This window comes from Trichosurus vulpecula, chromosome 5 (assembly GCF_011100635.1).
Source record: "Trichosurus vulpecula isolate mTriVul1 chromosome 5, mTriVul1.pri, whole genome shotgun sequence".
Classification (NCBI taxonomy): Eukaryota; Metazoa; Chordata; class Mammalia; order Diprotodontia; family Phalangeridae; genus Trichosurus; species Trichosurus vulpecula.
This window is the reverse complement of record NC_050577.1, coordinates 83,966,432-84,088,327: the sequence shown is the minus strand read 5'-3', so window position 1 is coordinate 84,088,327 and position 121,896 is coordinate 83,966,432. Positions and strand designations below refer to the sequence as shown.

The 121,896-nt window shown below is 36.9% G+C and overlaps 1 protein-coding gene and 2 pseudogenes across 1 annotated transcript; all 3 read left to right on the top strand.

Moving 5' to 3' along the window:
• The first annotated feature begins 1,778 nt into the window (after positions 1–1,778).
• On the top strand, positions 1,779–92,672 carry DYNC2I1 (dynein 2 intermediate chain 1). The gene is made up of 25 exons (XM_036761963.1): positions 1,779–1,953; positions 12,232–12,285; positions 13,737–14,175; positions 23,164–23,240; positions 25,555–25,860; positions 29,001–29,059; positions 30,942–30,990; positions 33,081–33,146; positions 35,262–35,339; positions 36,168–36,483; positions 39,664–39,766; positions 42,785–42,914; positions 48,165–48,276; positions 52,142–52,233; positions 57,941–58,070; positions 59,617–59,789; positions 61,281–61,443; positions 74,867–74,980; positions 75,071–75,132; positions 76,067–76,118; positions 80,842–80,902; positions 84,111–84,210; positions 85,210–85,341; positions 87,191–87,414; positions 92,040–92,672. The coding sequence occupies exons 1-25, from the start codon at positions 1,939–1,941 to the stop codon at positions 92,209–92,211; spliced, it is 3,279 nt and encodes a 1,092-aa protein (XP_036617858.1). The 5' UTR covers positions 1,779–1,938; the 3' UTR covers positions 92,212–92,672.
• On the top strand, positions 14,653–15,535 carry LOC118850056 (annotated as a pseudogene).
• LOC118852262 lies at positions 55,457–56,570 on the top strand (annotated as a pseudogene).
• Positions 92,673–121,896: the final 29,224 nt, after the last annotated feature.

Here is a 121,896-nt window from a genome sequence, read left to right as displayed (position 1 = left end):
GAGTCAATAGTTGACTTGGTTCTGCCATTTGCTAGACATTTGCTTATGTGAACTGGAGGAAATCACTTAATTTCTTTGAATCTTCTAACAGGACCTTGAAGACAGAAGAGAGAAACCTAAATCTAGATCTAAGTTTTCTTCCCCCAACCCCTACCCTCTTTTTATTCCCTCTTTCCATTAGGTTAGAAAGGATTTCAAAAGTCATCTAGTCTAATCCTTTAATATTATACATGAGGAAATTGAAGTCTAGAAGGGGAAGGGGCTTGTTTAACATCACACAGAAAGTCACATACCAGAACTCAGGTCATTTTGCTTCCAAGCTAGGGCCCTTTGTATAGGACCATAACTGTTCTCTTGCCTTTGATTTTAGGAAGATCCAGTCCAGGTCACTGAATACAGAGAGGACATTAAAGCTTTCTCTATATATTTCCCTTGAAAATGTCATTGATATTGCCAAGCCAGTGACAGCATGACCTTGATTTTTGTGACCTGCTGCCAGCAAGAAGGTTTCATTGAATGTTGATTCTGTCCTCCCTACTACCTTTCAGGCCAAGTCTGCATCATTAGAGAATGGATCCTTTTTACTGTCCAAGACATGATTTTAGATTCTTCCCTTTGTGAAAATTTTTATGTGAAGGCAGCATACCTATGTGATTATATGTGTGTGCATATATGAATAAATTAAAAATGAATTTTCCAGAAATGTGGCTAAACATATTATCCATTAGTGGAAAAGTTAGAAGGTCTATAGTTCAGCTTTCTTTTTAAAATTTATAAATCCTAGTAGTTAATTATTTAGAACGTTGATAATAGCTCACATTGAATTTATGAGGTCATTTGTTTTATTCCACAAAGGGCTGAGATATTTCAACAGTACATTTTAGACATTAATTTTTTAGACATGTCATTTTTATTAGTCCTTGCAAACCAGCTTTCATTTCAGGAGCTGGCAAGCTTTATTGGTGGATTAGCTGCATGGCATTTTTTTCAATCATTTTGCTTCCATAAGGAACCTCGGGAGAAATTGTCATGATCAAGATTTGATTCTGGTTTAGAGGCTCATAAAGGCATTCTTTCACATATCCATTTCATTTTGTCTTCACAATAACCTGTGAATGGTAGAGCATAATTCTCAAAGTTCTCTATTCTAAGATGTGGAAACTGAAATTCAAAGAAGTTTAGAGACTTCACCAACTTCACACTTAAAAAGATAACAAAGTTGGTCTAGGACGTGGCAGAACCAAGACTAGAGAACAGGTCAGTTTTCTGCCTCCTACTTCATTACTCAACAGTGACTGACTCAAAAACAGGAGCGCTAGTTTCTGGCATTTCGAGGTGAAAGGGGAATTGTGTAAGGAATTTCATACAAGATAAACTGACATCCAAATTCTGACTGCCGGGAGATTAAGAACTAAAACTAGCACCAGATCCTCTTATTCCTCTAATCCCTAAAGGTTCATTCTTAGTTCCCTTCCCGCTGTATTTCCCATGTCTGGGCAGCGTTTCACTGGGTGGAGTAGAGAGAGATAGACCTACTCCTCCAAGGATTTGCAAACTCTCAGCAAAAAACCTCGCAAAGAGGCCATAGCCCTTTCAGCCCATCAAGCCCTCAGAGCAGAGAGAATCGACCCCTCTCCGGTTGGTGGCTAGAGGAGAGAGGTTGGACTGGGGTGGAGGTGGGAGTGGAGAGGGTGAACTAGATCGATCGCTTGCTCGGCCGTCTCCTGCTTCTGCCTGGCCGTTGCTAGGGAGAAAGGGGACGCGCGCCGGGGCCCCTCAGAGTGGCCTCAGCGCAGGCGCCTGGGTTGCAGCTGAGCGGCATCTACTACAGGCCTAGGCGTGTCTTTCCTGGAGTTTCTCCTCTTCTGGGTCCACGCCACGGAATTCTTTGTCCTCCCTGAAAGGGGGAGAAAACGAGGTGTGGGTCTGAGGAAAAAGATGGAGTCAGGAAAGGTTAGTGCGGGGAGGGGGTCGGGGCCCATCTGGGAGAGCCCTTCAGGGCCTCCTTCCGAGGGCCATTCGGGCCCGGCGGTTCTTCTTCTGCCCACTGGCCTTGCCCCTTCTTTCCTGACCCTCGCTCCGAGGAAAGCGGTTAAAAACGGAGCTGCCTGTGCCTCTCACGTGTTAGCAACTTCACCCCTAGGAGAAGCTGCTTTAAAAGTGAGTTGGGTGCAGAGAGGTGGATTGGGGAAGGATATGGATGGAGTCACTCATTTTTTTACGTGGAAATCATCCTTCCCTCCCAAAAAAGAAAAAAAAAGATATTTCCCACCCCAACCCCTTCAGCCATTTCGTCTGCCTCCTAGGACGGTGGTAGCCCTGCTTCTGCATTAGTTGGAGGAGATCTCAGCCTTTCCTCGTTGTCCAAAAAGTTTTTGTTTTGAAGGGGTGGGACAAGTTCGTTTTCTGCTCTTCTGTATCCAGTTTGATTAACGTGCATCCAAAGCCCGTTCCTGTGCGTTTTCCAAAAGATGTGGTATTTTGTTGGAAGGCAGATTCTTGAGTTTATAAAGCAGAGCAGCAAGCATTTAGGTGACACTTGAAGGTTTGCAAAGTGCTTTGTGTGAATTAGCACAAGTACACCCCTGGGAGATAGTTACCATAAATATTATTAACCCCCAAACACGCTTAGAGAAACGAAATTATTTTGGCCATGGTCAAGAAACTGTCAGAGGCAGCATTCTAACCCAGGTTTCTGATTTGTATACTCCTATCTGCTGGACCATCCACACCCTACTAGATAACAAATATTGAGAAACCCTTATCAGTCACTAAGTTTCAAGCATTTATTGTGGCCACTGTCTTGTCAGGCTCTGTGCTAGGTTCTGGGGACACAAAATAAGATGGAAGAAAAAAAACAAACAAAACCCAATCCTGAGCGCAAATTGACTTCCGATTTTCTCTCTTTATTTTTCTTGCATTTTTTGGTGATGTGGCTAATATGGAAATATATTTTTCATGATTTTACATGTATAATTGATAAATTGCTTGACATCTCGGTGGGTGGGGGAGGGGCTAGAGGGAGAGAATTTGGAACTCAAAAAATTTTTAAAAAGAAGAATGTAAAAAATAATATTTTAAAAAAGAAAATAAAAAAATCCATCTTGTTCTTTGAGGATTTTACATTGTAACAGGAGAGACAAGTACATGTAAGTATACACAGTAAGTATAGAGAGAGTAAATCCAAGGAAACACAAAGTAATTAAATACTGGGTGGTTTGAGAGGAAGTACACCAGCATGTGTGTGTGTGTGTGTGGCATGGGGGGGGAATGGATCAATAAATGTTCCACGTAGAAGGTAGTGCTTGAGTTGTTTCTTGAAGAAAATAGGGATTCTGTGATGCCAAGGGAAGGAGGCATGCACGATTGCTAGTGTAACAGCAAGTAATATTGGAAAATAGTGTAAGAAACCATGAGCAAAGACGAGTCTGGTTGTGCATGGTGGAGGAACGAGGAATATCCAATGACGCTAGAAAGAGAGGTTTGGGAGAAGTTGCATAGGACTTTTGTTTTTTGAATTTCAAATTTTATTATTAATTTTTTCAATTTATTTGTTTATTCATCCAGTTATTTGTTTATTTGTTTGTTATATCCATGCTGAAGTTTCAGTTGATTCAGCTGTGTCACCTGTTAGGTTTATGGAATGGTAATAAGAAAGGACACATTTCTATCTAGACTTGTAAATGGCTTATCAGCATTCAAACTGAGTGTACACTTTATCAAAATACTCTACCTTTAGAGCTCTATTCCATACTCATACTGACTAAAAAAATGTAGAGGCTTATATAAAGCTATAGGTGTATGTAGAATAATTCATATGAGCTTGTTTAGGGCTTTAAGAGCTAAAGAGAAAGAAAATTTAGAGGGGGTAGAGAAATAGTCTCAGGACAGAAACTTGGAGAAAAATCACTGTGAGAACTCCCAATGGGAATAATAAGCCAGCCAAGGATCAGCCAGACAGCTAAGAACCTTGAAAAAGAAGTGATGTGAAAATCCAGAGAGGAGAGAGTAGAAGGAGAAGTGAGGCCCCAGAGTCAAATATAGCAGATAGGTCAAGAAGGTTGGGGACAGTGGTGGGGGTGGGGGTGAGCATTAGATTTGCCAGTTGGGATTATTAGTTATTTTGGAGAGAGCAGTTTCTGTTGAGGGGTGAGGTCGGCAGCCAGAATGATTGCAAGAGAATCATTGTGATGATTACAGTAATGACCTACCAGGGTTTTCAGTTTGAGAGTTACTTTGTTTATATGTGCTTAGCACATCTTAAACTTAGGTGCTTCATGTATTATTTTTTTTATAAGATTAGCTTAATTACATATGAGGTTGCTTGGTACAGAGTAAAGAGCCCTTGATGTGAAGTCAGGAGAGACCTGACTTTAAATCGTGCACTTTAATATGAGCTGTGTGTGACCATAGGCAACTCAAAACTTCTCTGAACCTCAGCTTTCTCTGAGACAATATATACCTGCAGATATAGACTATAGACAATAATATTGTATATATAGACAGCATGATATAGACAGTAATACCTACAGTACCTATTTTACAGAGTGATGATGGCCTCAGATACAACTAGCTTGTGGGTTTTGATCCTGGACAAGTCACTTAATCTTTTTGCTTTAGTTTTCTCAACACTAAACTGGGAATAGTAATAGCGCCTAACTCCCAGGGTTGTCATCTGGATCAAGTAAGACAATTGAAAACATTCTTTATAAATGTTAGCTGTTATTGTTATTATTAATTTTAACTTAATTCTGACTTGAAGTTAAAACCCGTATGTGCTGTGTCTCCCTATTAAAATGTGAGTTCCTAGGTAGCAGGGACTGTCTCTATTTTTCTATTTGTATTCCTAGTTTTTTTAACTCAGTGCTTTGTAGACAGTAAGAGCTTAATAAATGCTTTTTTCATTCATTCTTTCCATTAAACTGGTACTTTTTGGGTGTAGAACACTGTTAAGCAGTAGGGAAAATACAGAATTTAGATAAGACTCATCTCTTCACTGAATTTCTAGTCTTGTAAAATACAGATGACAACTCGAGTGCTTGGTTGAAAATATTTACCTATTAATTTATTCTCCACTGCAGTTCTATTTTGATAAATCTTCTTGGTAGGGAGTTGACCCAGTTCTTTGAATGCTGTGCCAGTGACTAGCTCTGTTGGTGGTGTCCTCTGTAATCGAAGAGGACCAAAGTGTCATCACGATGTCAGGGACAATGCAGAGTGTGTCTGACTGTGGCTGATTGTACCAATATGAGCTCTGAAGGCTCTGCTACAGCTCAGGTACAAATAGTCCACATATACTTTTGGGAGGGAGATGTCTCTAAATTTGTGCGTCTCATATTTCTTTTAAGCTATTGCCAATTCGCTTTGCTCATAGAGCCTAATGCTTCCTTTGATGCTGGCACACCGTGCTGAATGATCCAGTGCCAGTGTCTCTCATGTCACGCAGTGGATTCCAGAGTTCTTCAGAGAGACCTTGAAAGTATCCTTGTATCTCTTCTTCTGTCCACCATGTGAGCTTCTGCCTTGTGTGAGTTCTCCATAAACTTTTAGGTAGATGCATATATGGCATTCAAACAACTTGGCAGGCCCATGGAGTTGCTCTCTCTGCAGAGTTTGAATGCTTGCCAGTACAGCTTGAGAAAGGACTTCAGTGTCTAGTACTTTATTATGCCAGGTGATCTTCAGAACCTTCCTAAGACAATTCAAATGGAAGGGGTTCAGTTTCCTGGCATGGTGCTGGTATACCAGCCAGTTTTCACAGACATACAACAATGGCTCTGTAGACCTCCGGTTTGGTAGGCAGTCTAATACCTCTTCTCTCCTTTCAGAGAGCTTCCCAAACACCGAGCTAGCTCTGACAATTTGTGTGTCAACTTCATCATATCTGTACGTTCCTGTAAAGTATATTGCTAAGATAAGGGAACTTATCCACAGCATTCAAAACTTTTCCGTATGTTGTGTAACCAGTAGTTCCATGTATGGATGGCGTGGTGCTGGCTGGTAGTGAACCACTGTTTTCTTGGTGTTGGTTGTCAGGCGAAAATTAGCACAAGCAGCAGAGGATCAATCCATGCTGTATTGCATCTCGGCTGCAGAGGCTACATTGAGGCACAATCATTTGTGAACAAAAAGTCAGCACCAACTCTCCCTTAACTTTAGTCTTAGTTTGTAGTCTTTTCAAGTTAAATAATTTATTGTCAGTACGGTAGCTGACCTTGATGCCATTTTCAGCAAATCTTCTTGGTGAGGTATTAACCCTGGGTCTTTGAAAACTATGCCAATCACTAGCTCTGGCAGGCCCCCTATAAAGGTAGGAGGGCTTTATAGATGCCATGTATTGATGAACAGTCTAGCTCAGAGATTCTCAAAGTGTGGTCCATACATTTTCTTTTTTTAAAAAAATTTTTAGAGGGGGGAAGGCAGGGCAATTGGGGTTAAGTAACTTGCCCAAGGTCACACAGCTAGTACATGTGTCAAGTGTTTGAGGTCGCATTTGAACTCAGGTCCTCCTGACTCCAGGGCCACTGCTCTACTCACTGCACCACCTAGCTGCCCCTCATACATTTTCAAAGGATCCCCAAGGTTGAAAGAATTTTCATAATAATATCAAGATGTTATTTGCCTACTGAAATAGTCCTCCCTTTTCCAACTACATTATCTATGTGAGGCTAGATTTTCTTCACATATTGTGATTAAAATAGTATATTGTAAGAGATTGAATATAGAAGCAGAAATGAAAATCTAGCTGTCTTAGTTCAGAAATTTTAAAAATAGGCAAAAATAGTAAAACAGTACCAGTTTTCTTACTAATTTTTTTTGTTTGGGAAAATATGGTTATTTTTCACAAAAATGTTATGTTAACATGTAATAGGTTTATTATTGAGTTATTTAATAAATACATCTTTAAAATTTATCTATGTTAATTTCTATTTAGTAAGTGTCAATACATGTAACCCCTTATAAATATAAGCTCTTAGGTGGTGGTAGGGGGGTTCTTAATATTTTTTAAGAGTGTAAAAAGGTCCTGAGAGGAAAAAATTTGAAGACTACTGGTCTAGCTAAATCCAGAGGGCTTCATCACTAGAAGATTGTCTACCATTTTCTTTTGGCCCTACTATCTCATAATGATTTTCTTCTAAGAGATAAAGAGACTGTGATCCATATTGGTTGAAAAATATCCCCACTGATAAAGCATGAATCCTTGAAGAAACTTAATTTACATACTGTGTCTTTCATTTATCAACTTTACTGTATGATAATTTGATGTTGTTATTAGACAGTTTTCTTGTCCTATTGATTAATGATGGGCTCCTTCCTATGACCTTCATTTCCTCATTACATCTCTCTGATTCTTTAGGATGATAGCTTTGTTCTCATGTTATTGTGTTGAAATTATAATTCACAACAATGTGTGTTTGCCCAGGGAAAGATTTTTTTGGATATCTTTTCTTATGACATCCCAGTTTTCTTCAATTCCCTCCCACCTCCCCCCAACATACACACTCAGGCTGGAATTTTCCTTGTGACAAAGAAAAAGAACTCAGCAAAAACATCGGCTACAATGACAGTATATATAGTATTTTGTCCTACTAGTCTTCCACTTCTTTGCCTTGAAGGAGATGTTTTATGATTTCTTTTCCACAGACTTCACTGGTTTTTACCTTTACTGAAGAGTTCAACTTCTTTGAGCGAGTCTCATTTTTTTTTCATTGTAGTCATTGTTCTCTTGGTTCTGCTTATTTTGCTTTGCGTCTTAGTTCACGCAAGTCCTCTCATTTCTCCAAATTCCTTATATTTGCAATTTCTTGCCATACAAGACTATCCCATTACATTCATATACTATGGTTTTTTCATTTCCCAACTGAAGGGAACCTACTTTGTTTCTATTTACTTCTACAAAAAGGAAAGGTAACAAGCATTTATTAAGTGCCAGTCACTGTGCTAAACACTTGACAAATATAATCCCATTTGATCCTCATAACATCCCTGGGAGGTAGGTGCTCTTGTTATCTCTGTTGTATAGATCAGGAAATCTCAGAAGACAGTGGTTAAGTGATTTGCCCAGAGTCAAACAGCTAATAAGTTCCGGAGGCTGACATTGAATTCAGGTCTTCCTGACTTGAGACCTGGTACTCTATTTACTACACTACTCCACTGCCTCCTGCACAGAGTACTGCTGTGAACATTTTGTTATATATCAGACCTTTGTTTCTGTCTTTGATTTCCTTGGACTAAATATATGTTCATTAGTGGGATTGTTCTGTCAAAAGGGTCTGAATCATTTAGTCTCTTTGCTTGAATAATTCCAAAATGAAATCCAGAATAGCTTGACCACTTCATACCTCTACCAAGCAAGCATTCATGTACCTATGTTCCTATAACCTTTCCAACACCCACAGCTATTTCCATCTTTGGCTTTCTTGGTCAGTCAGTTACTGTGATGTGAGGTGAAACTTCAGCTCTAATTTGCATTTCTCTTGCTATTTATGTTTCAGGACATGTTTTCCTGTGGTCACTTATAGCTTGTATCTCTTCTTTTGAAAGCTATTGATATGCTTTGCTTATTTATCTATTGGGGAATGGCTCTGGGTGTTATAAGTTTGTATCATTTCTCTCATATAAATGGAGATTTCTTATACTTTTGCTTTTCTCTAGATTGTAGTTTAGGGATTAAAGTATGATATTCCCTATAGAAATTGATGGCCTTCAAGATATGTTGTTTAGTTCTTGTCTCCCTAGTTATTCTCTTTCTGGAACCCACAGATATAATCCATCAAGTCAGTTACATTTGTGTTATTTCTATATCTCTAGCTGGAGGCTTATTTTAAATATAGCATTAAAAAATAAAAATTTAAACGCAGCATTATCCTCAGGGTTAGGTATTTCTTCTCTTTTAAAGAGTACTTGCATTAGGTTTTCAGTTGTAAGTTTGTCATTAACTTTTCAGGATACAGCCCAGGGGTCATTAGTAACATGAAATGTCATCTAGACTTATTAATGATGTGCTTTTTTCTCTCTTAAATAAAGAGAAAATGTATGACTTAATGAAGACGTTAGAAAGATTTTTATGGTGAAAGTTTCTAAAAGTTATGAGTTTATGCAGTTTTCAAGCTTTAATGTTTTTAGCTTTATGTAATTTTAACTATCATTCATATAAATAAAGTTGGTTTTCAGATGAATGACATGACCAATTAATCACCAAGCATTTATGAAGTGCCCGCTATGTGCTAGGCACTGTGCTAAGTTCTAGGAATACAGAATGCATGATACAAGAATGAAATAGTCCTTGCCCAAAAAGAGTTTATATTTTATTAAGTAAAACTTGTACGTATATAGGTTGTATGCATAAAAGTTATTGGCACTTGCACCTGAAAAAGGCATTAGCAACTGAGGAGGTCAGGAAAAGCTCCTTCTAGAAAGTGGCTGTTGAGTTGAGGCTTGAAAGGAAGCTAAGGGTTTCAAGATGCAGTGGTGAAGACGAAGAGATTTCCAGTGATGTGGGGCAGAGTATGGAAGCTGTGGAAACAGGACATCAAGTATTACTTAAGAAAAAACTAAGAAGGTCACTGTGACTAACTATAGTGGGTGCAAGGGGAAGAAGGTACAGTAAGGCTGGAAGGGCAAGTTGGGGCCACATGGTGAAGGGCTTTAAGTAGCAGAGATAGGAGTTTATATTTGCTCCAGAGGAGATTGGAAATCAGTGGAGTTTATTGAGTAAGGGAGTGACATGGTTAGATTTAGAATGTAGAAAAATCACTTCAGCAGCAGTGTGGAGAATGGATTTTATTGGGGCATTTTGGGTGAAGGGAGAATGGATGAAGAAATATAAGCCAAGCCTGGTCCTGGGGATACAAATCTAAAGGAGAAGACTTTCCTTGCCCTCAAGGAGCTTGCAGTCTCACATTATATTTTTATATATATATATATATGCATATATATATCTACATATATATGCATATATATACACACACATAATATACTTGTAGTATAATAGTTTATATGACTATATAACTATAATACATATACACACACAATTGTTTATGTGATATAATATATAGACTTATAGAAGTCTTTTGTGTGTGTATATATATATATATATATATATCCCTAAATCATTAGAGGAGTTGAGTATGCTTGAAGTGACCAACTACCTTTAAAGACCAGTTTACAGATGCAAAGGTACATCAACAGAAATTTGACCACAAGGTAAGGGCTATGGTGACACATAAACTAGATAAAATACAATTTGGGCCTTCGTTCTATGCTTGATTTCATAGTGATGGTGGCAAAGTAGCAGAACGGGGTGCAGAAGGTATTAAGAACCTCACCATTTTTTATGATCTAAAAATATCAGTTTAACTGTTGATACTCATAATATGAGATATTTAATCAGTAGCAAACAAATTGCTGCACTAATAGAGCTCAATGGCTTCGACTTAGTAGGTACTTAAAATTTTTTAAATATATTTTTTCCAATAGCATGTAGAAAACAATTTTTAACATTTGTTTTTGGAAACTTTGAGTTCCACTGTTCCATTGTCGGTGGAGTCATGAACAGTTCCAACCATTCTGGAGAGCAATTTTTCAAACTTCATACCCTTTGATCCAGCAATACCAGTACTAAATCTGTATCCCAAAGAGATCATAAAAAGGGGTAAAGGACCTACATGTACAAAAATACTTATAGCAGCTCTTTTTGTGGTGGCAAAGAATTGGAAATTGAGAGAATGCCCATCAATTGGGGAATGGCTGAACAAGTTGTGGTATATAATTGTGATGGAATATTATTGTGCTATAAGAAATGATAAGCACCTGACTTCAGAAAACCTGGAAAGACTTACATGAACTGATGCTAAGTGAAGTGAGCAGATCTAGGAGAACATTGTACGCAGTAACAGCAACATTTTGCAATGATCAACTATGATAGACTTGGCTCTTTTCAGAAATACAGTTATCGAAGATGATTCCAGGACTCTCTTGATATCCACATCCAGAGAAAGAACTGTGGAGTCTGAATGCAGATTGAAGCATACTATTTTAACTTTTTTCTGTTTGTTGTTTTTCATGGCTTTCCCCTTTTGTTTTGTTATTTCTTTCACTACACTACTAATGTGGAAATATGTTTAACGATTGTACATGTATAGCCTAGCTCAGATTGCTTGCCATCCTGGGTAGAGAGGGAGGGAAAAAAATATGGAACTCAAAATCCTATAAAAATGAATGTTGAATGTTGAAAAAATGTGGAAAAAATAAGATACTATTTACTAAAAATAAAAATTTGAGTTCTAAATTCTCTCCCTTCCTCCCCACCCCCTCCTTGAGAAGGCCTGAGGCTGGTAACCTTTCACAGCCCTCCCTCACTCAAATCAAAATCAACTGCAAGTCTTATCCTCATTTCCCTGAGGCCATGGTCCTCTTTGAAAACGGACAAACACAACATATGCAGTCAATGCAAAACACATTTCCATATTAGCCATATTGTGAAAGAAAACATAGACCAAAAATAAAAAACCCAAGAAAAATAAAATTTAAAAAAGCTTTGATCCTCATTCAGACTCCATCAGTTCTTTCTCTGGAGGTGGATAGCATTTTTTATCACGAGTCCTTAGGAATTTTCTGAATCATTGTATTGCTTAGAATAGTTGTCATTCATAGCTGATCATCATACAGTATTGCTGCTACTCTGTACAATGTTCTCCTGGTTCTGCTCACTTCGCTTTGCGTCAGTTCCTGTAAGTCTTTGCAGATTTTTTCCGAAACCCTCCTGCTTGTTGTTTCTTATAGTGCAAGAATATTCCATCAGAATTATATACCACAACTTGTTAGTTCTCCAATTGATGGGCATTCCCTCAATTTCCAATTCATTGCCACCACAAAAAGGGCTGCTATAAATATTTTTGTAAGTATAGGTCATTTTCCTTTTTTGTTTGTTTTTTTTTTAGTCTCTTTTGGGATACAGACCTAGTAGCAGTAGTATTGCTGGGTCAAAGGGAATCACAGTTTTATAGCCATTTGGGCATAGTTCCAAATTATTCCTCAGAATAGCAAGGTTATGTTATTTTTTTGAGGATTCTCTCTGATACATATCCTGTATGCACTTTTTTGAATAAGACTCAACAGTATTAATTTCTAAAAATATAAATGAGATAGAGGAAAATATGTAAACTGAAGCATTATCAAAATGACTCATTCTAATTCCCTTGTACAATGTTACTTTGTTTTTCTTTTCAGAGAAGAACCAAAGATGACACTTGGAGAACTGATGACCTCAAGAAATACCTTCGGGTAATGTTTCAAAGATTTAAATGAAGGTTCATTTAGTTTTTGAATTATTTTTTTTACTGATAACTTTACTTGGCTCATTAATACATATTCTATATTAATTATATATTTAAATTGGATGTCTCTTGGATGACTACCCACAGTTATAGCAATAGGGTAAAAAGCATGGGGCTGAGAATGGGTCTGCTGCAGGGGTCATGATAGTAGGGACTTTCAGATCCCATATTATTGGGTGAGTTCTTTTTATTTATAGCTGGTAATTCATATAATAATTCAATAATTCATAGCCAGTAGCAAACCTACTGACATTTATTGTAGTAGTAAAGTATATCGTACACTCTCTAGTTTCTATTAGGTGTTTTTGAGAGTAGGGTGGAGCTAGTGGAGGATGGCATATCACTTAGGGAGGTGACACAGTGGATAAAGCACCAGGCCTGGCGTCAGGGAGGCCTGAGTTCAAATGTGACCTCAGACACTTACTAGCTGTTGACCTTGGGCAAGTAACTTAACCCTGTTGGCCTCACTTTCCTCATCTGTAAAATGAGCTGGAGAAGGAAGTGGCAAACCATTCCAGTATCTTTGCCAAGAAAACCCTAAATGGGCTCATGGAGAGTTGGACATGACTGAAATTAAACAGTAACAGAAGGATAGAAATAGACTTCTTTCAAGGGCTTCTCCCTCAGAATCTGTAACCAGGATTCCCAGAGCTACTAGCAGATTCCTATTGGTTGCCTACTAACTTGGTTTATACAAGTCTTATGGCCACATCATTTGTTTGTATTTCATGAAACAGAAAGTGGAGAGGAACTTCCAGAACCAGACCAGGGATTGTTTTTTTGTCATAGTGTCAGCACCTGTTGTTGCCACCATTGATAGAACCTAAAAGCTGCAATAAGGAGGTAAAAATTTTGAGAGTGGTATCAAAAAGAGGGCCCAAGCTTTGTCCCCTTGGGAGGCAAGATGAGCAGGCAGGAAGGGGTTTGGGGAGAGGAGTTTATAAAAACATTAAGCAAGATAGGTTAGTTGTATTCTACTAATTACAGTATAGGATTATTTAATACCCATAATATTACATATGAAACAATGTGAATCAAAACATGGTTGAAGTCTAAAATGATTGATTTAACCCTTCATCTTGCTGAGGTGGGAAAGAAGTTGATTTGAAGGCATATATTCTTTTACTTTATTTTTAGTTTTCAGTATTTAATTTTATAAGATTTTGAGTTCCAGATCTTTCCCCCTCCTTCCCCTCCCTCTTCCCCAAGACAGCATACAAACTGATGAAGGCTATATATTAATGCATATATTCTGACATATGTTTATGGGTGAATGTGGTTATTCTCTTGAAGGAGAATAGTGATTCTTACCTAATATCAAATATACTTTGGATTCTTTGAGGGGAAATAGTGTTTTTCTAGTGTAATAAAGTATTATCTTTTCTCTGTTCACTCTAGGCATCACATTCAGATGCTCAAAAAGAAGAAAAGAAACACAGAGAAAAGAAACCACACAAAGATTCAGAAATGAGTGACTTGTTTGAATACAAAGAGTATAAACACAAAGATCAAGAAAGAGAGATACTGAAAAGCAAAGAAAGGACAGGGGAAAGAGACAGCCACATAACTAGAGACACTGGGAAAGGTTATTATGGGGATAGAGATAAACAGAAAGAAAAGAGAAAAGAAACAAAAGAACGAGAGAGAGAAAAAAATAAAGAGAAACATCGTGAACAGGATGCTGAGAAGGAAAAATATCACCGAGGGAAGGACAAAGATAAAGAAAGAAAATTCAAGAAAGAAGATTTTAAGCAAGCTCTTATTTCACATCATAACTTAAAAGGATTTGAAATGCGAGATAAAGATCTGGAAAAATTAGAAAGGAAGATTTTTTCAGGTAGGCTGACTTGTCTTGTTGGGTGCATCTTGCCTGTTTCTCTTCAATCTAGCAAAATTACTTAAAATTGGTTAACTGGAATTGGATACAGTTTTAAAAACTGCCTCTTATTTTCCATACTATGATGGTATAACTCTCAAGTATTGCTATTGTTAGCTACCAAAATGATCTCAAATTATTTCTCTGGAAAAAAAAATGATTTGCTTTTTGGAAAATTTTTCTTTACATAAATTTAAAAATGTTTTGTTTTAATTTCATTCTCATGAGAATTTAGGTGTTTATTGAAAGAATTTACAGGTAGATAACTAGAGGCTGGATCATTGACTTCCCTGGGTCCAGACCCACAATGGACTGGCCACCCAAGGTGTGTGATGGGTTCCTGTCTCCAAACCCCTGCTGGTCTTCCCTGGTGGGGATCCTGGCTAGCCCCTTCCCTGGCCTTTTTCATTGATTCTCTGGTGCCCCAAGTATAAGGAAATGGTATGGGCAGGAGGCTGTCACTCCTGGTGGTGGAAATGGAGTGGCCAATTTGAAATTCATAGTTTGAAACTGGATGAGTCAGTCATAGAAGGAAGTAAGTGACCAAGTCATTGTGGCAGTTGTGATCAGTTTTGCCTTCATTGCTACACTGAGAATATATATGTGTATGTGTATATATATATATATATATATATATATATATATATGTATATATATATGTATATATGTATTTGTACACACACGTTTAAGAATTACAAAACAAAACATTCACCCCGATAAGCAAGAGCTAGTACAGGGGCTTCGGGAACTTTAGACAGAACAGTATGCACTTGCAGCTGTTCAGCCGCAGTTATACACTGATATGTCCTGTCCTATACATCAGGTTTTTCTTCCTGTTGAAACAAACTGTGGATGTCTTTTTTGTGGTACCTGCATTATTGTATACTGGCAGTGTGGTTCATGGTTTGGCACCAATAGTTATCCAGTCTGCAGACAAATGGTTACCTTATTCTTACAAGTATTTAGTGAAGATAATCAGACTTAGGATGTGTCAGAATTGCATCAAGATATTAATGACTAACAGAAGATTCTCAGGACAACCCAGATCTATTATGGAAGTGTGGATCTGCCCACTTCACTGAGACATGGACTCGGGGAAATGTTTTCAGTTGGGGACCTTTTCTAGATACTCTGCATCAGGATATTACTTTTTTTATTAAGAGTTTTTTTCTATGTGATATCACCTTTGGATTTTGTTCTTGAAGTCTTGTTTAGAATTCTAGGATTTCTAGATGATTTCTTTGTCATCTTTTCATTGCTTGTATTCATGTCTATCATGTGTTCAAAAATGCTAGCACAAAGGCTAAAACAAATGAAATAAATGAATGTTGCTTGAGCTCACGTGGAAAACCATTCAAATGAACCATTACAAAACATTTGAATATCATTTTGCAGGTTTAAAAACATCTTAGGAAATTTTGCTAACAGGAACTGAATCAGTGTGTTGGAGAATATAATACTGAAGCTAGATTTATAACCATCTGTAGCAATGTCTATTTATTCAGTAATTAGCTATAAAATAATGTCTTCTGAAAAAGTCACTACATGGGGGGGAATTAAGTGAAAAGAAATATTTTTATATCTTTACCTATCTCTCAAAACTAAACCAATTGGTTGTGTAAAAAAGTTATTATTAAATATGCAGTTTGCTACCTTCCCATATGATGATGTATAAATATTATAATGGATAATTTTCTTTATGGTAAAATGGTACATAATCTAGACATCAATTTTTTTCTGTGAATGTTTCATATAATTTTTATTTTTTTGCAGAAAATTACATGTTCTTAATTAAAAAAAATTTAGGTTCATTTCCATTGAAAATTTAGATTTCTCAATGCTACCTATACTTTACTTCACAATGGATCTATGATCTTTTCTAATTGGGTCCTTCCTCCAGTGGTTCATGTTGTTTTAGCAGAAAAGTAATCACTTAATAAATTCTTGCTGGTCAGTAAGTTGATTATAGCTATTCATAACTGCTCATCCTTTGCAGTTCGTGTCCATGTTTGGAAGCAAGTGGTACATTGGAAAAAGAACCAAATTTTAAGTCAGAGGAGATGGGCTTAAATCTTAGCTCTGACACACATAACCTTGAGTGACCTTTGGGGAAGTCACCCAACATCTCAATTTCTTCACCTGTGGGGATTAGCTGTCCTAAGATGTGACTGAGTTTCCTTCTATCTCTAAATCTACAATTTTGTGTTCCCTCTATAAATTCTCAATTTATTATAGAGGATCAACTGAACATACTTAAGGCTTTCTTTTATATTGGTCATTTAACATTTCAAGGGAAACCAGTCTAGTACTTGGCTGTCTCTTATCGTTTACCCTCAGTACCATGTCATAGTAGCAGGTTTTTTTTCTTTTCTGATCATTTATGACCAGTATATTGTCCTTTGTAGTACTCCTTGGGCATGTATTATGGTTGGCAATCTGTCAGTGCTCTCCCAGGCTACCACTGCTCTGGCTTCTACTTTCTTTTCTTCCCAATCCTGAACTTATAATCAGCCAGTTCAGATATATAGTATTTTCCATGTTTGAATCTCCCAGCACCTTGTCCTATTAAATCTCATACTCTAACACCACCATATGCCTTCTCATTCATTGGCTGCTGAATGATGGTGGAGGAAGTCACACAATCATGCGGACTAAGTCCACTACAAATGTGGGTTCTCTAATCTCCCCTTGGCTCCCACTGCAAAGTAATCCCTTTTCTCTTTTCTCTTTACTATCACACTCCTCTAGCAACTGTTTTCAGACCTTTGCTTTACTCTCTTAGCAGAAGACCTTGTTTCATACTTTTCTGAGAAAAATAGAGGTCATTTGCATTGTTTCCTCAACAACTTGATACTGTTCTTTGTGCTCTCTTCTTTTGCTCTAGTCTCTGAGGAAGAGGCACAATTTCTTTCCCTTATACTAATGCCTTTGGTCCTATGTTTTCCCATCTTCTCTAGCAAATTGCTTCTCCTATCGTCTTTTCCTCCTTATTTGTTATTTTTTTTCTTTGAATAATATTTTCTTTTTCGCAATTACAAGTAAAAACAATTTTTAACATTCATTTTTCAAAATTTTTAGTTCCAAATTCTCTCCTTTCCACCTTTCCCCCCTCCCTAAAGCATTAGGCAATTTGATATAGGTTATACATGTGTAATCATGCAAAACATATTTCCATATTAGTCATGTTGTAAAAGAAAACAGATCTCCCCCCCAAAAAAAAACCCAGGAAGAAAATGAAAGTGAAAATAGAATGCTTTGATCTGCATTCAGACTCCATTAGTTCTTTCTCTGGAGGTGAATAGCATTTTTCATCATGGAATTGTCTTGGATTGTTGTATTGCTGAGAATAGCTAAGTCGTTCACAGTTGATCATTGTATAGTATTGCTGTTACTGTGTACAGTGTTCTCCTGGTTCTGTTCACTTCACTATGTATCAGTTCATGTAAGTGTTTCTAGGTTTCTCTGAAATCCTCCTACTTTTCATTTCTTATAGCACAGTAGTATCCATTACAATCATATATGTTTCAACTACCTGGCTAGCAGCTGCTGTGGGAGTGAAGAACCAACAACAACCAGCTCACAGAACGCTGCAAGCCCAGGTTCCTTTGATCAGCTTTACTAAGGAAAGCAATGTTAAGGGGTTAACAATCTTACTTTAATCCAGCATACAAATATCATTTACTTAGTTGAGGGGGAAAAGCCAGCACCCTGAACTTCAGAGCAAATACAAACAAATTATAAACATCAACAGACAGACCAAATACAATTCATAGTTACCAACATCTGAGTTCAGCCAGGAGCTCAACAAGGGCTGGCCCAGAGTCATGCAGTACTCCTGCTGTGGGTCAGAGCTCCCACAAATAGAAAGCCAACCTCTGGTTTTATATCTTTTTCAGCGCCTGGGGTGAGTCACACATGTGACTCACCTACGTGACCTAAAATCGTCACAAAAATTTGACTTAAACCCACGTGGTCTAAAAGCCTCTGATGTCACAAACATGTCACTCAAACCCATGTAAGCTAGGCTTTCCCTTGAGGCAAGGAGGTCATCAAGGACTCCTAATTTAATCAAGGAAATAAAGGCCAAACTTTTCAAGGGCACTTGGTTGAATTAAGTGCTAAGAGCCCATTTTGATTGCCAATACACTGTATTACTCTCCCTGTTTTTTTTTTTTTACTTATTTTTTCTTGTTATCTAATGTTCCTTTTTATGCTGCCTACAGACATACCCAGAACTCCCCTATTCTTATTAAAAACCTTCCCTTGACCTTACTATTTCCTCAAGCTGTCATGTCTTATCTGTTTACTCTTTCACTGCCAAACTTCTAGAACAAGCTGTGAGTGCTCATTGCCTCTATTTCCTCTCCTATAACTTACTTCTCAATCCCATGCTGTTTGCCTTCTTACCTTATCACTTCACTGAAAATGCTTTTTCAGGGTTACCAGAGACCTCTTTAAGTGTGACATCCAGTGGCTTCTCAGTCCTCATCTTTGTTGAAACCCCTGTTCTATTTTGGCATTGGTATTTTTCAGTTAAAATTGTATAAATTAGTGAATTTTCTTTTAGTTCTAAATAGTTTTCCAGAATAATTTAATTAACTTACAACTTCACCAGCAGTGTCTTAGTGTGCCTGCCTTCCTACATCTTCCACAATTTATCTATTCATCATTTGTCATCTCTTCCAGTCTGATGTGTGTGTGAAGTGAAATGTCAAAGTTTGGATTTCTCTTGTTACAGTGATTTACAGTAATTTTCCACATAATTGTCGGCAATTTGCTATTCTTAAAATTATTCATTTGTCTTTTGGGAAGAGTATCCTGGTTTTATATGTTTTTGTTAGTTTCTCAGCCAAGTGTCTAAGGAAGTAGCTCAATGTTTAATATCAGGCTTTTATGGTGGAAATACTTGGTGCTGTGGAAAGCTTGTCTTCTTTTCCTAGATACATTGATTTTCTTTGTGCAAAGCTTTTAAACTTTATGTAGTAGAAATTATTTATTTGAATTTTTAGAATTTATTTTTTATTTTTAGTTTATAACACTCAGTTCCACAAGTTTTTGAGTACCAAATTTTCTCTCCCTCGCTCTTTCCCCCTCTCCCCCAAGAGGCATGTAATTCTATATAGGTTCTACATATACTTTCGCATTGAACTTATTTACATAATAGTCCAGTTGTAAAGAAGAATTATAACCAATGGAATGAATCATGAGAAATAAGAAATGAAACCAAAAAAGAAGGAAAAAAGAGAGCAAATAGTTTGCCTCAATCTACATTCATACTCCATAATTCTTTTTCTGGATGTGCATAGCTTTTTCCATCATGAGTCTTTTGGAGCTGTCTTTGAATCTTGCATTGATGAGAAGAGCCAAGTCTATCAAAGTTAGTCCTTACAGATACCTTGTGTCTGTGATCGTATATAATGTTCTCCTGCTTCTGCTCCCCTCATTCAGCATCAGTTCATATAAGCCTTTCCAGGTAATCATGAAGTACCTCTGCTTCTCATTTCTTATATCACAGTAGTATTCCATTACATTTATATACCACAGTTTATTTAGCCATTCCCCAATTGATGGGCATCCCCTTGATTTCCAATTCTTTGCCTCCACAAAAAGAGCGGCTATAAATATTTTTGTGCATACTGGTCCATTTCCCACTTCTGTGATCTCTTTGGGATACAGCTCTAGAAGTGGTATTGCTGGGTCAAATGGTATGCACATTTTTATAGCCCTTTGGGCATAGTTCCAAATTGCTCTCCAGACTGGATCATTTCACAACTCCACCAACAATGTAACAATGTTCCAATTTTTCCACATCCTCTTCAGCATTTATCATTCTCCTGTTTTGCCATGTTAGCCAATCTGACAGGAGAGATGTGGCACCTAAGAGTTATTTTGATTTGCATTTCTCTAATCAATAGAGATTTAGAGCATTTTTCATATGATTATAGATATCTTTAATATCTTCCTCTGAAAACTGCCTGTTCATATCCTTTGACCATTTCTCAATTGGAGAATGACTTGTATTCCTATAAATTTGACTCAGTTCCCTGTATATTTTAGAGATGAGGCCTTTATCAGAGACTGTTTATTTGCTTTTTATAATCACCTCTATCCTTTGTCATACCTGTGAAAGGTATCTCCTTCCATTCTCTGATCTTTAAATTTAATATAGAGGAGTTGTGTTTTGTGTGTAACGTGTAATGTAAGATGTTTTTCTAAACCTAATTTCTGCCAAACTTCTTTCTAGTTTTCCTGGCTGTTTTGTGGAATAGAGAATCTTTGCATTCAGTGGTTTGTGTATTGGGATTCATTGAACACCGGTCTACAATTTTCTGTTATTTCTGGTCTTGCTTCCTTGGTCTGTTCCATTGATCAAATTTTGTATTCTTTAACTATTACCAAATGGTTTTGATGATTACCACACAGTAGTGTGGTTCAAGATTCCTTCATTCCTCCATTTTCCCTTATTTTCCCTTGAGATTCTTGACTTTTTGTTCCGTGAATTTTATTATGTTTGTTGAAAGCCTTGCACAGTTTCCTAAATGCCAGTTCTACCTGTTTTCTCTTTCTAATCAAGTTTGGCCCCACCTCATTGTCCATTTGCCATTGTTAATTAATTCAATGGACTAATTCATCCAAATGCATGTCACAGTTGGGATAATTGGTATTATTCATTCATTTATTTTCCTATGTGTGAATTGCAAAACCTGTCTCTTCTATCTCTTTTAAGTAATCGTGAGTCTCACTGAGGAGGATTTGGCAGGAATGGGGCTTGATGCATTCTGCCCAATATAATTCCCAAACAAGCATACCTTGAGGACATCACCTGTAGCAGGGGTTTTTAACCTGGAGTCTATAAACTTGGATGGGAAAAAAAATTACAAATGTATTTTCACTAACTTTTGGTTTCTTTTGTAACTTCATACATTTCTGTATTTAACACATTATTCTGAGAAACAGTCATATAGGCTTCTCTGGACTACCAAGGAGGCCAAGACACTGAAAAAGATTAAGAATCTCTGATCTATAGGGAAATCCCTCTTTTACTTGGACTGTGCTCAAGACATAGGGCCACAGATTTAGAGTTAGAAAGAAACTTAAAGACCATCTAGTCTATCTGCTAATTTTATGCATAACTGAGTTCCAGAGATGTGACTTCGGAAGATGATTTTGGCAGCTATATGGTAGATGGATTGAAGAGGGGAGAAACTGGAGGCAGGGAGACTAATAAGGAACTTAATGCAATAGCCCAAGTAGATACTGAGGAGGGTTTGGATGTGGGAAATGTTGGAAAGGTGAAATTGACTTGGCCACTGGCTAAATGTGGGGTGGGGGTTTGAGGGAGAGACAAGAATCATCATCCCTTCCTATAGTGAAATTTTTGCCAAGCTATGTCTCCCTGTTTTATGTCTTGCTTGTTAGTAATAATTAGATGATTTTTGGACAAACTTGTCTCTGTGGTTACATCTATGAAGGAATCTTGTATTATCTTAACATGTTCAATGGATACATATTCCTGGAAAGGGGCCTTTAAACCTGCATCTTTTTCTTACCACTCAGTTGCTCATTTGTAATCAACATATAGTAGATCTTGTAGGGTCTTGTATTTTCTATACCTCTTAGTAATTTGTGTAATCATGAATGTATGTTTCGGTATAGAAAATTGTCCATTAAAGCCTTCCTCTTCCTGTTGCCTGTTTTCTATGAAGATTATCTTGATATGTATGTGGGGAGGTGCTTGCTGGTGTACTTAGTCATCTTTTCTTGGGGGTGGGTGGGTAGTGATACCATATATAATTTTTCTATTTGTTTGGCATCTTCTTCTCTTAGATATAGCCTGAAAATGATCTTTCAGTGCCTTCAGAATTGTGTCTATTCTAGTTCATATTTCTTTTTTGTGTACTTACTCTAGCCTAACTTCTCTTCCTGACTTCATCTTCTTAAGTGTCATTTTAAATTACTCATATAGCACATTGACTACTCAGATTCTAGAGCCCAAACTTGCATCTAGAATGAGAAAAGATTTCTGTAGAAACATTGGCCAATCTGTTTGGTTCTTTGCTTATGCCCTGAATTAGTTTAACTTCCCCTATAAATAAATGAAAATTATATTATGCTGATGGAAAGTATGTTGCTTAAGAAACTGTCAACTTCATTTTAAAAAGTAACTTTTTATTTCATGATATTGTTTATTGTTGCTTTTAGAGTGCTTGGTAGTCTAATATACAAGCCATGTTTTATTAAATAAGAAGAAATTAGTGTAAGATATAAAAATCTATGCCCATTTTTTTAATTGTCAATCCAAGCTCCTAATCTCAATTATTCATTTACTGAACAATGTCAGTTTAACATTTTATCTTAAGTTAAAAGGGAAAAAACCATTTATCCAGGAAATAAGAAATGTCAATTAAACATAAAAAATATCGTTTTGCTTTTTTCCTTGTGTAATATACTCTGCATGGTTGAACTTTTTAGTCTTATCTTAAAAAGTAACTTTTTATGTGTAATTTACTATTAATTCATAAGAACTCTAAGGTAAGATATAATATTTAAAATATAATAAATATTAAGCCCTTATAATTAGGAATAATCTTTTTTTCCCTCAAAATAAAATCATTTTGTCTTCTCATTCCTTCTTCCTTCTCTTCTCTCTCTCTCCTTCATTCTCTTCCCTCCCTCTCCCTCTCCCTCCTTCCTTCCGTCCTTCTTTCCTTCGAAAAATGGTGTAAACATTTGGCTGTAGCCATAACTCTTGACCCCACTATTAGGAAGTGTTAGGACCTTCATGCATTCACAATTCTTTCCTTACTCAATGAACCATAGCCACTGAGGAGTAATCTTTTAATATATACAAAAATACTGAAAAACTGCAAAAGCCTAATAGAACCATGTCTTTTGTGTTTTAGAATTTCTGTGTTTAGAGTGTAAATTAGAAAACTTTCATTTTTACAGGAACTAGAGGAAAAGAACAAAAAGATGATTCTGAAAGAAGAGATGAAGACAAAGAAAGAAAGTACCGAGAAAAGAAGGTAAACCAAGTAGGAACTAAATTCTACATTGCTTCCAAATGGGGCGGGGGGACTTTAGTAATTATGACTAAAAAGTATTCTTCTTTGAACTCTTCAAAACATAAGATGTGAACAGATCAGGACAAGCCCATGAAGTAAATGGAATGAACTCTTGATTATCTGTGGATTAGTAGAGTTGGTACCTAGAACACAATGAGTAATAAATATATAGAGGATTTTCTCCTTTACCCTAGTGACATTTGGGTCCTAGATTCACAGTGATCAGGGAAATGTAGCAAAAGGGAACATTATCAGAGTAGACAGTACGAATGAGGAATTCAGGTATTTTGCTTGACCTTGTTTGATGATTTCTTTATGTGGTCTTTTTACATTTCATCTTCTTACAACAATGAGATTGCTAGAAAGGAAGTACGATCTTGATGACTGGCAGACCCATTAAAAGAAGGGAGTTGAGGAACTGTCTGAGCTAAATGTCAGGCACTCAGCAGCAAATAACATTTTTAGACCCGTTATGACCTGTCAGAGACTGATGGAAGTCTTTAACTGAAGAGAAAAATTTGAAGAAATACTGGAGAAGCTAACTATCATACCTGTTGTAATGCTTCAGTCCTTAGCCTTCAGCTACCTGATTAATCTATTAGGTCAAGTCAGTGGAAGGCAGATCATGATATAGTACTACAAACATGTTTGTTGAATGAATCAATGAGAGCACACAGGTGATTGCTATGCTGCTGAAGGGCAGTTAATAACAGCTCTGGGGAAAAGGAAATGGCTACTTGGGGGAACCCTAGACTAGGGAATCTTTTAAATTCTGTTATTTCCATTTTTCAGATAAACTGAAATTAAGTGATTTGCTTAAGGTCATTCACCTAGTTAGTTTGGTACAGTTGGGACAAGGTGACTCCCAGTTTTATGTTCTTTTGATGATTTTGAGGACACCATCTTCCTGAGTTTGGAGTATCAGGGTGACAGAGTTAACTATTCCTTTAGGCAAAGAGAGTGAAGTGGAAAAATTGTCAAAAATAAGCAAAGACTATAGACTGTTGAAATACTTCCTTTCAGTGAGATGGAGAGGTTTTTAGAAGAATACTGAAGACTTATTTCCTAGGACAGGTAGTCTTAGGCTTTACAAGAAAATAAATATACTGGTTTGTTTTTTCTTTTGTATTTATATTTTTTCCTGAGTACCAAAGGCAACTAGGGACAGATGTACCTACAGTAGTAGGTCACATAGTAATTAAGACAATTGTGACAAAATGTGATGAAAAAAGTTGAAGAATTTAAAATAAACATCCCAGAGAAAGCCTAGGTCCATTTTAAATAACATTCTTGGAAGCTAAGGGAAAATGTTCACAATAAATCAGAAGGACCAGAGAGATCTCAGCCCAAAACCCTGCTTGGCAGGATGACAAACAAGAGGCTATTTTAGGAAAGAAATACTTCTAATTTTGGGAAATTGAATGATAGCTCAAGGAAAAGAAATAAGGAAACCTAAGTAGGGGGCAATTTGGTAGAACATATAAAACCTTTCCTGATCACCCCTAGTCTGAAGTAACCTATCTTCCTTTCCTATGAAACTTCCTATATAGCTTTCAGCCTCCTTGACTTAGGATCAGGTATGATGGTGAGTTACGGTTTGCTTTGCCTTCCGTCTTTCTAGTCCTCCTCTCCGGTTTTGCTGGTGATAAGCATAACTAACACATTTGAAGATGTTTATCATTAACACATTCAGCATACAATAGTTCTGGCATCAGTGGAATGACCATGGTACAAAGTTTGCCTTGACTTCCATGCTGTACTGGGTTAAGGTGAGATGCAGTAAGTTGGTCCTAGGCTATGTTAAGGTCTATAGACTTGATGAAGAAAAGTTCTCCTGACCACCTAGGTAAGGTTCAGTTTAGTTATTTTTCAGTCCTGTCTGACTCTTCATGAGCCTATTTGGGATTTTTTCTTGGCAGGGATACTGGAGTGGTTTGCCATTTGCTTCTCCAGCTCATTTTACAGATGAGGAAACTGAGGCAAACAGGGTGAAGTGATTTGTCCAGGGTCATACAGCTAGTAAGTGTCTCAGGCGAGATGAGTCTTCCTAACTCTGGGCCCAGCACTCTATCCACTGTGCCACCTAGTTGCCCAAGGCTAGCCATTCATATATAAAGGATATATGTAAATCAGAGATTTACAGTTGCGGTTGTAGGCATATAAATATATCCATTTTTTCTTCTCATGACTGGTAAACTATGTCTTCTGTGTAGTTGAGGACTTCATGTTTTTTATGGTTAGAAATTATCCAACTTAATATTTTTAAATATTGCAGTATGGTGAAAATAAAGAGTTTACTCTCAGATATTATCTGCACAAAGAAGATGGAGAAAGAAAGCACAAGAAGCAAAAGGAACAAGAACAGGAGAAGAAATATAGAGAAAAAAGCAGCACTAGGGAAAAAAGAGAAAAAGTGTCAAAAGAAAAAGAAAACATGGCCTATGACAAGGATGTGGAAGAAAAACATAAAGAAAAACGACATAAAGATGGAATTTCTTTTGAGGATGAGAGACCAAAAAATACCACAGACAAGAAAGAAAAAACATCTAAAGAAGAACATAGGAAGAAAAAGGAATCTAAGGTAAAATTTTATCTTACTTAGAAACTGAATTTTATCATTTAGTCCTCCAGCTTGTGCATCCTACTGGATACCAGTATGTGAGTGGCAGAGTCACATTTGATTCCAGTGAAGCGAATGTGGAGATTTATTGTTCCAAATATTGGAGACAGACATAACTGAAATTAGGATTGTTTGGTTAGTATTGAAAGATGATGAAATCTTGATGTACTGACAAATAAAGCTGTTAGCTGTCATTTATATGTTGAATGAATTAATGAAAAATGCTTTGAGGTACTCAGAACTTCTCTGGAAATAATGTTGAAAGAGCAGGAAGTTGTGGCTTTATTATCACTTTATATAAAATTACTCTTGACTGTAAAGGGTCTAATTGTTATACCTGTATGTTGATTTAAATGCTGTGGTTACTTAACATGATTCTGGATACATTACTGAATTTCAAAGAAATAAAAAATCAATAATAATTTATCTGTTCATTTCCTGGCTCTCTTTAGTGAATTAGAAACCAAGTCTTTTTTCTTTTGTTGCTACTTTCTTACAATAATTTAGATTTATGTATTGCTTCTCTTCACATGAATTCAAGACTTTTTCACATTTATTATTTTGTAGACTCTTAGCCCTATTTTATAAACCTCTAGAACAGAAAAGTAAAGTAAGTGTTTGGGCTTACAGAGCAAGATTGGTGAAGCCCCAGTAAGAACTGACACTTAAGAAATTCGCACTTAGTCATCTGCTTTTCCTACTAAAGTCTTTATTATCATTCTAATTTTAGAAGCTGAGTTAAGCTTTATGAATTAAAATTATAGTATATAGATGGGTAGAAAATCATGTTAAGAATGTCATCCTGAAAATAATTCACTTGAAACTGTTGCTTACATTAGCTCTGCTCCATTTTTTTCCCTTCCTTTCACTGACAAATGTCATGATTGACTGCCCTTTATCTTTGTCTCTTATAGGGATTTGGGGATTTTCTACTTCCCTTTCAGTATCTTCCTCCTCTTCCTGGTACCACCCCACTCCTCTGCTTCACAGGTGCCCAGTGTCTTCAGACTGCCCTCTAGGGATCCCAAAACTATCCTCCTTCCCTCCCCCTAATACTTCCTCCCCACTTCCACACAGCATCCAGTTCTGCTTTCCCCTACTGTGTTCCTCACTACCCAGTCTCTCCTGAATGCCTTGGAAGCTGGCTTTCTTTCCCATACTCTTAATTGTTCTCTTGAAAGGTACTTAGCCCTCCTGACTGCCAAAGCTAAAAGACTTTCTCAGTCTTAATTACCTCAGGCCTTACTGCTTCATTTGACCCTCTTGACTTGAAGCATCTCTTTTTTAAAATTCCCCTTGCTGTAATAGAACCTACTCTACTGGTTCCACTTCTAGGTACTTGTGTCTTTACCTTCCTGATTTCCCTTCCTTCTCCTGTTCCCTTATTGTTTCCATATACTTCCTGTCTTGGAGAACTTATCTCTTCAAATGGTTTCAGGCATAATGATTTATGTTGATGATCCTAGTTATCCTGGGGTTGAAATCTTGGAGTCACTTAGATTCATTGCCTTCTTTTATTTCCCATATCCAGTCACCCTGTCCTGTCATTTTTACTTTGAAGTGCCTTTTCTCACTTAGTATTTTCTTTTCTATTCCATCCTAATCTATGATTTGGATACAAATGGTACCCTAAGAGTTAAAAGAATATTAAAGATTGCTTTTCCAGTACTTTGTGAAGCCCCTTCTGAAGGGTTTGAGGCTCATGTCCTAAAGTCCTTTCCCCCTTATCTTGAAATACCATAAAACTTCTTAAACTGTACCAAAAGAATTGTTTATGCTGTGTTCCCCCCATCTAATCTTGAATCCACCTTCCTGGGCCATAAAGAATTCCTTTTGTGTCTCTCATTCGTGTTATAAAATCCTTTCTTCTTTTGTCTTTAATCATTAACCTCCATAAAACCTCTAAAACTACACCATCATTCTGAAACCTCTTTATAAGCATAACTCCCCAAATATCGGGTTCTCAATTAGCTTTCTTGCTGAGGAGGCTTGTAGAGCTTTTCCTTCATAAATCTCCCATTGGCTACAGAGAATGTCTCAGTGAGTTCTTAAAACACTTGAACAGGTCTCCTGAATCTGACCTTAACATTCTAGACCCTTATTACCTCAAATATGGAATGTTATAACTGCCTCATAGCTAGTCTTTCTGACTCCTATCCATCCTTCTTTCAATTTATTCTCCCTACCACTGCCAAACCAATCTTTCCTAAACAAGACTTTCATCCTTCACTCCTGTCTTCAAAAACCTGTTGTATGAAGTCCAAACTCATCTACTTGACTCCCAAATCTGGCCCCACCATATCTATCCAACCTTGTCTTCTACTTGACCTCAATACGTACTCCTTGTTTTCGTTAGGGATGCCTCCGAACTTGCCTCTTTATGGAATGTGCTCAGAGTAGCTTAGTAGATTGGGATGGGGGGGAGGGGGGGAGGGGGGACTTGGAGTTGGGACAGTTGACTTGAAAGGAGTTTAAGTCTCTTGATGTACAAATATTGTCTGTGTAATGCAGACCAAGTGAGCTTTCCAGTGTGATTATTTCATCAGAATAGAAAAAGGAAAGTATCTGCCATATTCCTGTATGTAAAGGGCATCAATATATCAGTAATAGAAATTTTTGGATCATCTTGAAAAGTTAAAAGTGAAATGTACGGAATTATGTCATTATAAGCAATTTTTCAATAAGGATATTTGTCAAAAATTTTAATACCTAGTAATTTGTTATATTTTTTTAAAAAAGGAATTATTATAAATTCTTGGAATTATCTGAAAAATAATAATTGTTAGCATTCCTTTATTCAAATCTGTCCCTCAGGCATGGGGCACTAATTTATTTCAGAGATTACTAGATCATCAAATAGGTTAGGACCAGTTGGAACCACAGTTCATATTTTTTATAGGTGCATTATATGTTATTTTTAAAACATTGATTTTTATTGATAACTTTTATTTTTACATAGCACTCATTTCCCAGTGTATCTTTCCCCCCCCCCTCCCTTCTAGGTACTGTTTTAAAATTTGAATTCATATCTGTTTTATGGTTGATACTTTCCTAATGATAGTTAAAAAAATAATGAAATTCATTATTATTTTGTTTCACAGACTAGTGAACACAGAAGTGGAGGAGCAAATTTCAAAAGAGAAAGTATATCTGGCAGCCTGTAAGGAAGATGAATAATTTGATTCCAGATGCGTATCTCACAGTTCTTTTAGAGTTTGCTTACAAACTCTACATGTTGGCTCTAATTTTAATTAGAGTAAATTATAGGTGAATGAATGAATGAAAAAGCATATATTAAATACTTGGACTATGTGCCAAGGACTGTGCCAAGTGCTGGGGATATAAATACAAAAGGGAGGAAGTTCAGTCCCTTCCCTGAGGGGACTCATTGTATGTAATAATTGTCTTCCTGAAAAGTTTTATGTGATTATTGTAATTAAAATTTTATTTTAAATGCAGTGAGAGATTTTGGTATCTAAAGGAAACTTTTAGAGAGCAATTAGAAATAGAAAATATCTTTATTTTATATTTTCCATAATTCTGTTGTTCGGAGTTTGTCCGTGATGAGTTACACCCTGCATATTTTTTGGAAGTATGACCAACTTGGGAATATTAATAATGTGCCAGAAAGGGTGATTGATTTATTATCTAGTATACTCCAATAACTTGAAAAAGTTATAGCACTTGTAAATGAGCTATTTATTTCTTTTTCCACAAGCATGAAATAATTAATTATGTTCCCTATAGATAGGAATATAACAAATGTGGTCATTACAAAGAGTTTTTTCATTTGACTGTTATGAGTAAAGACATTTGGCTTTCCCTTTAAAATTTGGCCAGAATGCAATTAGGTTCTTTATTTCTTTTGTTGAATATAGGTTTTAGGCAAATTTGCAAATTCCATAAAGTTTATCTTTGTTGTCTTGATGCCTCCTTTTAAAAAATATGTTCCAATGCCCAGGGCCCATTTTCTCTTGCTGTGGGGTTCCTGGAGCTTTTGTACGCCTTTCTTATATTCTCTTCCCAATTTATTCCATCAAAGGGCACCAGCCTTTTTCCTCCCAAAATCAAAAGATGCCCTTAAGATTGTTTGCTATGTCTTGAGATCTTAACTGATAAAATGAATTTATAGTAACTTATGAATGAATTATGGGTTTAACTGTTCCACAGAATTTTTATAATTAAAAAGAATTCTTAAGGTAAATGAACCTAAATATTGGTGGAGTGAGAAGAATTTTTAAATCAAAGGCACTTGTCTGTATCATTCTCAATATCCTTCCCTTTGTGAAGAACTGATGTTAGCAACTTGGCCCCCCACTTCTGAAAAGTTGCTAATTCTTGCTTTAGAGCAGGATTTCTTGACCTATGCTCCACAGACTGCCAGCAGGTCTATGGATAGATTTCAGGATATCTGTGAACTTAGATGAGAAAATAATTACATCTTCACTTTCACTTACTTCTAACTGAAATTTAGCAGTTCCTTCATTTGTGAATTTTAAAAAAACCCATTATCATAAGGAGGAATCCATAGGTTTCATTAGTCTGCCAAAGGGGCCATCACAAAAAAGGTTAAGAACTTTTGCTTAAGAGCATTAAAAGGTATGGAAAAGCTTTTGCTCAGAATTCAATAAGAATAAAGCTTTGTAAAGCTCTAATTAAAAAAAAAATTAAACGCAAACATTAAATGTCAAAATTGTTGATAGCCTTTATTTTTTTGCCAGCTAGGTAATTAGCCATTTAGAAGTACACAACAGGATAAGAGTTAGTTCTAAAGGGGAGCTCATGTTGATTTGTAGAGCTATGCCTCACGTTATGTCTAATTTGGGATGGGATATATAATAGAGTTCAGGGATTTGCTAAAAAGCCTCCCAAAGATAGAGTACAGACTCAACCATAAATACTTAAAATGACAGGCTTAGACTTTTTTAGTCTGGAGAAACCTTATTAATATTTTGCCTATAAAGATACTTATTCTTTCTGTCATGTGAAAAATATGATGAGTCTTACTTAGTATCTAAAACTTTATGATGTTTGGTTTCTAGGCGTGCAGAGAATTCAGGAAAGACTGGTGGAAAAGACACAAGAAGAAAGGTGAAACAATTTGCTTTGGGAATTAATAAGTCACATATATTTTGTTATAAAATGAAGTTAGGAGTGTATAAACTAAATACTTGTAGCCTAACAGAGTGTCATGATTGAATAAGAAATAGGACCATGTGCACATAATTAAAGCAATTTATCTTTTACTGTGTGGTCATGGTATGATGAAGAGTGAGAAATTCATACCTTAAATTTAGAGGGAAGACTCTACTTTTCTGGAAAAATTTTCATCTTTAATTTAGACAGTTTGACCCCCAGTTTTAGGTGTTTCTGTTATGCTGTCATGTTTCTTTCACTATGGCCATTTTCAGCTTGTGACATACCCTAAATGATTTAAATTTATATAGACCGATCATTCTTAGGCAAAACCTTAATCATTTAAAAGATAGTATTAAGCATTTTTGCTTATTGATTAGAAAAATCCTCTTGTTGAAGCATAGACAGTACATGTAGAAGAAGACAGAATGGTAGGTGCTTAATAAATGTTTACTGACCAATTGATTGGTCATTGTAAGTCTACTCTGGTATGTACTCTATGTTCTGCTGAGTTATGTTTTTTGTAGCATGGCCAATTTCAGTTGGTGTCTTAGGCAAAACCTTAAAATTTATTTTTGGTGCCTTCTCATTTTTTTAACCCCTTTCCCTCCTTTTAGCTCTTATCCTGTAATCTAGCTCTCTCATTAATGTCCCTTACTGTGGTATTCCTCTATACTTGCCTTCCTTTGAGTACTCATCCAAAATTACTTCTTTTTCCTTTCCTATTTCATCAAAACTCTTATGTTACTACTTATTACAGGAAGTTTTGGTCAACCTGATTATTTGACTAAAGTAATTCAATTCAGTAAATTGTGAATGATTGGTAGGTTTAACTTGCCCAAGGAAATATTTGTACCTCTAATTGGTAGAATGTGTTATTATTTTTTTTTTTTTTACAAATTCACTAGTATTTATTGTTTTCCTTCTTGTTTAGTACCTTTGTTTTTTTATCAAATCTTGATCACTGGTCTCTAATCCACAATTTTTCATGACTTAATGTTTTAGTTTCTAGGATTCAAGTTATATAATTTTTTTTCCTGTAATGTAACTTTAATGTAACTTGGAGTTTGATTGTAAATGAAGGGATCAGTCTAAAATTCAAAGGGAGGAGAACATAATGTTTTTTTCCCTCATAAGAACATTTATTAAGAATTCTTTAAATGTGAACTAGTGAAAATTATTTTTTTCTCTTGCTTTTTCAAATAGAATCATGATATTTATGATTTGTCTGAGTCACAAAGCATTCAATAGGTTAATGAGTCAATCTCTGTAATATATTACTAATGTTTCAGAGGAGTTAAAAAATATGTGTATAGTGACTCTCAAGTATGAAGAAAAGTCCATGCATGCCTTCGCCTTTGAAGGTGTTTTATTGTTTTAAAAATATATATCACTACCACGTGTCAGTACCATCCCTTCCTCCACTCTCAAGCTGTCACTTCACCATAGAACTTCTTAAGGCAAAGAAGTGCATTTAAGCAAAATGAGCAAACATATTTGTCTGATAACATATAGATAGAATGGGAGAGAATACCACTTCCTGGGAATGAATTGCTCATCCATTAACTCTTTATTATCAAGGTAATAAGGCCAGAAGGCAAAATTTATAGTGCTTTTGTGTCCTGAAAATTGATAGCTATGATTAATGCATACCCGGTAAATACTTGAGTCTTTCTTATTCACCACATGTTCAGGGCTGTAATTAATGTTTCTTGAAAATCAGCACAACTAAAACTTTAATGTGACCTATCCTTATGAAAATGTATCAGCCTGATTTTCTGAACATGAGGGCAGAGCTCACCTGTAGGACATTTCAAGTTCACTCTAGAGAATTCTTTTCATCCTCTATAATTATGGATATTATTATTCAGTTTCAAACAGTATTTGAATAACTTTAGATAGTGGCTTCCCTAGAGACTTTCTTTTAGACAAATACGATGTCTCCTAGTTATATTTTTAATCAAGATCCTGTATAATATGTAACATTAAAGTCTACTTTTTAGACTCTTTACTTTGTTTGCAATTTTTGTTTATGTATCTTTTAGCACACTGGTGATGAAGGAATGTCAGTATGGAAATCTGCCCGAAGGCAATCAAGTGAGGAAACTGATGTAAGGAAGAAAATACGTCTTTTAAATAATAATGACAATAGTTACTATATTTCTTTGAGATTTGCCAGTGCCTTCTATATGGAGTCTTTCTTGATTCTTACAGCATCCCTGGAAGAGAGGTATTACTGGTATCATATACTCTGACAGATGAGGAAGCTGAGACTCAGAAAGGTTGTTATTTTCATGTACCTGGTTGTTGTTCATCCATCATTCTTGAAGAGGACCAACGACATCATGAGAGTGATGTTTTGATCCACAAGTCAAATAGATTTAAGTGAGGCAGAGCTATGCAAAGCCATCAGCCTCACTCCTTCAGAGTCACTGAAGTCCAGTGGCAGAACAAAAATCAAGACCACTGATGATGGCTTGGGATGCAGTGAAGACCTTGGTGTCTTCAACATCTGGCCAAGCTCTAAGCACTCCGCAGGGCCTACTTTAGCCATCTTCTTGACCTTTGAAAAAAATTGTTCTCGTGCTACTATTTCACTAGGGGACATCTTCACATGCTTGGAGTAGACATTCTCTAACTCACCGATGGGTTTGGCTTGTTAGTTACCCTCAGTGTATTCCAGCTTATAATATTCTTCTAAAAATGTAGACCCCAGAATTTAACACATTATGCCTATGTGAGGTCTGGAATGAGTTTCTTCTGGTTCTCAGGTTCTATGCACTGCAAATAAGGTTGGTTCCATATAAAATCATTCTGAGGGCCCAACAGGAGTCAGCCAAATCAAAGGTAAAATAATCTACATCTCCATCCTTTTCCTTTGTTTTGGCTTTAATGGCCATTTCTCTCTATAAGGAAAAGCTGGTAGCTTTCCCTTCAGTTTTTAGGATTGTTTTCTTATCATTAGTGATTTGAAGCATTCTTTCATACAGTTGTGAGTATTTTTCATTTTTCCTTTTGAGAATCATTAGCATAGTGTCTGACATATGCTAGTCCTTTCTGAACACCCTATATACTTCAGACCTGCTCATCTACCTTTGGTGTTCGTATGTCACCCAATTCTCACCTGTGGCTCCAAGAAGCTATAGCATGTGCAGCAACTACACCTCAATAAAACTGTCTTGGCAGATGAACTTAATCAGGTTGAGGGTAAACTACAGGCCTCAAACTCATTGGTGAGTTAGATAATGTCTACTGCAAACATGTGAAGACATCCCTTGGTGGAATGGGCAGTTGAGAACAATTTGTTCCAATGTCCATGAAGGCAGCAGAAGCAGGTGTTGTAGGGTGCTTAGAGCTTGGTCAGGCAGTGAAGATAGGAAGGTCATCCATCACATTCTGGGCCATTGAAAGTCATCTTGACTTTTGTCTTGCAACTGGACTTCGATGACTGGAGAGAGAGTGAGGCTGACAACTTTGTGCAGCTCTGCCTCACATAAATCCAGTTCGTGCACAAGTCATCACTTATGATGTCATCAGTTCTCTTTGAAAATGAAAGACAAACAACAATTTGATTTTATTGGTTTATTCTTGATCTTAGTGAGGAAAAGTCTACATATGAAATTCTTATTTCCACAAAATTGAGGAAAAAAAGAACATAAAACAATAATGCTATATTTATTCCTACAAACCAACTACATTAAGAACAGGAGAAGAACAAACTCTTTGACCAAGAGAACCTCTAAATTCAAATTCTAGTAAGTCAGAATCTGTAAAAATTCAGACAAGGATGGAGGCTGAAATTTATCTCAGTTCACCAATCTTTTTTCCCTTCAGGGTACCAATCAATAGTATAAAAATGGGGTATTTTCTTGTGAGGACAATATGCATGAACAGCATAGGTAGATCCTGCCAGGAATCTGGAAGCTACCAAAAAACCTAATTCTCATTGGTTATGATGCTAGGAAAAAATATGGTGTAAAGTAAAAGCACATTTTAAAAATGTTATACTTTTCATGTTTATATTGATAGAACAATAGTATTAATTCATAAATGTTTTGAGATTTTTTTACCTCTTACCTGGATTTTGATTTATAAAATTGTCAAAAATATTCATTAGTCAAAGTAGAAAAATACTAAAATTAATTTAACCCATTCAGTAGGTTCAAATGAGGTTAACAGTTTTTACCCCCTTTGGTTTATCCTCTATTTTGTTTTTACCTTTCTAGGATGTTGAAAAGGAAGACATTGATTTAGAAAATGATGGTGCTGATGACTACACTGCCAATTATGAAGATGATTTTGAAGTACTTATAAAAACTAGACTTTTTTCTTAGCCTGAATCTTTGATTCTTAGCAGTAATTTTTTGTAGCAGTTTCCTACTTGCATTTCATTTCTCATTATTACCATTAGTATTCTATATTTGAACTATTTGAATACAATTTTGTCTATAAATACCTTACCATATTTTTAACTAAACCTAATGGTATAAAGCAATCCAAGTACTATAAAATTCATTTTGTTTTCAGCTGTACTCTGTCCAAAAATATTTATATGCATTTGCATGTTCTCTTTATGATACCTGAGAATCTGGTAACATTGGATAGTTAATTTCCAAGACACCAGGATACTTTCTCTCTCTGTGTGTGTGTGTGTGTGTGTGTGTGTGTGTGTGTGTGTGTATGTGTGTGTGAGAGAGAAAGAGATACAATTTTCCTAGCATAATTCAAAATGTAACAAAACATAGAAAGTTCATAAAATATGATGCTAAACTGAATTACATATTTTCTGTTTTTATAGATTGTTTTTGGTCCAAAATTTAGATTTCTAGATTACTTAAAAACTAAAGTCTTCTTGTGGGGAAATCCTGTTAACAGCAGATCCATTTTAGTTATTTCTTTTTTTCATTTTAAAATACCCACAAATATTTAAAACAGTGTAACTTTTGAGGGGTTTCTAACAAATATTATTATTTAATTTCAAGGTCACCAACATAATGAAGTTGCTCCTTAGTGATTCTGTCATTTGAATGGAAATATTCCTGAATTTTAAAAACAATCTCTGAAATTGCTTAAACTTTAGTTAGGCTTAACTAACCTTAAAAAAATCAGTAAAATCCTTATTTTTTTTGAAGGACTACGAAGATGATTTTGATAATTGTGATGGTGATAATGGTGGTGGTGGTGGTGGTGGTGGTGGTGGTGGTGGAGGTGGTGATGATGATGATGATGATGATGACGACGACGATGATGATGACGACGACTACAATGGTGGTGGTGGTGCTGAAGAACAGATAAAGGAAAGGGATGAAGAAATTCCTCTAGCCAGAAAAATGGAGATACAAGAAATCCAAAGAGCCATTAATGCAGAAAATGAAAGAATTGGTACATTACCCTCAAAGCGAATTCAAAAGCAGTTTCACACAGAACATGAAGGAGAACCAAGAACAGGTATACAAGCAAATGCAATTTTTTATTGTTTTAAGCTATTTGGGTAGCAATACATATAATCAATTCACGTCCCAAAATCAATTTGTTATTGGTGAAAGTGATTTTTATGGATTTATGATGATTCACTGTCTAAGCATAATTGAGATTTACTAGGTTCTCAGTAAATTGATTGTTAGGAATGACAGTATCTGAGTTCAGGTTAATAGAGACCACTTGGGAGTTAGAAGCCAAGAATTACAAGCAATTATATTAGACTGTATTTCATCCTTTTTTTGTATAAGAAACTAGTGTAGTACTTTACTTGCAGTTGATATTGTTGCTAGTTTGATTTGACTGTGGCCCTTACTTTAAATTGCCTCTTACTCTGTCTCCTTTTTGACTCTATAATGGAGCCATGAACTTAAATTACCATAATGGCCCATGGGATTCAGAAATGTGGTTGGGGGGAGCAAGGTTCTCCAACATAGCTAGGAATTACCAATATGGAGTTAGACATATTTCAACAAAGTTTGTTGCGAAGAGATTTCTAAATGCATCCTATTTTCCCATTGATTTTCATTAAGAAAAATTATAGCCCATACAACTCAAAATTTTAGAATAATACTGCAAGAAAGTTGTAGGATGAAATTATAGAAAGTGAAAGGATACCAGAGTGCCAGGAATTCTGGCACTATAATTGTCTGCTTGAACTCCACCTGTAACAACGATGTTGCTAGCAGCTACTGTGGCTGTGTAAGACCAACAACAACCAGCATGCAGAAGGGCTGCTAACACAGGTTCTTTGATCTGCTTTTCTAAGGAAAGCAACTTTCAGGGGTTAACAATTTCAGTTTAATTAAACATGCATATATCATTCACTTAGTTCAGGGAGAAAATATCAGCTCCTGAACTTCAGGGCAAATACAAGCATACATTATAAACAGATCAACTAACACAAACCAGTCTATCCATAGCAATACATAGTTACCAGAGAAGCACCAACATCTATCTATCTGGGTTACAAAACCGGAAGGTTAATTCAGGGGCTTGCCCAGAGTCTTGTCACCCATACTCTTTCAATGAGTGAACCCCAAAAGTCAAACGCCAACCTTGGATTTTATATACCCGTCTCAAGGCCCTGAGGGCTCAAGGCTCACCATTTAGAGTGTGAGAAATCACTAACACCAAGAGTGTGGGAAAGCTCCAACCATTGGCACCACATCATATCCAGTTCAATGACTCTCGATTGTCTTAGTGTTGAGAAACACTCCAAGACAAAAAGATCCCACTTTACCTGCCCTTTCAAACAAAGAACAGGGAAAAGTCCCATTTTGCTTGCCATTACACCACCTTTATTTATTTTTCTATCACATCAGAAGTATGAAAGAAGTACACAGAGTAGCAATCTCTTAAGTTTTATGAATTTACTTCAGTTATTCACAAAGTATAAATTCTTTAAAATTTTAACTTGACTGAAGGATGTGTGTGTGTATATGTGTGTATATATATATATATATGTGTGTGTGTATGTGTGTATATGTGTGTGTATGTGTATCTGTCTTAATGTTGTTTATTTTTTATCTATCACTTGAACTTACTGGCCTCTTTTCCTACATTTCTTCTTGGTTGTGCCCATATATTTTGTAAGCATATCTTTGCTTAAAGAAGATAAACACACGAAGTTATGCTTACAAGTGTCCAATCCCTTAATAGCTGAGGCTGTGGATTCTGGCTTTGGTGTTTGCTAGTTATGAGTCAACTGTGTGTACAAAAAAATGATTCACTTAGAAGTTTTCTTTAGAACAAATTTTGATGGAAATATTTCAGTTCTGCAAGCCAAATAGGTTAATACACAATTTGTATATTAATAATAGTAATAATAATAACTGACATGTCATGTTTTAAGTTTTAGAAAGTGCTTTACATATATTATTTCATTTTAAATAGTTGTCTAGCAAGTGACAACAAACAGTGATCAGCACATAGACTGCATTCAGTGACTTATCTGATGGCTGATAGCATCTTTTCTTGAGTTTCTTGAAGTGTTGCTCATAGTTAGACCCTAGTTCCACAAGAATTTAGCTATAGCACATATGGTATAGCAAGGTAGCGTCCTGTAGTGGCAATAGCAGGAACAAAATAGGTATGGGAAGAAGCCTGCAGATGTAGTTTAATTGGGATGTGCTATATTATAGAATTTGTAAATTAATTCCTTAATTTTGGAATAGTGTTAATGGGTTTCTGTTAAGCAAAGATGCTTTTATTGGAGATAGTGCTATCTAATTTCATTTCTGCTGGCCCTAATAATTTATGCAGAGTGCTCTTTGTTGCCTGGAAACATCCAAATTTAATGACCTCCAGAAGGCACCATGTCATCATCAAACCAAATTCCAATGACTACCTTGCAAAACTTCCATATCATACCTCTAAATTGCTGAGAACTGTTGTGTATTTTCCTTTAAGTACCATAGTTTCATAGCAGACAATTAAGTACCACAAGATTTTGTTTTGCAGTATTGATTTACTATATTTAAGTTTGGTACCATATAGTCGTCTGGTACCATAGTTTGGCACCATACCAAGTCGTCTGAATTACATGTTTAATACCTAAGAAGCTCTCCTGGAGGAATTATTTTTTTTAACTTTGCTTTCAAAACTAATTACATACTATGAAATACATTGTTATTTAAAATAGGTCAGTGTGAAAATAGCCTAATAGATTACACAAATTATTTAATATGAACATATATTAAACACTGAAATTTCAGGGTGCCTAGATACTAGTTAATCATTTATTAAGGCATTGTGAGAGTTGTAAAAAATATCAGTCATTTCAGCATGTATGGTATTCTTCACATTATTTTTTTTCTTTTTTTTCTTCACATTATTTTGCTCTTTTTTGTATTCTAGTTATTTAAAACATGTGATTTGATATGTGATTTGTACTTCCCTTTTCTTGCAGAGCTACTAGTATAGTGCCAAATAAATATTTATTGAATAAATATCTCAGATTAAAGAGCAAAACTATAAAAGTTGTAGATGTTTATGGCACAGATCCTTTTATTATGACTTGTTTTTATTAATCTTAAATTAATGTCCTATTAAATGTAATGGTTAGAGGTGCTAATAATCTATTCTATGCCAAACCTACTTCCATTTTTAATATAGAACTTCACCAAAACAATTTCCATTTTCATTCAGAAGCAAAAGAATCTCCTTCTAGAGGCTCTCTCTGTGGAATATTTATGGACTTTGCTGCAGCTTCCCAGCGACAAAGTTGTCGGAATCATGCCCTTAAACAGCGGTGGGTGGCCTGAATAAATTTATGCCATTATGGATTTTACCAAAATTCTGTTCTTCATTTTTGTCATATTTTTAATACCTAACCACTTAGTAATGATAACCTATGTAGTTTGTATTATATTTTCTACAAAATCATGCTGTTGCTATTTTGTAGTTATTCTTTTTCAGATATAAATTATACTGTGTTAAATTAGAGTATGGTCTTTTTCAAAAGATCTTTCGGAGGAGGGTGCCTTTTGAAGGTGAACGTTCAGAGGAATGTGAATAAATTGAAAATGAGCTGACTCTTGTGAGGGGTTAAAAATGAGAATGTAGATGGTGTTATCAAGATCCTCTAAAGTAAGGTTTTTTCTCATTATCTGAATGTCTTTTTGGTACCATTCCTAAAAAGCATGTTTCCAAAGAATCATTAGTCAAACAGGAAAATATGATTTGGTAAATATGAGAACATAATAATAGTATGGCTCCCATTATAGTAGTGGCTCTCACAAAATAAAACTGCCTGTCTTTTTTTTAACCAAGGTGTTCCGTTCAACCTGACCATCTAAGTAATTAGGAAACGAACCACTATGTGAACATTTGTAGTGTCTGAGTTAGAATTACAGTGTAATCATTCAGCTGGATTTTAAGTGTTATATCTGTAGGCTCGGGATGGTAAGTCAGGTGTGAGATGGAAATTGAATGAGACATGTGTTCATCCATCTGACATTAACAAAAGGACTTTTGCTTAGTCACAGTAGGGGAAAACATTCATTGCGTTGAAAGGATCCTCAACAAGGATGCAACCTTGATTCAGTTGAGCATGGCTTTCCTTCTTCTTTGTTGGTCATGATGATTCAAGGTCAAAAACCTGTGAGAGAAGCCCCAGCCCCTTGTATCCTGGCTGTTTATGTGTATGTATATATGTTCATATACATATGCCCATGTATATATGTACATGTACACATGTGTATACACACATATGTAAGCAACTAATATAAATCTTATGAAATGAGAATAAATTGGAATGATTATCTACACCTTTCTCTTCTCAGGAGAATTGGGAAACACACAAAGAAAGTATTTTCTTTTTGAGGCAGAAGTACGTTTGGGATTGTATGTAGGAGCCAAGCATTGTGAAATTCTGAGTTTTCTTCATGTTATTCCTTTTATTGGTAATAGTATGTATTAAAAATTTGTTTAAAAGTTCCATCTCAGAGAAAAAAGCAAATACAATAGAGGGTACGTGTAAGATATACAAAAAACAATACAATATAGAAATATAGTTTATACAGTGGAATTGTTAAGCTACTTTAATGCAAAGTTAAATGCAAAAATAAAATTAATATTCTGATACATTAATGAAACTTTGTCATCACTCCAAGGTCCCACCCAATAGTTTGGGGTCTTTCAGGAGATCTCAAAACATTACCTAGTAGATAGCCAAACTAGTTACTACTGACACATTCTCCTCTCTGTGGTTTCCTGGGTTCCCATAGGGAGAGGAATGCAGCATGGATTGGAGGGGGAAAGGCTGGAAGCAGGCAGACTAGCTAAGAACCTATTGAAGTAGTTCCAGGTTAAGGTAAGTAAGGACCTGTGTTAGCGTGGTGGTCATGGGAATGGAAAGGAAGAGACATTTCCAAGGAAGAATTAGCAGATGAAAGAAAGGAGAATCTAAGGACCCAAAGATGATTCAAAGGTTATAAGCTTGGGTGACTGGAAAAATGGTCAGTACAATTAATAGAAATAAGGAAGTTGGAGAGGAATTGGTATCTTGGGGGAGCGGCATTTAGGGTAGGTAGCAGCAAAATGATTTTCTTTTTAGTCAGTAAACATTTATTAAGTGCCTACTGTGTGTGAGGGCTCTGTGCTAAATGCTTTGCAGAAAACAGGTAGGACTGTCCACCAGGCAATTGGAAATTGGGACCTGGCTATGTTGGGATAGGTTGGGGATATATGTGAGTATACTTTTGGGAATCATTGTCATAGAGGCTGAAGTGGGGTAGGAGGGAGTATAGCAAGAGAATGACAAAGAAAGACTGAGAATTAAACCTTGGGGAAATGTCCACATTTAGGGAAAGTAATCCGTGGCTGTTTGGGGTAGTGTGAAGGAACTGGATTCTTTCAATTCCAGTCATGCCGCTAGTTTTAGGTAAGGTTTTTTTAAACATCTTTGGGCCTCAGTTTTTAAATTAGACAATGAAAGGGCTGGATTATATTATATTTAAGATCCCTTCTATTGTAAAATTCTGTCTATGAAGTAGTATAACTGGAATAATGTAGGAGAGGAGAGCCAAGAGAGAAGAGAGTTTACAGAAGAAGGAGGAAGTTAGCGTGTCAGATATTACTGAGGATCCAGGAGACTGAGGCCTGCAGATAATAAAGGCCTTTAATTCGCTGATTAGGAGTACTTGGTAACTTTGGAGAGCAGGTACAATAGAAGGACTGAGCTGAAGTAAGGAGTCATTGGATGCCAAGGAAGCAATGTGGATGGCTCTTTTTTTTATAGATGGGGAGATCTGATTATATTTTTAGGCAAAGGGTGAAGAACAAGTGGAAAGAGGGAGATTGAAGATACATGAGAGGGAGTGGGTTATTAATGGAGCCAAGGTCCCAAGGTTGGAAAAGATGTGATAAAGAACATGAATGGAAAGTTTAGCCTTGGAAAGAAGGAACAATTCTTCTTTTGAGACAGGAGGAAAGGAACAAGAGAAGATCCACAGAATTTTTTAGATAAAGGTGGAAGAAACAGAAAATTCTCCTCAGTTGGTTTTGTTTTCTCAGTAAAGAGTTAGCCTATCTCCTGAGAATAAGAGATATATAGATGGGATTGAGAACTATCGAAAAAGATTTGCGATAGCAGCTGTGGAAAATTCAGGTGATAAGAATGATGAAAGGCAGCATTTGAGATATTAGAGTAATTCTATGTCTTGTACATAGTTGAGATGTAGAAATATTAATATAAAATATTAAAGGATCATGAATACTTATACTATGCTGCTTAATTTTGTGGTCTCTTGTCTAATTCATTTTAAAGGACACGCAGCGCAAAGTTACTTCGACTGATTGACTTGGATTTTTCATTTAGTTTTTCTCTCTTGGATCTGCCACCAGTAAATGAGTATGATATGTACATAAGAAACTTTGGCAAAAGAAATACTAAGCAGGTGAGTACATAATTTTTCAAAAATAAGCTTTATTCATGCCTTATGTTTTTGAATTTTATAGTAATTTCTGGATGAATCTTTTCCATTTTCCCCCTTTTCTCATTATAACAAAGAAAGATTTCCTCAAAAACTACTACTGCATTAATCATCTGATAATTGTAATAATAAATATTACATATAAATAAATAAAAATAAATATAATATTAATGTCTGCAATATTCTGCCCCCTTACTTCCTTGGGGTTTTTCTAGGTCAGAAGAGGAAAGTTTGTTTCATGACATCTTCTTTAGGACATGTATTTGTTTTTACAGTTACTATGAATTCCTCTTCTTCTTAATGTTCTTCTTGGTCAAACAATCAACCAGACTATCAGTCAATAAACATTGATAAGTTGTGTCAGGCACTGTGCTAGATAGGCACTGGGGATTCAAAGACAAAAAAAAAAAGAAACAATCTTTGCTCTTAAGGAAATAACATATACCTGTAAGAGTACTGTATATCCAGAATATATATATATATATATTCATACACATGTTTATATGTATGTGTATATATTTATAACATGCATGTCACATGTATATGCATGTGTGTATGTATATGCATTTATGTATAATATGAAATAACTAAATGGTGCCTGAGGTGTTTCCTGAAGGATGTGAAGGCTTCTGTGAGGTGAGAATGAGGAGGGAATGTTGTTGTAGTTATATCTATAGCACTCCTGGTTCTGCTTTTTTCATTCTGTATTATTTCAGCCATACCTTTTGGGTTTCTCTTAATTCCTCATATTTGTCATTTCTTAATTTATAATAATATTGTCTATTTTCCTATGCCACATTTTATTTAGCCATTCTTCAATTAGTGGAATAAAGCTGGAATTTTGGAAACAATACTCCCTGTGTTAGCACTTCTTTGCCACCAGGATATGTGCTTCTGTAAATGTTTTGTTAAAGGTCTATGGCTTATGAATTAAAAGGCAGAATTAAAATAAAAGATAAATTGAAAATAAATTTACTTCAATATAACAGACCAGAAAAGCAGGACTAGGGAATGGTTTTTCAAAGCTTAAAGAGTTGTAGGTTTGGGAAAATTAAAAGGAAGTATTTTTTTCAACATCACACAAGCAAAACTCAACCTCAGGAGGTCAGTAAACAGGTTTCAGAAGAGTTTAAATGCCTTCATGAATGATAGGTCCATAATGGATTGAGTAGGAAGCTACTGACATGTTTTCCACAAACATTTCTTGATTAGAAACCAAATGCTTTTCAATGAACGGTTAGTCTAAGAGGTGGCAGTGTTATAGTACAGTATTACAGTTCTCTCTGGAGAGAACTTGGTTTGAATCCCATATCAGCTGCTAGGACTTGGGGCCTATCAGACTGAACCTTTCAGAGCCTAAGGTTCTTCATCTGCAAAATGGGGATAATAATGATTGTGCCTTTTACTTCAAAGCATTGTTGTGAGGAAAATTCTTTGTAAATCTTAAAGCATGATGTGTTTTACTGTTATTATTTTATCTTCTATGGTCTACTTTATGTCTTTAAATTCCTATACATTAGTTTTCTGGTTTTGTGGAGTCTTGACATAACATTTTCCATATCTAATGCTTTCTCTTTTTTCACATTGTCAAAACCTTATATCAGACCCTGATCATCTCTTGCCTGGACCACTATAGTAGCCTCTTAATTGATTTTCCCCTTTTTGGTCTCTCACTTCTCCATGTCATTGTCCATATGGCTACCAATGTAATCTTCCTGAAGTTCAGGTCTTACCATATTACTCCTACCCAAGAATCTTCAGTTGTTCCCTATTACCCCTAGGATAAAACACTAACCCCTCAGCCTTGAATTCACAACCCCAGCTTTCCATAGTTATTTCATGCATTCTACATTCCAGCCATACTGGTTTATTTCCTATTTCCTCAACATTGATTTTTGATATCTCCCTTTTTTGGCTCTACACAGGCTCTCCCTCATACCTCGTGTTCACTCCCTCCTTCACCTTTCTGGGATCTCATATCAGTAAGGCAAGATCCATGACCTCGAGGATGACCATGAACATGCCTGTATGGTTTGGAATTGCAAAGTATAAAAAACTCTCCAGGTAGAAGGCAGAGGAAGTATAACATTTATTTAGACACCAGAGGATCCAACCCCAAGACCAATAACCCCAATTCAGTATAGCAGTAATATTCTAAAACCAGTAAACCCACCTCAATGTAGCAACAAGGAAATTATAACACAGTATTATAGCAAGGAACCAAGTCACCCTGTAACATTCCCCCCTTCTAGGGCCTTCCCTTAAACAACCACTTGGGAATCCTAACTACAGTCTTCTCCTTAGGGCCCTGAGGGCTTCACACCTCTGGTGACCTAATTAGCAAAAGGTGTGGGTCTGGGGCTTCTCACCTAGTAAGTAAAGGGTGTAAGTAAAGGCCTTATTGAATGGGTGAGGGAGATCTTTAATCGCTTTAACACCACAGATCTTTAGGTGCTACTTCCATGGAGGCACTTTTTCTGGTCCTCTCCTAAAATGATTCTGTTGTCTAGAAATGCTGAGAGAGTTCTAGGTCATCAATTGTCCTTTCTTAATTAAGATTAATGCAATTCTGTTTTTTTCCTCTTCTAGAGTCCATTTAGAGTAAAACATAGCTGTTGGTTTTGAATACACTCCTCTGGGCTTTCAGTTAAATAACAATAACAGTAATAATACTTAAAGGAACCTTATTTCATAGAATCATAGACTTAGAGCTGGTTGGGATTTTAGAGGTTTTCTACTTTTAACTTCCTAATTTTACAGATAAAGAAACTGAGACCCAGAGAACCAAAATGACTTGTGGAGGATATACAAGTAACTGGCAGGGCTGGGACTCAAACCTGGGTCTCACTTCTAGTCCATAGCTCTCTTTGCCATGCCCTGCTCCGTGTGTCCATCACAGTGTCCATCCTGTCATAAGGATCTCAAATTGCTTTATACTGAATAACTGTACATGAAATGTAATTCAAGAGCATCCATAGTCTGGGCTTCCTCTACCTATCCAACATCTCCCACTATTTAGCACCGTCCTTAGCTTGAGGCAGATCAGTTTCTTCGCTGTACTTCATGTGAGGTGTTCATTCCACCCTCCCTCAGATGCCTTTCCTTTCCTCTCTACCTATTTCAGTTCTCCCTGTCCTTTCAATCCTACCATCTCCATGGAAGCCTACCCTGACGTTTCCTTGTCACTCCTTCAGAGGTCATGTCCTCTAATGCTCCATGGTTTACCACTGCCTTTTATCTCTAATTAGTCTCCTAATTCCCCGGTTACCTCATATATGTATTTATCATCTTCTCAATTAGATTTTATGCTTTCTGAGGGCAAGAATCATGGGTTCTCTTTCTCTTGTGTTAGCCATAGTCTCTAGTATGTCTTCAAACTTGAAAGGAGCTATGATTTCATCCATGTGGGTACTTCCTCCACTGATGTGCATTCTCTCTCTCTCTCTCTCTCTCTCTCTCTCTCTCTGTCACACACACACACACACGCGCGCGCGTGTGTGTGTGTGTGCGCGCGCGCACCTTAGTAGGTGGCTCTTTGTGAGCTGCTCTGTCTGGTAGGTGACCTTCTAATTATGAACACTTGAAACAGCTAAGTCTTTGGGTGACAGATGCTTTGTGTCAGTCCAGTTCGGGGACCACAGTGGGGCCTTCCTTGCTTGTTAGGACCTTCCAGATTTTCTGCTCCCCTGCTGTAGCAGGGGAGGATTTCGGTCAAAGAGTGACTGTCATTTAATGATTTTTTACTATTAAGTGTCTACTCTGTATAAAGCACCGATACAAAAACAGAACCATGCATGCCTACTGAACTGAATTGAAATAAATGTATGAACTGTAACATAGTGACAATTATCCTAGTGTTTAATCTTGAGAAAGTAAATTATTTAGTCTTCTTACTCCTTTTTTTTTGAACCTTAAAATTAATCTTATTTTTACAAACTCTAAAATGGTAGGTTTCTTAAGGGACATACTTGGTAGAATAACAAAAAATTACATATTTTGCTTTAGGTAAAAGAGTTGCTAAAGCAGTAATGTTCACAAATTCTAGATAATCTTGAGAATAAAATTTTTATTTTAAAGCTAGGAAACAACTTTGCTTAATGTGACTGATAATTGAGTAAAACAAAATTTTCAGATGTGTAAAGCTTATGGGAATTTTACCTGGATTTCTTTCCCCTGTCATGATTAGTAGGTACTTTGGCTAGGCATATAACATATACACACATGTGTGAAGTCATCTGTATCTATATCTATATCTATATCTCCATATCCATATCTATAACTGTATCTGTATGTATATCTACATCCATATTTATATCTATATGTCTATATCTATGTCTGTATCTGTATCTATCCTCACTGCTTAAAAAAACTAGCTTCTTAAGCGCTGTAGGAAGCACTGTATATCAGCTTTGCAGAAATCAGTTCCTTCAACTAAGTTGTCATTGGATGCCTTATTTTGATATGGAAACAACCCCAGGGACCCTGATTACTTTGTCTGCCCTAATATTATTGGATGAAATTTGATGGAGATAAATATAAGTCTTACAGTTATGTTCTAAAAATCAACTTCACAAGTACAGAATGGATCATGTATGCCTTAGGGAGCAATGTTTCTGAAAAATATCTAGGAGTTTTAATAGATCGCATACTAGGAGTCACCAGAATGCTATGGTAGCCAAGACACTGTTAGGCTGCTTTAAGAGAGACAGAGTGTCCTGATCTGTGGATACAGTAATACCATTTTAGTCTGTCCTGACCAGATTACAGGTAGAGTATCATATTCTTATCTATTGCTACATTTTAGGAAAAAAAATTGATTAGCTAGAATTAGAGAAAAATTGATTGTCCAGAGGAAGGGCACCTAGGATGGTGAAGAGCCTTGAGACTGTGCCATATGAGGATCTCACCCTGGGTTCTTGAAAACCAAGCCACAGTATAGCAGAACCACTAATGGTTCCTACTTTGTTGTAAATACTAATATGGGTCTGTATGTCTTATTTGAAGACTGACCTTGTTAAGTTTAGGTAGGCTCATCACCAGAACACTGGAAACCAGGCATGGATGCTTTTTGGTACAGCAATCACAGAGGCTATCTGTTGAGATGTGGAGGGCCACATATGCATGGGTGGAGGGAGAATCCATACTAGTCATGTCAAATATAAGGAATCACCATGATCTTTAAAATAATAATTGTAGCATATCTTTGTACTTAAGGCATATGTTCAGTATAATGAAGATAATGTTGAAAGAGACATTCAGACTGATGAAATAGAAACCCATGAAGTATGGACCCAGCATCCTGGTGAAAGTACCATTGTATCGGGAGGTAAGTAATTTTTTTGGTTATGTAAAAGCCTTGAGTTATGTCACATTTTTTTTTAATGTCCCTTCCCCCCCTGCCATGTATGTCTTTCAGATAGTTATTTTATTGCTGGTATGGAAAAATGTTTCTTGTTGTTTTAAAAAATAAATCATATTTCTATTTTAATGTATTCATTTTAACTGAAAATTTTAATTTTATGAAATATCATGACTACAATTAAGTGATGTACACGTGGCCATTCAAAATATGTTTTAACAGTGCATTTTTATGCATTTGTAATAAACAATCTTTTCAACTATGAGTCTTTCCTGTGACTGTGCCTTCTCAATTTCAGGCATGATCCATCATGGAGATGGGGTACATACAATGTACTTAAAGTGAATGAAGAGTCACAGGGTTGACTTTTTATCTGGAGAATATTTTTTTGATTAATATATGCCCACTGAGACATTTTGGGATCTACATGTTCAGTGCCCATGTAGGAAGGACTTCATGCTCTGGGTTGTTGTTTGAGCCAGTAAATAATCATTTTCCCTGGCCTGCCTTTTTAAATAGAAGTAGAGTATAGGCCTTCCACGAGGTATATGTTACATGTACGTATATACTTACAATCACCCCAGGACTTTCGCAAGGCTTTCGCAGGAAATGTCCCAGCTGTCAAAAGGCCTTCTCAGCTTCTTCCTGATGGATTTGAGGCTAAGAGGATTTATAGCACTCTGGGATCAGAGCAACTGTTTAGTACTATTTTAAGTACAATATGAGTTGAATCTTCCACTCAAATTTTTCTCTTATGCCTATTTATGGCATTTAGGTAGGTGACCCTGTGTTCTAGAAAGCAGCTGAGAAAAAACTCTTGGTAGCTACTAAAAATCTGCAAAAGCTTCAGGTATGAGCTTGGTAATGGACCATATGTCTGCTGAGGACCATGCTTGTTAAGTTTAGAGAGATAATCACCGAGTTGATTGTAGGATCAAACATTTTTTGGCAATAGCAACTGTTGAATAGATGCTAGGCTACAGGAGAGTTTGGGAGGACCCAGATTGATGAAATCACAGATCCTTGAAGAATAGTATAAGTATAAGTTACATAGACTTTTGTGAGCTGTCCCAGAACTTATTATTTATAACATCACTTTTGTGTAGTCCAAGTTCCCTCCTTCCCTGCCACAAACATTTCTTGAGCATCTACTATATTGTTAAGCATTTTTAAATGTGCAGACCTGAAGAGGATTCAAGCATGGGTTCCATGACAGACTATATGTCTGTTGTCTAGAACTGGCTTAGCTTAGTCTGGAGAGTCACCCTCAAATTGACTGCAGGATAATGAATTTTTTGGCTATGGCCACTCCAAAGACTAGCTATCAGGCAGCATGGGGTCTTGATATGCATTGATAGAAAGAGCATGCACATTGATAGCGTCCAAGATTCCTGAAGTTCAGACCACCCTACTAACTGCTGCAGAAAATGCAGTGTTTAGTTCAGGCAATAGTCCTTGTCCTCACAGAGCTTGGAGACTGTCTGGAATTGGAGATAAGACAAAGAATTACATGACTGAAATATATACAACATTAAAATATAAGTACAGTAGTAGTAAAACAAGTGCTAATGTGAGGTTTGATTGGGGAGGTGTGGTTATCTGCCAGGGGAATTGGAGCCTGCTTCATGGAAAAAGGTAGCATTTACCTTGGGGTCTAAAAACTGGGTAGGGATTCAAGAGGTAATGAGGGAGAGAAGATGTTCCAAGCTTAGCAGATACCTCCTGTAATGAATTTAAAATGCAGTCCAATAGGATGCAAATTTTTGGGAGTATATTATGCATAGAAGGCATAGAAGTGGGAGGGTATGAAAAATCATTAATTTCTTGTTTATATGACTATAGATGTGTGTCTTAAATTTATGTCGCTTTTAAAAGAGCTTGGCCATATGTTATCCAATTTTATCATTACATACTCATGTAAAATAGCAGACCAGGCATTATATCCATTTTGTAGATGGAGATTTTGAGGCTCTGAGAAATTGTGACCTGTCCAAGGTCATATGGCTAGTGTGTCAAGGAAATGGGACTAGAATAGCTCAGTGCCCTTCACACTCTGTCATGTTGCCTTCCACAAGCCAGTTTAAAAATGAGCTTTTGGAACATAGCCTAATCATAAACTGGGTACATCTATACTCCTTTGTGTCAATTATTTAATTTTCAGTGTTATTTTAAAATAAATTCAATCGATATCCATTAAAGGCTCATAGGGTTCCTGGCATTATACTAGGTACTGATTCTTATTATGTAGTTATAGTTGAAATTGCTTACTCACTATTAATTCCTCAACATATCCCTGTGAGGGAAAGGAATTATCACTATCCTCCTTTATAAAGATGAGCCCTACTTTCTAAAATCTAATACACACATGAATAATAATAATAATGATAAATGCATGAATTTATAAAATAGATAAATTAACAGTAACTATTTTATAAAAGGAATCACTATAGGCATCATTTAAATAATTAGCTTTCTTAGTACATTTAAAATAGAATTAAATTTAGAAAAAATCAATTTTCAGTCATACAAAATAGAACCTAATTTGGAGCCAAGAGATTTGGGTTTGAATCTTGGTCCTTCCTCTTAGTAGCTGTGTGATGATGGACAAGTCACTTTACTTTTCTTTGTCCTAATTCCTTTACTGTACTAATTGGTAAATCATATCTGCATTAACTCCCACAAGTCTTGTGTGATGATCAAATAAGATAATAGACTTTGTAAGCTGTGAAGTGCTATATGAATGCCATCTATATTATTATTGTTGTTTTTGTGTTATGCTTTAGTACTTCAAGGATCTGTAATTTGACACATATGTTCATACTCCATTTACTGGTGTGTATCACAGCTCCCCTTTGCCTTAGTATATGGTTTAACAAGTTGCTGTGGCCAAACAAGTTCCCCCAATAACCTTCTGGTCATGAGCTTCTTTGAATTTAGCTAGACTACTCATCAGATGTCAGATGTACAGTCTGTCATGCCAACCATATGGTTACCTTATCTCTATATGGAACGATAGAGTAGGACCTTAGTGGACGATGATGATGATGATGATGATGATGATGATGATACTCATGACCAAAGGCATGTATGCAAGAATTAGCATGGGGTATGTATATGGAGAGGCAGCATTGGGTAATGGATAGATAACCAACTTCAAAGTCATGAGGACCTATGTTCAAACCCCATGCCTGAGATCTTCTGGCTTTGTGACCCTGAGCAATTCAATTGTCTCAGAGATGGGACTTCTGTTCTGTATTGATGAGGAAGTTTCCTCGTGGGAGCTGCCTATACCAATGAAATCACAGGTCTGGTTAAAAAAATACATCTGCAGAAACTGAGGGAAAATATGCATAGGATGTCATTAGTGGATTTAGAAATTTATAACCTATTTCCCAACATATTTTTAGTTACTTTCTTATGGTTGTTCAGTGATTTTCAGTTGTGTCTGACTCTTCATGACCCCATTTGGGTTTTTCTTGGCAAAGATACTGGAGTGGTTTGCCATTTCTTTTTCCAGCTTATTTGACAGATGAGGAAACTGAGGCAAACAGGGTTAAGTGACTTGCCCAAGGTTGCACAGCTCCTAAAGTCCAAGGCCAGATTTGAGCTAGGGAAGATGAATCTTGTTGACTCTAGGCCCAGCACTCTATCCACTATACCACCTAGCTGCCCAAAATTTTACACACCTTTGAGCTGGAAGTTTTAGTTACTAAAATCTTTTAAATCACAACATGCCTCTTACAGATTCTGTTCTTATCATTTTGTGGTATAGTAAAAATAGTTATTATAATAACTGCAATAATAATTAGCATATCCTAATATCTTTTTTCAGGTACTAAAAACAACAGAGACATGTCTGATGGTACATATGTAACAAAGATTGACACCCCAAGGTTAGCTAATTTTCTCCGGGCTGCTTGTCAGGTATAGTCAATGTTCTACAAATGCTTATACCTATAATGTATGGGGAAGGTTTAAATACCTGAGCTATTTGTGTTGCCTAAAACAAACCATAATCAAAATGATGATCAGGATAGCATATATTAAGTATTTATGTATACACGACACTTCAAATTACTCTTTACGTTTTGTATGTTGTTTACAAAAAAAGTAAAATGGCAAAGATACAATCTTTGGTTATTTGTTTTGTATGTTCTGAAGTTAATATAGACAAAAGTGTTAGACAGGCATACATATAGCATGGTGCATTATTCGTAGCAAGTAAACATAGCAATGAAACAAAAATAAGACAGTAAGACTTTATTTCATGCTTTGTAGTCATGGGGATTTGGATAAATGATGGTGAAATCTTCTACCAAATCTAACCACACAAAATGAAGTAACCACTAATAGAACACGATTACTTCAATGATCTAGCACGATTGTCATGAAGCATTTTACTGTATGTTCATTTTGAAGATTTTACATGTTTTGATATGTGTTTTTTGGTTTATACCAGGTCCTGTTTAGCTCCTTGGGGAGGTCAGGGAGAGAATGAAATTGAGACTTGGGTGAGCAAAAGAGTTCAGATGGGTTATTGTAGAATATTGAAGGAGAAACGTGTAGGTGACAAGGTAAAAACATAATAGGTCATGTTGGAGATAGAGTATTTTGTCTTATCGCTTTGTTCTTTACTTCCTACATCCATTCCATCACTAAATCGAATCAGTTTTTTTCCCAGATATATCTCAGATTCATCCTTTCCTTTGCACTTACCACTTCTCAATTAAATTACCAAATCAGTCTTTTTTTTAATTTTTAATTTGTTAATTTGTTTTTAGTTTACAACATTCAGTTCCACAAGCTTTTGAGTTCCAAATTTTCTCCCTTTCCCTCCCTTCCCTCATCCCCCCTTGCCAAGACGGCATGCAGTTCGATATAGGCTTTCCAGATACATTCACATTAAACATATTTTCATATTAGTCATGTTGCAAAGAAGAATTATAACCAATGGAATGAACTATGAGAAAGAAGAAACAAAACAAAAAAGAGGGGGAATAGTATGCTTTGATCTGCATTCAGACTCTGTAATTCTTTCTCTGGATGCGGATAGCATTTTCCATCATGAGTCTTTTGGAGTTGCCTTAGAACCTTGCATTGCTGAGAAGGGCCAAATCTATCATAGTCATCACACAATGTAGCTGTAGCTGTGTGCAATGTTCTCCTGGTTCTGCTCCTGTCACTCAGCATCAGTTCATATAAGTCTTTCTAGGTTTTTGAATCAGTCTTCTAACAAGACTTTTGGATTCTGAGGTTTTTCTTTGCCAATCCATTCTGCGTATTGTTGCCAGATTAATATTCCTAAAGCATTGAATGAATGAAAAATGTTAATTACACTTACTATATGCAAAGCACTGGGGATATAATTAGGCAAGCCAGGCTTAGCTTTAGGAAAGCGCCTTTTCAGGAGCTAATGTGCTAATGGGGGAGAAAACACATATGGGAGGTTTGATCTGTAGGTCACATAGGAAGGCCCAGGGGTTTTTATGGTGTAGCAGTAAAGCAGATTGTTTTAATTATGATACTTCCTAGCATAAGAATTTATTAGTAGGGCCCCATTATCTACCACCTTAGTTCTCTGCTTAGCTTTCAAGGCCTTCATAATCTGGTCCCACTCTGCCCATCCACCTTATCTCTTTCTACCTGTGATATAATTTTTAGAGGGCACCACTCAGTGAGGAATATGTGTTTGAATCCAAGCAAACCATTCAACATCACAGTAGTACAAGTCTGTGTTCCAACCATGCCAAAGAGGCCAAAGTTGATCAGTTCTGTGAAGACCTACAATGTCTTCTAGAAGTACCCTTAAAAAAAGATGTCACATTCATCATAGAGTGAGAATGCTAAAGTAGGAAAGCAAAAGATAATTGGAATAATAGGCAAGTTTGGCCTTGCAATGCAGAATGAAGCAGGGCTGAAACTAAGAGAGTTTTGTCATGATAACTCGCTGGTCATAGCAAACACTCTTTTTCAACAACCCAAAAGGCAATTCTATACATGGATATCACCAGATGGTCAGTATCAAAATCAGATTGATTATATACCATTTAGCCAAAGGGGGAAAAGCTCTGTGTAGTCAGTTAAAACAAAACCTGGTACTAACTGTGGTTCAGATCATGAACTTTTTATTACAAAATTTAGACTTAACTTGAAGAAAATGGGGAAATCCATCAGTTTGTATATCATTTTTGTTATTGTTCAGTTGTGTCTGACTCTTCATGATGCCATGGATCACAGCACAACAGAACCCTCTGTTCTCCACTATCTGTCAAAGTCTGTTCAAGCTCATGTTCATTGCTTCCATGACACCATCTATTCATCTTATCCTTCTCCTTTTGCATTTAGTCTTTCCCAACATCAGAGTCTTTTTCAGTGAGTTTGTCTTTTCATTATATGGCCAGAATATTTAAGCTTCAGTATCTGTCCTTCCAATAAGTAGTCTGAATTGATTTCTTCAAATATTCACTGATTTGATCTCCTTGCTGTCCAAAGGACTCTCAGAAGTCTTCTCTAGCACCGCAGTTTGAAAGCATCTATTCTGCAGCACTCAACTTTTCTTAATAGTCCAACTCTTATAGCCATATATAACCACCAGAAGAATCAAATCTTTGCCTATCTAGGCCTCTGTCAGCAAGGTGATGTCTCTGCTTTTTAGTATGCTGTCCAGATCTGCCATTTCCAAGGAGCAAAAGTCTTTTAATTTCATGGTTATAGTTGCCCTCTGCAGTGGTCTTCGAACCCAAGAATATAAAATCTGACACTGCTTCCATTTCTTCATTTTTTTTCTTTGGGATGTTTTTGTCATTGCATCCTGTACAATATTGTAAGGCTCTATCCGTAGTTCTTCAGGTACTCTATCCAGCAGATCTAATCCCTTAAATCTATTCATCACTTCCACTTCATATTCATAAGGAATTTTATTTAGGTCATAAAAAAATCCCAAAGAAAAAGAAGAGCAAAAAAGTAAAATGGCTATCTGATGAGGCCTTACAAATAGCTGAGGAAAGAAAGTGAAAGGGAAAGGAGAAAGGACAAAGGAGAAAGGGAAAGACATACCCAACTGAATGCAGAATTCCAGAGAATAGCAAGGAGAGATAAAAAGGTTTTCTTAAATGAGTAATGCAAACAAATAGAAGAAAACAATAGAATGGGAAAGACAAGAGATCTCTTCAACAAAATTAGAGATACCAAGGGAACATTTCATGCAAAAATGGGCATAATAAAAGACAAATGTGGTAGGGACTTAGTGGAAGGAGAAGAGACTAAGAAGAGGTGGCAAATTCCAAAGGACTCATAATGAAAAATGCTGTCTACATCCAGAGAAAGAATTGATGAAGTCTGATTGCAGATCAAAGCATACATGCTATTTTTCACTTTCTTTATTTTTCTTGTGGGTATTTTTTCTTTTGGTTTATGTCTTCTTTCATAACATGACCAATATGGAAAGATGCTTTGCATGATTGTACATGTATAACCTATATCAAATTGCTTATTGTCTAAGGGAGAGGAAAGAGGAGGGAGAGAATTTAGAACTCAAAAAAAATTTTAAATGAGTGTAAAAAAGTGTCTTTACATGTAATTGGGGAAAATAAAGTATTATTTAAAAAAGAAGAGGTGACAAGAATATATAGAACTATACAAGAAAGATCTTAACGTCACTGGTAACCATGATGGTGTGGTTACTGATCTAGAGCCAGATATCCTGGAGAAGGAAGTCAAGTGGACCTTAGGAAGCATTGCTAGTTAAAATTTTAAAAGATGATGCTTTTAAAGTGCTGTACTCAGGATACCAGCAAATTTGAAAAATGTAACAGTGGCCACTGGATTGGAAAAGATCGGTTTAATATCCCAGTCCTAAAGAAGGGCAACGCCAAAGAATGTTCAAATTACCAAACAATTGCACTTGTTTATTATGCCAGCAAGGTTATTCTTTTTTTTTCTTTTTTTTTGAGGGGGGAAGGCAGGGCAATTGGGGTTAAGTGACTTGCCCAAGGTCACAGAGCTAGCTGGTACTCTACTCACTGTGCCATCTAGCTGCCCCAAGGTTATTCTTAAGATTCTATAAGCTAGGCTTCAGCAATATGTGAAAAGAGAATTACCAGAAACATAGGCTGGTTTTCAAAGAGGCAGGGGAACTAGAGCTCAAATTGCCAACATTCACTGGATATGGAGAAAGCAAGGGATTTCCAGAAAAAAACTTCTACTTCTGCTTCATTGACTACACTAAAGCCTTTGACTGTGTGGGTCACAAGAAAATGTAGCAAATCTTCAGAGATGGGAATACCAGATCATTTTGCTTGTCTTTTGAGAAACCTGTATGCCAGTCAAGAAGCAACAGTTAGAACTGAATGTGGAACAACTGACTGGTTTAAGATTAGAAAGGCTTTCAAGAAGGCTGTATAATTGTCACCTTATTTAACTTATATGCAGAGCACATCATGAGAGATGCCAGGCTGGATGAATCAAAAGCTGGAATTAAAGTTGCCATGAGAAATATCAATAATCTCATTGATGCAGATGTTACCATTCTGATGGCAGAAAGTGAGGAAGAATTAAGAAGCCTCTTGATTAGGGTGAAAGAGGAGAGTATAAAAGCTGGCTTGAAGCTTAACATTGAAAAAACTTAGATCACAGCAACTGGGCCCATCACTTTCTGGTGAATTGTGTGTGGTTTGTCCTTTGTTCTCAGAGAGGACCATGACATCAGGGAGATGATGATATAACTTGGATTTGAGTGAGGGAGGGCTGTGCAAAGTCACCAGCCTCACTGTCTCCTCCAGAGCCATCTGGGTCCAGTGGCCAGATATCTATCAGGATGCCTGGAGATGGCCCAGAATGCAGTGGGAGACCTTAAGTGCTCTGGGAGGTTTGAAGAGGTCATTTCTCAGTGCATATGATCCATGGAGGCAAATGTTCTATTGTAGAATGACTCCTGATTAATTATATCTTATCATAACATCTCAATTTTTCTGTTTAAATGATACCTGGATATGTTTAAATACCTCTGAAACATTGATGTAAAAATATAGCACTTGTCATATTCAGATATGAATTACAGAGGGTGCACGACATATTTTTTTCACCTTCCAGTTCACTTTGGAGCAAACAGGACCCTGTTTCTTCTCCAGCTTTTTTAGACTAGATATATTATTTTTAGCAATTGAATCAAATTCAACAAATATTGGCTATGTGCTACATTCAGAGCCCTGTGTTAGGCATTGGGGACAATATTCAGTTGGAGTAAGACGATTCCTGCTCTTAATGGAGCTAACAGTGAAGTAGGAAGATAAGTCACATAGGCTGATCACTGTGATAATATATGACAATACAAGCCAAGTGCATTAGAGTGGTACAAAGCAAATGCTGTGTTATTTACAACAAATTCTCCTGTAACAAAATAATTTAAATAGCCTATAAAGGTTGTTATAATATTACACTCATTTTAAATCATCTTCAGCTACTCTCCAGAAAAGTAGAAAATTAACTTTTTAAATAATTGGACTGACATAACTTTTGAAATATGATTTTAACCAACAAATTTTCAGGGTGGAAAAAAGCAAAATAATTTTCCATCAAAAGTCAACAAATGTGAAAATTCCATATTTAAAGCATAATTCTTTGTGTTGGACAGGTGATTGCTGTGTTACTTGAGGAAGATCGTGCTGCAACTGAACCCAATTGGAATCTCAGGTCTCAAGAAAATGCCCTTAATATTAGTGAAAGCTGTGCCCAGATGAACACTAACCTACCATTTCTACAAAGTAAGGCTTTATTATGTGGTGTTCATCTAAAAGCCTTAAGAGATATGATCAGTTAGTGATGAATGGTTTAGGAACTGAGGACATTGACTTTAGAGAACAGATGACTTGAGAGGTGCCAGAGAGGGACATTTGATAGCTGTTTTCAAGTATTTGAAAGGCTATAATGTGGAAAAAGGGATTCAGTTTATACTGGATAGCTCCAGAAGGTAGAACTAATAACAACTGATGAAAGGTAGATTTTTGCTCAGTATGAGGAAGATTTTTCATAACAATTACAACTGTCCCAGAGGTAAGGTAACAATTTACCGAAAGCCTGTCATTTTCAAGCAAAGACTAACACCTACCTCTTAGGAAAGTTACAGAGGACACTGAATGCAGATACTCAGTAGGAAACAGGGGTAGGTTATCTTGGAAATAAGGGTAGATTATCTTTAAGGTCTTTTATATCACTTGAGATTTTATGATTCTCTGAATCAAGAATGTCCTTTTGTAGGCAGAATTGGTCACCAGCTCCAGATTCAAGTGAAAGTCTTTGAAGTACTGATTTTCTATAGCCTTCTATATATTTATGAAACCTAGACCTGTAACAGTTGCTAGCAGTGTGCCAAATTACTACTACAAAACATGTAAAACTTATTTATAACAATATAATATTCAAATGTAAAGTGCTGTATTAATTAGATTAGATAAAATACTTATTAAGTAGTTTAGGCATGTGCAAAATATAAATGTGAATTTTTTTATTATTATACAGAATTGATGTTCACAAACAGAAGAAATGCCTTAGGAAAGCCCTAATTCTAGAGGGAAATTTGTAGAATTATTAGATTGGGGATCATCTGAAACAATCTTCTCATTTTACAGATTAGGAAACTGAGACTAAGGTGTGAAATGAAGTGCCTGTTGCTATAGAGATAATTCAGAGCAGGTACAACATTAGAGCCCACATCTGACTCTTCCTCATGTACTCCTTTTGTACGACATGTACCACATCATACTACACGATCTTTGGTGTCACTTGAGATCTCTTCCAGTTCTAGTACACTAAGAGTCTGTGAAAGCATAGTATCCCACACAATGGCTTATCCATGTATTTTTGGGAAATGGCAGTGTCAGAAACTTGCCTGATTTGGAGCAACTTATACCTAATGAAGTTTCTCTTTTTGAACAAAATTTCAGGCCAGCTGAAATGATAGTTCTATTAAATAGTGGATAATCACTTATCAAAAGTTTTATTTCATGATCAAACCTGTTTGAATGGAGTCAGTGCCTTGTGCTTAAGGATTATTTTGGTTTGCTCTTTTTATTCCTAGTGCCTACCACTATGCATATAGTTAATGGCTTAATTGATGTTTATTGAATTGATTTGGATTGAACATCATAGAAAAAACCCATAATGGGTTATTCAGCCATACTTAAACAGCCACAATTACATTATGAACATTAAACTTTTCACCATTTTGATATTTTAAGTTAGCTTTGATTTAATAGAGATTTGTAACTTACTTTTCACTTGAATGAAATTTTTCCTTCATTTCTTCCCTAGATCGAAAAGTGTCCTCTTTACATGTTTCTCAAATTCAGAGACAGACTTTAGTTTCTGTTCATGAGTTACCTGAAAAGCCGTTCTCTGATATACTGGATAAAAGATATATTCTCTGTGTATGGGATATTTGGCAGCCTTCCAGCCCTCAGAAAGTTTTAATCTGTGAATCAAAGGTACAGTTAAAAGCTGATCTTTTCAGTCTGGAAACTATGTACTTATTGGCCAAAAGGACGGGGGGTGGAGGGCTTTGTAATTTGTTGATTCAGATGTGGATTGACAAGAAAGGGGAGCGGAAAAGAAAGAAAAAAATCATGGGAATAAAGAACTTCAGAGAATATTTTAAAAAGGGAGAAGAGAGTGTGAGGAAAAGTTTACATTTTTTTGTTAGGCACTAAGGTATAAAAGATGATTTTCAGTGTCCCACTGGTTGTCTGCTTCGTCAGCTTATTATGAAGTAGAATGACGGTCCTTCTACTCAATGGTTTGACTTAGGAAAACCCACTTTGTTCTATTACTGGAAGAAGTGATTGTCTGAATGGAGTTCCTATGATCAAGAAAGATTATTTGGAAAGGTTAAGCTTTGAGCTTGAGAAGAACATTTTTCAGACTGACTGTGGTCTTACAGCCTTCTATTTTATTCTCTTATTTGGTTTGGATTATGGCTACTCTGTATATTGTTAATATCTTTAGACCTTTTGGAAATATAAAAAACAACTAGAGTGTTTCTGCTACTATTACAATTAAGAGGGCTGAGGATTTTCCCTTGTGAAGATGATTATCTTAAGAATTTTTTGCCCACTTCTTGATAGAGATTTGCTTTAGAGAGCCTCAGGATACAGTTTAAGACATACTTTTCAAGAGTCAGTCAGTCAAGAAACATTTATTAAGCACCTACTGTGTGCTAGACATTGTAGCAGTTGCTGAAAATACTAAGAAAGGCAAAAGGCAGTCCCTGCTCTGAACAGGCTCACAGTCTAATGGGGAGACCACATACAAACAGCTATGTATAAACAAACCACATATAGGCTAAACTGGAGTTAATCAACAGAGAAGATCATTAAGAATTAAAATTAAAGGGACCAGGAAAGTTTTCCTTAGAAGGTGAGAATTTAGCTGGAACTTAGAGGAAGCCAGAGATGCCAGGAGGCAGAGATGAGGATGGAGAGCATTCTAGGCTTGGGAAATAACCATTGAAAATGTCTAGAGTTGGAAGATAAAGAGTCTTCTGCAAAGAATAGCAAGGAGGCCAGTGTCACTAGTTTGCAGAGTATGGAAGGGGGTGGAAATATAAGTTGTAAGAAGATTAGAAAAGTAGGGGGACAGGTTTTGAAGGGCATTCTGTTTCTCAAGGTCTGGGTTGAGAACAGGGAAATTTTAAAATTATTTTGCTCCTTCTGTCCCTTTTCTTCCAACCTAGAGCTCCTGCCTAAGGGTGTGGAGAAGAATAATTTCTTTAGTAATTGGTTGTCAATGATCAAAAATATATTCTACAATACAGGTACTTATTATAAATAAAATGGTGGGGAAAGGGAGGTTAAATGAGTCAATTGAATAGGAAGAGAAGTTTCTGCAGCTCTGCAAAAAACAAGGATTATATTTGCTTTGTAATTGTGGTCTTAGGACAGTTCAGTTATTGGAGTTTCTTTTCTTGGCTTTCTTGAAAGGTCATGTGCTGCTGTTTTAGCCCTTTTAAAGCAATTTTACTATTTGCTGGAACAATCCATGGCTCAGTAGTTTTGTGGGATCTACGAGAGGACTCCAGGATGCATCACTATGTGAAATTAAAAGATTGTGTTTGGACATTTAGGACAGCGACATTTTCTACTGGTCAGTAGTCTCTTGTTTTCAAGAAATGGTGTACATTTATAAATATATATTACATATAATGTATATGTATGTACATGTATGCACATACACATATCTACACATAATATCATTATACTATTATACTATTACTATAATTTATGTGTGTATGTATACTGTATGTAATATATATTTTGAAATTTAACTTATTTACCAGTGTTCAGTCAAATCTGCTTACAAACTATGTCTTAGAATGTGAAGAAGTAAAGACAATGAATGTAGACAGTTTTTTCCTAGGAGTTTGAAAAGTAACATGAATTGTTTTTTTTAAATAATATTTTATTTTTTCCCTGGTTACATATAAAGACAATTTTTTACATTCATCTAAAAAAAATTGAGTTCCAAACTTTCTGTCTCTCTCGCTTGCCTCCCCTCATCCTGAGACAGTAAGCAAGCTGACATAGGTTTTGCATGTTCAGTCATGCAAAACATTGTCATTTTAGTCATGTTGTGAAAGAAGACACAGACCCAAAGGAAAAAACACCCCAAAAATACAGAAAGTGAAAAATAGTATGCTTCAGTCTATATTCAGACTCCATCAATTCTTTTTCTGGAGGTGGGTAGCATTTTTCATCATGAGTCCTTTGGAATTATCTTGGATCGTTGTATTGTTGGCAACAGCGAAGCCATTCAAAGTTGGTCATCATACAGTATTGCTATTACTATGTAGAAAGTTCTTCTGGTTCTGCTCAGTTCACTTTCCAGAAGTTCATGTAAGTCTTTCCAGATTTTTCTGAAGTTTGTCTCTCATCATTTCTTATAGCACATTAATATTCCATTACAATCATATGCCACAACTTGTTCAGTCATTCTCCAGTTGGTGGTCATCCCTCCAATTTCCAATTCTTTGTTTCTACAAAAAGATCTGCTATAAATATTTTTGTACATATAGGTCCTTTTCCCTTCCCCCCACTTTTAAAATCTCTTTGGGATACAGATGTAGTAGCGGAGTTGCTGGATCAGAGTATGCCCAGTTTTATAGCCCTTTGGGCATAGTTCCAAATTGCTCTCCAGAATGGTTGGATCAGTTCACAATGCTACCAGCAGTGCATTAATGTCCCAATTTCCCCACATCTCCTCCAACATTTATTGTTTTCCTTTTCTGTCATATTAGCCAATGTAATAGGTGTGAAGTGGTACCTCAGAGTTGTTTTAATTTGCATTTCTCTAGTCAATAGTGATTTAGAGCATTTTTTTCACATGACTGTAGATGGCATTGATTTCTTCATTTGAAAACTGCCTGTTCTTATTCTTTGGCATTTATCAGTTGAAGAATAAAAAAATAATCCTTAGCTAATCATTTAATCACTTGCCTGGTAACCTGTTTGAATGCTTGTTTTTTAAACAAAATTTATTGACTAAAAAACTAAAAATTATTTAAGAAACATTGTTATTTAGATATTGTATAAATAATCTAAATCAAAGACAATCAACTCCAAGTTTTGTCATCTTTCGCCTTGATTTATTTTTTTGTGTTTTTCATCTTTCCCCTTGAGAAAATGATGTTATGGTGTCCATTTGGGAATTATAGCGTCCAAAAATATAACTCAACACTGTATCCTTAACTATATTAAAGAAAATAATTTTTATGTTAACAAAAGACCTAGCTAATTATACTTATCAAAATTATTTTGAATTATTGATAGGTCAGATAGAATTACCACAAATAGGATTGTTGTTAAGATCTTTTTAAGGCACATATTCCTAGGGTTAAGGAAGTGAACCATTCACCTCAGTAGTGTTTGGCACGATCATATTCCATTCTGACAAGGAAATGTAGACCCCCCTGCCACCGGAGTGATCACTGTAATAGGTCACTTTTGCTTTAAATAGATGGAAGGCTTTTTTATGTATAGTCACAAGCAATATGTAAAATAGGAGCTAATAGGACAGAGAACTAGGGAGATATGAGATATGGAAAAAGAATGTAAGTGGGTACCATGATTGAAGCACTAAGTCTTCTTTTACTCTGTGTCATCTTTACAATCAGTGAAATTTTTTTAACTAAAAATTTTTTAACTGTAATAGCCTGATGACAGTCTCAATTGGATAATTTTTCCTTCCTTTTATAATAACTGTATGCCTGTGTTAAAAGATTTTTCCCAAGCCAAAGTAAAATATTTTACAATGCTGTTTTCCTTCCTCAAAAACTTTAAGTGTACAGCCAAGATTAACTGCTGTGTCTAAATTTACTAATCCTAAATTTTAACGCTATATATTATGGATATGTAGAAAGTAAAGAGAAGGGAGGGGAATATACGATGTGCCAGGCACTGTGCCATCAATCAAACTTTTACGAATATTATCTCATTTGATTCTCACAGCAGCCCTGGGAGGTAGATATTGTTATCTATTTTACAGTTAAGAAAATTGGAGACAAACAGGTTAAGTGGCTTACCAGGGTCACACAGCTAGGAAGTAGCTGAGGCTGGATTTGAACTCAGGTCTTCCTTAATACAAGCCCAGACTAGATGTTATAAAAGACATTACTCAGAAGCAGTCATTAGTGCAGCTGCTTCTGAGTAGTATCTTTTGTAACATCTAGTCTGTAATTCTTGACATAAGCAGACCATTATTTTTTCTACTTCAGTCCATCCTCCACTCAGTTTTCAATGTGATTTTCCTAAAACACAGATCTGATCATGTCACACTCTTATTTAGTAAGCTTTGGTGGCTTTCTATCATGACTCAGGAACAAATACAGAATGCTCTGATTATCATTCAAAGCCCTTCATAACCTAACCCCATCCTACTTTTCCAGTTTTGTTACATCTTATACCCCCCCACATACTCTTCGATCCAGTGGCACTGGTCTCCTGGCTGTTCCATAAAGAAGACCTTTCATCCCTTGGCTCCTATCATTTTCTCTGGCTGCCCCCCCATGCCTGGAATGCTTTCTCTCATCTCCACCCACTCCTTTCCTTGTCTTCCTTTAAATTCCAACTAAAATTCTGTCTTCTACAAGAAACCTTTCCTCAACCCTTCTCAATTCTGATGCCTTCCCTTTTGTACCTCTTTTATGTAAGGTAGTTTACTTCATTCTACCTCTGCTTTCCCCTTCTCCCAAGGCATTCCTCATTCTCACCCTTTAATTTTATTTTTTTATATATCATTCCACCACATTCAATTGTTACCCATGCCCTCTGTCTATGTACTTCTAACTGCCTTAATAATGAGAAAGTATTTCTTAGGAGTTGTAAGTATCATCTTCCCATGTAGTAATGTAAACTGTTTAACCTTATCAAATCCCTTATGATTTCTCTTTCCTGTTTACATTTTTATGCTTCTCATGATTCTTGTATTTGAAAGTCAAATGTTCTATTCAGCTCTGGTCTTTTCATCAAAAATGCTAGAAAGTACTATATTTTGTTGAATGTCTTACACTCAGTTTTGCTGGGTAGGTGATCTTGGTTGTATTCCTAGCCCCTTTGCCTTCTGCAGTCCTTTAATGTAGAAGCTGCTAAGTCTTGTGTTATCCTGACTCCAGCTCCACAATATTTGAATTGCTTCTTTCTGGCTGCTTGCAATATTTTCTCTGTGACCTGGGAGCTCTGGAACTAATGCCTTCTCTTTTTATATTATTTCTCATTTTTCCTGTATATAGTTTGTTGGTACATATTTGTTTGCTTGTTATCTCCCCCATTAGATTGTGAAGTCCTTGGTGCCTAGGGATACCTTTTGGCTCTTTTTAGCTCAGTGCCTGACATAGTTGGTGCATAATAAATATTTGTTGTTATTCAGTCACTTCCAACTCTTTATGACCCCATTTGGGGTTTTCTTGGCTCATTTTACAGATGAGGAACTAAGGCAAACAGGGATAAGTGACTTGCCCAGGATCACACAGCTAGTAAGTGTCTGAGGCTGAATGTGAACTCACAAAGAGGAGTTTTCCTGACACCAGGCTGGGCACTGCATGCACTGCACCACCTTGACTGATTATTGACTGATAAAGGGACTCTCATGTAACTATCCGCTGTTCTGATAGGAAGTAACTAGTTAATGCTTATTAAGTTCTCTTTAGAATTTTGAAAAAGGTGCAAGATGAGTAATGTTTCCTATTGTTGTTTTCTTGAGTTGTTTATACTACACAATAGGAGCCCCTGAAAATCCCACATTTTTCATTGTCTATAGTAAACTCCGTTTTATACAGAATGATTAGGAAATATACTGCTTTGATTAATCTGACATTTTGACTAAAAGTTTTCATATATACTATATGTGGACTGTCAGTTTTAATGAAATTAAATGCAATAAAATAATACTAAAATGCTACCAAACACATTTACATCATTATATGTGTGATCCCATCTACGTGGGTACTTCCTCCAATAGTCTAGTTTGTAACCTGCTGTGACCTTATTATATGCAAATCTTTTTCCGGTTTGCAAATAATTAAATAGTATTTCATTATTCCCCCATTACATGTCAAGAAGATTTTTAGCATGCATTTTTATAAGATTTTGACTTCCAAATTTTTCTCCCTCCATTCCCCCCTCCCTCCCCTCTTCTGAAAAGGACAGGAAATTTGATACAGTCTATACATGTGCTATCATGCAAAAATATTTCCATATTAGTCACAGTTGTGAAAGAAGAAATGGATCAAAAGGGGAAAAAAACCATGAGAAAGAATAACATAAATTAAAAAAAATGCTTTGATCTGCACTCAGAGTCCATCAGTTCTTTATGTGAATGTGGATAGCATTTTCCTTCATAAATCCTTTGTACTTGTCATGGATCATTGTGTTGCTGAGAAGAGCTGAATCATTCATAGCTGATCATCACACAGTGTTGCTGATACTGCGTACAGTGTTTTCCTGGTTCTGCTCATTTCACTTTGCATCAGTTCATACAAGTCTTTCCGTGTTTTTCTGAAATCTGCCTGTTCATCATTTCTTATTGCACAATAGTATTCAATTACATTTCATATACCACAGCTTGTTCAACCATTACCCAATTGATGGGCATCCTCTCAATTACCAATATTTTGCCACCACAAAAAGGCTGCCATAAATATTTTTGCACATGTAGGTCTTTTCCCTTTTTTAATTATCTGGGCTACAGACCTGGTAATGATATTGCTGGATAAAAGAGTATGCACAGTTTGGTTGCTCTTTGGACATAGTCCCAAATTGCTCTCCAGAATGGTTGGAACAGTTCACAACTCAACCAACAATTCATTAGTGTCCCAAATTTCCCATGTGCGAATCTTCTTGATCATGCAATCTCCTTAAATTCCTAGAAGATGTCATTTCAGCTCGTTGCTTCTACTTCCTCATTTCCTACTTATTTTTCAAGCCACTCTAGTCTGACTTGTGCTGTTAACACTGTACCTGAAATTGTTTTCTCCAGGGTAACCCATATATCCAACTAGTGTCTCTCCCTTAAGCTTCTGTCTTGAATCAGCTGTGTGCTAGACATCTTCATGTGGATGTCCCACATGTATCACAAAACCAGCCTATCCAAAATAGAACTCAAAACTAATCTTGGATATAGGTTTGGCTTTTTATAAATAAATAGCATAATCAAAGAGGATCAGTTCTTAATTTTGTTGTTCTTCCCCAAGGAATATCATTTGATAAAGTGGTGTTATGGTTTCTAGTATTAAATCCTTGATTTTACTTAAGATAGTAATTCACATATTAACACACTTAATGTAGAACTGATTTCCCCCCCAAATCCACTTCTCTTCTCACTTTCCCTTTTTCTGTTGAGAGGACTGTCATGCTTCTGGCAATCTAAGTTCACAAAGTATCCTTTGATTCTTCTTTTCTCTTCCATATCTAATCAATAGTGCTCACTTCTGTTCCCATTTTCCATGTTTCTTCTATCTCTACCCATTTTTTCATGCACTCCACAGTCACACTAGCTCAGTTCCCTCATTTCCTTTTACTTGGTTTATTTCCATATATAATAAACCTCCCTGCCCAATCTGTTTTCTACTCAGTTTATAAGTTGATATTCCTTAAGCACAAAACTAAGCATGTTGTTCCTCTTCTAGAGAAACTTTAGTGACTTCTTACTGCCTTTAGTACAAATGAAAATTCCTTAGTTTGTCCTTTAAAGCCTTTCATAATGCAGTTCCGACATCTCTCTTCAGACTGTTTTCACATTGAATGAATGAATGAGAATACCTTTATTAAGTACTTACTGTGAATGTGCTAAGCTCATACCAGTACAATAAGGGTGACAGTCCTTGCCTTCCAGGAATTTACATTCTAATAGAGGAATATTAGCCAGAAAAGGGAATTTTCTAATGAGAATTCAGAGTAGTGATGGGTTGATGTATAGGGCAGGCTGATGGATATGCCCTTTCCTAAAGGAATGATATTATTGATTTGATTACTGTGACAAAGAAAGAGGTAGAAAACAGCAGGGGGAAGCAGGTAGTTAAGAGTATTGCAGAGCATGTAGGTATGATGTGGCATGCAGATAGCAAGGTGGCCTAGGCAAATGTCTTGTTGAGATGTGAAAGGGGAAGCATGATTTGGGGCAACTAGTAGATATAGTGGGGTAAGTGGACTAGGTTGCACTAAATTATTCATCTTTCAAAGGGTGCAGGCTCTAGAGCAGGTGTTTCAATGATGAGTGGATTAACTTTTCTAAAAAAGTGGAATGGAATGCTGAGCAAAAAACAATCATAGAATAACTAGAACTATGTCCAATAACTTATCACTTCTAGTATAACTAACTGTAAAACTGATACATAAATCTCTTTGAAACATGTTTTTATTTGCAAGGCTAGCTATTTTACATTTAACTTTGACATGAACATTGTCCAAATAGCCAAGATAGGTCCAACTGGGATCTTCCTTTGAGGGGATCTCCCTGTCTGATACCATTGCAAGAATTTGCAGGTTTTCTAGAAGCTTTCACAGGGTCTACACTAGAGGATAGGAGACACAAGAGAAGAGGCAAGATGGCTGGAATCCTCTGATATAAACCTGGCCATTTGGGTCCACACTGCACAAGGGTAGTGGGGGCCCAGAGGGCTTCAGCTGGATCATTATGTCAGGATAGGAAAAGACTCTTTTTATTCCTCAACTGGAGTCAAGTCTTGTATTCTTGGGAGCCACTTCAGGAGCTGAATTAACTTTCCAAGGAAATCTGGAAATCTAGGCTACAGAGACAAAGGTGTAATGTGGAGAGAGCTGGTCCAGGTGAGGAGAAATGAGGAAGAGGTGGCAGGCAGGTGGCAACATTGACCTAGTTGGAATAACTGGATGGTTGAATGAGGTGCGAAGGTGAGCATTGCCTTTCTTCTAGCAAAAGTGCCATACTTACTTTGTCCCATAGCCAGTATTCCACCACGATATCTTTGCTTAGGTTATTGTTAGGCTGTTACATGGATTATTCTCCTTCCTTACCTCTACCTCTTGGAATCTCTAGCTTCCTTTAAGGCCAAGCTCAGCTTCCATTGCCCACATAGGGCCTTTCCTAATCCTCCAAATTACTTTATTTATCATAAATGAATGAATGAAAAAATATGTACATATGTGTGTATGTATAAGAACATGCACATATATATGTATAAAATTTGTGTCTGTATTATATCCCTCTTGCTTACTAAAGTCTAGTAGAATGTAAACACTTCAGGGTGAGGACTATTTTTGGTTTCAGTCTTTATATTCCCAGTGACTAGGACAATGCTTTGCACATAGCAAGCAATTAATAAATGATCATGCCAGTGAAGTTTATCTCACTTATTTAGATGTTCTGTTAAATTCTTCATAAGAGTCCACCCATCATGATGGGAGCTTTCTTCTTGACCACTCAGTCAGAAAGCATTTATTAACTACTGTTGTAGGGGCCAAAGGATGCTAAGACAAAAATGGATACAGTTGTCTCCCTTAAGGAGCTATTTGGGGAAATAATACATACACATATAGGTCTATAGGCAATATATACAAAATACAAGATAATTTCCAGAAGGAGGCAATAGCAGTTTGGAGAATCTAGAAGTGTCTCATGTTGGAATTGACACTTATGATCTTTGAAGGGAACTTGGGAATCTAAGGGGTGGAAATGAGAACAGAGTACCTTTCAGACATAGGTGAAGTCGTGAAGATAAGAGGTGGAATGTCGTCTGGGATGCTCAGCAAAAAGGGCAGTTTGTCTGGACTGAAGAGTTTGTGAAGGGGAGTATAGAATGTATAATAATGCTCAAAAAGTTTATTGAGGTCAGGTTGTGAAAATGTCTTTTTAAAAACAAATTAAGTCTAGCTGAGTGTTGATTTCAACTGATGATCATTAAGTAGAGTATGACCTTGGTGACATGTTAGCTATAGTAGTAAAAAAAAATTCCCAACTCCTCAGAGATATTCCTAGAACTCTGAGGGGAGATGCAGTGGCTTCCCTCTGGGGACTCCCCTGTCAATGCAAGTGTGAGTCGGGAGAATATTTCAGAAACCTGGCGACACGTGGATAATGAGTCAGCAAAGGAAACTGAGTTACAGTGACTGATAGATAAGTTAAGGGAGGAGAGAGCATTCAGGAGGACAGAGTAGTCTTTCCCAAACCACCTTGTATTAATTTTGTATATGTTATGTATATATGTGTGTATAATAAATATATAGACACCTATAGCATATATGTACATATATGATACAAAATATACTCTTGATAACATATGTACTAGACATTATATATACATACATATATGCCTATACACACATATACATATATATGCATACACATACACACACATATATATATTTATATATATCTATCTCCATGTTGTCTTCTCCATTAGAATTTAATTTCCTAGGGGGGCAGGGACTTATTTCACTTTTGTACTTGAATCTGTAATGCTTGGCACAATGCCTGACACACAGTAAGTGCTTAATAAATGTTTTGTTGATTGATACCAGTGAAGCGCATGAGCTTTTCATCACTCTTGCTGCATGACTGGCTTACCAACTGAATAAACTCAACATTAGTAATTTTAAGGCACTTAAGATATGTCAAAGGACTCCAGAATATCATTATGAACATTTATTATGATGGTAAAGCATTGTGAGTATCTAAAGCTCAGGAGATTTGGCTTTCCTGCTCTCAGCTTGTGCTTTTATCATTTGTCTCTTTGTCCCTGTCCCAATGGCAGAAAAGAATTCCAGTTACTTTAGAATTGTTTTCTTTGTAAATGTTCGTTTACTGTATTTTCTTTTTTTGTCCAATACTTAACCCACAGATCAGAGGCTGGATTGTCATAGTTTCAGGTTTTATGCAGAAACAGAACATTTCACATACCTGTCTCCCTGAAGAGCAGCCACTGAGGGATTTCTTTAGGCTTCAGCTTTAATGGGAAGAAATTGGGCTCAAAATTACATTGTAAAGTGACCTCTACTAGCTCTTCTGAGATTTCTATTTATTTTCTTTGTCCAGGGAAAAATTATTTTTTTGTAGTCTTTATGCAGCGGAATTGATGGCTAGATGTGAATAATGTATCACACTCTTTTCTGATCATTAAATGATAACTAGATAATTGTCATAAATGATTCTTACTGAGTTGCTTTCATTTGGGGGGCAAAAATTATCCATCTTTAAAAATTATTTTTGCCAATTTTTCCTTCCTGAGTTTTAGTGGTTATTTTCTCTGTTTCTAATGGAGCTTCTGAAATTGTTATGTCTCTGTTTACTTGCTGCTTGATTTTCAACATCATTAATAATTCAGCATTATAGACTGAATCTTAATGTCGCAGTAATATTGTTTATGTGCAACCACTGTTGTAGCTATGTCTATACAGGGAGTTAAATAAAATGAGTCTTGGTTATGTTTAAAATGTGATTATTGTAAAAATAATCACTTAAAACAGCTTAATCATTTAAATATAGTACAAAATCATAGTTCTTTACTTCATTGGGAATATAGTAATTTGTGAGATTTTTTTGGTAAGCATGCATCTCTAAATTAATGTTAGGCATTCAGATTGCCTGATAAATCTGATGGTTATATAAAAGAAGCTTGCTATATCACTACACACTGGATTTATGCTACAGAACTGTGCTATAGATGAGACTAAGCTCTACAGAAGTACTCCTAGTACTTCTAATCAATTAATTCATTCATTCTCTAATGAGTCCATCTTACATGAATTTCAAGGGAGACCTGAATTATTCCAAATTCACAACTAGAACAGGTTCTATTATAGTAAATCTCCACTCCATATAAAGTGTGCTCCAAGGACACACTTTCAGCTTTGATAAGCTTGTGTGTCAGCCTAATTTTAAAAGTATCTTAAAACTAGAAGTTTTATGATTATACTGTGTTTACACTATTCAGATGTATTAGTTTGTTGAACATTTTTGTCTAGAACAGTCATCCTCTCCTCCACCCTCTCTCCGCCACTATGCTCAGTGACAATTATTCATCATACTTCTAAAAAAAGGTTAGTTGAGTTCCTTGAACTCATTTCCTGTAACCAACAATTCTACTCTGCTTCAGGGTGATTAATTTTCAGCTTCACCCATATTTGAAACTGCTGTACATTCAGTATAATCAGCTCTGAAATTCTCTGAGATCACAATCTTCTGCCCTGCCTCTTCCAGTTCCTTATTCCTACGCCTGTTTTTTGCCCTTGTTATGACCTTTAAAGTTCCTTGATTTTTCCACATTGTCCCATTTTCTCAATGTCATTTTGGCTTCACTTCCTTTTCTACTCTGCTTTGACTCAATGGCCAACTACTTTAATATGGCTATGTTTTCCATACTTGAATTCCTTGTCTCTTTGACCTTTTGTTCTTTTTTACCTTAAAACTTTGAACACAGAGTAAATCTCTTCCTCTTCTCAGCTTCTGAGCAGCTAAAAGCTTTTGGAGGAAATAATAAAACACTGAAGACTAGGCATACTACAAATTTATGCAACGTAATGTAAACTGGTTTGCATGGCAATCCTATTATTTATCTCTATTGACTTCATATTTACCACAACAGCTCTTTAAAACGTTTAAAATACAAGCTCCCTTGTAAGCTTCCTGAGAACTTTGCTTCTGCACCACATATATATTTGTATTCAAAGGCCCTAGCATGGGGCCTTGCCTATAAATGTTTTCCAAATTGAATAAAAAAATTGTCTCAAGTGACCTTGTGCTTGATAACTTTACTGAATTTTTCACATTCCCCAAAAGTTTACAAACATTAAGCATTAAATTGTTTTGGTCGACACAGCTTTGAACAATATAGGTGAAAATAATGGTGTAATTAGGTTGGTGGAGAGAAAATGTAGGAAATCATTAGTTCAGTGGAATTGAATGAAATAATATTGTATAAAAGGAAATGGATATTAGGGAAGTGTATAAGTGCATCACTACATCAGTCAAGCAAGAATTCATTATAGCTAGGTGGTTCAGTGGTGAGAGTGCTGGTCTTGGAACCAAAGAGAACAGAGTTAAAAATCCTGCCTCAGATCCTTACCAGCTGTGAGACCCTGGACAACTCACTTAACCTGTCTCAGCCTCAGTTTCCTAGCACCTTCATAGGCTTGTTGTGGAGATCAACTTAGATAACATATGAAGTGCTTTACAAACCTTAATATGCTATATTATATATAAAATGCTATTCACCATGGTAGGTGTTGGGGATACAAAGACAAAAACATTAGTCTCTAGCTTCAAGAAGCTTATATTTTATTGGGGAAACCACATATATATGTAAATGCCCCACATATAAAAATAAATAAAAAGTAATTTTAGGAGAAAAGGCCTAATGTAGGAAGGGGTACTTGAGCTAAAGTTGGAAAAACATTGGAGATCTGAAGAAGTAGAGGTCAAAAGGGAATGCATTTAGGTATTGAGATAGCAGGTGGAATGTCATGTATGAGGAACACGAAGTAGCCAAGTCTGGCTAGGTTGTTGAATGCGAGTAATGTGTAATATGACAGAAAAAGTTTAAGCTGGAGCCAGTTGTGAAAGGCCTTAAATTCCCAAGAAAGAAGTTTGTATTTTATCCTTACCAAAAGGTAGCACTTTGAGTTTTTAGAACAGCGGGATGGCATATTCAGACCCACCCTTTAAGAATGTCATTATTTGTAGTTATGTGGAGAATGAATTGGAGTAGGGAGGCACCTGATCTGGTAAAGCAATTGGGCTTCTATTGCAGTAGTCCAGGCAAGAGGACTTGAGTTACATGATGAAAAAATGCTATCCACATCCAGAGAGAGAACTGATGAACTCTGAGTGCAAATGGGAATATAATTTTCTCTTTCTTTTTTTTTTTGCAATATGCCTATTGCATAATTTCACATGTATAATTGATATCATTTTGCTTACCTTCTCAGTGGATGGGATAGGGATGGAAGGGAAGGAGATAATTTGGAAAGCATTTTAAAAAGAAAAGAATGTTAAAAATAAATAAGTATTTTTTAAAAATGTACTTGAGCTACTAGAGGAGAATATGAAAGTTAAGAACATGTGTGGATTTTGAGGGCAAGATAATTTCTGTTTTGAATATGTTTTTTGAGGTGCCCATGGGACTTCCACTTGAAAGTGTCTAATTGACCATTGGTGAAGTGAATCTGGAGTTAAGATGAAAGGCCAAGGTTGTTAAATAGATCTGGGAATCATCTGCTTAGGGAAAATAATTAAACCAGTGGGAGTTGATGAGATCCCTGAGAGAATGGAGAGTTACCCAAGATAGAGCATTGTGGTAGGCTCACATTTGTGAGTGGAACATGATTGATGACACAGCAAAAGAGACCGAGAAGGAACAACCAGAGAAGTCTAGAAGAGAATAATGAAGCAGTGTTATGAAAACTCAGAGAAGAGAGTTTCCAAAAGGAGAAAGTGGCCCATATTATCAATTGCAGTTATCAAACACTATGGAGAGGACAAGAAGGCTAAGAACTGAGAAAAGGCCGTTAGATTTGGTAGTTAAGAAGGTGGGTCAGAAGGGTAAATCAGAGGGAAAACTGAGAAAAGAAAAGGTTTGGAAAAGCCATTGCAAATAGAGAGAATTGGTTAGAGAAGAATAAAAAGATTCCCACAGTGCAATGAAGATTAGATAAATTCTATTTGCAATGGATCCAATAAACATGGTTGTAGGACTTACACCAGGACAGTTCAGCAGCATGTGAGCAGGAATAGATGTGGTGGATGATGGGAATAATCCAAGGTTGGATGTTGCACATGAGTGTTAATATGACAAGGATGGGAGGGATACTAGAGAAGCAGACAGTATAAAGTTGATTTAGTCAAAAATTATAAATATCGAGGAAAGGAGGAAAGTGAAGCCAGAGTATCAAGTGTAATCCTTGTAAGGTTTTTATGATGTAAATTTTGACCTTTTTTACAGATTTTAGGAATAAATTATTTTCCATATCTATACTACAATGTGAGTGCAAATGTGAAGGTTCAAAAAAGTTCAATGGCTTTTGTTTTGTTTTTAAAACAATAGATGGTGTTCTTACTGTAGTAAACCACAGAAGTCCTGTTCAATCAATAGAACCAGTTTCAACATCTGTCTATAGAAAACAAAACTTTGTGCTTTCACCTTTCTCTAATCAAGAAGGTATGTGATTTGTAATTCTCAAATAAACATTAAATACATTTTTATTTATAAATAATTTATATTCATGTTCCTTTTTTGGGTTTTAATTAGAAATATCCGGTTTGTCATTCCACATCGCTTCATTGGATGAAAATGGAATTCTTAATATATGGGTGAGTAAACTACATGAAAAAAACAATATTTGCCTTCAAACTTAAAAATAATGAAGCATTTTAGATTATTGAAATTAGCATTTGTGTTCTCTCTCTCTCTCTCTCTCTCTCTCTCTCCCTCTCTCCCCCCGCCTCCCTCTCTCTCCCTCTCTCTCCCTCTCTCTCCTTCTCTCTCCTTCTCTCTGTGTTTAAAGCCCACAACTTAAAAATGTAACTCTTGTTATGTTAAGTCTTGTCTTGTTAGGTCTTTCCTTTTGTATAGTATGTTTTATGCAACATTCTCTAGGCATTTCCTTTGCAAATACTATTCACTCCTCCTTCCTTTTCTCCTCTTGCTGCTACTGCTACTGCTGCTACTAGTACTACAATTTAGTATTATAAACATTAAAACATTAAGATTCCTGAAATTGTAAGAAGCAGAACAGATGATCAAAGGTCATGTGAGTCAGTGATAAATGATACCAATACATCTCTGAACTCTGAAGTTTTGGGCCTTGGTGATTATGAATAACATGAGACCAGTAACAGAAATAGGAAAATATGACTGATAAACAAGGAGGAAAGTTTGAGGTTTCCTTGACATCTCAAATTGGAAATATCCATCCTAAAGTTTCAAGTTCTTTGGAAATCAGGAATTAAGCATCATCTGCATAGAAGTGATTTTTGAAGCCATGATAGTAAATGAGCCTACAGCGGAAAAGGATGAAGAGAACAATAAAATAGAATGAGTAATAATAATAATGATAGCTGGCATTTATGTAACATTTGCACTTTACATATGTTAACTCAAGTTAAGAATGTTATATTGAATTTAATAAATTTAATTTTTCTCACAGTGTTTTTGTCACTGTTGAATGCCAAAGCAGCTTGGTGTAGTCAAGTTTTACTTAGATCGCTTTCTAATTATTATTTATCACTAATTTCCTATTTTTAGGTGGTGGTTGAACTACCAAAAGTGGATTTTGCAGGTTCCCAAAGTGACCTAGGTAACTACAAAATATAAAAGGAACAATTATGATCGTGAAGGCTTTAAAAAATCCTATAAGAGAAATGAAAAAATTTTGAGTTACTTCGAAACAATGTGTTCTAGGGTAACATGCCATTGTAATACATTAGTTAGCTAATCAAAAAAGTTTTAAAGTATTTTGCTCTATTACATTGAGTTACTGTAAGTATGTAATTTGAAATAACACTTTTGTTAAGCTAACGTGACCAAAGAGTGAGGCACTAGGTTGCACAGTGGTAGAGTGCTAGATTTGGAGTCAGGAAGACCTGAGTTCAGAATTCCACATCAGTCATTTCATTAGCTGTGTGACCCTGGGCAAGTCACTTAAACTTTTTAATTTCTTCATCTACAAAATGGGGTTAATAATAATGTCTACTTCGCAGGGTTGTTGTGAGGGTTAGATTGTATATAATATATGTAAAGAGCTATGCAAATTTTAATGCTAGTTATTATTATGAAAGTACTTTTTAAAGTTAACAGACCAATAACAGATCCTGTTTATCCCTATTGTTATGAAAACATTATTTAGTATATTTTCCTAAGGTAAGGGAGATTTATACTTTCCAACACTTCTGTTAGACCGGGAAACTACATTTTTTCCTTAATTGAAGATGAAAAAGAATACTGTGCTTGTAGCTGCAAAGTAGGAGTTTTAGAACTTTATTTTCAAACAAATTTTCATGATGTTTACTGTTTTTAGTTTTCCTAAACAAAAAGTCAAGACCATTAAATATATTAGATCAAATATAAGAGTTTTTACAAAATTTGTAAAATTCCAAACAACACAGTAGTTTTTTTTTCTCCTTGCCTACAACTACCACCATGGTCAGAATACCATTTATTTGAGTGGTCTAGTTCAGGACTGTCCAACCTTAGATTATCTTAGGACCGCATTAAAATAAAATAATTATTTGAGAGCTGCACCCAGAATAAAAAATACAGTACACTAATAAAGTGGGGGAATGTGCATCATCAAGATGACAGGTGAAGACACAAAGTGCAAAAGCAAACACAAAACAACAAAGTGACAACACAGCGGTATAAAGGTAGGTGCATACTGACTAGTCTGCATCGTAGACACGGAATGCATCAATTGAAAATTCCGTGCAATATGTTCCATCCATAATACTGCTTAAAAACACCAAAGAAAATTAACATCAATGAGATTATTTATTAGTGATGGAATTAAAAAATCCAATAGGCATTCCATGCAAATTATTATTTTATTTTTTTGCTCGTGAAAATTAAAACCCACAGGGCGTGCCGCGTAAAATCGCACTATGGGCTGCATGTGGTCCGTGGGCTGCATTTTGGACAGCCTTGGTCTAGTTAAATGTAGTTAGCTAGAGTTCTGATGAATCAAGAGTTTGGAGTAAATGTTGACTATTCTAGACAAAGTAAATATGAAATCATTTAATATCTTAACTGTGAACCTAAAGCAAGAAAGTAACAGTAAGCTAAAGCATACTAAAGGCTAAAAGCTGTTATGTTGTCTCAAAATGATTTTGACTAATACAATCTGGTTTCCATTTCTTAGCTCATTCTTTACTTGGTGGCTTATAATTCCAATACGAATCTGAAATAATAGAACATTCAGGTGTATTTTAAACAGAGGATAATATTTATAGTCAAAAATTTCCCAAATTTTAGACTTTTTTATTTCCTTCATGTAAGCATCTAATTATCAATAAGAAACTGTAGTTTAACAGTAATGACTTAGATCTGCCAGATATTGCCAGAAGGTATTTAGAAAATACAGTTATCCCGTCCACAATCTCGACTTTGCCCATCATGGTTTCAGTACATCATGGGTTGATATAAAAAATTAAATGGGAAATTTTTGGAAGTTTTGCAGAAGACATGGACAACACATAAAGGTCAGAGAAAAAGTTTAGAAACTCCGAAATGCATAAAATACAGGTTTAGTATTGTATAATGTCAACATATTTTATCTTTTAATGCCATAATAATTCAGACTTCTTCACTGGTACAAAGGGAGGGCCAAAAAGTTTTACATGGATTTTCCAGATCATGGGGGCACTGCTCTCCTAACCCCCTGAGATGTGAAAGGGATAACTACTGATAAAGATTATGGAGTCTTGATCTGGAGGAGAAAGACATTAGAGAAACAGGTGTTATTTTCATTACTGCTCACCACTAAAGACAAGAAGCTCAGAAGTGTTAGTAATGCAAAAGCTTAGAATGAGCTTGCAGAGAAAGCTAATGGCAGCAATAAGGGTTTTTTTCGTTGTTGTTGGCCATATTGGGGAAAAGAGGATGATTTCAAAGGAAGCACCAGGCCAGTGCTTAGGTAAACGGAACAGGAATCACTGGCGGCAGAGAGGAGTCAGACTTACCTTACTTTGCTTCTGTTTTCTCTGCCATGAATGATGATCTTGTACTGGAAAGGAGAACAAATTTAATGAGCAGGGAGCTGATACTCAAGATAGGTAAGGAGATGGTGAGAGAGATTACATAGTTGGCCTTGATGATCATGGTCAAGTCAACAGTCCCAGATGAACTTCATCCTAGGTTACTGAAAACATTAATTGATATGACTGCCATACTCCCATCATTAATCTTTGAAAGATCAGGGAGAATGTGAAAGGGGCTGCAGGATTGGAGAAGGGCAAATTCCCAGTTTTCAAAACAGGAAGAGAATAAAGTCTTCACACTATAAGACAGTGACTTGACTGATTCCTGGAAAAATTCTAGAATATGTTATTAAAGGAATGGTTAATAAACACCTCAAAAAGGAAGTGGTGATCACAGAGCAAAGTAGCTTCATGAAGAGTGGGGCATGCTGCACTAACACTTTTTAATTTTTTGACAAAAGTTCGTAAATCTTGAGAGTGCTATACTGTTCTTGTGAAAATGATGGAGAGCTGTGGGCTAGAGGACATGTAACATGGATTCACAACTGATAGAATGGCCAGATCCCAGCCACAGAGTAATTGACTGAGCTTCTCCAGTGGAACGCTCTAGTATTCTGTGCTTGGCTGTATGCAGTTTAATGTTTTTATCAGAGATATAACTGAGGAAGGGACCTTTGGGATTGTGATAAGAGCAATATAAGCTTTACACAGGCCAGGTTGGTTTCTCTTTAAGAGGGCAAGAAGGCCATCCTTAGGATTTGGTTGGTCCTCTTGTCTAAGGCTTGAACTGGTGATGTGTTTTCCTTTGTCAGACCACATCTGAATATTGTATTCAGTTATGGGCATCATGTTTTAGGATGTAAATAGATAAGCCAAAGAGCATCCCAGGAAGAGCAACCCGACTGATGAAGGCCCTCACTTTCATGCTATATAAGGATCAACTAGAAAAATTGGGTATGTTTGGTTCAAAGAAGAGAAAACTTGGGGTGGGTGGGAGGAGGAACATAATCGTTATCTCCAAGTATTTGATAGCCTGTCACCTAGCAAAGATGAATTAGAGCTGTTCTGTTTGGTCTCAGAGTACAGAACCAGGAGCAGTGGATATGGAAGTTTCAAAGGAAAAAGTTTAGACTTGATGTAAGGAAACATTTCCTGACAATTATAGCTATCTAAAAGTGGAATGGACTGCTGTCAGGAGATAAATGGGTCTCCCTCATTGGAGGTCTCCAAACAAAGGCTGGATGACCATTTGTATGGGGTATGTTGTAGAGAAAACAAATTTTCAGTGATAGGCTGAACTTCTGTAAAATAGTAAATACCTTCTATCTCCTCTTCATTATCTTTTAAACTCTATTTTTAATAATGAATTTAATATTTTTATTTTCCTTAATTTCTGAAAATAGCTCTATATTCAGTCAAGTGTACTTCAGGAATATTTCACCACTAATTTAATTTAAAGCAATATAACAAGATTCAAAATAACTTTATTAAAGCATAAGGAATTTTGACACTGAAATTCTTAAGTTTAGGGCAGAGATGTGGTTTGAATTAGTGTGAAAGTATCTTTTAGATGCTTTAGGTTTTGAAATTGCCAATTGACTATCCAAAGTATTTTGAATATGATTTGCGATAAGAGCATAGTATTCTCTAAAGGCATCTTTCACCTCTCCCTTAATGTGGAATAGTGAACACTTTTTAATCAGGAAAAATCTTCATTTTAGGCTAATCATGTAATGTTGATAAAAGGTAATTTCTAATGAGTTGAAAATTGTGTGCTTTTAACAAAGGGGGGACATTCCTTGGTTAATATTTCCAAGTTAATGTCCCATTTTCTTCCATAATCATTTATTAAGAACCTTTGTGCAAAGTGTTAGGGAATAGATCAAGAAAATACAACTAGTATTCCATTTTTAACCCAGAGCCAGGCTCCTGCATTGTCCAAGAAAATGTTTTACTGAAGAATATTAATAGAAAATCAAATTTTAGGTATTACATTGCTCCTCTTTTTATGTGGCATATCAGCAAAGCATATGGCAGAATATATACATATATACATAAAAACATATATACTTAATTTCAGCAGATATACTAGAATATACTAGACCAAAGGACACATTAAATCCACATGTTTATTAGTTATAATTTTAATAATTGTTAGTTAGCCTGCTCATAGTATGGCTCTGCACATTTTCATTATATCGATTCATACTTTGCCAACATTTCCTAACATAATACATGTAAGTAATAACAAGTGATTTTATTTTTTTAAGTTCTTTAGTTACCACCTGTACAAATAGAATAACTTGTTTTTGGTCTGTCTGGTTTTAGGTTTAATACCAGGAGGAAAGATAAAGCTGGTACACAGCTCTACAATTCACTTGCATAATAGGTAAGTCATCTATATCATGTCTGATATGCTAAAAATGACATTTTTATCTTATTTGGCTCATCACCCTCCCCCAAAAGCAAGATAGAAATGAGATTTTGCATTTAGAAATGAATACATGATGAAATTTGACAACCATTATGCTCTTTGTACTATAAAATTGTTCATTGGTAAGAAGCATATGTGCTTAGGGAAATGTCGTGATGATTTTGTTCCTTAGGTCAGGCATCCTTAATTTTTTTTGTGTCATGAACCCCTTTGTCAGTTTGGTGATGCCTATTCAACCCTTTTCAGAGTAATGTTTCTATGTGTATAAAATGAAATACATAGGATCGCAAAGGAGACCAACTATATTGAAAGAATTATCAAAATATTAAAAAAAAAACCAAAGCCAAAGTTCACAGACTGCAGGTTAGAAATCCCTGCCTTAGGATAGAGATGCTTTAACTTTTGTAGATCATTGTTATTTGATTTGTATTTTAAATCTGTTTGAAATATGCCATGTCAGTATAGCAAGGATCTGTGATGTTAGTGAGGGAACTCCCTCCACCAATGAAGATTGCAACCTGTCTATAATTTAGTAGATAAGTTTTAGAAGTTTCCCAAGGATTTGAGAGGTTGCTTGATTTTCCTGTGGCAACTGTTCAAAGAGAGATTTGAATCCAAGTCTTCCTGACTTGATGTCCAGCCTCCACCATGCTGTATGGCTTCTATTTAGACAATATGATACTAAAGTTAAATCGTCCTTAAATAATTCAGTTTTCGGAAGCAGAATATAGTATTTATGTGAAACTTTTATTAGTCCAGGAACTAATCCAGAAATAAAAATTCCTCCTTCTATATGTATAAATCCTTTTTGCTATATTCAGCTAACTGAAAATTTGAAGCTTTATCTTGTTTGTGGCACTTATTTCATATTATATCTTTTAACTCTATCTCTTAGTAGTGTTAAAATAGGTGTTAATTTTGATATCTTTATTGTACTGATTATTTTTCCCCCTGAAATTAGTTCTGTAGTTGTAAAAATCCCGTAGTTTTGAAGATATCAATATTATTGGTGATAATGGATGTGCTTATTTTATTCCTTATCTTATTGGAAAGCCTTCTAGCTTATCTTCCTTACAGAGAATTCTTGCTCTTGGTTTTAAATAGATAGTATTTATTATTTTTAGGAAAGCTCTATTTATTTCTATACCTTCTACTGTTTTTAACGGGAATGCATGTTGCATTTTGTCAAAAGCTTCTCTTTGAAATATTGAAATAATTATTTTATTGAAATCTATTGAAATAATTATTTGATTTTTGTTGACTTTGTTATTAATATAGTCAGTTATATTCTTTGTGTGTCTAATATCAAACCAGCCCTAAATTCCTGGTACAAATCCAGCCTGGTCACAATGTTGATCTTTGTAATATATTACTGTAGTCTCCTTGTTAAAATTTAATTAAAATTTTTCTTATCAGTATTCATTAGAGAAATTGATCCTTCAGCTTTCTTTCTTTATTTTGACTCTTCTTGGTTTAGGAATCAAAACTATATTTGTGACATAGAAGGAATTTCATAGCATCCGTTGTTTGCCTATTCCTTCAAACATTTTATGTAGTATTGGAATTAATTGTTTTTTAAATGTTTGGCAGACTGCCTTGTAAATCCATCTGGTCCTGGTTTGTCCAGAGAAAGAACTGATAGAGTCTGAATGCAGATCAAAGCATACTTTTTTTTTCTTCATTTCTCTTGGGTTGTTGTTTGTTTGTTGCGGGGGAGGGGTCTGTGTTTTCTTTTGCAACATGGCTAATAAGGAAATATATTTTGCATGACTGCACATGTATGATTTGTATCAAATTGCTTGTGTTCTCAGAGAGGGAGGGAGAAAATTTGAAACTCAAAATTTATAAAAATAAATTTTAAAATTGTTTTTGCATATAATTTGAAAAATATAAAAATTTAAAAAAGAGAAATGAGAAGGTTTGGAACAGCTGTTATGGAGAATAGGATAGTGAATTGATTAGGGAATAGTAGGATGATTTCCTTGCACTGAAAGACTGGTTGAGATTAAAGCATATACATTTGTAGTGTACCCAGCACTTGGTACCAGAGATGTTTAGTGACTTGCCCAAGGCTACACAGTAGTAAATTTCAGAGGGAGGGTTTGAACCCAAGTCTTCTGACTCCAGAACTAGTATTTTTTCATATCTAGTCCAACCTCTTTGACTTTACAGGTGAGGAAACAGTCTTAGTGATGTGAAGGGACTTACTTGAGATCATTCACCTAGTTAGTGACACAGTAGGATCTAGATCCAGGCCCTTTGGGATTGGGGTTTAGAGCTCATTTATTCATTCATCCACCATTTATTGAGTACTCACTATGTGCCAGACAGTGTGTTAAATGCTGGGAATATAAAGACAAAAAAGATATAGCCTTAGTACACTGGGCCTGCTTCTTCTGCTATTTATAAGTTTTTTTTTAAGAAAATAACATGGATTGTATTTGGATTTGTTAATTATCACCAAAGAATTAGTGTTTGAATTTATTATTCCAGTTTGAGTTGGATGAGTTTGAATATTTACTACAGAGAAATATTCAGCTAATTGTTCCTGACCTAGAATGCTGTCTGTATTTCACAGCATGTTTTTTACTTTTGTCCAATGCCCCTTCAGTTTTTGTCATTAGAGAGAAAACCATAGTTATATGCTAGTCTTCCTTTCAAACACCTCCTCCTCTTACATATTAAACAAGGAAGCTATATGTGGCTTAGGGCTGTCTTCAGGTAGCTGTGTCCATTAGCAGGCAAGTTCAAGGATGACCTGTATGGGAAGCATTTGAATACAGTGGGCTGTTAGGCCACCACCAGCCACTTTTATTTATCATTTGTTTTATTCTCATAACATTCATATTAAAGGCAGATGAAATTTTTCCATTTTATAGGTAGAAAAATTGAGATAGGAGCAGATTAATTGATATGTAAAAGGTCATTATCATATAGCTTTACTTGGATCTGAAATCTTTTTACTCTTCCCCCAGTATATATCAGATAGCAAATAGTTAAAAAGCTAATTTCCATAATGGAAAACAAGAAGTTTCCTCTATGTAATCTAACTATGAAATAAATGCCTATGCCAAATATTTAATGCAGTGTTAATGCTATTTACATATCCTTGAGGTTTTTAAAGATAGACTATTCACATTGTTTTTCTATTGTATTTTCTTAGCTTCCCCCCTAAAGTTAACACAAGTCTGAGGCCTATGCAGACACTGATTGTTAAATTTTTGCCTTCCGATCCTAATCGTTTCATTATTGGTACAGATATGGTACGTAATATTTAAAATTTCCTTCTATAACTGATTCCTTTCATTTCCTGGAATTTTCCCAAAATGTCTTTAAAAATCATTCCATGTTTTCAGTGTGAGACAGTAAATAAGATTTTTCCTCATAAACTTAATGTGCTCGCTATTCCCAGAATAGACCACGGCTGGATATATAGACCTAGAATTCATTTGAATAATTTAGGATGGGGAATCTGTGGCCTTGAGGCCACAGATGATCCCTGGGGCCTGATGAGATTAACAAGAGAGAAGCTTTAGAGAGAAAAGAGAAGGGTGCCATAGCCACCACCCTTGTTTAGGTCCTCATCACCTCTTGCCTGTACTATTGCAAGAGCCTTCTAATTATTCTCAAGTATCTACCTGTTCCAGTCTATCCTCCACAGCTGCCAAAGTGATTTTCCAGAAGTACAGGTCTGACTATAGTGACCCCATAAAATCCAAAGAACTCTCTTTTTACTACTAGGATAAATAAAAACTCCTCTCTCTGTCATTTAAAGCTCTTCAACTGCTGACCCCATCATACCTTTCCAGCCTTATTATACATTACTCTCCTCCAGCCTAGCTCTTTCTCATGTAGGACACCCTGTCTTTCACCTCTGCATTGACTGTCCCCCATGCTTGGAATGTACTTCCACCTTGCCTTGTGTCGGCTTCTCAGAATCCTGTTGTACTTGAAGACTCACCTTAAACCCCATTTTCCACAGGAGGCATTTTCTATTCTCTCCTCAGCTCTTAAGTGCCTCTCTGTCCCCCCCAAAAGTTACATTGTATCTGTATTATATGGGTCTTGTATATACTTATATATGTACATGTTAGAATCCATGTTAGAATCTAAGCGCCTTCAGGTTGGGAATTATTTAACTTTTTAAATTATTTATTAGAAATAACAGGTTCTAATGCTTTTTGATTGAATGATTGGAATACATTTATCTAAATGCTTCTGTCTACTTTAGATATCTATGATCAATTTCTTCATATTAATAGGGTGTTATAAGTCATGGTGCAAGACATGATTCGAAAGTGTCTCCAAAACTGTTCAAACCCCAGCAACGTGAAGAAAGACCAGTGAAAGTTACTGTGATTGACTTTTCACCATTTGGAGAACCAGTGTTTTTGGTATGAATATTTCTTTTTTAATGTATTATTCATAATTGATTTTATATTCTGTTTGGGGAGCATGATACTTGCAAAGATTTACTTGTAAAAATATTGCACATGTAAACATTATCCCAGTTCTTTAAACAAATAGTCAATAACTTAGAATTTTAGGGAGAACAGTGGGATTTTTTTTTTAAATTAGTAACTTCTAAGTTAAAAAGCTGAAGATCCTACATCAGTGCTTCATCGTGGGAGGGAGAAAGCCCTGAGTTCTGGAAGGCTGTGATAGACCAGGGTCAGCTTTGGCAAGCTTCACCAAGCTGCCAAGGGCCTGGAGTGTGTTCTGGGTTATTGTAAATTATGTGCATACCAGCCAAAAGCTGCTTTCGTCATCAGAAGGCTGGCTCCCAGACACTTGATCCTTTTTGGTTCATAAAAACTACCTCCCAAGGCTTGGAGTGATAGAGGTTTACATTGGCAGATGAAATCACAGATCCTTATAGTTTTGAAGTACACTATATAATTAAATATACAAGGTTATGTTCTGTGAAATTTCCCCTTGATTATCTCTTGCAAAACAGTAAAATTGCCTTTTGATTGTCTCCTCTTCCTTTAGCTTTGCACTACTTATAATGTCTTAATTACATTTGAAGTTTAAAATAGCTTATTGAATTGAAATGAATAGAGGCTCATGCTTTTCTGTATTTCCCTTGCCAATTTTCATCCTTTCCCCTAATTTTGCTACTTGTTTATAAGAAGGAACATGCATGTTGAGTGTCTGGGATCTTTCTTGATCCTAGCATAAATGTATAATCACTGCAAATAATGCATTGGTATATTAGTAACAGTTTTTGCCCTTGGAGATAAAACAAGTAAGTACCTCATTAAGTAAAGTTTTCCTTGTTCAGCACCTCTTTATGTGTGCCCCTCAAAATCTGCAACCTGCAGTTTAGAGAATTGTGAAGATCATGTGTCCAAGGAGAAAAATCGAAAAGGCAATCATAATGATTTTCCAATACTCCTGTTCCTGTTTACTAATCAAAACATGAATTATTAATAATATTGTTCTCTGTTTCAATTAAATTTAGAATTCATTGTTGTTGTTATTATTGTTGTTGTTATTATTATTATTACTGGGGTAGAACAACCTAGGCTTAGTAGGAAAAAAATCAGAGCCAATTTTTTTCTTTCGCTTGAAGAAGTTGCCTAATTTCAATCATAAATACCTGTTAGTGTACGTAGCAAGCCATATTCTGCAAAGGTTATACGTTAAAAAAGACACAACTCATTCCAAAAAACACTAGAAGAAGCAGTGAGGTGTTTTTTGGAGATAATATAAGAACTATAGTGGTGTCAAAACAGTTTTCATTCAACCTTAGCTGTTAAGTGATAAATAAGATTACCAATCTGCTTAAATTATCCAAGGTTATAATGATAAACAATTGTTGAATTTCTAAATTTTGTCAATACTCAATAGCTTAGCTTTTCCAGATTTTTGCCTCTTGTTTTCTGAACGTTAGATATGTGTGTAGATTGGGTTTTAGACATTGTACATATTCTCGCTTGGGAAATGACTTTTTGAAAATAAAATGAGTGAAATTATACATGCTTCTGTGGAGATTTTCACTTAGGTAGTTAAAGTAGCTAGTGGGTAGAACAGAGGTATGATACTATAAAAATAGTTGTCCATTCCTTTGTATCCAAAGGCAACCTTGGTAGCCTATAGGTTAATAGCGGATATTTCAGTTTTTATTAACAATTAACATCTGTTTTAACTGTGCAGTTTATCATACCTTTCAACGGTATCATTTTTATGAGTTGCTTATTTTTGGTTAGCCTATTTACTTTTTTCCTTTTTTGTTTACAGGCTGGCTGTTCAGATGGAAGCATTAGATTACACCAACTAAATTCTGAATATCCAATTTGTCAGTGGAATAACAGCACCAATGGCCAGGCAGTTATTGCCTTAAAGTGGACACAGACAAGGCCTGCTGTGTTTTTGGTCCAGGATGACATATCCAACATTTACATTTGGGACCTATTAGAAAATGATCTGGGACCTGTAGCCAAACAACTCATCTCCCCAGATAAGTAAGTCAGATAAAATTTATAACAGATTTTCAGAAGCATTTCTTTGCATAAGCTCGTTGGTGGGCAATCTGTGATCCCTTGATCTTTTTCTTCTCTTTTTCAATTGATATAAGAGACCACTAGGCCATGTAAGAATGTTATAGATTCAGAAGGACTGCCTATATTTATGTATGACACCCTGCAACTTTCTTCTGCCTCTTTAAAAAAATTAATTATTGTTCACATCTGGTTAAATTCAGGTTATTTGGATATTAGACTCATACTTAATACCCAAGAATTGAAGTGCACCTGAAAGCAAAATCAGCTTAAGAACATAAATTAAATTTCAGCTTTTTGAGGAATTTATAAGCATACATTGTTCCCTAGTTATTTAGTGGGTATGGGATTTAGAGGTATGGACACACCAAACTTCTCTGGGTATTCCATTTGTAAGATATGACCATGTTATATGAATATTCTTGTAGTCTTTGAATAGCTTGCCTTACAATAGGTTCCTTTATAAAATGGATTAAGGGATTCAGGGTAAAAACAAAAAAGATAAAGAATCTGAGGAGGCACAAGAGAATCCTTGTGAAGCTGGAGTGGGGGACATAAGATGTACACAAATAAAAAAATACAGGATAACTTGAGGATGGAGTGAACAAGGACAATGAGGGGAGTCAGGAAGAGCTTCACAGAGGAGGGGGTGCCTGAGGGGAGCCCTAAGAGAAACTCCAGATTCTCAAAGGTAGAGGGGAGGAGGTAGTGTATGCAAGGCATAAGAAATGGGAAAATACTTGGACATAGGAGATGAAATGTTGAGTGAAAGGAAAGGCAAGTTTGGGCTGGAACATGAAATAGGTAAAGGAAAAATATGAAATGTCTGGAAAGGCAGGCTGGTGCCAGATTGTAGAGAGCTTTAAATGGAAGGCTGAGGAGCTTGTATTTTATCCAAAAGGCAAGAGGAGTCATAAAAAATGTTTAGTAGAATAGTGGCATGGGCAGACCTATGTCTTAGGGATACTAATATAACAGCTGTATGGAGGATGGATTGGAGAAGGGACAGAATGGAAGTAGAGAAACCATTCAGGAGGCTATTCTAATATTCCAGTGAGAGGTGATGAGGTCCTAAAGCAGGGTAGTGGTGTGATTGTCTGAATGGGGAGAAAGAGATGCAAGAAAAGGCAGTAGCTTGAGACGGGGTGGCATGGTTAAATGAACAGTTATTAAATATGGGGGAGATATGGGCATGTTTATAGGCATCATGGAAGGAGTCAGTAGGTAAGATTGGAGATGTGAGAAAAGGAAAATGGTTAAAGACAGACTCTCCTAGAAGAGAAGGGAGGGAATCCAAGGTACAGGGTCTCCTCTTCCATAGAGACTGGCATGAAGGAGGGAGGCTTGGGGAATGACACAGAAGGGCTTGCTCATATTGAGTAGACTCCATTTTCTTAGTAAAGTTGGTGTGTAGAGAAGAGAGAAGGTGGTGGCAAAGGACTTGAAAAAAGATGAGAAGGTTGGGAACAGCCACTCTGGGAAATCTGATAGAGTCAGGCACCGCTGACCACACTGGAGTGTTCAACTTTATTCACACTTGTCTTATTGTTTACTTCCTCTGTGCCTTTTCTAAAGCTACTTATTCTTCATGCAATTCTTCCTCATCCTTTCAACCTGTTGATATCCTTCAAGCTGTAGCTAAGTGTTCTTCTTCAGGAATGAAGGACAAACAGCAACCTCTGTGACTAGAGAAGGAGCTGTCCACTAGGGAAACTTCAGCTGGGCAACATGGCTTCCTTCCTTCCTTTTCTATTCTTTTCTTTTTCCTCTCCCCTCCCCTCCGCTCCTCTCCCCTCCTCTCCCCTCCCTCCCCTCCCCTCCCCTCTTCTCCTCTCCTCTCCCCTCCTCTCCCCTCCCCTCCTCTTCCCTCTTCTTCCCTCGTCTCCCCTCCCCTCCCCTCCCCTCCTCTCCTCTCCTTTTCTTTTCTTGCTTCTCTCTCCACATAGGATATCACTTTACCTGCCACTGCTCTACCCAAAGGGAATGTAAATTTCAATCTCTGAAACATTTTTTTGTTTTTTTTTCTCTTAAAGACTAGCCTTAACCCCATATCACTCTCTCGCAGACCAAGCCATGCTTGGTCACTATTTGGGCCCTGATTGGCTCAGAATGACTATAAATAACACTTGTTTCTATTTTGGCCAGAAATCCTGAGGGTCTTTCCCTCACAGATCTATATTTAAAAAGAGGCCATTCTTTGCCTCATTTTTTTATTAAGCCTTAATCACTGAATTGGCACTGCTTCAGTCAAACTGAGACCTTAACTTGAAGAGGCCAAGGTCTCCCGCTGCATCCTGGGCCATTTCCAGTCGTCCTGCTCCATATCTGGCCGCTGGACCCAGATGGCTCCAGAGGAGAGAGTGAAGCTGGTGACTTTGCCCACTTAAATCCAATTCACTTGCATGCCATGGCATCACCTTGTTAATGTCATGGTCCTCTTTGAGAACGAAGGACAAACAGTAGCAGCAGCAGGTGTTCTTGAAAACCTGTGGCATTTGATTCGCACTCTATTTGTGTCACAGCATCATAGGATCATAGATCTGGATCTGGAAGGGACCTTAGAGTCCATCCAATCTAACCTCATTTTACAGAGGAGGTAACTGAGGCCCAGAAAAAGGGAAGTGGCTGGCCCAAGGTCACATGGCTAGTATGTGGCAGAACTGGGATCTGCACTTGGGTCCTTTATCTCCAGATCTAGCACAACTTCTGAGGGAGAGAGGAACAGCAGATCACGAGAGGAGAAACCACTCTGTCATGACTTCATCCCTCAATGCCTGAGGATAGTTTTAATCTAGATTATAACTCCTCCTTCAGGACAGGGACTAAGTCTCTCCTGCTTGTTCAATTCAGGAAGCATTTATTAGCATCTCCTATTTTCAAGGCTCCGGAACACATGATGAAACAAAACTGCCTCTGCCCCTGGGCACTGTATATGGGAAGATTATATGTGCTGACTTAAGAAAGGTGAAAGCTTTAGCAGCTGGGAAAGCTTCACCAAGGAGATGACAACAGAGCTGTAAAATGCAGGATCTTGAAGGACGTTTTCATTCTAAGATAATTTATAGATTGGGCCAATCTTGGGCAAGTAAGTCAGTTACCTTTGGTTTACTTTTCTTATCTGTAGGACCTAGAAGAATAAAAGGAATTGCTGTATTCTCTCTCTGCCTACACACATTAGGCCAGGGAAAGATCACCTCTCTTTAGCAATGCTAGAAGGAAGGAGGAGGGATTTCAGAGCTGTCCAGAGATCTTATACCTCCTCATGCAATTTTCAAGTTTTCAAATTAGTAACTCTTGTGCCAGGAAATACTTTGCTTAGGTTGGTGGATCTGTTCCTTTGAATATTATTTTTCTTTTTAATATGCAGACCTGCCTTTTGATATGAGGGAATACAGAAACCAATTTGCATAATGCAAAGTTACATGAAGCAAAAACTGTAGTTTATGGAGTTCATCTGTAAAACTATTTTTATCCTTGCATAATGAGTAATGAAACACCTTCTATAAACATTTTATAGTGATTCATTATGTCTGAACCTGCATTATCTAGTTTTAAATCTTATCACTCATTTTTATTTGAGGTAGATCTTTCAAGTTTATGTGTGAGGTATAGTGGAAAGAGGTCTGTACTATATTTGGAATCAGATGAATGTTGGTTTGATTCCTGGCTCTGCCATTTACTATCTGAGATGTTTCCCTTCTTGGGGCCTAGGTTTCCTGATATGTAGAATCAGGGGAGCTGACCTCCAAGGTCCCTTCAGCTCCAAATCTATGGAAATTCAGGGAGACTCTCTGGACTTATCCTATAATTCCTCCCATGCTGGTAACAAAGTGTAATACTTCTAACACTAGTCCCTTCCTAATTGGTTATTCTTCTCGAGGTTTCCCCAGTGTAGTCCATCTTCTACTCTGTTGCCAGAGTAATTTCCCAAAAGCACACATCTTACCGTACCACAACCTACCTTTCCAGTGTTATACCCATTGCCCTTTCACACTGTTGAACTCCCCTCTTGCCGTTTCTCACACAGAACATTCCATTTCCTCTCCCTCTTCCTTTGCACTGGCTTTCCCCAGGTGTAGAATATTCTCCTCTCTCACCAGAACATCTTAGTATCCCTTGTTTCCTGCAAAATTCAGCTCTGGCTGCACTTGCTATGGGATACCTTTCCTGACTCCTCCCCAGAGTATCTTGTATTTATTTTGCATGTACTTATATGTACATATTGTTTCTGCCAATAGAGTGTAAGCTCTTTTGAGGTCCTGGGACCATTTCATTTTTACCTACTTTGTAGCCCTGGCACCTAACACAATGCCTAGCACATAGTAGGTGCTTAATAAATGCTTGATTTAGTGGTTGATTATACCTTTTATTGGTCTGAGAGCAGATTATAGAGCACTCATTTTTACCTGCTTGAACATTAATCCAGAGTTGTTGGTTTTTGTTTTTGTTTTTTTTTTAATTTTTCCGTTTTGCTCCTTGGTTTGGAGGTCAGAAAGATATCATGGGAAATGGAAAAGAAAACAAACAAGGGGTGTTGTTTGTCTCCTCATAACTGATCTGGCTGCAAATAAATGCTTTTTTCATTTTAGGCTTATAACTGCAACAGTCATGGGTGATCCAGAAAAGACAAACAGATTCCTTGGTCTGGCACTGGCCAAAACATCTGGGATGATTGAAATTCAGTACCTGAAGAAGAAATGGGCATCACCCAAGAAGGAAGAACAAAAGAAACTGCGTTTGCTTTTGCAGGATGCCCTCTAGAAACAGAAAAATAGTTTTCTAAGGGATTCATAAAAAATGAGCATTACCCAGAGAATTTTCATTCAATGATTAAAAATGCGTTAGGTGTTGTTAAGAGGTGTATACTTTAATAGCTACTATATCTATGTGCATGTATATTTCTGTATATAGAACATATATATTCTGTATATAATTCATTTTACTATTGACTGCAGCGTTGCTACTAAAATCAATATTTTTAAACAGGAAAAGAAAAGACACTTTTAGATCCATTGAATTTAAAAGGAAATATACATTGTAATCACTCCCAATATATTGTTTATGGAGGATCTTTGTATTTTTTTCAGAATAGCTCTAAAATATGATCATCAGATTTATTACTGGTTTTTAAATCACCCACCATGAAATGAATTTTAATGGACTATTTTCTTATTCACACAAAAATTCCTATGCCTGTCCAAATTAAAAGCAGTTCCAATGTTGAAAATTTCTTTGCTAGTTGTTTTTTTCTCAAAAACTCCTTCTGCCTCATTTTTGGGTGCCATTTTAGCACCATTTATCCAGTCTCATATTATTAAATTCCCTATTAAAAAGAGAAATTTACGGTAGAGGAAACCTGGAAGTGATACACCTTTAGAACTAGACGAAGAGACTCTAGAGATTATGTAGTTTAATTCTTTCACTTGAGAGATGAGAAATAGGCCCAGCAAGGCTTGCTCAAGCTTATGTAATCAGCCAAGTAAAATCCTGATTCTCAGCCCATTGCTCTTTCTTTTACATCAACATCTATAACAATTCCACCAATTCACGTGAACAAGTAGACATTTAGGAGCATTTTTTCCTCCCTTCATAGATTGTTAAAAAGGTACATATGACCCTTTAGAGACATTGAAACTCCAAGTTCTATGAAGGATAATTCAATTCGACAAGCAAAGTACATAAAAATCTACTCCATAGACAATTCATATGGGAATTATCATTATTAGTTCCACACTTGACAAGATGTAGCCAGAGAATTATCTGTTTGGAATGGAACCTTGCAATCATCTAGTCTAACTTTTCCCCTGACTTCAGAAATCATTTCTACAACTCTGACAGGGTCTTTCATCTTCTCCCTGAACATTTTCAGCGATGACTAGACAAGTTCCTCCCTTCATAAGAGTTTCATTATTGTATCACTCATAATATTAGAATAAAAGTTCTTTCTTACATTGAGCTAAATATTTACCTTACTGTATTGCATTATGAACCCATTGTCCTCTGTAGGTTTTCAAATATTTGAAGACATCTACCATACATCTTTTAAGTCTTCCCTTCTCTAAACACCACAGTTTCTTCTTTCATTATTTATGTAGCATGGTTTCCATATCATTCATGATACTAGTTACTCTGCTTTGGACACAATGTAGTTTGTTAGTCCTCCTCTAAGATGTCGTGCCACTAATAGAACACAGTATTCCATGTGTAGTCTGAGTATTAATGAGACTATATTTCCCTGGATCAGGACATGTGGTTTAAGTTCATAATTTTTTTTCTCTTTTATTTTATATCTTTTGTTCTTATATCACCTTCATTTTTCAATCTATCCTTCTCTCCTCTGCAACCCAACTCTTATAACTATAGTGCCTTCTCTGGACTGCCCCACTCCTCTCGGTACATGGATTCCCTTGGGGAATCACTCCCCTAGGTTTCAAGGTATTCTCTGGGTCTAAACTCCTAAAACTATAATTCACAAGCCCCCAGCAGTGGGCATACCTTTAATAGTCAGCCAGAAAATGAAATTAGCTTAAAGCAAGGTGTTTATTGAAATAGCATAGTAAAAATAGCTACAAAACATTCCTCCTATAAACTGGGTGAGCTCTTCCACAGATAGACAGCGTTGGTGGTAAGAGTGGGTTCGTATATTAAAGAGGTACACAGAGGGAATCCAGGTGGCCAGGGTGACTCACAACCCCTAGTACCGTAGGACTACAAATATCTTCTTGGCATGTCCTAGCTGCTTCCTGCTGGGCACAGTATCTTTGCTGGAGACATTGCTCCATTTGTTTCCCTGGGCTTCCCACTGTATTCCGCAGGTGCACCTCCTGGACTTGAGTCTCTCTTAGGAGCAGCATCTCCTATTGGTCCCCACTGAAAGATGCCGTAGCTGATAAGAGTGGGGAGGAGAGGGGAAATCTCTCTTACTCAGGTTCCCTTTTCTCCCTTCCTCCATCTGTCCCTTTCTCTTCCCAAGAGGCATAAGGGAAAATATAAGCAATTTCTCAACTATCAGGAATAACTAATTCCCTTAGTAAGTATGTCTGCAGAGCTGGCTCATTTGCTTTTTAAAGACAATTAGAAGTGTTGCTGATCTAGTTGATAAGAGGAAATTCCTACTTCCTAAAGGAGCAATGAAGTATAAAGTTTTGGTTTCTTTATATAGTACTTCGTTTACAAGCTGTGAGTTGACTTTATCTCTAACCCTTTAAAATCTGTGAATAAGCAGCACAGATTGTGAACTACTCAAGGTTTCACTGTTACAACCCAGTCTGAAACGTTTTTGCTGCCTGCTCATTCAGTACTTTCTTTATGTGAGCTGGGGGAACTTAATTGATCAAGGATCCCTTGATCAATCCTGCTGCTATATGGTGAAGAATTTTTAAAAAAGCAGTTCAGCAAAACAGGCACATATATAATATCCAACAATATACATTGTGTTTTACTTCCATAGTCTCCCACCGCAGCAGAAGTGGGCTAGAGAGGAGTAACCTGTGGCCAAATTTGATCATTATGGTTATACAACATTTGCATTCAGTTTCAGTGTTCTTGTTCTTTTCATTTACATTGTTGTAGTCATTGTGTATGATGTTTTCCTATTTCTGCTTACTTTGCATCAGTTTATGTCTTTCCATGCTTCCCTGAATTTTTCCTTCCTTCCTTCCTTCCTTCCTTCCTTCCTTCCTTCCTTCCTTCCTTCCTCCCTCCCTCCCTCCTTCCTTCCTTCCTTTCTTCCTTCCCTCCTTTCTCCCTCCCTCCCTCCCTTCCTTCCTTCCTCCCTCCCTCAATCTCACCCAGACCGAAAGTGCAGATTGGCCTGGACTTTGACCTGATTTTTTTTTTACATGAGCCAGTTCACACCTCCTTAGGTAACTTGGTGGTCTCCCTTGCATTGAAGTGGTGGTAGGGGTAATACCAAACTTATCGAGGAAACTTGATTAGCTTAGCTCAGTGTAGTACAAAACTCCCAAGTCCAAGAAGTCTACTAGCCTCAGGCTTCCCAGTAGCTGGGATTACAGGCTGGCCACACCATGTTGCCCAGTATATTAATAGTTGCTTACCTCATACTAATATTCCATCACATTTGTGTGCCACAATTTATCCATTTCCCACTTGATAGGTATCTACTTTGTTTCTATTTCTTTGAGACTACAAAAAATGCTACTATAAATGTTTTGGTACATATTGTAGTTTTCTTTCTATCTTCTACCTTGGAGAAGGGAGGCAATATCTTCTTGGTAGTTGGGTATCTGGGTTCAAAGGGTGTGGACATTTTAGTTACTTACTATATTGCTTTCCAGAATGGTTGGACAAATTCACAGTGCCACCAACAGTTTATTTAGTGTTCCTGTCTTTCCACAGCTCCTCCAACAATTTTTTAAGGAGTAATATCATGCTGTTGATTCATATTGAGTTAGTTGTCAACTAAAACTCCCAGTACTTTTTTCACATGAACTACTGTCTGTCTAGGCCTCCCTTATGCTATACTTGACCAATTCCATTTTTAAGCCTATATGTAGAACTTTATATTTATTCCTGTTAAGTTTCATTTTGTTGTTTTCAGCCCAGTATTCTTACAGAAAATGGTACTTGAGCTGCATTTTAAGGGGAAGAGAGAAATCCCTGAAGTAGATGTAAGAAACAAATACATTCCAATTTTGGAGGTCAGCTAATGCAAATGTAGGGAGATAGGAAATAGTGTCCTGTGAAGAACAGAGAGAAGACCAGCCTGTTTGCATTACAGTGGGTGGGGTACTGTCCAGTGAGACTGAAAAGATAGAGTGAGGATAGGTCGTAAAGGGTTTTAAGAAACTAAATAAAAGGGTTTGTATTTTTTTCCCCAATGTAGTAGGAAGCCACTGATATCATTTCATAAAAAAGTCTCACACGTTTCTGGCCTTGACTTTTTTTGCCACCATTCTTATGGTTCCTACTGCTATTTATCATTCTTCATGTGCCTCTCTTTCCATCTTTTTATGCAGATCTTAATCCCTCTTAAACCAATTTCTCTTCTATAGACCATGGCCATAGGATCATTCCTGTCTTTTCTATCACTTGTAGTCTTTTTTTTAAAGCAGAATGACTCATCCTGCATATATCCTGATAGTTGGCATCTGCATTGACCATATCTTTCATCAAGTTGTAAAAGTCTGTTGTATATTTCCATAAAGATATCACTTTTATTTCCTCACTCAAATTCTTTGCCCTTGCATCTTTCTTGGTTTCATAGATTTCTACCCAAATATATAATAATTCCTTGAAATAGAGTTCACTATCCCAGAAAGGAGTATACCTTCTTGACATTTATTGCTACTCTTTTTTTTTTTTTTAACACATTGGACTCTTAATAATCAACAGAGAGCTAGTAACGTTAAACTTGTTGCTAGCTTGGGGAGCAGTAATGACCTTGTTTTCATGTGAGTTATCAATAGCCCAGAATTTGTGTATTATGGAAATAAATATTAGAGGAGGATTACTTGACATTAAAACAAAAACCTATCCATTTGTGGTAGAATGCTAATACAAATGCCAAAAGGAAAGGTCTGTCAAAACAAAAAAGACTAGGTTGCCATTTTGTGAACTCCTAAATTCAACAAATATGTAGTGGCAGAGCCAGAACTAGGAATCATAGCACCTGGAGAAGCGGTGTTGGGACCATCTCTAAGAAAGTCTAGGTGGTGTCCCTGCAAGCTCTGATGGGGAAGGTATGCACCTCCCCCAGGAAAGACAGTCTTAAAGTAGGCAAAGGTAGAGGGATAGAGAGAGCAGCCCAGGTGATGCAGTGGATAGAACACTGGGCCAGAATCAAGATGGCTTGAGTTTTATTCTGTCCTTAGACACATACTAACTGTGTGAACTTGGGCAAGCCATTTAACTTCTGTCTTCCACAATTTCCTCAACTATAAAATGATGATCATAACACCTACTTCCTAAGGTTGTTGTGAGGATCAAACGAGATCGTATTTGTAAAGCACTTAGCACAGGGCCTGGCATATAGTAAGCGCCTAATAAATGCTTGTTTCCCTGTTTCCTTCCCTCCCCTGATCTCCTTTGGTCAGTGAACCTGTTTCCTCACCCTCTCCCAGGGGCCACCTTTCCTTTCAGCCCTCATAGGGGAAGGTGTTATTTTTTAGCAGCATGAAATGTGAGTATAATGACTTCAGGACCACAAAAAGGAAGAAATGAATACCCCCCTTCCCCACCAATCCATCCATGGAGTCTTAAAGCCCCTGGCATCCTGCTCAAGGTATGGTATCAGGCATTTGCCTATGATGTATTTGCAAAACACCATGCTAGGCACTCATGGTGATACAAATATAAATAAAACAGTATTCTCATCCTTAATTTTAGTCTTACAGAGGAAAGAGACATGTATACAATGATAATGCAAAATAGAAATCAAGTGGATCACACAGGTACAAATACTATGCTATGAGAATTGTGAGAGAAAACAGCTCAAAAATGAGGGGTCAGGGGAAACTTCATAGGAGTTAACTTGTATGTAAAACCTTATTGAAGTGGATAGTAAAAGACTGGCTTGTTTTGTAGTGGGCTGGATGACTTATAGACTTGTGTGTGTATATATGTATATATATACACACATACATACATATGGATATATTAAAAATATTGTAAATATTCTGTAAATTGAACAGGATGAGTGGATTGACTATGGGAAATCACCAAATTCTTTCTTATAACCCCAAGCTTCTCCCTGAAGCAAGATCCATCTTCTTAATATCAATATTCTTCTGTTGTTATTAGAGTCATAGTGAATCATGGGTCATTCTAACCTATGAAGAATTTAAACCAAGCATCACCCGAAGGGCAATGGAGAGGCATGTGTGGTGGTTGTGATTAGGCCATGACACATTGCGAAGGATTATATGAAAGGAAAGAGTCTGTTGTATGTGATGTAATTGAAAAAAGTCTGTGACTAATTACGTGTGTGTTGGTTTTTCTGAACTGTTTTTTTCTTTCAGAATCTTTGTCACAAAGGAATGATTGTAGGTTAGGAAAGAAAGAGAGGGGTATCTTAAGAAATGAATGTGATGTAAAGGCAAAAGGCATTAATCAATGTTACAAAAAGAAATATTTGACCAGAAAAGATGACCTACTCACATGGAAGGAGTAAAAGATAACTGATGGACAGTTCCATGTTCTGTTGGTATCTTTAAACTGTTAAGAGAACATAAAGAAGGTCTCGGCACATTAGATAGATTCCCCCATGACAAATTTACAGGGCTGAGAGTTACACAGGATGGACAGATGTTTTGAAGGGAATAAATATGCATTATCATTGAGATCGTGGATTCTTTTGGATATTTAAATATGTTTCACTGAGAACAAGTAAAAATGTACATATGTTCTGTCTAGTTTCTGTTTATTTGTTCCTAAGGCTCAGTGATATTGATGATAATTAAGTTTTTTTTTTGCCCTAAGTATACCTAGACATTCAGAGATTACTCCTCATTTACTTTTACAGAAGTTGAGAGAGGTGATAGCATTTTTATTAATATAACAGAGGGACTATCATGAGAATATAATATTAATATTTAGTGACTGAATATACCCCCAAACTTGTAGGTTGAATTCCAATGTGTGCTGGAGCCATCTTGAACTGGCTTGTGAGAGCTGAATTTTAAATTTTCAATGTGAGGATTTACACTTCAAATCAGCAAATACAAATCAGGGCTTGATTTATTGTTTTTTTTTTTTTTTTGCAGGGGGAGGGCAGGGCAATTGGGGTTAAGTGACTTGCCCAAGGTCACACAGCTAGTAAGTATGACAAGTATCTGAGGTCGGATTTGGACTCAGGTCCTCCTGACTCCAGGGCCAGTGCTCTACTCACTGAGCCACCTAGCTGCCTCTTGATTTATTGTTTTTATAGATTACATCAGTTTGATTTATTATTTTGTTGATTGTCTAAAGTTAAGAAAGTAATAGACGACATGTTAATAATATAGATTAAACTTAGAAGTGTATCATTTGTACATTTCTCTCCCCCCCCCCCCCCCCCCGCCCCGAGAGTCAGAGCCAAGTTGTTAAACATTTGCCAACACACCCCTGGGTGGATGCTGTAGCAGAAAGCTACCTCAGATTCAAAGTGTTCTGTGGGTCTACATCTCTAAAACAATAGCTCATGAGCCCCCACCCATGTGTTTTCCTCGTCACAGGACAAAGTTAGCTCAAAGAGAAAGCATTTAGTGAAAATGGCATGGTAAGAATAATAGCAGTGAAACGTTTCTCCCATAAAACTGGGGCACACTGTTACAGAAATACCCACCACTGTCATCAGGAAGAGTACATAGGCTAGAGAACACAAGTAGAGAAGCGTATACAAAGGGAACTGGTGTGGCCAAGGCACATGGATGGATGAGCATCTAATGCTGCCACACATACCTTCTAGTGATACCATCACACTGTTCCCACTGATATTCATCTCATAGTCCCTGCTGGATAGACATTGCTCCATGCTTATCTCTCAGTCTCCACTATATGTTGGTTATTGTTGTGTACTGCTACAATTTTTTTTTGCAGACACTGTCCTCTACCACCTCTACCTTTTGGGTTGGCTGAAATCCTTGGCTAGAGTATCTTTATGTAATTTTAGCTAGCTTTTTAAGAAAAAGCTCAAACCCTTAGTTTTTTCCCACCAAGTCTGGGCTCTGAAGCTTCCCATCTCCTGAACAGAAGACCCTCCTAGACAAGGAGCTAGACTTTAGAGGACAAAGTAGAGCCCTTCCAAATAGCCCTTAGGCTTTTCTTTCTATTCCTATGACTGGTATGGGGGTTGGTTCCCTCAGAGCCCTCACCCTAACTTATGGTGACTATACAATATATTTCCCAAATTTTCATTCCTGAAGACTAGCTTATTAGCCAGATAATGATTATTCGCTTAAATAAAATAGCTTTGGGTTGGGGTTTGGGGTTCCCTAATTTTTAAATCCTAAGTTCATCTATTTTGCCCATGGAAATGGGTGGTCAGACAAAAGGTAGAGAGGCAAGCTAAATACAGAGGGCAATGTCATTTTTCTGGCTCAACTACCTGACTCATGGCCTTCCCAACCCCTTCATATGATGATATGATGACTCATTTTCTGAAAGGGTCTTTGGCCAACATGTATGTAATTGTATGATTAACATAGATTTGAATTTCTGGAAGAGAGGCCTCTGAGAAGTGCACATTTGTGTAAATTCCTTATAGTTTATTCAATTGTATCCATCCTATTCAATCATTCCCACCATTCCTCATATAAAAAAAAATTGAAAACTTTAGCTTTCATTTTGTGCTTTGTTTCCTATTACATAATGGTATTTTTCCTAAATGTAACCAGAAATCTTACAACAAAGAACACATTCCTAGCCTGGCAAAAGGAATGAAACAGGAATGAAATCCTTTTAGATGAAATGATGGGTCTTCTGAAGTAAAGTATTTTTCTTTCTGAGTAATGTATACAATGACATGTATATTGGATTTTAACCATATCCCAAGATTTTTTAAGATGTTATTGGCCACCCCCTAGAGCAGGGAGGGCGGAAATAGTGTTTGAAAATAAATAGTAAAGCTAAGTTTGAGAAGGTGATGAGAAATAGGGCAAAATAAACCACAAGAGGGCAGCAAGCTTTTAGCAGTACTGATAGCTCTTTAGTATTGTGTTCATTGACCATGGGAAGAAACTTAAAGCTTGACCAGGATGCCCAGGGAGACCTCATCACACCCCTTTATCCAGGGCATCCATTCTTTGGACATTTAAAGTGGTTTGAAAGCAAATATTCTCATAGTGCTGTCGTAGAAAAGAGATGAATTCTTTTTGAAAAAGCATATTCATCATTTTAATGACCAACTGGTGATGAGCCTCTTTGTACTAGGCTGGTTCTGGGACAGCAGGCAGTCTTGTTTTGGGGTGGTCCTAAAAAGTGTCTCCAGGTTGATAGAACCTGCCAGAGATTGTGCTTTGTTAGCATAGCCTTCAAGAAACCCAGGTCAGCTAGATGAAACAGTGAAGCAGGGTGAAAAGACACCATCCTGGAAACCTATGACCAAAAAACTGACTAGTCAGTCATGAATCATGGGCAAGGAGAATGACAGGCAGATAACTGGAGGATAAGGCCTCAAATTAATTGGGTTGATATTCTGTGGAAGATTTATGGGAAGACATAGACAAGAATGTTATGAACAAGAAGGTACTGATTGTGCACTGTTAGAGGGAATACCCATATCAATAAAATGATGTATTCATGGAAATATTCAAATTTATTTTCAACTGTCAATATTAATATGGTCAAAAATAAACACTTAAGAACATAGTCATAATATTGGTTATTTGCCTAGTCAAAAACTCTGCCTTTGTCTCTCTTTGTCTCTCTCCATATATACACCTATATATGCTTAATTTTCCTTCCTTCCTTCCATCCATCCTTCCTTCCTTCCTTCCTTCCTTCCTCCCTCCCTCCCTCCTTCCCTCCTACTCTTTTCTTCCTTTCCTTTTTAGCTCCTCACCTCTTTTTTACATTCTTGCTTTTCCTCCTCCTTCATTATTCTTTTTCTCACTCTTATTCTCATATCCAGCATCCTGCTATGGGTGGATAGGTGGTTCTTTTGTACTTTTGCCCTAACAGAGTGGTCCTCAGACTGAAAAACGTCACTTTGAAAACACTTTTGGAAGAGCAGGGGCTTGGAAGTAAGGACACCTGATCTCTTGTTCTAGTTCTACTCCTCATTTGCCACTTGGGTAAGGTGTTGGAACTTTTCTGGGCTTCTCTTATCTCTTCTGTAAAATTAGGGGACACAACCCAGATCCCTTTGAACCTTGAAATTCTATAATTCTAAGTATGAAAGTGTCAGTGGATTGAGAGCAAAGAACCTGTGAGCTATAAAAAGAAGACCAAGTCTCAACTGCTGTCATTTTCAAGGAGTTCAGTATTGTTTGAACCCTTGTTTTAGATTCTTTTGAAGAAAAAACCAACTGAATAATTGGCACCAGCTTGAACACAACAGTTTTCTATGAACTATGATAAATAGAATTTGAGATCATTGAAATTCTAAGTCTTCTTGTACTTCACATAGCTTCTAAAAGCTGTTACTACTTGCCTTAAAATGGAATTTTCTTCTTCAAAGGTACGCACTCACTACATATTAGTTACAAAATGCCTCTCTTCCCCCCTCCAAATGCAGCTGTTCCTCATCCTGGCCCACTTTTCCTGCTTTTAAATAGAAAATTTTCCATTGATTTTTTTCATAAACAGAACATTCATTAAAAAAGTAAGAGTCCCAAGTCAACATAGTATAACAATTTTTAACATATAAGATAGGAAAATTTTTCGAATAGTATCTGGATTTGGAAGCATAAAGCCTGAGTCCTTGTATTTCCTCTCTATCCCAATCCAGAATTCTCATTTCTATACTACACTGACTCATTAAAAAGTTTCCTATTTTGCACATTAATGTTACTACATTATTTTATTGTGCTGTCAACTTGGGCAAATGACAGCTCTTTTCTAGGTCCTGGCTTCTTCATTTGTAAAATGAAAGGTTTGGACCAGCTAAATCCTGAGGCTTCTCCCAGCTCTAATTTCCTATAATCTATGGGATGGGGGAGAGGATTAAGTCACAGCATAATGTTGGGCAAATCACTCACCACTCTAGGTTTTAGTTTTCTCAACAACAAAATGAATGATTTGAATGAGATGTTTTACAAGGTAACATCTGGCATGAATACTTTATGATTTTTATGCTCTTAAAAGGAGGAGTTTAACTTCAGGTTTAACCATCAAATTTAACTGCAATCTTGTAAATCTTTTCCCCCTTCTTATTTCAAAGAGGTCTATGGACACCGAGGATGGAGTATATACAGGCAGGAGCATGCTGTGTGAACCCTTCCAGACTGGGACTTGAAAGAGGGCCAGTGGCTGTGCACTAGGGCAACAGAAGGTTCCAGATTTGGACAGAAGAGCCTGACATTGTGCAGGGAACCGCACAGGTGCCTACTGGCAGCTGTGTCACTCACATACCCTTTGAACCAACAATACCACTACTGGTTCCACACCCCAGACAGACGAAAGAGAGAAGATAAGGACCCATATGTACAAAATGTTTATAGTAGCCCTTTCCTGGTAGTAAAAAATTGGAAATTGAAGTGGTGCCCATCAATTGGTAAATGGCTGAACAAATAAATTATAGTATATGCATGTGATGGAATGCTTTTGTTCTGGAGGAAACAATGAGTGGGATAGTTTAAAATGAAACTTGGGAAGATTCATTTGTACTGATACAGAGTGAAGCAAACAGAACCAGAAGAACAATTTATACAATATTGTAAAACCAAAAAAATTTGAAGACTTTTAAGAACTTCCAGCCACAATTCCAGAAGGACTCATGATGAAACATGCTATCCACTTCCTGATGGAGAGGTGATGAACTCAGGGTATCATTTGAGACATATATATATTTTTTGGATATGGCCAAGAAGGAATTTGTTTGACTTGACAATACATTTTTGCTACAAAAGTTTTGTTTTTCTTTCTTTTTCACTGGGGGAGAGTAAGTCAGAGGGGATGAAGATAAATTTTGGTGCATTGAAGAAATTTTAAAAAATAAAGAGAGAACTTTAGAACAGACCATCCCCTGCCCTGGCACTACTGTATTTATAATAAAGCTATTTTATTTAGTATTCCCAAATCTCTTCTGAAATGAATTTGTGCAATATCTTTGGGTTCTGTTGCAGTGGGACATTTGGAGTCTGAATACATGATCAAACAGATGGCTAAGTGGAGGCACAAAAGATAGGTATTGAGTTTAGCTCCATATTGGCCTTCCATTGTCTATAAAAGCACACTCAGGATCCCTGGATGGTGGTGGCCTGAATGAGTTGATTTGAAGAGCTCAGGCTTGAGCAGCAGAGCTGTATGTTCCTCAGAGCATACCTTCCCTTCCACATGATGTCTCACTTATGACCTACCACAAATTATCTCTGGCCTCTGGCTCTAAATGATTTGAGTGGCCAAGGTCATTAATTGCTACAAATCCCTAACACCAAACCTCTTAGTCCAAAGATCTTTCTCCTGAAATAGGTCTCTGTTGCCCTGAGAGGCTGGTGTTTCTGAGTAAGAAGCAAATTATGGGATTAATCACAAGGCATGCTTCAAGAAATAAAGTGGAAGGACCTTATCATTTCCAGATTATAGATAGTAATAATGTTAAGCAAATGGATCTGCCTGCATCAGTGCCTTCACTGGTACCAATGTCACTGCCCAAAGGCCAGAGAGTACTCCTCCAACTCACTTTTCTTTTCTAAACCATGAAGCCATTGAGTCAGACCCTGGTCAACAACACAATTATCTCAAGGTTAAATTCAAATCTCTTCTATTCTGACACAACAGAACGTTTTGAGTTTGAATAAATGATAAAATGTTTGCTTAACCGTAAGTCAGTCAGCTAGCATTTATTAAGCACCTACTGTGTATTAGGTACTGGGCTAAACACGGATACAAAGACACTAAAACAAAAACTAGTCCTTACCCTCAAGGAGCTTACAGTCTAATGGGGAAGGCAAAATATAAACAACTATATACAGTGGATATATGTGCACATATATGTATGAATATATGTATATACTCTATAATATTATATATAATAGGTGTACCTATAAGTGAATATTTATACATACTCTTACAGCAGAAATATCTCCCACTGAGTTCCATATGATAGGTTGTGTGTGTGTGTGTGTGTGTGTTCAGTTGTTTCAGTAATATCTGACTCATCATGACCCCATTTGGGGTTTTCTTGGCAAAGACACTGCAGTGGTTCCTTCTCCAGGTCATTTTACAAATGAGGAAACCGAGGCAAACCTGCTTAAATGATTTGCCAAGAGTCATATAGTAAGTATCTGAGATCAGATTTGAACTCAGGTCTTCCTGACTCTAGACCTGGTGAGTTTATCCACTATGCCACCTAGCTGCCCTGTAATTGGTTACTGTTGCCAAATAAATCCATCACAACATAGAAATTACAGAGGTAAAAGTCTAGGTTTTATTATACTTAAGTACATGTTCAGGAGGTAGACAAATAACCTTGAACAAAGATTGGAGTTTCTGACAAAGCCTTTATAGAGGAAATTATATCAGAGAGACAAAGAAATAATTTTTTTTTGACATATAACAATGTTTATGGCCCAAGAGGCCATAAAAGTCACATAGGCTAAGCCAAACAGATTCATTATCTCATGTTTCCTTCAATTAAAGTTAAACAAACTAAGTTAGAACAAATAAGTAAACAGACTAAGTAACAGATTTAAACACTGAGTTTGAAAATCTTATATTCACAAACTACAAGAAGTCACAATGGGCTAATTGAAGGGAAGAGACTTACGTGTTACAAAGATAACCTAAAGCTTGGGGTCAGGGAAATTCTTCTAGAAATAGAATTAGATAAATCACTTTGGGAGGATTTAAAATTTTTTGTAGGTGCTATATTCTCTTCTTCATTTTCTCTTGCCTTCTTGTCTCAGGAATGTTAAGTTTTTCCTTAATACTATCATTCCATGAGTCAGGTTTTAGCTGGGTGAGGTTCACATTAACAGAAAATAGGCTTTAGGTGGTCAAATGTTCCCCGGGGGAATGGCATGGTAAAATTGAATAAAAGGAAATAAAAAATTATCATAACAGTACCCTATATTTTATAGAATAGATAATATACTAATTAAGATAATATATACCATCAAAAATAATAGTATAATTTAACAATTATAATATCAAATTGATGATTTATTATTAATAATATATAACAAATAATATAACAGGCAGCTCAGTGGTGCGATGGATATAATATGGCAAACAATTATTCAGTGCCTACTATGTGCCAGGCACTGTGCTAAATGCTGGGGATACAAATAAGTGAAGACAGTTCCTGCCCTCAACTAGCTTGCATTCTAATGGAAGTAACATTATACACAAAAAGACTCTGAGAAAAGGGAGTGTGATGATGATGTTGGAGTTCAAACCAAGAAGAACAGTTCGTGGCAAATGAAATGGATAGACTGCTAGGCTTGGAGTCAGGGAGACCTGAGTCCAAATCCAGCCTGATACTCACTAGCTGTATGACTGTGGACAAGTCACTTAACCTCTTTTTGCCTCAGTTTCCTCATCCGTTAAATGGGAATATGTGTGCATGAATACACACACATATATACATATATATCCATTGTACATAGTTTGCATGTGTATGCATATATGTATATTATATATATGGAGAGAGAGGAGGGGAGAGAGGAAGCGGCAGAGGTAGAGGAAAAAGGGACCTTGTAGGCATTCAAACTTTAATTCACTTTGAGATGGGCTTTTAGACCATGGAAGCATAGATTTAGACTTTGAAGGGGACTTTAGAGATCATCTAATCCAAACCTTTAATTTTACAGGTGAAAAAACCAAAACCTATAAAGGTGAAATGACTTGTCCAAGATCACAAAGAGTAAGTGGCAGAGCCAGGATTTGAACACTGGTCCAAATCTGACTCCAAACCCAGTGGCTTTTCTATTAAATTATGACCCTCTGATAATGCTAATCCTGGGAGACAGAGCCCTTAGGTTAGTCAGTCAAGATGTGTTTATGAAACTCTCACTATGGCCCTGGTGGGTAGCTGGTGGTGCAGTGGATAAAGTGCCAGGCCTAAAGTCTTCTTGACACTCATATTCCTGAGTTCAAATCCAGCCTCGGACACTCACTAGCTGTATGACCCTGGATGAGTCACTTAACCCTGCTTGCCTCAGTTTCCTCATCTGCAAAATGAGCTAGAGAAGAAAATGGCAAAGCTCTCCAGTGTCTTTGCCAAGAGAACCCCCAAAACAGCGAACAAAGAGTGGGACATGACTGAAAACAACTGAACTACAACAGCAACATGGGTCAGGAGCTATAATAATAGTAATAACAACGGCATTTAGATATGAGCACCCACTATGTGCTGTGACAGGCTCTCTGATAAGCACTTTACAAGTATTGTCACAGTTGGCCCTCACGTAAACCTGGGAGGTAGGTACTATTTTTCTCATTTTACAGTTAAGGAAATTGAGGCAGTAAATGACTAGCAAGCGTCTGAGACTGGTTTTGAACTCAGGTGGTCCCTCCTCCAGGCCCAGTGCTTTAACCACTGTGACCCCTCGATCCATGCTAAATGCTTGGGGATAGGAGATGTGTCTACCTTCCCTTATCTGTTACTAATCCTCATTTCAGATTAACGTTGCCATTAACTTAATAACTTTTTTATGGGGGCTGAGACACCTTTTTCTCCTTTCCTATAAATGCTTCCCTAAAGAGAGGCTCTTTCCAAACTGCAGATGGCTGTTTCAACACCCAGAAGATACTTGGATACAAGTTACGTATTTTACAGTCTTGGCTTTTTCTCCATGGACGTCAGACTTTTTAGAATACAAAGCGTGGCTCGTTCTTGATGTGTGCTTTTCAAAAGGTTTTAGTTCAGTTACCGCTGCTCTTTAAATAGCAGCCATCATAAGGAAAGGAGCTGTTGCCCATATTTAACATTTATGTATTATTCATGATGCACTTCTCTCCTCACTGGGTTCATTTCTGTAACTGTTAGCCTAAATTTACTTTACATATGCCGAAGAGTGACTGAGTCATAGTTTTGCCATAAGGTGCTATTTTAATGGATACAGCCTTAGCTGTAGTCACCCATTTTCTTTACTTGCTTTCTGATGTTTGGAAGACTTGAAAGGAATCCCAGGTTGTCATTTGGCCCTTTTTTAAGCAAAGATTTGCGTCAGGCTAGAAAAGAATAGATTCTTCATATAAGGGAATAAAGAAAATCACATTTTTTTAAACATTTCTATAAAAACACAAATTCATCTTTTGTATAGGATTTACCAGATTTTCTTTCTGTATAGGAACACATTTTAAAATTAGTTTTTCTCCTTCCCATTTTTTTCCTATCCCTGTCTCTGCTCCCTTTTTGTGGGGGAAGGGGAGGGTGGGTCAGGTCAATGGAGTAACAGAACCCAACTTGATTAACTGCAGCAGCAAAACTAACCCAAACTTTCAGTTAGCTGAACCTTTGTACCTCTCTGGCATCAACCAGAGGAAAAACAGCCAGATGTCTGCAAAATCTCTACTATCAGTCTTGGCTAAGCCTGGAACGTTCCTTCCACATAGTAGGTGCTTAATGAATTTTTATTGAATTGAATGGAAGATTTGTAACAACAATATTGCTTGCAGCTGCTGTGGAGGGTAGGACCAACACCACCAGCACACAGGAAGGCTGCTAGCACAGGTTCTTTGATCTGCTTTTCTAAGGAAAGCAACTTTAAGGGGTTAACAATCTCACCTTAATCAAACATACATATACCATTCACTTAGCTCAGGGGGAAAAGCCAGCACCCTGAACTTCAGGGCAAATACAAACCGAAATTACAGAGAAAACACACACAGTTATCAACAGATAGGCCTCTAGATGTCTGACCAAAGAATTACATAGTTACCAGAGAGAGAGAGAGAGAGGCACCAACATCTGGGTCTTTAAAGCCGGGGGGCTCCAGCGGCTACCCAGAGTCTCGTCTGGTCAAATTATATGACACTCTTCCAATGAGTGAGAGCCCCAAAGGCAAAACGCCAACCTCTGAGTTTATATATCCTGTTCAGAGTTAAAGGGCATCACAACCATGTGACTCAAACCTATGTGAACTAGACTTCCCCTTAAAGTCAAAGACTCTGGATTTTATCAAAGAAACAAAGGCCAGACTCATTGATTACTTCAGTGCTCTGAAAGAGAAAACAGTAAAAAATGTCCCACCCTAATTACCATTACAAGATTCTCCCACCCAATTCTGCTCAAATACTAGCTTCTTCAGAAATCCTTCCCTGATAGCCAATAACATCTAGGCACCTAGGTGGTGCAGTGAATCAGGAATTGAGTTCAAATGTGGCCTCACACACTTACTAGCTATGTGACCCTGGGCAAGTCACTTTATCCTATTTCTCTCAGTTTCTTCATCAGCAAACCACTCTAGTATCCTTGGCAAGAAAACCCCAAATGGGGTCATGAAGAGTTGTACACAACTGAAAAAACTGAACAAACCAAACAGCTAAGAATAATAAACATTTATTAAGTACCCAATGTATACCAGGCACTGTGCTAAGCACTTGGGATACACAAATCTAATGGTGATGGTGGGGAACAAAACACAACTAGAAAAGGGGTGAGGAGGTAGCTGATTTGGGGGAAGGATGGTTGAGAAGTCAGTAAGGGTAGTCAGTCTCAAGGTAGTACTGCCAGGTGAGAAATGGAACGTCTGAGCTGGGCTTTCCCCTTAAAAGGAAGTGTGGACTTCACAGTGGATAGTCCTACCCTTTAATCAGAGAGGCAGAGGGCAGTGAAGTAACCAGGCTGATGAGATCTTGCTGGATGGGGAGGTTAAAGGAGCTACCTGGGGCATGTAAGAGAAATCAGTCAGAGAAGTCCCAAAACACTGCAGTCAAGTGAGAAATGGGAAGTCTGAGCTGAGGTCTCTCTGTAAATATAGGTTTGGAATTCATAACCCCCATCTCCACTCACTTTCACACTTCCTGTGTTCTAAGTTGTATTATATTTATTTGCATAAGGATCTTATTCCTCTCTGGTAGTAGAATGTAACTTCCTTGAGGGTAGGCAGTGTAGTTCTCTAAAGCAGCCTTTACAGTGCCTTATGTGAGAAATAAACCCTTGGAGCCCAAATAGATGAGGTAAATTAGACAGACTCAGGATGAGTGAAGCAGTAGGAACTTTAATACGTCCTGCTGGGCGGGTGTGGGGACCCAAGATGAACTCCCTCCACACCCTACAGAAGCAAGAGTGGGTCTTTTGTACCTGTTCCCAGATGCCAGTCCCTCCTAGCTGACTCTGATTGGTGAGAGTCAGCATAGTTCACAGACGTCCCTGAACACTTCTCCCACCTCAGGTGATGCATATTCACAACACGGTGCTAACTCCTCCTTAGGGGCATGTAAGTTAATATGCATAAACCTTATTAAGCAGGCCCTGGTAAAGATGGCTCTTAACCTTTGCCTTACTTTTGTCTCCTGGTATCCCCAGGCTGTTTCCCAGTAACTCTCTCCTCATGAAATACCTTCCTTTTATGGCCCCATCTCCTAATATGGAAACATAGCCACTAGCCTAACAGGGTGTGTCAACTGCATTCCTTGTTCAGATAACCTTTGTGAAAACAGAACTCATCTTGCTAACTCTTACACTTACATAGAATCTTACACATAGTAAGCACTTAATAATTATTTGTTGAAAGAACAAACAGATATATCATATTAGCAATTCAGAGTAGGATTTCATCTGGTCTTAATCCCTCAACCCAAAATGGCATTCGTAGGTTTGGTCCTTAGAGGATCAGTTACTACTCCTCTCACGATCCTAGTGGTAATTCTTGCATGGATATCCTGTTATGAGAATAGCTCGCAGGCCCCCATTAGTGTGCTTTCCTTTAATAATCAGCCAGTAAACTAATTTAGTTCTTTAGCAAACATATTTATTCAAATGGCATAGCAATAACAGTGGTTAGAAACATTTCCCCAAAAAACATGGCAAAACCAAAAAGATGGACATAAGCTTACAATGCCTATATAGTGAGGCACATGAGTGGTGAATACATGTGGCCAAATAAACTCATGAATCTGGAACTACAAGGCCTTGTACGTCCTTCAGAAAATCCTCACTGTGGGGTGGGGAGTTAGTGTTGGTGGTGACCAAATCACTAAACTACTAGGTGAGGCTGTTGATGTTGACTATAAGGACATAAGTTATCTTGGCTATACACATGACCCAGCTGAGCTTGCTTCTAGTTGTGATGAGGTTAAAGAAAAATGATGATGTAAAGGAACCATAGGTTTTTAGGGGTGCTCGAGACCCCAAAATACCGACACGCTGGGTCCTGCCGAATGAATTTGACTCAAGCCTTCTCAGCCAAGGAAAAAGATAAAGTTTATTAAAGATTCACCATAATGGGTTGTCTTAAGAAATCCTACCCTTTGTGACGCTTGTTTTCACAAGCAGGCCAGATTCAATCTGATCTAGATTGAATCTGAGCGCCTTCATGGAGGCAAGATGGATCTTATATACAGAAAGATTGTGGGAGGGATTGAGGGGTGGTCTTGAGTAGTCTGGGATGACTAGAGGAAGGGTTTAGAGTGGACTGGGGTGACTGGGATGAGGTCAGACTCCAGGGTGGGAAATAGCTGCAGTCTACCTGGAGATGAAAGACAACAGAAGGCTTGGGTAACTGAGCTAGGGTATTGATATTTTGATCAGGATCAAGGGTGGGAAGCAGCTGGACAATAAAGGGCTAGGCTAGGTAGAGATTTGGGCCTAGATAATGAAAGGCTTATGGCCTTAGGCAAAGGCCAGATCTAGTGGGAAGATTCAAGGAGAGTTCAAGGGGGTTCCCAGAGACTGTAACCTTATCAGTTGGGTGTGGTGTCAGCTATTCCTGGGCAAATTTTGCTTGGCTACTGAGTTGTCTCATCTAACACAGATGGGTTGCTGCTGTCATACTAAGCTGGGTAAGTCACTAGGCAGCTAACCTTCAGTTGTCTAGGCTGAGCTCTCCAATGAGGGATCTCTGTTTTACAGTGTTTTTTTTTTTTTGAACAAGAGTGACCAATAAGATTGGCAAAATCTCTTTCTTCTTTCTCTTCCTCATTGGGTTCTCCCTGGCCTTTGCCATACTCCCAAGTAGGTGGTGAGAGAGATCATAAATTGCCTTTTCAACAATCCTTGCCTCAGTGAAGGAGTCCACCGTTGGTTAAGGTACCTAGCCCAGTAACACTTCCCAGACTCCTCTTGGGTCTTATGCAGATAATGGTAGGGGACAAAGGTATTAAAGCACTCTCTGCCCTGAGACAAGTTCTTTGTATTGCTGACTTTGCATTCAAAAGGCTTTCCCCTTCCTTTACATTTCAGTATCTGGTTTTGCTCCTGACCTTTGTCCTTGCTAAATCTCAACAGAACAGACTATTGCATTAGTAATAACAAAGCCCAAAATGAAAATAAAATAAAATCCCAATGAGAATTAATTATCAGCAAAGGTTGAAGTAAAAACATGTCTCTCATTAACTGTCAGTTAAAGAGAAAATTCAATGAACTAAAACTTACTTTCACTGAGCATTTTGGTTAACTAAGGTTTTGCTGTGCTTTGCTGCAGACTCAATTTTCCTAAGGACTTTTATCCTTTGCTTTAATCATGTAGCAATAGCACATTTTACTTTTCTTCCTTGCAGTCATTTAGATTCAGTTGTTGAGTTCTGATCACCCTCCCAGATGACATTTCTAAATTACATTAAGTAATTGTGAAGAGAGCCATCTGAATTCAGGAGATTTGGGTTTCAGGCATGACCCGGTGATAGACTTTCTCTAAAAGGGCTGTAGCTTCTTCTTCTTCTCTTCCCTTTTTTTAAAAAAATTTTTAAAAATTTATTTTTCCACTTGTAAGAAATGGGGGGAGGGGTTTTGTTTCCACAGAATTGAAGGTATCCCCCTTTCCCCCACCCCAGCTTTAGCAGAAACCAGGCCTCAGGTCACTTGGGTGAAAGGTCAGAGGCTTGTATGCATGCTTAAACAAGTCATTTGAGGAGGGCATGACTAGGCAGTTAGGGGGTTATATCTGGCCAATGAAGAGCCTAGCGGGAGATTCAAGGTGAGGGTCTGTTAAAGAACTGGTGTCCATCTGAGTCCTTTGTACTTTCTCCTGTACTCTGTTCAGGGAAGACACCTATTTATTCAGGAGGAATAAATGTAAATTATAATTAAAATGTTCCCGGCTTCCCAACAAGTCTTATTTATTCCGAGACAATGTAAGTATGTTTCTAACACACTTATTAGTATTTTATTTCTTAAAATTATTTTTTCCACTTAATAGCATTTTTTCCAATTACATGTAAAGACAGTTTTCAACATTCACTCCCCTCCCACATTAGTCATGTTTTTTTTTTATTTTTAGTTTTCAACATTCATTTCCACAAGATATTGACTTACAAATGTTCTCCCCATCTCTACCATCCCCCACCACCCCAAGATGTCATGTATTCTGATTGCCCCTTTCCCCAGTCTGTCCTCCCTTCTATCACCCCACTCTACCTCCACATTCCTTTTCCCCTTACTTTCTTGTAGGACAAGATAGATTTCTATACCCCATTGCCTATATATCTTATTTCCCAGTTGCATATAAAAACAATTTTTTTTAACATTTGTTTTTAGAACTTTGAGTTCCAAATTCTCTCCCTTCTTCCCTCCCCACTGTTGACCTGAAAGTTTGGTTAAAGGAGGCAAACAGGCTAGGTGATATGTAAATTCATATTGTTTATTCCCTTAAAGCTAGCAGCATACATACTTGTATGGAGCCCCACAAAATCTGACTGTCTGAACAAAAGAATGAGAAGCCTTAAATACATTTTTAGAACAGTCACAACTCAGCATGTCTGTGTTACTCAGTTTTATGATCTCCATGTATGTTTAACCATGATACAAAAAAAGGACTTCTCTTAGTTGAGTAGGTTGTAAATGCAATAAGATAAGAGAGTTGACAAAGTGTTAATTGAAATTACAACCCAGAATCTCTGTGTTTAATTTACCATTAACATGCCATAACATAGTATATGTACATAAAATATTAAGATATGAAAAAGTCCCATTATTCAAGATAGTGTCTCAGGTTAAGGGTCTCATCCTTAATGGCCATGAAAAGAGGAAAGAATGTTCTTAAGTCAGCCCCATCTGGGCTTGTTGACATAAGAAGAGGTGTTCTCTGAGTTTACTCAGAGAGCAAAGAAGTTGTTAGGTCCAGGCTCTTCTTCTGGTTGATTATTAGTTCAGGTTCTGGCCCTTATTGAAGTTACTAAATTGATATTAAATAATTATCAATACCTACCCTCCTTGAGAAGGCAAGCAATTCAATATAGGTTATGCATGTATTGTTATGCAAAACATTTTCATAATAGTCATATTGTGAAAGACTAACTATGTTTCCCTCCATCCTATCCTGTTCACTTTTATTCAATTTTCTCTTTTGATCCCGTCTCTTTTCAAAAGCATTTGCTTTTCGCTACCTTCTCCCCCAATCTTCCCCTCCCTTCTATGATCCCCCTTCCTCTTATCCCCTTTCCCCACTTGCTTTCTTGTAAAGTTAGATACCCAATTGAGTGTGTATGTTATTCCCTCCTTAAGCCAAATCTGATGAGAGCAAGATTCACTCATTCCCTTTCACCTACCCCCTCTTCCCTTCCATTATAACAGCTTTTTCTTGCCACCAGCAGCTGTGGGGCCAGGCCACCATAGGGAAAAAGGATGCCACAGAGACTGAAAAGAAGACACAGGCCAGGAGGGAGTGTATAGCACAGCTCCATTTATTAAGCTGAGGGAAAGGGTATATAATATACTTTTTAGGCAAGCAGATCAACAAGTTCTCCTGTGAAGCATTTGTTATGTTGCCTGACTTCCTTGTGCTTTGTTCCCTTTTTGCCCTAATAAATATCGTGTTAACAGCCCACAGGTGGTGTTTAGCACGTGTGTGCCTAGGGGGTTTGGAGAGCCCACATCCTGAGTTATCAGCTCAAGGGCAAGAACAGGCTTCAGTGAAAAACTGGCCTGTATCTTATCCCAGAATGGACTTTCTCAGAGCTGGCCCTCTACATTTTCTTGCCACTTTTATGTGAGATAATTTACCTCATTCTATCTCTTCCTTTGTTCTTCTCCCAATATATTCCTCTCTCATCCCTTAATTTTATTGTTTTAGATATTGTGCCTTCATATTCAAGTAACCCTGTGCCTTCTGTCTATATATATATATGTATATTCCCTTCAACTACCCTAATACTGAGAAAGGTCTCATGAGTTACAAATATCATCTTTCCACATAGGAATGTAAAAAAAACCAGTTCAGCTTTAGTAAGTCCCTTATGATTTCTCTTTCCTGTTTACCTTTTCATATTTCTCTTGATTCTTGTGTTTGAAAGTCAAATTTTTATATTCAACTCTGGTTTTTTCATCAAGAATGCTTGAAAGTCCTCTATTTCATTGAAAATCTATATTTTGCCCTGATGTATTATTCTCAGTTTTGCTGGATAGGTGATTTTTGGTTTTAATCCTAGCTCCTTTGATTTCTGGAATATCATATTCCAAGCCCTTTGATCCCTTAATGTAGAAGCTGCTAGATCTTGTGTTATCCTGATTGTGTTTCCACTATACTCGAATTGTTTCTTTCTGACTGCTTGCAATATTTTCTCCTTGACCTGGGAACTCTGGAATTTGGCTACAGTATTCCTAGGAGTTTTCTTTTTGAAATCTTTTTCAAGAGGCAATTGGTGGATTTTTTCAGTTTCTATTTTACCCTCTGATTCTAGAATATCAGGACAGTTTTCCTTGATAATTTCTTGAAAGATGATGTCTAGGTTCTTTTTTTGATCATGACTTTCAGGTAGTCCAATAATTTTTAAATTATCTCTCCTGGATCTATTCTCCAGGTCAGTGGCTTTTCCAATGAGATATTTCACATTGTCTTTCATTTTTTCATTCTTTTGGTTCTGTTTTATAATTTCTTGATTTCTTATAAAGTCACTAGCTTCCACTTGCTCCATTCTAATTTGTAAGGTAGTATTTTCTGCAGTGGTCTTTTGGACCTGTTTTTCCATTTGGCTAATTCTGCCTTTTAAGGCATTCTTCTCCTCATTGGCTTTTTGGAGCTCTTTTGCCATTTGAATTAGTCTATTTTTTGAGGTGTTATTTTCTTCAGTATTTTTTTGGGTCTCCTTTAGCCAATCACTGACTTGTTTTTCATGATTTTCTTGTATCCCTGTCATTTCTCTTCCCAAATTTTCCTCAAGTTCTCTTACTTGATTTTCCAAATGCTTTTTGAGCTCTTCCGTGGCCTGAGCCCAATTCATATTTTTCTTGGAGGCTTTTGATGTAGGCTCTTTGACTTTGTTGACTTCTTCTGGCTGTATGTTTTGATCTTCTTTGTCACCAAAGAAAGATTCTATAGTCTGAGTCCGTTTACACTGCCTGCTCATTTTCCCAGCCAGTTACTTGACTTTTGAGCTCCTTGTCAGGGTATGACTGCTTTCAGAGTGGAGAGTGCTTTGTCCCAAGCTTTAGGGGTTTTGTGCTGCTGTTTTCAGAGCTACTTCTATTCTGAGGTGGTATGATACTCCTCTCCTGGCCTGTGCTCTGGTCTGTGAGTGCAAGCATTCCTTTCTGCCATGTAACTACCAGGACTCCCTCTCCATAGTCACCGCGAGCTCTGCCTTGACTTTTGAGCTCCTTGTCAGGGTATGACTGCTTTCAGACCTTTTGCCCCAATCTTCTATTGACTAAGTTCTTGATATCAGCTACTTCTAAATTGGACTTCTGCCAGCTAAATGTTTTTTTTTAGTTCTTTAAATAACTTTTTATTTATATCTTTTGTTTTTATATCACCTCACTTTCCCCTGTATCCCTGTCCCTGCTAGAGATCCAATCCATATAATTAAGAATATTTTTAAGAAACAAATTTTTATTGATCTCTTCTGCTTTTACATTACCAAGATTTCTACCAGTAGCTCTTCACTCTCCTTCCAAAGAGCCATCCCATATAATAATTTTTTTATAAATAGGGAAAAAAAAGTCAGCATACCAATCCATAATTTTTTTTGGAGGGGGGAAAGGCAGGGCAATTGGGGTTAAGTGACTTGCCCAAGGTCATACAGTTAGTAAGTGTGTCAAGTGTCTGAGGCCGCATTTGAACTCAGGGCCTCCTGACTCCTGAGCCGGTGCTGTACTCACTGTGCCACCCTGCTGCCCTGACCAATACATAATTTAAATAGTTTGAAAATATTTGCAATATAATAAAACCTTGGACCTCCTACCTGTGCAAAAGAGGTGAGGAAGGGAAAGGAAGGGAAAGAGAAGAGATTTCTTCTCATATCTCTTCTTTGAGGCCATATTTGTTCTTCATAATTTTGCAATATTTACTTTTGATTGATTTTTAGTGGTTGTTCTTTCCATTTGTGTTGTTGAAACCATTGTGTATATTGTTTTCTTGGCTCTGTTTACTTTACTCTGCACCAGTTCATGTAAGTCTTTTCATATTTCTTTGTGTTCATGATACTCATTTTTTATTACAGTGCAGTAATATTCCATTGCATTCATGTACCATAATTTGTTCAGCCATTCCACAATTGATGGACTACTACTTTTTTTCCATTTTTTTTCATACCACTAAAAGTGCAGCTATAAAATATTTCATTGTATATGGGATCTTTCTTCTTATCAATGATCTCCTTCGGGTAATCTCTGGATTCAAGGTTTTTCTGGACTTGTTCTGATTGTCAGCTTGTATTCTCTTTGAATGAATTTTCCCCAAAACAGTTTGGAAGGGATTCTGTTTAGGAGTTCTTATCTTGGGGTCTATAGACCTAAAAAGGGTCTGTGGAGATTTCAGGGTGTCTATGAACTTGTATGTGGAAAGATTACATCTTTATATTCACCAGCCTTTAGTTTCCTTTGTAATCTTAGGCATTTTACTTTATGCATTTAAAAACATTACCATTCTAAGAAGTTTTCGTATGTTTCACTAGACTAAGAGGGTTAATGACACAAAAAAAGGTTTAAAAAACACCCTGGTTTTAAACTTGACTAATCCTATGACAACTCTCCTGTGCTTTCACTGATCTAATCAAGTCAGATCTATTTTTTTTTGTACTCATGTCTCTATGTCTATCATTAAAATAAAAGACTGCTATCTACAACCTCATATTCAGACCATTACTTTACCCTAGACATGAGGTCCGTCTGGTCTGCTAGTACTGCCCTGCCCTAGCCTAGCCAAGTGGAGTCAATAAGCATTTATTAAGCACTTGATGTGTTCCAGGCACTGTGTCAGAATACAAATACAAATAAAAAAGAATAGGGGAAGACAGCACATTAAAGGAAGGTGAAAAACATGGGTAAGGGAAGTGAGACATGGTGGAGAAAGAAGTGTAGAGTGTCAGGAATGAAAGAGTGAACATGGTTGGCCTCGGAGCTTTAAGATGGAGGTTTTGGGAAGAACTGGCTAAATTGAAGAAGTGCCACAGGGGCAGAGTGATCTTCCAGGGTGATCATGCTGTCCCTCTGTAATAGTAATTAAGGTGGGACTTTTTGCTGTTGACCTTTAATGATTCTGGCCTTTGAATGGGGCAGATAAAGTGGGATGTTTTTGTATTTCTCAGCACCGAGATAATTGGGAGCCATTGATTTGTATCTGATGTGATATTGGGGATGGGGAACTTCTTCACGCCCAGCCTGGGTGAGGTCAGGGCCCTCCGGCCTTGAACAGGATATATAATTATGTGCAAAGGTTAGCGTTCTCTCTCAGAGCTCTGAGCCACAGCAGGAGGTGACTTTGGGCCAGCCGTTATAATGAGCTCCCCAGCTGAACACCCAGATGTTGATAACTATGAATTGTATTTGGTCTGTAATTCAGGTGCTGGTTTTTTTCCCCTGAACTAAGCAAATGATATTTGTATGCTGGATTAAAGTAAGATTGTTAACCCCTTAATGTTGCTTTCCTTAAGTAAAGCAGATCAAAAGGACCTGTGTTGGCAGCTTTCTGGGTGCTGATTGTTGGTGGATCTTACACCCCCACAGAAGCTGCTAGCTGGATTATTGATACACCATCCTACCTTAGAATCATATAACTCAACAATTAAGTTTAGCAGTAATTAAGCAGCTGAGAAGTACTGAGAAGATTGGATTGATCTTGAGTCATTTTCTTATTGATCTTATTTACAGTTGATTGCATTTGACCTGTAACTACTTAAGTCATGGCTCTTTGTCTTTGAACTTGGTTCAGAATTCAGCTGGCCTGTAATGGGTTAATTTTAGAAATCCAGCTCTCCTTCTAATCATTGATCCATTCTTACCTCAAGGAATTTAACTGACCTTGGGGGTTGCCTATAGAGTTAGGCCTAGTATCATTAGATCACCTAGCTGTCCTTCAAGGATGTCTGGTTTGCTCTCCAAAAAAGGTCTGGTCTGTTATTTCTAAACCTTGCAGCTTCACTCAGATAATGAGCACTTCTTAGTCTCATAAAAGAAGAAGAGGAGTTGTTGCTAGCCCCCATTACCAAAGTTCCAACCAATCATATTGTTCTCTGCACTTCAGCTTTGTAACTAATCATGTTATCCCCAAACCCATGATGTCATCTTTTCTGTCCTGTTTTTTGTTCTGTATTCCTCAACACCTATAAAAGGAAAACTATCTTTTTGCTTAGGGTCTTTGGCATAAATGGAAGCAACCATTGCCCCATTTATTGACAGGCAGCATGTCCCTGCTAATAAATGTTATCATGAAGAGAGAATTGCCTCAGTTTACCTTTTTGTGTTAAAACTTGAAAAGTGAAAGTGAAGTGAAGTGAAAGTGAAAAGTGAAGAGAAGTGAAAACTTGTGATGGCAGAAAACAAAAACAAAGTGGTTTTTGCCCTCGAATAATTTAAATTTTATTGGCAGTCAAGACATGTACAAATTAGTAAAATAAAAATATTGTCATAGCAATACAAAGTAATTTAAATAGTAGTAGAATACGGAACTTAGTATTTGGAGGGATCAGGGATGGCCTTGTGTAGAAGGTAGCATCAAAACTGTGTCTTAAAGGAAGCTAGGGACTTTAAGAGGAAAAGATGAAGAGATGCTGTATCACAGACATGGGGGAGCTACCCGTGCAAAGAAGGCAAAGAGACAGATTATTAGTGGCAAAGGCAGTAATAGAACTGAGATCCAATATTCTTTTCTGCCTGAGCCCGGGATATGACAAGAGAAAGCCAAAATGAAAGATTTTCTAGTTGGAATTTTTAGTTTTCCCCAGTGACCAAAAGATGCATGAGAAACCATATGAAGTCAGTCACTAGTGGGGTCTGAAGCAGGAATGATTCTTCTTCTATAGTGTGAAGGATGATATTTCCAGATAATAATGTATACTGTTACAAATATGGTGGTTGTGGGAGAGCAGTGTTTTCTCTCCTTTGATATTCATAACTCCATTTTTAACTAAATGATGTCAAAGTGAATGGATATTCATGTCCAATCCAACCTTCCTTCTCCTCTGTCCCCCTGCCATGTTTTGCTTCATTCTATCCCACTTTCGTATAAGGTCAGCCAAAAGACAAACCTGAGGCAGATTATAGATTAACAGATGTGGAAATCTCCTCTCCTGGAACACAGTAAACTTCCCACAATCCCAGTGGCTTGCATTTTGTGAACTCAGCATGACTACATGACTTTTTATATTCTATAAATATCTGTGGGAACTGCCTTGTATTTAGAAGTCCACTTGTCCCATGGAGACTTCCATTCTCTATGGACTAAAGTCTGCTTTCCCATGCCATTGCCTATAACTATGGATGAAATAAAACCTAAGCAGCCGGCCCCTTTTTCATGGCACTAATGGGTGGAGTGACTGCCCCAGGCTTTTACCCAAGGTACTAAATTTCAAGGACACTGACACCATTTATAATCCTTCAGCATTGTAGAAATAGCAGAAAACCAGACAACACCTAGGTGCCAAGAGTGCTTCTACTTTTTTCAGTCATTTGACTTTGCTTTAATATTTTTTGTTATCTCATGGAGTCATCAGGAATCTAGGCAATACAGGTGGATAGAGAAGTGGAACTTGAGTCAGAAAGATCTGAGTTCAAATATACCCTTAGACACTTAGTTGTTGTATGACTCTGGGCAAGTCTGACTATAAATAGTATCTACATCGAAGGGTTGTTGTGAGACTGAAATAAAAAAATATTTGTAAAGTGCTTTACAAACCTTAAAGCACTAAATATATGGTGACTATTATCAGTATTAGTATTACTAATTATTATTAACTCCCATTTGGTCCATTCTGATTTTCATGTAGCTTATTGCCTGAACAAAGTTTTATGCCAAGCTATTAACTCCCTTTCCAATTCTTTCTTCCTTAGCTCTCATTTCTTTTCCATTTTTTTCCTCTAGCACTCCCATTTCATTTTTTTCTTAAAAAATATTTTTAAATCTTTTAACTCTTCCTTCACCTTTCTAGGAATTCTAGTTGAATTTGTGTATAACCTGTGTTTTGCTTTTAATCTTTGCTTATAGAAATTTTAGAGTCATTTTTTTTCTGAGTCTGTGGCTTGAATATCCCTCACATCATAATAATTTTATGGTGGGATTCTTTTTATGTTTTCTTTTTCTCCCAGACTCCTTCTTGACTTCATACTTTATATTAAGGTTATACTCTGTACTTCTAGGAGCAGGCTAAGTGGCACAGTAGATTCACTGGAGGCCTGGAGTCAGGAAGACCTGAATTCAAATTTGGTCTCAGACACTTACTAGCCATGTGACTCTGGGCAAGTCATTTTGTCTGTTTGCCTCAGTTTTCTCATCTGTCAAATGAACTGGAGAAGGAAATGGCAAACTACTC

Coding starts and splice junctions, on each gene's coding strand:
- DYNC2I1 (XM_036761963.1), top strand. Junction 48,277..52,141: donor AAGTACCATTGTATCGGGAG/GTAAGTAATTTT, acceptor ATCTTTTTTCAG/GTACTAAAAACAACAGAGAC. Junction 87,415..92,039: donor CAACTCATCTCCCCAGATAA/GTAAGTCAGATA, acceptor TTTTCATTTTAG/GCTTATAACTGCAACAGTCA.